General features: G+C 46.8%; 1 protein-coding gene and 2 pseudogenes across 3 annotated transcripts; 1 reads left to right on the top strand and 2 right to left on the bottom strand.

The window, feature by feature from the left end:
* Nucleotides 1–23,438: 23,438 nt before the first annotated feature.
* Nucleotides 23,439–62,554, top strand: LOC129657308 (epididymis-specific alpha-mannosidase-like; annotated as a pseudogene).
* A 6,955-nt stretch (nt 62,555–69,509) lies between these two features.
* Nucleotides 69,510–81,166, bottom strand: LOC129657122 (sugar phosphate exchanger 3-like; annotated as a pseudogene).
* A 3,385-nt stretch (nt 81,167–84,551) lies between these two features.
* DMP1 (dentin matrix acidic phosphoprotein 1) lies at nt 84,552–92,845 on the bottom strand. Of its 3 annotated transcripts, none has more exons than XM_055587520.1 (5): nt 92,788–92,845; nt 92,017–92,060; nt 89,147–89,179; nt 88,509–88,556; nt 84,552–85,901 (listed from the first exon to the last, which is right to left on the bottom strand). In XM_055587520.1, the coding sequence occupies exons 1-5, from the start codon at nt 92,843–92,845 to the stop codon at nt 84,552–84,554; spliced, it is 1,533 nt and encodes a 510-aa protein (XP_055443495.1). The 3 variants fall into 3 exon arrangements, with proteins under 3 accessions (XP_055443495.1, XP_055443494.1, XP_055443496.1); XM_055587519.1 differs by having other exon boundaries at nt 92,017–92,064; nt 92,792–92,845; XM_055587521.1 differs by lacking the exon at nt 88,509–88,556.
* Between the last annotated feature and the right edge of the window lie 27,396 nt (nt 92,846–120,241).

Here is a 120,241-nt window from a genome sequence, read left to right as displayed (position 1 = left end):
GTGTGGAGGCGGGGCCACCATGCTGTGAGGAAGCCCAAACCAGGCCACGAGGGAAGCAGACATGGAGAAGCCCTAAGAGCCCTTTGAGAGGGAGAGGCAGGCCAGCCCCGCTGCTCCAGCCCCACATGGCTGCACCCACACGGAGACCTCACACCGTGTCACACACGTGTCCGTTCTTGTCCTTTCCTCCAAGCCTGTGCATTAGCTGTTCTTGTTGCAGCTCGCTCAGGGTTGTATCTGATACTCATACCCCCATCTACCACCCATCCATGCCTCTCACCTCCAGCGAGCACCTGGGCTGAAAATGATGGCTGACCTGGTGGGGGATACCCAGAGCCTCGTTCCCGAGGGGCCTGACCCTTGGTCAGCCTGCCTTCCTGAGTCACAGCACTCACCTGTCCGTTCACCTTCCCCATCAGGAAAAGGCAGCCAGAGACGTGCACATCTGTTACCATCTGAGCCTTCCCTGCCTCCCTGTGTTCAGCCCGCCTGAACTACCTCCTCCTGTGGTCTCCATCAGTGATCCCCGCTAGACTGCTGGCCCTTCCCCTCGTCTGCTGGTCTCTTGGCACAAGCAGTGCAAAGGGACCAGGGCCACCAGTAGGTTGTCACCTGGTGGATACATCCCTCCTTTGGATGCCAAACCTCTGAACCTGCAGAGTCCAGAGTCGTGCATGTGAGAGTCCAATTCCCAAGTAGGTTGCTGGGACTGATGATACATGAGGCCCTCCTGTTTCCATCTCACATATTCTACCCACTGGGGACCCTGTGCACTGGCCACGGGTTTGGGGTGTACATGCCTCCTAGAGGATGGCGCCCCAGAGTCACAGGTGTTGGCTCCAGGCTCCGGCTCGCCGGAACCTTCACCTGGTCACTCCATTCCTCACTCAGGCCTGCAGCTTCTGGAAACTGGGCTCACAGTGGGAGCAGAGACCCCATGATCATGTGTCCCCCGTCACATCTCCTCACTAAAATGCACGCCTTGCCTCATGTCACTATGTCCTCTCTTGGATCCCTCACTCTGGACAAATCCAGCAGTGAAGTCACAGCACATTCAAGCAGCCTGTGGAGGGGCCACGTAGGGATCCGCTGAGGCGTCCTGCCCACAGGCAGAACTATGTCCGCAGCCAGGAGGGTCAGCTGCTGATCCTCCAGGACAGCTCCAGCTCCAAGACTCCCAACCAACGTCTTGATCTCAACCACATGAAAGACCAGGAGCCAGAAATTCCCAGCTAAGCTGCTCCTGAATTCTTCACCACAGAGACTCGCATGATGATAGTGCTTTACTGTAGTTAAGCCACAATCCTCTAAATATAAATCAGTATTGCCCTCTCTCAGGTGTCCAGTCCTGTGTCTGAATAAGCACCTAGGGAAAAGCTGGGAAGTCATCACCATATGCCCTTCTCGGGGTCTTACAGAGTCCTTTCTCCCAGGGACACACACGGTCTCTCCTCCAGTCAATGGATTTCGGATTTGAAAACTGGCTTTGGTCTGGTGGGCTTCCCTGGTGGCTCAGACCACAGACAGGTAAAGAATCCGCCTGCAATGCAGGAGACCCAGGTTCAATCCCTGGGTCAGGAAGATACCCTGGAGAAGGGAATGGCAACCCACTCCAGTATTCTTGCCTGGAGACTCCCAAGGACAGAGGAGCGTTGTGCACTACAGCCTATGGGGTCACAGAGTTGGACATGACTAAATGACCAAGCACGCACATACGTCTGCTCTGGAACCTAGAAAGGGGTTGGGACTTTCAGTAGGAGTCTGCCTTTGGCCTTCTAAACCATTGATCCTCAATTGCTTCTCAGAGGACATGCTGACGTCACCCATGTCATCTGTCCATCTATTTTGCCCTTAGGTATCCCGTTTCCTTGTAACCATCCCCATGGTCAGAAATGGGTCTTGCTGCCATTTTGACCTTGAAGTTGGTCACAATAATTGCACTGACCTTGCTTCTGACAGCTACATGCAGGCACCTGGCCTCTCCTTTCCACATCATGTTACTGGCAGTGCCACCAGGAAGACCATTCTGCAAAGGCTTGTCTCCCATTAGCCCCAGCCTACAGGGGCAGCCCCCACTCTGAGCTTGGTGATGATGTCAGTGCCTGGTAAACCGAGGGTCCCCGGGGCCTCCTGGGGAACACTGAGCTCACCTACCACCTTCACTGCAGCCCCTTCCTACATCTCTGCATCTTTAACCCCTTCCCCCTCCGTCCGCCATGTAGAGCTGGCATCTCTTCTTCACGCATGTGGACCAACACTGACCAGCTTCAGAGCATCTTTGCAGCCTATTAGCCTGCCTCCTGCTGTTAAGTCCTCTCTGGCTGCCATTTACTCTACTTGGCTCTCACAACAGGTAACACGGAGGGGGCTTAAACAGCAGACATGTATTTTCTCACAGCTCTGGAGGCTGCAAGATCCTTGGGGAGGGTTGGGGTAGGGGAAGCTTTTACAATGGCCTCAGAGGAGCCTCTGAAGTACAGTGAGCCTCTTTGGGAAATATCCCCTTTGGGGACAGACTATGGCATAGGAGTAGGTCTTTCTAGAACAGGCTCTGCCATGCCCAGCCCAGAAGAGACTACCTGAGGTTGCACATTCTTTTTTTTTTTTTTTTTTTTTGAGTTTTTAAAAAATTTATTTATTTTTTAATTGAAGGATAATTGCTTTACAGAATTTTATTGTTTTCTGTCAAACCTCAACATTAATCAACCATAAGTATACATATACCCCTCACCTCCCTCCCATCTGTTTGCAGGTAGCGAACTGTTGTCAAGCAAGAGTTGATGTCACATGTTTTGGTGAATCCAATGAAATGCACCACAAAATCCACATTGAACCCAAGGACCATGAGAAAAACACAGGGTGCTAGCACCCTCCCCACAGCAAGGCCAGCTTGTTCCCAGCGTTACACGTGGGTGCTGGCTTGTGACCCAGTCTTGCCCTGAGCCATAGCTGCACATGAGCGTGTGAAGCATGACTTGCTCTGGATGATCTAGAGAAAGAACAGCCCGACTCTTCTTTGTGCCGCGTGGGAGTTTGTGAGATGAACACACTGGCACCATTTCCATTTCATCCTTGAGACATCAGTGTTCTCTGTTCTCTAGGGCGAGTGACCAGCCTGGGGACTCACAGTTCCCTTGATGGGCAGACTCCCCCTGGTTACCCGTAGTGCCAAGAATGTCCCCACAGCAGGGTGGACTCAGCATCCTCTTGCTTCCAACCGTCCATCACTCCCAGGGTCTGCCCTCCAGGTGGCTGGCCCTGAGCGTGCATCTCAGACCCTCCAGGACTTGTCCTACCTGCCTTTTGGGTCTCATTTCACACACCCTCTTCTGCTCCATTTCAACCAGAAGCTGCTGGAAGCACTGCCCACCATCATGACGAACCTTTCCCACTGTTTTCTGTCTGCTATGCCTACTCCACCTGGAAGGTGACTTCTACCCGACAGTGCGGTTGCATGGCCACATCCTCTTTACAAGGTCAAGCCCTTTGCAGCCTCAGGCCCTTTGCACGCACTGTTCTCTATACTGGGAAGCATCTTCCTCCACTTTCTGTTGGGCAGGTTGCTATTCTTTCCTTCTCTCCACTCTGAGACACCTTCCATGGACCTTCTACCGCCTCCTCTGTAGCATTTACTGATGAGCACAATTGTGTATAAACTTTTTATTTAGTTAACACTCTCCTCACCCACTAGACTACAGGCTTCAACAGGCTCCATTCTGTTCTCTTCTGTATCAGCCCCTGGGACAAAGAAGGAGCCCTTTATCTTTCGTGTGGAAAGAACACATGAATGTCACGCTCATGGACATGGCTGACCCCTTCTCCCCTGGATGACATGTGTGATACTCACGGTGCAGCGCATAAAGCTCAGCTTAGCTCAGCAGCTCATCCCAACTCCACTTCTCCCTGCTGTGTGAACAGGACACTGAACTCTGGAGCAGGGTGGCACACAGCTCCTGGCAGTCTGACTCAGAGCCCTGGGCTTCTGGTCTGTACAATGGAGATACATAGGTCTGCCCATAGGGTGGTTTAGATATTAAGCTGTTGGGGCTATACAGTGGCTGCCCAATGCCTGACCACAGAGAGCACTCTGCTCACACATCACAGATCCCTCCCTCCACCCTGGGCTGCAAGGCTGCCCTGGGTCATCTTCTCAACTTTTCATCAGTAAACAACCGCTGAACCCTGACTCTGTGCTGGAGGTGAGAGAACAGATGTGTTGGTTCCAGGATGTCCTTGCTAGGGAGTGAGGCCTTGGCCCTGATGGACTCTGCCCAGAGGAGAAGCTGCTCTGATGATCTGGGGGCTCCTGGAGAATCCTGGAAGCCTTCCTGGAAGAGGGGACAGAGTGCTGAGGAGTTGGCTGTCAGTCACTAGAGCCGGGCCATGTTGTGGATGGAGAGTCATGGGGAGGTTGGGAGCTTGTAGGCTCTTTCTGTCTCTGTGCTCCTTCTTCTCCTTTCAAAGCTCAAGCTGGCCCCTCTCCCTGACCCTCTCGCCTCCCTCCTTTGCTGGGGCTGGGGGTGGTTCAGGGAAGGCACAGTATTCAAGTCCATCGACCCTTGCACCTTGGGAACATTAGCACCCCGAGAGGTGTTTTTTGGCCCGTGATGGGCGAGGTAGCTGGGACCAGCTCACCACCAGTCCTTCAGGATCTGGTCTGGGGCACCTCTGTTCTCCTCCTTGGAACTGGCTTCAGAGGCCCCCCCCCACCCTATAAGGCATTCTTGGGGAGCAGGAGATAGCAGTCCTCCCTGCTCCCAGCAGAGTGGGGGTTGGAGAATGGGGAGACAGAAAAGGGTCTCGGGACACAGTGGAAGAGTCCAGAGTTTGAGATCCCTGTCCCCCCAGCCTCAGTTTCTCCTCTGTAAGATGGGCTTCACAGAACAGACGAGGCTGCTGCCCAGGGTCCACACCCTGCGTCCTGAGAGTATAGTCCCCACTCTGAACCTGCACACCTCACCCAAACCTGGGAGACATAGGCTGGGAGAGAGAGGGGAGGAGGAGAGAGGGGAGGATGGAGAAGCAGGAGGGAGGAGCTGGTGCCGGGCCTGACCCCCCCAGCCTCCGGGAACACCAGAAAGGGTCACAGCCTCCAGGAGCCGCATGTCCAGCACCTGCTTAGACTTCATCCTGGCCAAGGGCCCTACCTTTAGGCCTGGGTCCTTGAAGTTTTTCCCAGCTCCTGGGTCCCAGCCATGCCTGCCCCCTGTTGTCTAGGAGGCAAGGAAGCCTCTTGAAACCTACGTGCGCTCCATCAGGACCTCCGACCTCAGTTTCCCAAAATCATCTTGATTCGAGGGTATGCAGAGTCTGCTGCTCCTGGCGGCCCCCTGGTGGCTCCCCACTGTCCCCAGGCCCTGAACCCATCCAGACTCCCTGGTTGTCTGGTCCACTCCCCTATCAGAGGCCGTGTGGAGCCCAGCACTGGACCAGGTGTGGATAAAAGGGAGTTCAGTTCAGTTCAATTGCTTAGTCGTGTTTCACTCTTTGCAACCCCATGGACTGCAGCACACCAGGCTTCCCTGTTCATCACCAACTCCCGGAGCTTGCTCAAACTCATGTCCATCGAGTCAAAGTTGCCATCCAACCATCTCATCCTCTGTTGTCCGCTTCTTCTGCCTTCAGTCTTTCTCAGCATCAGGGTCTTTTCTAAAGAATCAGTTCTTTGCATCAGGTAGCCAAAGTATTGGAGCTTCAGCATCAGTCCTTCCAATGAATTTTCAGGACTGATTTCCTTTAGGATTGACTAGTTGGATCTCCTTGCTGTCAAAGGGTCTCTTAAGAGTCTTCTTCAACACCACAGTTCAAAAGCATCAATTCTTTTGCATTCAGCTTTCTTTATGGTCCAACTCTCACATCTATACATGACTACTGGAAAACCACAGCTTTGACTAGACAGACCTTTGTTAGCAAAGTAATGTCTCTGCTTTTTAATATGCTGTTTAGGTTGGTCATAGCTTTTCTTCCAAGGAGCAAGCGTCTTTTAATTTCATGGCTACAGTCATCATCTGCAGGGATTTTGGAGCCCAAGAAAATAAAATCTCTCACTGCTTCCATTGTTTACCCATCTATTTGCCATGAAATGATGGGACCAGATGCCATGATCTTCATTTTCTAAATGTTGAGTTTTAAGCCAACTTTTTCATTCTCCTCTTTCACTTTCATCAAGAGGCTCTGTAGTTCCTCTTCGCTTTCTGCCATAAGGGTGGTGTCATCTGCATATCTGAGGTTATTGATATAAAGGATAAAGGGCATCCAGTCCCATCATTTCATGGCAAATAGATGGGGAAACAGTGGAAACAGTGTCTGACTTTATTTTTCTGGGCTCCAAAATCACTGCAGATGGTGACTGCAGCCAGGAAATTAAAAGATGCTTATTCCTTGGAAGGAAAGTTATGACCAACCTAGACAGCATATTAAAAAGCAGAGACATTAATTTGCCAACAAAGGTCCATCTAGTCAAGGCTATGGTTTTTCCAGTGGTCATGTATGGATGTGAGAGTTGGACTATAAAGAAAGCTGAGAGCTGAAGAATTGATGCTTTTGAACTGTGGTGTTGGAGAAGACTCTTGAGAGTCCCTTGGACTGCAAGGAGATCCAACCAGTCCATCCTAAAGGACATCAGTCCTAGGCGTTCATTGGAAGGACTGATGTTGAAGCTGAAACTCCAGTACTTTGGCCACCTGATGCGAAGAGCTGACTCATTTGAAAAGACCCTGATGCTGGGGAAGACTGAGGGCAGGAGGAGAAGGGGACGACAGAGGATGAGATGGTTGGATGGCATCACTGACTCAATGGTTTGGGTAGACTCTGGGAGTTGGTGATGGACAGGGAGGCCTAGCATGCTGCAGTCCACGGGGTCGCAAAGAGTTGGACATGACTGAGCGACTGAGCTGAACTGAACCTCAACTCAGTTTAGAAATACTTCCAGGCTACTTCAGAGCCCCTGCCCTCCAGATCAGGACGGGACCCCGCCAGCTGTGGAAACTGAGCACACCCTCCACCTCTCTGAGCCCCAGTGTCACTTCCTGAGAGCAGGCAGGGGAGCCCAGTTCTCAGAATGACCTCACATGCTGCCTAATGAGCTTAGTGAACACAGGTGGGGTCCCCATCCAGCTTGTCTCCAGGGCTCACACAGAAGCCAGCACCGTGGGGGCAGAGTCCACCCCACTGCTGATCCTGGTTGGGGAAGATTTCACTGGCAATGACAGCCTCTTGGCAATGCCAGGGCCAGAGAGGCCTGAGTGCGTATCCAAGGGATGTGCCCTCAGAGGCCAACAGGGCCATAATCATAGATGCTGGCCTTTCTACTAAGGATCCCCAGAGCCACAGGCCTCTGTGTGGCTGGAGCCACTGATGGATGTCTTTCCAGCTAGAATAAGAGCAACAAGTGGCCAGACCTGGCCCCTGCCCAGAGTCCTGGCTTCATTCTGACTGGCCCCTTGGCCATATGCAAGTCACTGGTAGATTTTCTCTGTACAATGATGTGATGTTACCTGGCTGGCAGATGGGGCAGAGATGGATGGAGGTGCCTGCCAGGCTCATGTTAGGTACCCAGGCCTTTGTTTCTCTTCCCTTTCCTTCCTGTCTTCCAGCAGTCTAGTGAGGTGAGTGACCCAAAGTACAGGGGCCAGTTGGACACAGCCCAGCCGGGTTGGGGTGGCCTCTGTCACTGTAACAAACTCACCTGGCCCTGTGGGTTCCCTCTCCTTGAGTCTTCACCACTGCCGGCCAGTAAACACCAGCACTTCCCTATGTGCACAGAAGGAAACTGAGGCTCAGAGAAGTTCAGTAATGGTCTGAGGCCACACAGCTGTCAGCGGCAGAGCCCTAGAGGTCTGCGTCCTTCTCAGACAGCCTCCAGTTCCCCTGGGTTTGCTCCGTCCAGGCAGACGGTTCTGCAGAGGCAGAGGTGGTCAGGGGACGGGCTCCCTGGTGGCTTCAGGTGGATTCTCAGAGCCCTGATTGGCCCGGCCGCCTCTGTCTCCCCGTGGCTCCCTCCAGCCTCACGGCCCCTGCAGGTTCCTGCCCTGTCCTCTCTCCTGCTCACACTGCGCTCGCTCCTGGTCCCTGGACGCATCTGTCTGCGTCTCATCTCCCTGCCCTGGCCTCAGGGTTTGCTCCCATCTGGAATCCCTTCCTTTGCTTCTCCATCCCAGGAGTCCCCCTCACCCCTAGAAACCCTCCTGACCCTCCCCTCCAGGGGCAGAACTGTGCCCATCATGTCTGCAGGACCAGGACAATGCTTCCAGGAGTGACCGTGCCTTCTCAGTACAGAATTGCTGACTGAATATTGACGAGTGGGTGCGGAGTGAGCTAATCAATGAACAACATGTCATCTTTCTCTGCTTTCCATAAAAGGGGTGGGCAGGCTAGCTGCCCAACTTGCCCCATCACTCTCTGAAGCCCCTTCAGAGTCTCTGTGGGCAGGCAGGAGGTCATGGAAGGTCCTCAGCCTGGGAGTCGGATACAGGATCTGAACCCCAGAGTGTGGGTGTGAGTATGAGTGTGAATCCAATGCGGACATATTGGAAAAACACTAAACCCCAGGATGGCAATAGTTCTAGTGCATGTACAAGTGTAGGACAGGGACGTGTCCTCTCCTAATTTCGTCCAGCCCAGCTCCAGCAACTATTTGGAAGTGCACTCGGTATTCAGGTTTGGGGGTGACCTAGTACAGGGGTTTTCTCCTTTTCAGGGACGTTCTCCCATGTGGAGTCTAAGTCAGCAGGTGAGACCTCAGAGTCTTGAATTCTTTGGGAGAGAAAAGGACTCCTTTCAAATCATGAGAAAGGACTCTGCTTGGCTGAGCTAGGGCCATCTTCCCACTGGTGGTCATTTCTGTCCCCATGGACAGACTCACTGATGGGCCAGCATGTGAGGGTCAGTGATTCTTCCCCAGCCTCTGGGGGTTGCTGGCAAACTTTTTCCTTCTATAGCTGGTAGATACATCTTCCCAGCTTTGCCCTTCATCTTCACATAGCTTTCTACCTAGGTCTGTGCATCCAAAAAGTATTTGTCACTCAGTCATGTCTGACTCTTTGCAACCCTATGGACAGTAGCCTGCCAGGCTCCTCTGTTCATGGAATTCTCCAGGAGTGGGTTGCCATTCCCTTCTCCAAATTATCTGTCTTACAGGGACACGATTCTTATAAGAGCAGGGTCCACCTGAATAATCTCATTCAGACTTCATTATCTTTCTAAGGACCCTCTTTCCAAACAAGGTTACATTCTGAGGATGAGGAGTTGTCATGTCAACTTAGGGAATCGGGGGAACATAGTTCAACCCATAATGCTCACCCTCATAATTACTTCCAGAAGGCTCTTGCTTCCCATCTTCTGAGCGCAGTGCACCTGCTGATTTGATACCAGAACTCTGGGTTGGAATCTGAAGAAGTTGGAGAGCTGGTGATGTAACTCAGTCCAAGACCAAAGGTCTAGGAATTGGTGGGTGATGGTGTAAGTTCTTATCTGAGTCCAAAAGCCCAAAAAGCGGGAACAGGGGTGTCTGAAAGCAGGAGAGTTTGGAGAGCTCCAGAGGACAGAGACTTCACCCTCCCCCACATTTGTTCTGAGCTTTCCTGATAGCTCAGTTGGTAAAGAATCCACCTGCAATGCAGAAGACCTCAGTTTGATTCCTGGGTCGGGAAGATCTACTGGAGAAGTGATAGCCTACCCACTACAGTGTTCTTGGGCTTTCCTTGTGGCTCAGCTGGTAAAGAATCCGCCGGCAGTGTGGGAGACCTGGGTTCGATCTCTGGATTGGGAAGATTCCCTGGAGAAGGGAAAGGCTACCCACTCCAGTATTCTGGCCTGGAGAATTCCATGGACTGTATAGTCCATGGGGTCGCAAAGAGTTGGACACGACTGAATGACTTTGACTTCATTTCATTTCATACTTGTTCTATTAGGCCCTCAAGAGATTGCATGAAGCCCACCCATACTGGCAGGGCATCTACTGCACTGATGTCTCTGACTCAGATGATAATCTCATCAGAAACTCCAACCAGGAATAGGTGGATACACGTAAATGTACAGGATCCCAGCAGAGGAAATTAGACCTCGAACTCTACAGCTGATTCCAAGGAATTGTTGCTTTGTCAGGTGTGATAATGGAATTGTGTGTGTAAGAAACACACATGATGTAGTGAAGGGGTGATTCCACTGAGAACCCTCCAGGCAAGGAATATGAGCAATAGAAAGAAGGGAGAGATGAAACCAGTGAAGCAAAATCTTGATAATTTTTAAATGTGAGTGATGCCGTGGTTGAGTATGAGCCAGTGTTTTCAATAATGCAAGTTCTGGGTCCCCCGTCCAGATTCTCTGATGGAGCGAGTCCTCGGGAACATTTGGAGTGACCGCTTTCCTATGATGGTGGCCATTGTCAGTCATTCCCTCCTGCTATCTCTTCGTTTCCCCCTTCCTATGCCAACCCCCTCTTTTCTAGGAGGGGCTGACCAACCTGAGAGCCCGTCTCATGGCCTGCTGGTTTTCATAATGGCCACCAGAGGGCGCAGTGGCCTAAGGCAGCAGCTGGAGTTGGCCTGAAATTTATAACAGGTGGAACTGCTTAAGTGTCCATGAGTCTTGGGGGCAGAAGCCATGTCAGCTGTTCCTTTGAAAGACATGTATTTAGGTCCAGTCAACATAGCAGTTTGGGCTTCCCTGGTGGCTCAGTAGTTAAGAATATGCCTGCAATGCAAGAGATGTGGGTTGAATCCTTGGGTCTGGAAGATCCCTGGGAGAACGAAATGGCAACCCACTCCAGTATTCTTGCCTGGGAAATCTCATAGACAGAGGAGCCTGGTGGTCTACAGTCGGTGGGGTTGCAAAGAGTCAGACATGACTTAGTGGCTGAATGACATTTAAAAAAAAAAAAAAAAACTTAAACATAGGAATTTAGCTTCCTATGCTTTGGTCTTTGACCTTTGCATCTTTGAGGCTGGAAAAGGAAGGACAGTGTAAATCCACAGTGATTACCATAGCTGCCTCCACAGCTGGTCACCTACTGTGACCCCCACCTCCCACCCCGCCATCCCTGGTCCCTTACCTCGCTGGATTCTGAGTCCGTGTCTGAGGCAGGCACACGGGAGAGGCAGAGCCTAGGTCCTGTGCCTGCACCATCGCAGCACTGGGAAAAAGGATGTCCAGCATCCTTCTGCTTCACTAGTATGGCGGTAAGACAGCTTGGCTACATAAGGTGGAGGATTTCCCAAAGAAAGACGGTTAACTTATAGGAGGCAGAGGAGAATAGATAACTCGAAGAGTCATAGATAGTGCCCTGGGGTGGGAGGCAAAAGGAACTTTCTCAATCGCTGACTCTGGATGGTGCTGGTCGTTCCCTGGCTCCATGGAATCCTTGCAGCAATCCAGGCAGCAATGCAGGCAGGAGGGAATTATCTTCATTTCACAGATCAGGAAACTGAGGCGATGCATCTGCACAGTCTGAGCTGCAGGCTGGGGCACAGGCCAGGATGCACAGCAGATATTTTCTCACTAGCCTCAGAGTCAATCACAGTTCTCGCCAGGTAACGTCAAAAGTCTTGCAGTGCTTGTCTTTAAAGCTCCTGACTCTCTCTTTCCGGGACACTCTTTGGGGGTTACCTGTATCTGCGTCTCCTGAATTGCTTTCTAAAGACCAAAAACAAATGCTTTTCTTATTTGCAACCACCTGCATTAACTTTTTTAGTTGATATTAGAAGGGGAGAGGAAGGAGTAAAAGGAAGATGGAGATAGCAGGAGAGGGGAGAGAGACAGGAAGGACCTCAATTTTTAGGCCCAGAACTAGCTGTTGAGTAGTGTGAGACCCACTCCGGGACTGATGCTGTCAGACTGAAGTGGTCCTGCTATGTCTGGACATGGAGACCACCAGCCTGATCCCTGAGAATGGTGGGGCTGGGTGTTGAAAGAGTACAGAGCTTCTGTTTGAAAGTGAAAATCGCTCAAGTCATGTCTCACTCTTTGCAACCCCATGAACTATACAGTCCATGGAATTCTCCAGGCCAGTTCTGGAATGGGTTGCCATGCCCTCCTCAGGGGATCTTCCCAACCCAGGGATCAAAACCAGATCTTCTGCATTGGAGGCATATTCTTTACCAACTGAGCCACCAGGGAAGCCCAAGAATCCTGGAGTAGGTAGCCTATTCCTTCTCCAGTGGATCTTCTTGACCCAGGAATTGAACTGGGGTCTCTTGAATTGCAGGTGGATTCTTTACCATCTGAGCTACCAGGGAACTTCTCTTTGGGAAGATAAAATTTCCAGAAATGGGTACAGGGGATGGTTATACAACATTTTGAACACACTAAATTCCACTGAACTGTTCACTTAAAAAGGTTAAAATGATGTTTCATGTCATATATATTTTACCCCAGTTGAAAAAAGACATCTCCACATGCGTTATTCAGTTGAATCCTTCCAGGAGCCCAGGGAGTGGGCAGCCATGACCACACTATACACAGACACAGGTGAATCGGGTTGTCCTGAGTTCCATGACAGGGACATCAAATTTAGGGATCCATCCCGGATATTCCTGTTACCGAAAGGAGGGTGACCATCAGTCAGAGGCATACACCAGTCACCTACCCTGATTGTCTGGAGAAGGCAATGGCACCCCACTCCAGTACTCTTGCCTGGAAAATCCCATGGACAGAGGAGCCTGGTGGGCTGCAGTCCATGGGGTCGCTGAGAGTCAGACATGACTGGGTGACTTCACTTTCCCTTCTCACTTTCATGCATTGGAGAAGGAAATGGCAACCCACTCCAGTGTTCTTGCCTGGAGAATCCCAGGGACGGGGGAGCCTTGTGGGCTGCCGTCTATGGGGTCGCACAGAGTCGGACACGACTGAAGTGACTTAGCAGCAGCAGCAACCCTGATTGTCAAACTTGCTTTAATTGTTGCCTGAAAAGACTTGCACATCCTCCAAGTGTTTCTTAGATTAACAGTAAGATGCTTGCCCAAGCTGCTTTTCAAGAACCCAGAGTCCGTTGTGTCTAACGCATACTCCAGCCAATTAAGACTTGTTAGGACCATCAACCCCCTACCTGTGCTTGTGAAAGTGCCCGCTCAGTGATATTTTGACAACAGAAGGTCTCAAATTGTACCTTCAGAGTTTGCCAACCTTGCCAGTTTCTGAACATGAAGAACTCGTAACCAGCTGCACCTGTGTAGAATGGTGATTTCCCTCATTTTCTTTTTCTTTTTGTGGGGGGTGATCTTAGCTTCCCAACCAGGTACTGAACCTACTCCCTCTGCAGTTAAAAACACGGAGTTCTAACCACTGGACCACCAAGGAACTCCTACCATCATTTCTTATTTCTGATCACCATTCTCTGTGCTCCCCACTCATCAGATCAGACATCACCAGATAAATAAATGAGATTTATTTATCTCATAAACACCTTGAGCCCCTGACTTCAGGAAGGTGGATTAGAGATGGACTTTCTATCTTTTTCCCCGGCTTCCTCATGAATACACCCTCTCTCTGCTCCAAACTTCAATGTCTCAAAATTGGCTTCTCTGTGTTGGGCAAACTAACCTATTTCTGTAACGCTCCCAATCCTTTCCCCTCATCCTGGCCCTCCAGGGGCAGTGATATCAGCACTGAGCAGTCCTGTTACTGCTCTGAAGCAGAGAGAAGCCAATCAACTGACAGCAGGTAGGAAAAATAGTGCTTAGTGCAGGATGCCAGCCAAGGAAAAGAGGCAATGCATGCCCAGAAGATCCTCAGCCCCCGATGGCTTTCAGGGAAGAGATTCTAAGGTAACATTCGGGGGAGGATTGAAGGCTGCATGATCAGCTTATATATAATCCTCTGATTCGGCTGATGTTATTGGAATCTCAATCATCAGCCTTCTGGGGTCTACAGGCTAGAGGTCAGCAGTTTTCACCCAGTGGAGGGTGTCTAGTTTCCATATAAACAACTCAAAGTACAAATCAAGTAATTACCTCCAGCCCTTGAGGGGGAACTAAAGGTCTGACATTGTTCTATGGCTAAACTGTTATTATTTCCTCTTCCTTTACTGCTTCTCCTTGTTTCTGCATTTTGCCACTTCTCTGATTAAATTTATCCTTCGGAACTCAGAGAAGGCCTAGGAGGCTAACGCTCTTCAAGAGGCAGGAGGCCGGGGACTCGGGGGGTGGGGTGTTAGCCCAAGGGAAGACTCGGTAGTCCCACGCTCACTTTCAAGCCCCCTATTTCTTGGACACGCCTTAGTCCTGAGAGGAACAGGAGTGACGGCCCCTCTGAATATGCCCTGCAGAAGGTGGGTGAAGTCAACTGTTCAAGATTAAAAGTGAGAAAGCCATTGACTATCACATTAAAGAATTCTGGAGCCCCAGTGTGAATAGTCTGTGTTATGAAAACTTAATCTCACTTAGATAGCCTTTCCCGGGGCCTGGAAAAGCATTTGAAAATTAGTAGACATATTATAAGAAGGATACTGATAAAATGCACCCCTGTAGTCCTCCTTAAAAGAGTCCTTTTATACCAGATGTAGTCAGAAGAGTAAGTTTTTGAATGGGTCCTCTTTAGGTACATTCTTTAACCAAGCAGCCTTTTTAAATTACACTATTTACTTCAACTTCTGTATTGATCCATTAGGATCAGCTCCGGTTTATATAACTGGAGCTCTGGGCTTCCCAGTTGGTTCAGTGGTAAAGAATCTGCTGGCCAATGCAGGAAACCCAAGAGATGCTGGTTCGATCCCTGGGTTGGGAAGATCCCCTGGACCATGAGACCCTTCAGCTGAGTCTGAGATGAGCTATTCCAGTGGAAACAATAGGAAACCTTGTGACTGAAGGCACGGGAGGCCCTATGGTGAGAACAGGTCAAGGACAGCAGGGAGTAGAAGAGGATGAGGCCAGGAGGTGAGGCCTGTGGCTGCATTAAGCAGACTCAGAAGTTTGTATGAAGGTAACTACAAGATGGCCACCACATTCCCACTTTCTTGCTATGGCTTCATACTGAAAGGCCTCGCTCAAATTTTAACAGGAGAAATGAAAAATTTTCAGATTTTTGGAGTCAGGGAACCAGGTTCAATAATGGTGCCGCACACCTGCCTGGTGGGAGAGGCTCACTCTCTCAGCTTCAGCACCTTCATGGGCACAGGGGGTGACAGCCCTCCTCTTGGGTGTGAGCATGCATGAGGGCACAGGAGCAGGTCTTGGCACGCAGGAGGACTCTGTGGCAGGCATCGTGATCAAATATAAAGAGAGTAGCACGCAAAAATACACTATCGTATGTAAAATAGATAGCTAGTGGGAATTTGCTATAAGAAAAGGAGGCTCAAGAGGGAGGGGATGTACGTATGCCTGTGGCTGATTCATGTTGATGTATGACAGAAACCAACACAATATTGCAAAGCAATTATCCTTCAATTAGATATAAATAATTTTTTAAAAAAAGAAAGAGATGTGAGGGTCTAATAAAAAAGGGTTCTGTCAGCAGCACCACCTTCTGAATGGAAGTGGTCAGAACTGAATCAGGTCTAGGAATCAGGACAGTAGTAACAGGAAATTAAATCAGGATAGTAGAAACTCAGATAAGGCAGGGATGCCAGATTAATAAGACCTAATTAATCGCAAAAACTTTTGCCCGACAAAATAAACCATAAGCAAAATGAAAAGACAGCCCACAGAATAAGAGAAAAATATTTACAAATTATGTGGCCAACAAGGAATTACCTCCAAAATGTACAAACAGCTCTTGCAACTCAATATCAAAAAACAACAACCAAATCAAAAGTGGGCAGAAGATCTAAATAGACATTTCTGCAAAGAAGACATACAAATGGCAAGGAAGGCTCATGAAAAGAAGTTCAGTGTTGCTAATATTAGAGAAATGCAAATCAAAACTACAATGAGCAGTCACTTTACAGTGGTCAAAATCATCATCAAAATATCTACACAGGGTAAATGCTGGAGAAAGTGTAGAGAAAAGGGTATTCTCCTACACTGCTGATGGACTACACTGTTGACGTATGTATTTGTACAACTGATTCACCTTGCTGTACAGTAGAAACTAACACAACATTGTAAATCAACTACATGCCAATAAACTCTTTAAAAGATTCCCAAGGATCAATTACAGGACACTAAATGGACTAACAATACCTACCACTTTTATGACTTTTTTGCTGGTTCTCTAATGCTTTCTTTTCTGATGGAAGGAAACTTTTCCTATTAAGCCAACTGTGACTTAAAGCAATTTGATAAGGGGGCAGCTTTGTAGGCAGAATTGAAAGATTCATCTTATTTTCCCTACTTCATGCCTCCAGAATTTGGAAACTCTTAGTAAATATTCTTATTTTCATTGCAATATAGGTATTTGTGTAAGTTCAATAAAATCCTGTTCTCTTTATAACAGAACACAATTTGAAACTTTGATTGTTGTTCCCAGACTTGGGTTGGAATACCACATTTGAGAGTTTATAGACTCAGATATGACCAGATAGCTTTAAGGAAGTAAGATTGACATTATGGTGCTATAAATCCACTTGAGAAAAACAGACTGGTACTTTGGGAATGTTCATTTCCTGGTGTATTCAGGAACCTCAGGACATTTAGGTGAGCTGAAGAAGAGAGGAATTAACACAAGTCTATAGTTATTGCAGGTGGGTCTGATGGTAAACTTTATCTTGGCCACTGGGCCTCAAGAGGCTTTTAAAAGTTCAATCTGAGACTCCTTATGAAAGAGTTTCAGCAAAGCGGATTTAAAAGAGCCTCTGTGATCTTTCACTATTCTTTGTGCACTTACCTAAATAATGAGGACAAGTTTATTGAATCTAAACTTATTTTGCCAACAAATCGGTCTTAATTTGGCTATCTTTGGTTAAAAGGGAATGATTTTAGAGAGAAAAATTATATTTCAGTAATCAGTCTTTGTGGATATTACGTTCTAGTGTTGTCCATGGGTCTTTTAAGGTTTTCTTTCCCACCCCTAAATTCAACTGGATCCTGAATTCTAGTTAACCTCCATATTTGGTTACAACTCTCCAAACTAACATTTTGAATTTTCCTCCCACTTTCTGCCTGGGAATTATTGGGAAGTAAATCTTCTTGTTTGCAAAAGCTATGCAAGCTGAAGTTGGACAAACTGATGTAAACTTCATAGAAATCACCACAGCAGTTTATGTGTGAACAGTCTTTGTACCTGTTGCCACATGGCCAATCAGAAAGATCATCAGAGACATTCGAACTACAAATAAGGAAAACCTATTGAAAGGGTGCTGCCATGAGTGGTGAGCTATGCCAGGATTTGTGACCTCCGGAGGAGAGGATTTCGATCTGGGGCCAGAGAAGAGGCTTGATCACTCGGAGTTTTTGTGTAGCAAAGTTTTATTAAAGAATAAAAGAGATGGTGAAATCTTCTGACTTAGAGTTCAGAAGGGAGCAGAATGATAGCTCCTTGCTAGTTTTTAGCAAGGAGTTATATATCTGTTTGCTAATCAGATAAAGAGCACCAGGCCCCCCTAACATAGCATGCATTTAGAGACAGCACTGGTACAAGGTGAGTTATCCCCAGCCATAAAACAACTGGCATGAATCTTGAAGAAAGGCAGATTTCCAAGCAAATGCGTAGTTTCATTAACATAGCTTAAGAGAAACACTTCCATAAGAAAAACTCATTGGTTAGCTCAAGGTTCGAGAAATGTTAAGTTCAGGCCAGGTGGAACCAGGTGTTGTCATGACAACACAGAATGTAAAAGAAGCCTCCTTTAGTTTTGTATAGGGAAGAAAAAAAAAAAAGTCTGCTAGTTGCAGTTTATTTCCTCCTGCCACTTGGGGACCCCTAGCCTTCCTACCTGTTACCCTCTCACTATCAATATGTCACTGTCTGCCTCATTCCATCTGAAGATGCTTTGAACTGGACATCTAGAAATCTCTACTGACTGCCTTCAGAACTCAGAAAGTGAGACTACAATTTGCTCCAATCATTAGTGTTTTCCACGGAAATGCCTCTTATTAAATACCTGATTGCTTGCACTATGGTCCTAATTTGGGGAACCCGCCTGCATCACCACCTCTTGAAATGAGACACAACTGTTTGACTAAACTGAACTATTCTCAAGACTAAGAGACTCACTCAATGAGATGGAGAGATCTCCCTCAGCTTCTGGACTGTGGACTTGTTGGAGAATTTTCAAAGACAGAACTGAAGGTGTTCAGAACAAGCCTCCTCGAGGTGTGCCACTTTGGCCTGTGGACTACTTTGAGCCAAAGGCAATCAAAACTCTGCAGACTAGACACAGAGACTCTGCACACTAGACTGATGTGCATGATGTGCAAAATGGAGAGGGTGGGGCAAATGGAGAGAGTAGCATGGAAACATACACACTGCCATATGTAGAATAGATAACCAGTGGGAATTTACTGTATGACTCAGGGAACTCAAACCAGGGCTCTGTCACAATCTAGAGAGAAAAATTATATTTCAGTAATCAGTCTTTGTGGATATTATGTTCTAGTGTTGTCCATGGGTCTTTTAAGGTTTTGTTTTCCACCCCTAAATTCAACTGGATCCTGAATTCTAGTTAACCTCCATATTTGGTTACAACTCTCCAAACTAACATTTTGAGTTTTTCTCCCACCTTTCTGCCTTGGAATCATGGGAAGTAAATTTTGTTCACAAAAGCTATGCAAGCTGAAGTTGGACAAACTGATGTAAACTTCATAGAAATCACCACAGCAGTTTGTGTGTGAACAGTCTTTTTACCTGTTGCCACATGGCCAATCAGAAAGATCATCAGAGACATTTGAACTACAAATAAGGAAAACCTATTGAAATCACCCTAAGGGCAGACCTACATATCCCCAGTGCACAGGTCAGAAGCCTGAGGCTCTGAGTTAGGCTGCAGGAGTTGTGTGTCACCCTGCTCCAGGCTTATGCAATCTGCCCATGAATCAGGATGAAGCGGAATTGTAGTGAGTGGCTGAGTTGAGCTTTACACACTGCACCCTGGTAATCACGCATGTTGACCAGGGTAGAAGCGAACAGGAATGTTCATAATGATTACATCCATGTGTCCACACAAAAGATAAAGAGCTCCTGCTTTGTCCCAGGTGCTGATACAGTAGAGAACAGAATGAAGCCTCATGAAGCCTGTCTAGTGAGTGAGGAGGGTGTTACAGAAACACTCAGATTAATGTAGAGTTATATTCATCAGTAAATGCTATGAAGCAGCAGGTGGGAGGTCTATGGAAGATCTCTCAGAGAGGGAAAAGACGTACAGGAGAACTAACAACCTGCCCATCAGAAAGTAGAAGAAGATGCTTCCCAGTGGAGGCAACAGCACCTGCAAAGAGCCTGAGGTCTCAAAGGGCTCGACCTTGTAGGGAGGATTTGGTCATGCCGAGGTGGTGCTGGGAGGAAGTGAATCCTTGCAGGTAGAGGGGACACAAGAGGCCAGGAAAGAGCAGAGGAAAGGGGTTGTGGGGATGGTGGGCAGTGGGCCTTCCAGCAGCTTCTGGAATGGAGCAGAAGAGGGTGTGGGAGGTGAGGCCAGAGAGTCAGGTGGGACAAGTCCTAAGGGTCTGAGATGCAGGCTGAGGGCCAACCGCCTGGAGGGCAGACACTGGGAGCGATGGAGGGTTGGAAGCAAGAGGATGTCGGGTCCACGCTGCTGTGGGGACCTTCCTGGTACACATGCAGCCCCAGGCAATCTGCCCATCAAGGCAAGCCTGAGCCCAGAGGCCAGTCCACTCGCCCTAGAGGACAGAGAGCACTGATTTGTTCTTACAAAAAACAAACAGAAATGGTGCCGGCGTGTCCATCCTACAATCTCCCACACACCATATCGTAGGGTCGGGCTGTCCTTTCTCTAGATCACCCAGAACGAGTCACGCTTCACACTCTCGTGTGCAGCTATGACCTGGATCAAGAAGAGGTCACAGGCCACACGCCCACATGTGACGACGGGAACAAGTTGGCATTGCTGCGGGGAAAGCTGGCAGCACCCTGCGTTCTTCTCACGGTGCCTGGATCCAATGTGGTGCATCTCATGAGAGCGGCCAAAACATGTGGCACTGGCCCTTTTGCTTGACAACAATTTGCTGTTGGTCACAGAACCCAAGACCTCAGATAGCCTCTCCAGGCTGGACATGCAGAACCTGTCCTAGAAAAGCTGCTCCTGTGTTGTAGCCTGTCCCTGTAGGGGCGTGCCAACCCACTAGGGAAGGACAGTGAGCCCTTGAGGTTGTCACAGAAACGTCACCCACAGCCACCCTCCTGGGGATCTTGCAGCCTCCAGAGCTGTGAGAAAATACATGTCTGCTGTTTAAGCCCCCTCCGTCTTACCTGTTATGACAGCCAAAGTAGAATAAATGGCAGCCAGAGAGGACTTAACAGCAGGAGGCAGACGGATAGGCTGCAAAGATGCTCTGAAACTGGTCAGTGTTGGTCCACGTGCGTGAAGAGATGCCAGCTCTACATGGCGGACGGAGGGGGAAGGGGTTAAAGATGCAGAGATGTAGGAACGGGCTGCAGTGAAGGTGGTGGGTGAGCTCAGTGTTTCCCCAGGAGGCCCGGAGGATACTCAGTTTACAAAGCATGGGCATCACTAAGCTCAGAGTTGGGGCTGCCCCTGTAGGCTGGGGAGGATGAGAGCCATGCCATTACAGAAGGGGCTCCCTGGCGACACTGGAAGTGATATGATGAGGAAAGGAGAGTCCAGGTACCTGCATCTGGCAGGCAAGTTAATGCTGGCTGTGGGGAGGACACCTCAGCAGATCCCTACGTGACTTCTTCACAGGCTACTTGAATGTCCCATGATGTGGTTGCTGATTCCTCCAGAGTGAGTCTCAAAGAGAGGACATAGTGACACCAGGCAAGGCGTGCATTTTAGTCAGGAGATGTGACGGGGGACACATGATCACGGGGTCTCTGCTCCCACTGTGAGCCCAGTTTCCAGAAGCTGCAGGCCTGAGTGAGGAATGGAGTGACCAGGTGAAGGTTCCGGCGAGCCGGAGTCTGGAGACGGCACCTGTGACTCTGGGGCGCCATCCTCTAGGAGGCATGTACACCCCAAATCTGTGGCCAGTGCACGGGGTCCCCAGTGGATAGAATATGTGAGATGGAAACAGGAGGGCTTCATGTATCATCACTCCCAGCGACCTACTTGGGAATTGGACTCTCACATGCATGACTCTGGACTCTGCAGGTTCAGAGGTTTGGCATCCAAAGGAGGGATGTATCCACCAGGTGACAACCTACTGGTGGCCCTGGTCCCTTTGCACTGCTTGTGCCAAGAGACCAGCAGACGAGGGGAAGGGCCAGCAGTCTAGCGGGGATCACTGATGGAGACCACAGGAGGAGGTAGTTCAGGCGGGCTGAACACAGGGAGGCAGGGAAGGCTCAGATGGTAACAGATGTGCATGTCTCTGGCTGCCTTTTCCTGATGGGGAAGGTGAACGGACAGGTGAGTGCTGTGACTCAGGAAGGCAGGCTGACCAAGGGTCAGGCCCCTCGGGAACGAGGCTCTGGGTATCCCCCACCAGGTCAGCCATCATTTTCAGCCCAGGTGCTCGCTGGAGGTGAGAGGCACGGATGGGTGGTAGATGGGTAGGTGGGGGTATGAGTATCAGATACAACCCTGAGCGAGCTGCAGCAAGAACAGCTAATGCACAGGCCTGGAGGAAAGGACAAGAATGGACGCATGTGTGACACGGTGTGAGGTCTCCATATGGGTGCGGCCATGTGGGGCTGGAGCAGCGGGGCCAGCCTGCCTCTCCCTTTGGAAGGGCTCTCAGGGCTTCTCCACGTCTCCTTCCCTCGTGGCCTGGTTTGGGCTTCCTCACAGCATGGTGGCCCCGCCTCCACACGTGAGTGCCCCAGGGACCAAGGCAACATCTGCCTTGTCACTTCTGACAGCCTCCAAGTCACACAGGGCATCTTATCCACATTCTGTTGGTTACTAGTGAGTCACATGCCCACCAGCTATAAAGGGAGAAGAAACTAGACCCTGTTCTCAACAGGAGGAAAGTCAAGGTCAAATCATGTCAGATGTGGGCCAAGGAAGGGGGATGGGACAGAGAGGATGAAGACTTGCTTGGAGACCATATTCTCCAGTTGTATTTGATGAATGGGTGGACAAGGCGGCCAGAAGGGAGAATGAGTCTCAGCTCTGGTCATGATAGAAAATGCCAATAAGACATTTGGACCTCAGGCAGAGGAGCCCACCCTGTGGATCCCCTGCTCCTCGGTCAAGGGGCACAGAGACAATGCCAGGCAACACTCAGCTCCACCATGTGACCAGCCTTCCCCCAGGAAGGAGACCCTGAGGTTGTTATCTCTTGTGCATTCTGTCACTGATCCCCGGCTCCTCTATGGCCATCCCATTTTACAGATGGGGAGCTGAGGCCCAGAGAGATTAGGCATCTCGTCAAGGTCACTATCAATTACCCAGATTCTATTTAGAAAGTTTCAGGGAGTCTTGCTCCTCTACTAGCTATGTGATCTTGGGTAAGTCAGGTACTATTTATAAAAGCCCGTTTTCAATGGCAACCCACTCCAGTACTCTTGCCTGGAAAATCCCATGAATGGAGGAGCCTGGTAGGCTGCAGTCCGTGGGATTGCGAAGAGTGGAACAAGACTGAGCGACTTGACTTTCACTTTTCACTTTCATGCGTTGGAGAAGGAAATGGCAACCCACTCCACTGTTCTTGCCTGGAGAATCCCAGGGGCGGGGGAGCCTGGTGGGCTGCCGTCTACAGGGTCGCACAGAGTCGGACACGACTGAAGCGACTTAGTTTTCCTCCTTAAAATGGAGATTACACTCCGTATGGAGAAGGGAATGGCAACCCACTCCAGTACTCTTGCCTGGGGAATCCCATGGACAGAGGAGCCTGGCGGGCTACAGTCCACAGGTAGCAAAGAGTCGGACACGACTGAGTGACTAACACCATACTGTACACTGCAGTCCTCACTGCAAGGCCCTGATTGGGGGTTCCATGTGACAGAGAGTTTATCAAGGCAGGCTTCCAGGTGGTGGCACTCCCCGGATGGAGTGTTGAGTTTTGTAGGGCAGCTTCTGAGTCAATCAGCCAGTCAGAGGGCTGCAAGTAGAGATGGGCAGGGAAGCCCAGCAGGAAAAGCTTGGAGAGGCACAAAGGAGGGGCACGGGCGTTGGAGTGAGGAGTAGCATTCCTGGCAGGAGTGAAGTCTGGCAGGCTTCCCTGGGGAGGTGGCATTCAGTATTTGGCCTGAAAGTGGACAGAGATTGCCAGGAAACTGCAGATGGGAGTGGACGTCAGAAGGGCATGAGCGAGTGTCTCCAGCCTGCGCTGCTCGGGTGAGTAGCACTGCTCATGGCACCTATGTGGGCATCTCTCCTGTTTTGCTTCCTCCCTCCTCCCCTGAGGGGTGGTAGCCCAATCAGCTCCAGAGAAGCTGGGCCCTGTAGGCAGAGTGAAGTCCTCCAGCCCTGCCTGCAGGCCAGTGGGATGGAGTCACTCAGCTGGCTGCCCATGTTCATGCCCAGTGCTGAGGCCCCAGGAGGCCCTGGTCCCATCACAAATCAGGGTCTTCGTGGTGCCCCACCACCACGTGGACATAGGCTAGCTCCACCCCTCCAGGTGGGTGTCCTCAGTGATCCCTGCTCACCTCTTGGAGCTGCAGTTCCTTTTCTTTCCCCCCACTGGAATCCAGTGTGGGTTTGTGTCCTGGGTCTGCAACACAGGGAGGGTCAGCCTGGGCTCTGGTTCTGCCTCCGTTATGGACGGTCTGTGTGGCACAGCTTGGGCTGGTCGCTTCCTGTCTCTGTGGTTTAGTTTCCCCACCTGTACTGGGGAAAATTACAGGCAGCAGAGATCAGATGAAGTGTGCATGGGCCTGAGGAAGGACATGGTCACAGGCCCAGTCTGGGGACCCGCTCTGCTCCCTGAGGTTCACTTCTGTAGTGAGCAGGGGCCTCGGAGCTTTACACTGGCTGTTCCCTTTGCCCCAAAGTCTTTCCTCCCAGATGCCTGAGGGGTTCAGTCCCTCTTTATCTTCTGGTTGTTCCTGAAAAGGGCTTTCATGGTGAGGCCATCCTGGCACCCTTGCGTACTCTCCTGTATGTGCTGTGCTCAGTCACTTCAGTTGGGTCTGACTCTTTGTGATCCTGTGGACTATAGCCTGCCAGGATCCTCTGTCCATGGGATTCTCCAGGCAAGAATACTGGGGTGGATTGCCATTTCCTTCTCCAGGGGATCTTCTCGACCCAGGGACCCTGCATCTCCTGCATTGCAGACAGATTCTTTACCGCTGAGCCCGCGGGGAAGCCCTTACTCCCCTGTATATATTCCCCCTACTCCCTTCCTTATATTTTACTTACCAGCTTGTGAATCTCCGGTTTCCAAACTAGAACATCAGCTGCCTCGGTAGGGGCTTCATCCACTGTGTCTACGAACATATTCTCAACCCGCCTGATGGATGGAGTAGAGGCTCCATGAGTGTTTGTTGTGTGAATGAATGAATGATGCCAGGAAGGAGGGGTGGGAAAGACTCTGATTTCTTTAGGTGACTTTAAATTGTTAGACATGCCTCCTTGAGCTTTCTTATGGAAGAAGGAAGGAAATAAATAAACACACAACCCCACTCTGTGATGATGGATATAATTCATTACATGAGATGTTAACAAGTGAGGAGCTCATTTTAAAGAGAGGGGCAGCAAGAGCCTTGAGGCTGAGTCCGGTCCTGGGCCCATTGGGTAGCCTCTGTGGGGGCCACCCACCTGTGTGTAGAGCTGCTGACCTGTCACCCCCAGTTCACAGAAGGGGAAAGTGAGGCCCAGAGAAGGTTGGTGCTGCTCAAGGTCACCAGAAATAGCCGCATGCCTGCTGACTTCCTGCCCGGTGCTCTCTGCATTCCTTTACCAGCATCTCCGGGCTCCACGGTGAGCCAGGCTGACCTAGATGGGAAGCAGGTGCGGCTCCATCCTGGGGGCTCCCTGCCTGGGGGGAGGCAGGTAGATCCACAGGGACAACTCGGGGGGTCAGCTCCTCTCAGCTCCATCTCTCAGCACCCACACCCCCATCATTTCAGCCCAAGGAAGCCCTTCTGAGTCCCTGGACCTCTCCCCTGGGGCCCCTGGGTTTGACTGGTCTGTCCCCCCATGGCAGCCCCGGGGCCACCCAGCATGTCCTTCTGGGAGGCTGTCCCCGGCCCTGGGCCTGGCCGGCACGTCCCTCTGTCTTATGGGGTGTCACAGTCTGTCTCCTCATGTCTCCTCAGGGGGGCGTATTCCCATCAAAGGGGGTCTGCCCATGTCCTTCCCCCCGTGCACCGTTTATCGTGCATCTGGCACAGAGTGGGCACAGAGGCTCCCTTGCTGGAACAGCAGTGAGAGCAGAGGGCAGGGCCCTGGGCAGATGGTGTGAGTGGCAGGGCCCCCAACACTGCGGGTCCCTGGATTTTACTCCCTGGCCTCCGGGACCCCGGATGGAGCTGGTGTGATGGTGTCCCCCTTCCCCTCCCCCGTCTAGGAGAGCATGCAGGCTTCTGTCAGCACAGTCTACACCTCGGTGCTGGAGGACCTGACCCGTAACAAGCAGCACAGGTTCATCATCGTGGACCAGGAGTTCTTCCGGCTGTGGTGGGATGGTGTCATGTCAGCCAAGCAGAAAGTCCAGGTAACGCTGCCCTCCAGGGTGGTCCTCGCCGGGGAGCTGAGAGAGGAGTGGCCTGGGGGTCCCAGTGATGACCCTGCAGGAAGCTCCTGGGGCAGTGCTCTCTGTGGCCGGGGCTGTGCTGGGTAAACCAGGAGGCCCTGAACTCTCTGGGGCTGCTCTCAGAGTTTAGATGAGAGTTGTGGTCAGCCGCATGCCCAGGAGACAGGTTCGTGTTTAATCCCGCCTTTCTGGCTGCTCACTGCAGCTGTGGCAACCCCGCTGGCACTCAGCTGGCGTGAACGGGGTCACCTCTGGCACTGGGCACTCCAGGGGGCCTGTGTCCACACTCTCTTCCTTCATTTACACATCTGTGTGGCCCCCGTGGGGACGGGAGCTGGTGACCCAGCCAGGGGATGCCACAGTCCCTGTGGTTTCAAGGCTGGAGGCAGATTGGCTTCACTCATCACGGGGAGTGAGAGGCCCCGCTCGACGGAGGGCAGCCTGGGGCCAGGGCCTGCTCCCCCACCTCCCTGGGTGGTCACAGGTGGCCGGTGGCCTCTGTCAGCCGCATCTACAGTGGGAGTGATCTCCCTCCTCAGAGAGGCTGTACTTGGAGTAACCATGTGATGGAAGTGCCTGGGATGCCTCTCTGGAGCTTGGCCCCTCCAGGCTTCCCTTTCCCTCAGAACAGTCCCTGGTGGTGAGTCTCAGAGGCCCAGAGACCTGCTCAAGGTAGCAAAGCTCAGATGGTGAAGCAGGGTGTCCACAAGGTCCCCCCAGAGGGGATGTGAACCTGCAACCCTAGAGCTGAGAAGACCAGCCTCCCATTTGATGGGCTCTGTGGCATTCCAGGTGCTGGCCTATGACTTTCTACACATTATTTCATTGACTCCTCCCAACAGCCTCACTGTACAGAGAAGGTTCAGGTTCAGAGAGGGCAGGTAACTGGCTCGTGGTCACACAGCTTATACAAGACAGGTGGGATTCTGGGTCAGATATCCTGACTCGAAGCATAACTCTCCAAGGTCTTCAGTAGAAAGTTCCCATTTCTTTACATGGATGCCCCCAAACATCTGTCTCCTCCCCTAGAGAGAGGTGTGGCCTGGCTAAGGTAATTCAATGGCACAGCCCACGAAGAGAGAGTTTTTCTCTGCTTTGTTCTGGCCAAATCCTCATTACCTGGGCGATGCCCAGAATGTAGTAGGTGTTTTTTGAAACAGTACATGTAGGTGTCATTCAGTATATTTTCAGTGAATGAGCTTCAAATACTGCACCTTCAGAAATCAAATCAAAACTACAGTCTGTCAAGTGGATGGTGCCTTGCTGGTGTAGCCTTTGCCCTTACATGTCCAGACCATCCCCAGGGGTCAGCTCCCCTCAGCTTCATCTCCCATCTTCTGTCCTCCCTATCTTTCATGTATACTAAAATTTGTCATCCAATCATGTGACAAACCCAATTTGAAGGACAGTCTACAAAATAATTAGCCTGTAATCTTTGAAATTATCAATCACATGGAAGAAAAAGAAAGGCTCATGAAGTGTTATGAATTAAAGGATAATGAAGAGAAATGACATTAAAACCAATTCATGATCCTAGATTGAATCTTGCACCAGAGGAAGGACATTAGTGGAACAAGTGGCAAAGTTTGACTAAAGTTCCTTAATTCCCTAGTAGCGTTTTTAACATTAAATTTCTTGATTTTGATAAGTTTGCAAAAGTTACAATAATCTTGTTCTTGCCAAACCTATACTGAAGTATTCTAAAGGCTAACTTGTGCTTTCAAATGGCTTTGAAGAAACAAAGTATGTGTAAGGATACGGGAGCGTATTCAAGGAAACAGGCAAAAATAATGACGAGATAATCTGGGGGAAGTACTTATGGGAGCGCCTGATACAATTCTAGCAAGTGTTCTTTAAGTTTGAAATTATTCCAAAAGCAAAATTTCAAGATATATACTTTTATATTATATATGTGTTTTATGAAGCTGCCATCATGGACCAGGTGCTGGTCTAGGTACTGGACACATTGGTGACCAGGACAGACAGGGTCCTGCTTTTGCAGAATAAATGAAGGTGAGGAGTTTCAAGGAAGGACTGTGAGACTCTGTCGGCATGTCCCCAACAAACACAACCAGGCTCAGCTCAGGGACTGTAACCTGGCTTTTTCTCTCTGCCCACAATGCCAAGGTCCGCCAGCTTGTGGCCCAAAGACGCCTGGAGTCTGTCCTCGGAGGCCAGGTCATGCACGATGAGGCCGTGACCCACGTCGATGACCAGATCCTCCAGCTCACAGGTTTGATTACCCTTTCCCAGACCCAGGGTCCCTTGGGTCTCCTGTTAGGCTGCGACTGGGCATCTGAGCCCTGGTCTGGCGTCCAGGTTCACCTCTCAGCAGGAGACTGTGATCCACAAAAACTGTGATTGGCTGATGCCACACCCTTGCCTGTGCCCTTGAGTGCAGGGCTTGAGTGTGGATTTTAGACCAGATGGGCTGGCTATATCCTGGCTCTCAACCCCCTGAACAGGGGGCAAGTGATGTAACCCCATTAAGTCTCAACTTCCTCCTCTATAAAAACGTTTGATAATGAGGCACCTCAAAGCATTGTTATTGAGATTAAATTGGGATCATTCAAACAGAGCACATTGAGTGTAGTGTGTGGATCTCCAGTAAATGGTCAGTGAAGGTTAGATTCCATCTCTGTTATCACCGCACCCACCACATACTCCACCACTATTGACACCATTACCACCACCGTCACCATCTGCATCAGCTCCAACACCCCCACCACCTCCAATAACAGCACGCACTCCACCATCACCACCACCACCATAAGCTCTACCACCACCAGCACCTCGATCACTCCATACACCACCACCAACAACCACGATTACTAACACCACCACCTTGATCATTACATCTACACCACCACAGTTACTAACACCACCACCACCTCGATCATTACGTGTACACCATCACCACCACCACCATAATTACCAACACCACCACCTCGATCATGCTGTCTACACCATCACCACCACCACCACCAGCAGCAACCACCACACCTCCAGCAGCAGCAGCAGCAGCTCTGCCCCGTCATCACTGCCTGCACCGCCTCGAGGACCACCAGCAGCACCACTGGCATCGCATCCACCATCAGCTCAGACACGTCAGCCACCTCACACACCTCCACCACTTCATTGCCACCACCACCATCTCATCAAACACCGCCTGGACAACTACCTAAACCGCATCGCTCATGAACACCTCTGCTACCACCAGCTTCTGCATCATCTTCACCACCAACAAAACCTCTACCCCCATCACCACCAGCTCCACTACCATTATTACCACTGCCACTACAAACAGAAGGGCCACCTCCCCCAGCACATCACCTGCCCATTCCAACAGCCTCTGACACCATGACCACCAGTACCACAAAAAACAAAAACATCTCCAATGTCAACGCTACCACCACCACCAAAACCACCACCATCAATGCTAACACCAGCACGAGCAGTTCAAAAACTTCATCACCACCTCTACCATCCTCACCACCAGCACCAACACCATCATCATTATCTCCACCATGGCCATTACTACCTCAACCACTGCTTCACCCACCATCCCCTCCACCACCATAATCACCACCATCCCCTCTATCCCCACTGTGTTCTCCATCCCCTTGCATAGTTTGCCAAACACCCATTCCAAGCTATGTAACTAATGTTTTTTCACAAGAAATAGCTTCACCCATCCCTAAAGGCAGGGTGACATTACTTTGTCAACAAAGGTCCGTCTAGTCAAGGCTATGGTTTTTCCAGTAGTCATGTATGGATGTGAGAGTTGGACTATAAAGAAAGCTGAGTGCAGAAAAATTGATGCTTTTGAACTGTGGTGTTAGAGAAGACTCTTGAGAGTCCCTTGGACTGCAAGGAGATCCATCAGTCCATCCTAAAGGAAATCAGTCTTGGGTGTTCATTGGAAGGACTAATGTTGAAGCAGAAACTCCAATATTTTGGCCACCTGATGTGAAGAGCTGACTCATTTGAAAAGACCCTGATGTTGGGAAAGATTGAGGGCAGGCGGAGAAGGGGATGACAGAGGATGAGATGGCTAGATGGCATCACTGACTCAATGGACATGAGTTTGGGTAGACTCTGGGAGTTGGTGATGGACAGGGAGGCCTGGTGTGCTGTGGTTCATGGGGTCGCAAAGAGTCGGACATGACTGAGCGACTGAACTGAAACGCAGGGTACTAAGGGAGCATCACTGTTCTAAGTTTCATTTTGTGGAACAGGCACGAAGGCTGAGGCCAAAGGAAGGTCAAAGAGGCAGTGGATGAGCCAGAATTGACCACAGCTCTAGCCCATTGTCACCCGCCTAAGAGTGATCCCAGTTACACCAAGTGTCGAACATCAAGACGGTATTGGATTTTTTCTGGGAATTTTCTTTACACTGTCTCTCCTTTCACCCCTTTAATCTGTGGTTCCTTCCTTCTGAGTTTCTACTGACTTATTTCTAGGTGTAAGTAGGAATGTGAAGGGAATGTTTAAGTTTTGTTAAATAAAACTCTCAGTCTGCAAAGTGCAGTCGCAGACCTCACTTCCTGGCCTCTACCTCATCCTTCTGCCTCCTGCTGCTCTTAAGCTGCTCCCACTACAGGGCCTCCTGTGCTTTCAATCACAAGCTTTCCTGTTGTTTCCACCCAAACAGCTCATCTCAGACTCAACTAAGGGGTCTAATGGTCGAGGAACCTCTGTTAAACCCACAAGACCTTATCATCTCCCCTCTCCACCTGGAAACTACAGGTTGTCTTTGGCAGTGACTGGTGTCTGATTCTTCTCTGGGTCCCCAGAGCTCAGCCCAGAATCTGGTCAGACAAGTGCTGTTGAGCATGGAAGGAGGGGATAGGTGCTGACCCCCTCCCCTCCTCGGGGGTGACCACGGTGGGGACAGCCCTCACCTCTGGTCTCAGCCCACCATGCCCACTGTCCTGAATGCCCCAGAGATGACCCTACAGGCCTGGCCTAGACCATGGCAACCAGAATCCCAGCACACTTGTGTTCCCATCACCCTGGGGTAGGAAAGGGCATGGACCTCCGGACACTGGTTCCTCCCCAGGGGATTTCCTGGGGCATCATTTCCAAGACCAGCCAAGCTCCCCAGAGGATGGACATTGATTTCCTCTCACAATAAACCTCATGTTCTAAGTACAAGACATACACTTAGTCCCTTCAGTCCTTGAGGCAGTCCTGGAGATGGGGCGTCTTACAAGACTCCACTCGTAGGGGTAAAGGTTGAGGCTCAAATCCTACTAAAACTTACCCAAGTCACGCTGCCACCAGGTAAGAATCATGGATCTGACCCGAGCCTGGCCCAGTCGGTGAGGGGCTTGTTAGCTCAGCCCCTCTCCCTGGAGGCTGGACCAAGTGCTTTTCCATCTCTTTTCTCTGATGGCCTGAGAACAGCCTGGCTCAATATCACTTCAGTTCAGTTCAGTCCCTTAGTCGTGTCCGACTCTTCGTGAACCCATGGACTGCAGCGCACCAGGCCTCCCTGTCCATCACCAACTCCTGGAGCTTGCTAAACCCATGTCCATCAAATCGGTGATGCTGATGTGGCTCGATGTAGTAGCTTGTAAATCAGAATTCAGTAAGTTAGTGGTTGGATGATTCTGAGACGGAGTCCTCTGTATTAGTGTCTACAGCAGCAAGACCCTGCTTGGCCTGGTAGATGGCACTCCAGTCCTAGAGAAGGGCAGGGGGACTTGAGAGAGTTAGGGGGTGAGGGGCCACCCTTCAGTCACTGAGGAGGCTGATCTCTTTGCAGAAGGACATGGGTTTCTCTATGAAACGTTTGGGATCCGGCCGCAGTTCTCCTGGCAGGTGGACTCATTTGGCGCATCCGCCACAACTCCCACCCTGTTTGCCCTGGTGGGCTTCAGTGGCCACATCATCTCCCGCATAGACTATGACCTGAAGGAGACCATGCAGCAGAAACAGGTGAGCAGCGAGCCACATCCACGGCTTCCAACTCGCCTCTGCTTCTTCCCCCTCTATTCCTTCCTGCATCTCAGAGCCCCTGCTATTCTCCCGAGCATTTGGGATGCTGGCAGCTACATAGGCCATGGGATGTCCCAGGCCCATCTTTGCCCTGCTGTGCCCTCTGGCATGAATGGTTCTTTCCTCCTGCAGATCTAGCTCCTGGCTGAGCTGCAGGCCCAGCTCGGATGCCTGCGGCCCTGAGTCCCCTTCCCCCTGCAGCTGGGCTGGTGCTGCCTTCTCCTTTGAGTCTCCAAAGGGACTGGCACAGACCTGCACTCAGTAAACCATGCTCAATGCAGAGAGGAGGCAGTGGGGGGTTCGGGGTACCCAGGACATAATAACTCTTTTGATGGGTGGGCAGCGAGCATGAGTGAATGTAACACTCAACAACCACCCAGACACTGCCTTTGCCATCTACGAAGTGCCAGGCCTGGTGGGAGCCACTGCCCTCTGGGTTTCCTTTGAAACAACAGCCCTGTGATATAGTTTCTGTATTTTCCGGGGCTGTCTGAAGAAAGTATCAAAAACCAGGAACTTCCAACAACAGAAATGTGTTGTTAACAGGCCTGGAGGTTAGAAGGCTGAGGTCAACCCTGGACAGGGCATTGCATCTTCTGAGAGTATTTGGATGGGTCGGCTCTGGGCCTCTCTCTACTTCTGGTGGCCTCAGGCATCCTTAGCCTACAGACTGCTGACTTCTCCCTATGTTTGCCCATCATCCTCCTTCGCTCATGTTTGGGTCCAGCTCCTCCTTTTATGAGGACTCTAGTCATATGGGATCAGGGTCTATCCTTGTTACTCAGTTACCGGTATAGAGAACCAACAATTGAGGCACTGGGGTTAAGATTTCAGCATATATTTTCTAGGATGCTATTCACACAGTTACAGATAGGAGTCATATAATTTACTCCATTTCATAAATGGGAAAATTAGGCCAAAATGTAAGGATTCGGTGCAGGATCACTCAGGTAATAAAGATTTGGAGAGCAGTGGTAGCATGGCCAGCAGGAGTTATCAAAGAGGATTTGGGCTCTCGGTGGGCAAGAGAAATAAACTTTATAATGACCCCACTGAGTGTTGCAGCTAGCACTGCACACACTTCCCATAGCAGCTCCATGCTCCTGCAGGTAAGTCTGTGAGCTGGGTGTTCATGTTCAGAGACCAAATCACAGAGGACTTGGTGAACTGTGTATGAATCGGAGGTAGTACTCACAGAAGCAAGATTTTATCCTTACTTTGTAGCTCTGAGCTCTTTTTTAGGCAGCTGACCTTGAAAAATGAACTGCACCCTCAGTGATAGGTGATGAGCCCCCCGTGTCTGGAGGCATTCAAGCAGAGTTAGTGAGAAAATGGCTGGCAGGTTCTGACAGCATGTCCTGCCCTGAGGATGGGTGGGATGAACATGCAGGCAGGCACCTTCTGAAGGGCAAATTCCTCCACCCCCTGTGGCTTTGGGAGGTCAGGAGGAATCTTGAGGAGGAGGCAGCAGAGGGAGATGTTGGGCATGAGCCACTGAGAGAGGAGCAGGGTACAGGCAGCCATGAGACTCAGGCGGGGTCTGGGGAGGGGAGCTGGGCAGCCCTGTTGCCCCTGGGCCCTCGCTGTTCCCTCTGGGTTTGCAGGAGATGCAGTTCATGTGGAGAGGATCCACGTCCCTGTTGGCGCAGCAGGAAATCTTCACGCACGTCCTGGATGAGAACGGCTACTGCTCATGAGCTCTTGCCTTGGGCCAGACCCTGTTCCCAGCCCTCTCCCTGAAGCACGTCAGCCCCGACACGGCCACTCCTGAGGGGACTCACCGAGCACCCATCTTACAGAAAGAACAACTGAGGTCTAGACACCCACCCAAGGTCCCACGGTAGCAGCCGTGAGGGCAGCAACATTGGGCTCAGGAGGTGGCTCCAAGGATCCAAGACATGGGAACAGCCCTCCTGTGGGCTGTCTGGTTGGAAGACCTGGGTTCAGTCCCCTTCTGTCCCTTTGAGCCTGTGAGGCTGCAGGCAGGGGGTGAGCTCCTCTTTGAAGAGGGGAGATTGTCAGAAGGATGAAGGGGCAGCTGGGAGTAGAGGGTGGGTAGGGGCTCACTACCAGGTGATGTGAGACCCCATTCTGTGCCTTGGATTGTTTCTTGGTGCTTTCTGTCAACTATTGTCATTTAATTATCATAACAATCTTTAGTATACCTTAGTGATCAGCAAACTGAGATTCGCAGAGATTCAGAGTGGTCATTTCTGGAGCCTGGTTGAGATGTCACCTCTATGCTTCCCGTCATGAGTGGCAAAGACCCTTGCTGTGGGCTATCCAGACCCCAGAAGTTCACTTTTGGTACCTCCCAAACCATATTACTGCCCGTGGATTCCAGCATGCTGGCCTGTCTTTATACAGAAGTTTGAGATTCTGCTCATCAAGAAGTTTTTAAGATTCGTTTTTAATTTAAAAATATTGTTCAGTTCAGTTCAGTCGCTCAGTCATGTTCGACTCTTTGTGACCCCATAAATCTAAGCCAACTTTTTCTCTCCTCTTACTTTCATCAAGAGGCTTTTTAGTTCCTCCTCACTTTCTGCCATAAGGGTGGTGTCATCTGCATATCTGAGGTTACTGATATTTCTCCCGGCAACCTTAATTCCAGCTTGTGCTTCTTCCAGCCCAGCATTTCTCATGATGTACTCTGCATATAAGTTAAATAAGCAGGGTGACAATATACAGCCTTGATGTACTCCTTTTCCTATTTGGAACCAGTCTGTTGTTCCATGTCCAGTTCTAACTGTTGCTTCCTGACCTGCATATAGGTTTCTCACGAGGCAGGTCAGGTGGTCTGGTATTCCTTTCTCTTTCAGAATTTTCCATAGTTTATTGTGATCCACACAGTCAAAGGCTGTTTTTCTGGAACTCTCTTGCTTTTTCCATGATCCAGCGGATGTTGGCAATTTGATCTCTGGTTCCTCTGCCTTTTCTAAAACCAGCTTGAACATCTGGAAGTTCACGGTTCACGTATTGCTGAACCTTGGCTTGGAGAATTTTGAGCATTACTTTACTAGCGTGTAAGATGAGTGCAATTGTGCGGTAGTTTGAGCATTCTTTGGCATTGCCTTTCTTTAAAATACCATAATTTAGGTATCAAGATTTTTATACCCCCAAAGTCTGGAGCCCACGGTGCCTGCATTCTTTGCTTACCCTTGGCCCCAGCCCTCTTTGCGTCCTTGGGAGTGGATCTGATGAGCATGGAGCTGACATAAGGAAGGAGGAATCAAGACGATCCTCACTTAATCTGTATGGTGGAAGTGGGGCCCAGAGGTTGTGGGCTTCACTTGGCGGCAGAAGGAATACAGGAGCTGTAAGGAGATGTGCTTGAGGTCCCCCACAGGGCTGAAATGTGGCCCCTCTGTCCACAAAGCCTGTGGACACTGACCTGCCTGTCTGACTGATTGATAACGGAGGCCATCAGAGGGGTCTGCTGGCCCAGATGCACTCTGGCCTCACAGAGCTCTTCCGGTCCACCTGGACCCCAGGCTGCCTTCCTTTCCAGGGTGCAGCCCCTGAACACTCCTCCCAGTCTCTCAGTGAAGGGTTTTTCTTCCAAGATCAATGCATGGATGAGATGTTCACCCACAGTGACATGCCTGTCAGTAAGGACAACATTCAAATGTATACCGAGAAACTGTTGAACAACACGTGAGAATGGTTCATCTGGTTCCAGACAGGACATGTTCTCTGGCCGTGGGTAAGAGGGGACATCCCAGGCCCCGATTCCTCAACCACACCCAGAGATTGCCATGATGGGTCTGGCCTTTGTACCTGCTACTACCCTCGACCTGTTTGCAGCTCTAACCAGGCTGGTCTTCATCCAGGCAGTTTTACTGCCTTGGGAGTTCAGAATGTATTTGCCAAAGGAAAATAGAAACACCTGCCTAAAGTAACTTGGGTCTGGGTCACAAAAGTTTATAAAAATCTACCTGTAACCTCCTACTTCTTACTTGTTATAATAACTGTCAAAGTGGGGTGCTGGAGGATTTATAAATCTAGGCTTGCTTCATCAACATATTATTACTCTGGCATTTCATTCTAGAGATGGTTCTGAACACACTCGGAGGCCACCGTGAGACCCAGCCATGACCTTCTTTCCCCTCTGATCAAAGACCTTCACCCTGGGGCCACTTCAGCCCCGTCCAGGGGTCTGTCCACCTGTGTTGGGGAAGTTAAGCTGTTTATTGTGCTATACACTCTCATGAGTTTTTGTGGTTAGCTCATCACAGAATTCATGAGAGAGAGAAGATGTGAATAGATTTTATGAAATCTCTTTAGCCAGCCTGAGAGCAATAAATTCTGAAGGTTTCATCACTCTGGTTACTCACAGGACTAATTTTGCCTGGACTCACCTGTCAAAACCTAAACAGAACTTTCTTTATTCTTACCTTTTTGTGCCCACTAGAGTCTTCCCCGGTGGCTCAGTGGTAAAGAATGTGCCTCACAACACCATGAGACTTAGGAGATGTGAGTTCGATCCCTGGGTCAGGAAGGTCCCCTGGAGGAGGAAATGGCAATCCACTCCTGTATTCTTGCCTGAAAAATCCCATGAACAGAGGATCCTGGAGGGCTGCCGTCCAAGGGGAAGCAAAAGAGTCGGACACGACCAAGCAACTGAGCACACACACACCCACGAGAGTAAGATAATCTCCTGTGCAAGATTTCTGTGAGCCAGGAATTGCAGATTTTAATAAAGATGCATTCAGAGGTGGCTGGACATTCAATTGAGTCCAACATTTGAGATACACATGAAATGCCTCTGAACAACTTTATCCATTACATGATTTCATCTCAGTCAAAAGAAGACTTTCACTCCTATAAGCCCTGCCCCTTACATATATTCTCACTATAATTCTATTTTATGTACTTTTCCCAAAGCCAAATTTCAACAAGGAAAACATAGAATACTGTGACTATTGGGAGGGCGTACTTTTTTTAGAACTGTAGCTCTCTGCTTCTTTATTACATATGACATTATATTAGTCACATGAATACAACATAATGACCCCATATATGAATATATTGCAAAATGATCACCACAATAGATCTAGTTAATATCTGTCACCACAGACAGTTACAAAATTTTTGTGATGTGAGCTTTTAAGACCTACTCTTTTGCTGCTGCTGCTAAGTCGCTTCAGTCGTGTCCAACTCTATGTGACCCCATAGACAGCAGCCCACAAGGCTTCCCCATCCCTGGGATTCTCCAGGCAAGAACACTGGAGTGGGTTGCCATTTCCTTCTCCAATGCATGAAAGTGAAAAGTGAAAGTGAAGTCGCTCAGTCGTATCCGACTCTTAGCGACCCCATGGACTGCAGCCCTCCAGGCTCCTCTGTCCATGGGATTTTCCAGGCAAGAGTACTGGAGTGGGGTGCCATTGCCTTCTCCATTTAGCAACTTTCAAATAAATGATAGGGTATCATTAACCATAGTTACCATAATGTACTCTGCATCCCCAAGACTTATGTATTTTGTCAAAGGAAATTTGTACCTTTTGACTTCCATCAGTCATTTAAGCAACCACCAATCTGTTCTCTCCAGGCATAAGCTTATTTTTTATATTACCTCCATTAAAAAATTCACCTGTGAGATCATATGGCATTCGTGTTTCCCTATCTGACTTCACTTAGCATAATGACTTCAAGTCCCATCCATGTTGCTGCAAATGGCAAGATTTCCTGTTTTTTTATTGATGATGTTATTGGTGAACAACTATATATATATATATATATACACACACACACATTTATAAATATTTATATAATATTTTCTTTATCTGTTCATCCACTGATGGACGCATAGGCTGACTCCATCAGTTCAGTTCAGTCGCTCAGTCGTGTTCGACTCTTTTCGACCCCATGAATCGCAGCACGCCAGGCCTCCCTGTCCATCACCAACTCCCAGAGTTCACTCAGACTCACGTCCATCAAGTCAGTGATGCCATCCAGCCATCTCATCCTCTGTCGGCCCCTTCTCCTCCTGCCCCCAATCCCTCCCAGCATCAGAGTCTTTTCCAATGAGTCAACTCTTCCCATGAGGTGGCCAAAGTACTGGAGTTTCAGCTTTAGCATCATTCCTTCCAAAGAAATCCCAGGGCTGATCTCCTTCAGAATGGACTGGTTGGAGCTCCTTGCAGTCCAGGGGACTCTCAAGAGTCTTCTCCAACACTACAGTTCAAAAGCATCAATTCTTTGGCACTCAGCTTTCTTCAGAGTCCAACTCTCACATCCATCCATGACCACTGGAAAAACCATAGCCTTGACTAGACGGACATTTGTTGGCAAAGTAATGTCTCTGCTTTTGAATATACTATCTAGGTTGGTCATAACTTTCCTTCCAAGGAGTAAGCATCTTTTAATTTCATGGCTGCAGTCACCATCTGCAGTGATTTGGGAGCCCAGAAAAATAAAGTCTGACACTGTTTCCACTGTTCGCCCATCTATTTCCCATGAAGTGATGGGACCAGATGCCATGATCTTCGTTCTGAATGTTGAGCTTTAAGCCAACTTTTTCACTCTCCACTTTCACTTTCATCAAGAGGCTTTTTAGTTCCTCTTCACTTTCTGCCATAAGGGTGGTGTCATCTGCATATCTGAGGTTATTGATATTTCTCTCGGCAATCTTGATTCCAGCTTGTGTTTCTTCCAGTCCAGCGTTTCTCATGATGTACTCTGCATAGAAGTTAGATAAGCAGGGTGACAATATACAACCTTGACATATATACAGGGGCAGCAGCTGGGAGGAGCAACCCCACATCCAAGGAGCGGTGGCTGTGCGGGCGCAGGAGGGCCTAGAGGAGCTACCCCACGTTGAAGGTCAGGAAGGGCGGCAGTGAGGAGATATCCCTTATCCAAGGTAAGGAGCAGCGGCTGCGCTTTGCTGGAGCAGCCGTGAAGAGATACCCCACGCCTAAGGTAAGAGAAACCCAAGTAAGATGGCAGGTGTTGCAAGAGGGCATCAGAGGGCAGACACACTGAAACTATAATCACAGAAAACTAGTCAATCTAATCACACTAGGACCACAGCCTTGTCTAACTCAATGAAACTAAACCATGCCCGTGGGGCAACCCAAGACGGGCAGGTCATGGTAGAGAGGTCTGACAGAATGTGGTCCACTGGAGAAGGGAATGGCAAACCACTTCAGTATTCTTGCCTTGAGAACCCCATGAACAGTATGAAAAGGCAAAATGATAGGATACTGAAAGAGGAACTCCCCAGGTCAGTAGGTGCCCAATATGCTACTGGAGATCAGTGGAAAAATAACTCTGGAAAGAATGAAGGGATGGAGCGAAAGCAAATCACAGCTGTGGATGTGATTGGTGATAGAAGCAAGGTCCGATGCTGTAAGGAGCAATATTGCATAGGAACCTGGAATGTCAGGTCCATGAATCAAGGCAAATTGGAAGTGGTCAAACAAGGGATGGCAAGAGTGAATGTTGACATTCTAGGAATCAGCGAACTAAAATGGACTGGAATGGGGGAATTTAACTCAGATGACCATTATATCTACTACTGCGGGCAGGAATCCCTCAGAAGAAATGGAGTAGCCAGCATGGTCAACAAGAGAGTCTGAAATGCAGTACTTGGATGCAATCTCAAAAATGACAGAATGATCTCTGTTCATTTCCAAGGCAAACCATTCAATATCACAGTAATCCAAGTCTATGCCCCAACCAGTAACACTGAAGAAGCTGAAGTTGAACGGTTCTATGAAGACCTACAAGACCTTTTAGAACTAACACCCAAAAAAAGATGTCCTTTTCATTATAGGGGACTGGAATGCAAAAGTAGGAAGTCAAGAAACACCTGGAGTAACAGGCAAATTTGGCCTTGGAATACGGAATGAAGCAGGGCAAAGACTAATAGAGTTTTGCCAAGAAAATGCACTGGTCATAGCAAACACCCTCTTCCAACAACACAAGAGAAGATTCTACACATGGCTGACTCCATATATTGTTTTAAATAATGCAACAATGAACCTGGGGGTGCAGACATCTTTTCAAGTTATTGTTTTTGTTTTCTTTGGATAAACACACAGAAGTGGGATTGCTGGATCATGTGGTGGCTCTATCTTTAATTTCTTGAGGAATCTCCATACTGTTTTCTATAGCTGCTATAACAATTTTCATTCAAACTAACTGTGCATGAGTTTTCTTTTCTCCTCATCTTGAGCAACACTCGTGGTTTCTTGTCTTTTGGACAACAGCCATTCTAATAGATTTGAGGTGGTACCTCTCTGTGATTTTGATATATTCAGTATCTTTTCCTGTGTCTGTTGGCATCTCTATATGTTCCTTGGACAAATGTCTGTTCAGGTCCTTTGCCCATTTTTTACCTAAATTGCTTGTATTTTACTATTCAGTTGTATGTATTATTTATATATTTTTAATATCAACCTTTTTCATATTTATGATTTGCAAATATTTTTTCCCATTTAGTAAGTTGTCTTATTTTGTTGAAGATACTTTGCTGTGCAGAAGCTTTTGTTTGATGTAGTCCAAATTGTTTATTATTCCTTGGGTTGCTTTAGCTGCTGCTGCTGCTGCTAAGTCGCTTCAGTCATGTCCAACTCTGTGCGACCCCACAGACGACAGCCCACCAGGCTCCCCCATCCCTGGGATTCTCCAGGCAAGACCACTGAAGTGGGTTGCCATTTCCTTCTCCAATGCATGAAAGTGAAAAGTGAAAGTGAAGTCGCTCAGTTGTGTCTGACCCTTAGCAACCCCATGGACTGCAGCCTACCAGGCTCCTCTGTCCATGGGATTTTCCAGGCAAGAGTACTGGAGTGGGGTGCCATTGCCTTCTCCGTGGGTTGCTTTAGCATTTGGTATCAAATCCAAAAATATAATTAAGATATGTGATAAGGAGTTTATTGCTTATGTTTTCTTTTCTTTTATAGTTTCAGGTCTTACCAAGTCTTCAACTAATTTGAGTTAATATGTGAGTATAGTGTCAAATGGTAGTCCAAATTCATTCCACGAATGAGGCTATCCAGTTTTCTAACACTATTTATTGTAGAAAACGTCCTTTTCCCATTTTATGTTATTGGCTCCTTTGATGTAAAATAATTACCTTATATGTGGGGCTTATTTCTGAGCTTTCTATCCTCCCCCATTGATCTATGTATCTCTTTTTTTGGTCAATATTGGCCTATTTTGATTAGTATAGCCTTGTAGCATATGATAAAATCAGAGTCATGATGCTTCCTGTACAGTTCTTCTTCCTCAAGGGTGATTTGACTACTCAGGGTCTTCTGTGGTTCCAAAAAAATTTTAGGATTGGTTGTTCTATTTCTAGGGAAAATGTCATTGGAATTGTAATACGCTTTGCATTGAATCTGTAGATAGATTTGGGAAATGTGGACATTTCATCAATCCTTTCACTCATGAGCACAGAATATTTTCCCATTTATTTGTGTCTTCTTCAATTTCTATAATCACTGCCTTACAGGTTTCAGTGTGCAGGTCTGTCCCCTAGTCAGTTAAAAGTATTCCTAGGTATTTCAGCTTTTTGATACAACTATCACCGGATTGTTTTCTTCATTTCTCTTTATGACAGTTTGTTGTTAGTATAGAGAAATGCTTATCAATGTATGATTGTGTATATTGACTTTTTATCTTACAACTATAGTGAATTTATTAATTCTAACAGTTTTTATCTCTGGGGTTTTTTATATATAACATCATTAAAGCTGCCAGTAGTGACAGTTTTTAGTTGCTTTTATTCTAATTCCTGTGCCTTCTCTTTTCTTTCCTAATTGCTGCAGCTATGATTTGTAACACCATAATAGATAAAAGCGGTATATGCCATCATCTGCGTCTTTTCTGGTCTTACACGAAAAGCTTTCAGTTTTTCATCATTGAATGTGTTGCCAGGGGGCGGTTTGTTGTACATGATCTTCATCAGGTTGAGGTATATTCCCTCCATACCCACTATGATGAGACTTTTGGTCATAAATGAATGCTGAATTCTGTCACATGCTTTTTCTGCATTAAGATGATCATCTGATTTTTATCTGCATTTTCTTAATGGGGTGTTGCACATTGATTTATTTGTGGCTGTTGAAACACCCTTGCATCCCTGGAATAAATCCTGCTTGATCATGGTGTAATACTGTTTTCATGTATTGTAAAATTTGTTTCGTGAATGCATTGTTGAGCATTTTTATATCTATATTCACCAGGGACATTGGGCTATAATCTTCTTTTCTTGAGGCTTCCTTGTCTGGTTTGATGTAAGGGTAATGTTGATCTTAAAAAGTCATACTTATTTAAAGTGTTCTATCCTCTTCTAATTTTTGGAAGAGACTAAAAAAGATTGGTATTAATTCCTCTTTAATATTTGGTACAAATCTTCTTGAAATCTGATCTTTTATTTCTTGGGAGGCATTTGAAAACTAGTTTAATTTTGTCACTAGTGTTCTATCTGTTCACACTTCCTGTGTGTGTGTATTAGTCACTCCGTAGTGTCCAACTCTGTGTGACCCTATGGACTGTAGCCCGCCAGGCCCCTCTGCCCATAGAATTCTCCAGGCAAGAATACTGGAGAGAAGAAGATATGAAAGTTTGTGGTTGCAGAGAGAGGATTGAGAAGGTTGGAGAAACGGGGAAATGTGGTGAAAAGGTATAATCCTGAAGCTAGAGGATAAACAAGCATTGGGGATATAATATAAAAAAGGAGAGAGAAAGAGAGAGGGGCAGAGAGAAACATCCAGAGCACAGGGCTTGGGAGCTGGTTTGGGAACTTGTGGCCCACCAAGGAGAATGGGAGAGAGTTGAAGAGGAACTCACCCTGTTTAGTTTGGGCTCTGCTTCCAGAAGTGCAGGATGTTGCTTCTGGCCCACAGGGATGCGACAGGCAGTTCTTCAATGCCTCAGTGCAATTTGCCAACATGGACCGTCTGATGAACTGCGTCAACAGCCTCACACCCAAGACCGGTGTCTTCTTGGAGTACGCCACACTGACTAATTCCAAGCCATACACTCTAAACATTTATCATGGCATATCTGAAACCACCACAACTTTCTGCCCTATTCCTCAGGTATGAGGCTCTGGGGACTGAGGAGGTGATTTGGTGCCAGGTAGGTACGAGACTCCCCCAACTCCGTGTCTGTTCAGCCCTGTGCTGGGAACCTACTAGAGGCACTAGGGTAGAGATGTTCCCTGCCCCACCTACCTGACTCATAGAGACACACAGCCTGCTTCCCACCACATTGAGCCTCTCACCATTGTCCACACACAGCGGGTTCCTGCCTCTATGCCTTTAACTACAGTGCTGCCTGAAGGAGTGCCCTATTGGCACCTTCTCTTCCTGCAAATCCTAATTGTCTTGCAGCGTCACCTCCTCCAGGAAGCCTTTCCTGACTTTAAGGCTAGATCACTTGGCTCCTCCTTGCCCAGGGCCCCAGTTTTCTTCTAGTACCACCCAGTCATTATTGGGGGACCTTGTCTCCCTCCAGCCTGTGTCCCAGAGGCCAGGACTGTTCTGGCTGCAGGCAGCACAGTCTAAGTCATTTCAAGGTTGTGGGGTGAGCCTTCTGCCTGGGTACATGCATGACATGGCACTGTCCCATGTCAGTAAAACAGGGGGAGCATTAATCTTGCTTAGTCCATCACGTGTCAAAACAAAGTGGAACAATAAGAGGTTTTAGCCTGATAAGTTGTCCAGAAGAAGCGCTCAGTAGATGTAGCTTCCGGCATCTACTCTGTCTTTTTTTTGTTGGGTCAAAACCTAGATGTGATCCAGGTAGTGCCTGCTGAGGAAGCCAGTTCAGGGCCTTAGGTGCCCCAAAGGAAGCCCAACTTTAACACCCCTCCCAGGATGAGCCACACTCACAACACTTGCTGACCCACCCACCTCCCCCCTCCCCCCGTCTCCGACCCAGCTCCTCTGTCTGTAAGCCAGGCAGGAATTATCGTCACACTGAGCTGGGGAGGCAGAAATACCCTCCACACCCCGGTTCAGGCCCTGCTCAGGGCATCAGTGGGGAATGGGGCTGTCCAAATTGTTGAACCATCTAATACCTTCACTACATAAAATATAAGAGCCCTTGAAGGATCCTTGTTGCCTTGCTCCCCATTTGCCCAGAAGGAGAAGCCGAGGTCTGGTGAGTGAGAGAGGAAAGGACTCAGGTCAGTTTTAGCCAGGACATCCCAGGGACAAATCAGGCCCTGCCTCCAGCCAGCTTTGCCCAGCCCCAGGTCCATGGGGGGATCACTCAGCTGGAGAGGTCCTTGTGAAAGGCAGAGAGGAGATGTGAGGCGATCCACATGGGACAGGCTAGGTAAGCTCAAAAGGGCATCCTCTAGTTGAACATTCACCATGGGGCCAGGGTCCCTGGAGCTAGGTCTGTCCCGGGCCTGTCCCCTGCCCGCCCTCACCATTCGGCAGCACAGTGCCTCAGGAGGGCTGGGCCCACATGGTGACTCGGACGCTCACCTGGGTTTAGATCACAGCTCTTAGCCTCATGGGCTGAGTTGCTTTCGGTAAGTGACGTCACCTCTCTAAGCCTCCACTTTGTTATCAGTGAAGTGGGTTCCAGGAGGCCTGGAGGGACACCCACTTGGCAGTTCAACTGTAAATACTTCTCTTCTCATTTCCTTCCCTTGCAAAGAGACACCAGGATGGGCCCCCACTAACAGGGTTGGTTCTGGTCTGGGTGCTGCCCTGACTCCCCCAGACCTGGGTTGGTCATGCCTTTCAAGCCTTGGCCTCTTATCTGAGTGGTGAGAAGGGGAAACTGCTTAGCTCTCAGGACACTTCCTGGGAACCTCAGATTAGGGGAGGACTGGCTTCTGGCGTGGCTTCCCTGGTAGTTCAGCTGGTAAAGAATTCACACACAGCAATGTGTGACTTGAACACACACACACACACACACACACACACCTGTGATGCAGGAGACCCTGGTTCGATTCCTGGGTTGGGCAGATCCCCTGGAGAAAGGATAGGCTACCCACTCCAGTATTCCTGGGCTTCCCTGGTGGCTCAGACAGTAAAGAATGAGCCTGTAGTACAGGAGACCTGGGCTGGATCCCTGGGTTGGGAAGATCCCCTGGAGAAGGAAAGGCTACTTTCTGGCCTGGAGAATTCCATGGACAGAGGAGCCTGGATGGCTGGCGTAGATGGGAGGAGCTACATGGAAGTGGGCGGGGCTCCACCCCAGGTGGAAGTGGATGCTCTATGTGGGTCTGGTTACACTTGAGGTGGGAGAGGATACAAGGATGTAGGAGGGGTTATGTTGAGGTTGGAGGGGGAAGTCTGTGGGGAAGTGGCTTCATCCAGGTGGAGGGGATGCAGAGAAGTCCAGTGGGTGTGGAGGTGGGTGGGGGTGGCTATGTAACCTCCTGGAGGTGTGTTAGTTGCTCAGTCCTGTTTGTGACTCTGTCGACTGTAGCCCGCCAGGCTCCTCTGTCCATGGAATTCTCCTGGCAAGAATCTTGGAGTGGGTTGCCATTTCCTTCTCCGCCTACTGGAGGAAATACCATTTAATCAGACTGGACATCACAGAGGAAGTTTGGGTCCTGATCTGAGGGCTGTGGGATCTTGTCAGCTTTGGTCAGTTGGTGTCGAGCTTAGAGCTGAGGCTGAGGAGAGGCTGTGCCTGACCTGTACACACTCATCATGGGGGAGGAGCTGTGGATGACCCTTGCATCTGTGACCCTTCCCCCCGCCAGGTGGCTACCCTTCCTGGTCTGAGCCAGGTCCTTTGAGGGACGAACAGGGAATAGGGGCACAGCCCAGCCTGGGAGGCTTCCCCTGTAGCTCAGATGGTAAAGAACTTGCCTGCAATGCAGGAGACCTGGGTTTGATTCCTGGGTCAGGAAGATCTCCTGGAGAAGGAAATGGCAATCCACTCCAGTATTCTTGCCTGGAGAATTCCATGGACAGAGGAGCCTGGTAGGCCACAGTCCATGGGGTTGCAAGAGTCGGACACAGCTTAGCAACTAAATCACCAAACCACCCCCAGCCTGGGGAGGAGGCAGGAAGCAGAAATAGTGGGGGACACTGAACCACCTTCTGAGACAGCCTGTCGCCAAGGAGCTTAGCCTCCATCCTCCCACCCGCAACTTGTCCTCTCAGTCAGGGTCAGGACAGTGTCTACTGGGCTCTCTCAGCTGCCACCACCTCTCCTGCCCCTCCCTGCAGGCTGTCAGAGGGACCCCACTGAAATGCAGGCCTGTCCAGGCTCCTATTCACCCTAAAAGTGACACACACAGGGGCTGCCAGCACTCTAGGCCCCTCCCCTCTGGGTCTTGTCCTCTTGGCCCTCATCCCACTCCCTCCTCCCCTGAAGTCCTCCAAGACCTTTGCTCACAGGCTTTCCCAGGGTTCCGGGCTCACACTGAGGAAGGCAGGACAACCCACTCCAGTATCCTTGCCTGGAGAATCCCATGGACAGAGGAGCCTGGCGGGCTGCAGTCCATAGGGTCGCATAGGGTTGGACACAACTGAAATGGCTTAGCACCCTCAGGCTCACACTGGGATTCATGTCTCCATCATTCCTGTGACCTCAGGGTCCAGGCCTCTCCAGGCCTGGCCCAGACCAGCCAGACCTTCCCATCTACCCAGCCCTTTCAGGGGTCTTGTGCTTTTGCTGGCCTAATTGGGGTAGGAGCCTTGAGATCAATGCCTATCCTGGGTTGTCTCCCGGGTTATCCAGGCAGACCTTTCATTGGCCGAATCTTCCTCAGCCCTTCCCAGACTAGGGCTCAGGGGCCTCCATGGGCAGGACCTCACACCCACTCCTGGCCTTTTTCTTCTAGATATGTTTCATTCCAGGACTGGGTTCTACGCCTCCTGAAGTGGGCTCAAGGGGCTGGCGCGGCAAGCCAGTGCTCTGCTCTACGCCGGGGAGTCCATGTTCACACGCTTCATGTTGGCTCCACACCGGTTCCTGGACCGGGCCTGGGGCCTGCAGCAGCTCCAGAAGCTCTGCTGGGCAGTCTCCGAGGTAACGCCACACCTCTCAGTGGCAGGAACAGGATGGGACCCTCCTGGGTTAGGACCCTCCCTAGGCCGCCAGATCCTCCCGGTCCCCGGTCACTACAGGTCCACTTGACAGATGAGAACACTGAGGTCACCTTGGGTCCCAGGACCTGTGCATGATGAAGCTGCATCAAGGCTAGGTCCCCAGACTTCCACCTGTGGCTTCAGTGAGCTTTAGAACCAGATTCACCCAGAGGGTAAAGGGCAAAGTGGAGCAGTATCGGTGCCCAACCGTCCTGGGCCGGTTCAAATCTCAGTTGAGCTGTGTGGCCTCAGGCAAGTGACTTTCCCTCTCTGAGCCCAATTCACTCCTTGCAATGAGAAGCACATGTCTACCTAGGAAGGCAGCCAATTGAATGGGATAATATACCGAACACACAGCCCTGTGGGCTTTGTGGCTGCTACAAAGGAAGTTGTTCACTAATTTCTATCTCATTTGTCCCCCACTGTACAGATGGGGAAACTGAGATCTAAGAAGTTCTATAACTTGTGTCCTCACCCAGTCAGAAATGGGCCTCACTGACCATGACTTTCATTGTTACCCAAAGGGAATTAACGGCTAGCAGGATTAGTCACTGTGTGTAGGGGGGTGAAGCAGATTGACTTATGCCTCCACTGGAGTGGCCAGAAATGTCACTTCACCCCATGGTGACTCAGTTTCACTTCAGTGAAAAAGAGGTAATCCCATCCCTACTCAGTGCAGACAAGTTCAAGGTCAGGTACAGAGCGTGTCTGAGCAGGTTAGCAGCACTTATGGGATGACTAGGCCTGGGAGGGGAAGCTGGGGGTGGTAGTTGGGGGGGCGGGTGGGTCGCTTCCAGAAGTCTGTTTTTTGTCCCGGGTCAGGGATTCAGATCAAGGTAAACAAAGTTGGGCAAGTCCATCAGTCTCTCTGACCTCAGTTTCCTCTTCTGTAAAGCAGGAGGAACCCCCACCTTCTCCATTAGCACCTGCTGAAAAGGAAGGAGAGCCAGTGCCCAGTGGGTGCCAGGAGAGCAGGTGCTGAGCAGGGGCAGGTCCTGACCCCACTCCTTCCAGCTGTGGGGGGGGGCCCAGGTCCAGCACCATTACACCATCACAGGGACTCACACCCCCAAAGTGAGAGACATGTTTGTGGAGCACCTGAGCGCCGGGATGCAGGGGGTATGCAAGCTGATGGCCTCCATCATCCAGGACAGGTTCCCGGTCCTCTCTGGTAAGCATGCCCCCAGTGGTGGATCCTGAGGCCTGGCAGGGACCCCATAACTTTCTAAGAAGAGAACCTTGAGGTCTGTGGAGACGCCTGTTCCACTGGGCTTCAAACGCCGAGTCCCAATCCCAGATGTGGTTCTTACTTTCATCAGGAAGTTGGCAAGGGGCAGTCACTTCTCTGAGCCTCTGTTTCTTCTCTGTGAACAAAGAAGGGGTGATATGACAACTAGAGGGAGGAATAAATGCTAACATGGTCCCTCCCAAGCTCAGCTTGGGGCCACATCATGTCAGGCCCACCATTTGACCAGCCTGTGTGACTCTGACAGTTTCACACAGGTAAAGTGACTGATGAGGCCATTTGCCCGAAACTGACGGGCTTCATCCCTGCAAATCCTGGGCAAAGACAAGTTGGTCTCCCTGGGCAGGCGCCAGGCCTGCCGCACCTTCTGCAGGGGTCCACACTCAGCCTGCTCTGTCACCATGCCCTTCCCCCTCTGGCCTTGCTGCTCACCTGACCTGCTCCATCCTCCCCTCTGTATCTGTGTACAATCCCATCCTACCTTCATACCTGGGAAAGGTCCTGGGGACCAAGGGTGCAGCAGATGGGCCCCTGCCCACAGAGACTGGGATTGGGAGGGGAAGATAGTCTCAGAAAGAGAGCTAGAACTGGGGTCTGATTCAGTGCTGGTGGGACCCTCCATTGCCATGAGCTCAGAAGGGCAGTTCCCTGGGCAAGCGGTAGGTGGGGACCCCAGAAAGGCATCTTGCCATAGGAGCTGCCCGGGCAGAGGCCAGGGGCTGGAAAGTGTGGGTGTTCAGGGATCAGGGAGTCATTGGAAAGGACAGAACCTACAAGACATGGTGTGTGGAGGGCGTATGGAATGGAAGGGGTATCCAGGTCAGTATCACAGTGGCCTCCAGCGCTGAACTAGGTGATTGAACTTGACCCTCCAAACTCCAGAGAATTCTCCACCCCTCCTTTGCCAAGTGCTTTGGAGCCAGGCCTTAGGAGATTGATCATCTTGTGCAGGTGATCCTACCTCCCATGGCCTCACTGTCCTCACCAGGAAAGTGGGCTGACAGGGAGAGATGGGTGAGGATTTCATGGACCCTCAGCTTCTGGAGGGCCGCCCCCCGACCCCTGCACTTGGGAATCATGACGATAGTATGAACAGTGTAGAGGGAGCCGCATGTCTAATCCCAAGTTTCAGCCTGTCCCACTCACCTAGGATCTGCAGGGCCGGGCTCACCAGCCTCAGTTTCCCTTGTTCCGAGGGGCATCCAGATGTATGGAGTATCAGGTGGCAGCAGTAAAACCTCTTGTCTGTGTGCAGGACCAGAGCCTGGGGGCATTTTGCCATGGTCTACCATCCCCTGGCCTGGGCAGTCACCACCATCGTCACCCCGACTGCGGACTTCCCCGAGGTCAACCTCACAGATGAGACAGGCAACCCCATGCCTGCCCAGGTATGGGTGGGAGTCCTGTCTCAGCTGTACTTGTGGTTACTGCCTCTGATCCAGGCAGGGACCCCTAGAAGTGGGAAACTTTGACGTGATCATGAAATAACCCTGCTATCACCATAATGGGGCACTTGCCCATTAGCGTCAGTGAGATCCACCCAGGGGACTGACCCTGGGCTTTGGGCATCGGACATGACCAGAAGTGCCTTCTGTCACCTCCTTGGAATGTCTCAGGGTGATCTAAGCTGCATGGGAAGCTTCGCCTCCTGCCTCTCATTTGGGAATATATATATTCTCATATAAATTTCTGGGCTTCCCCAGTGGCTCAGCAGTAAAGAATCTGCCTGCAGTGCAGGGGCCTCAGAAGATGCGGGTTCGATCCCTGGGTTGGGAAGATCCCCTGGAGGAGGGCATGACAACCTATTCCAGTATTCTTGCCTGGAGAATGCTATGGACAGTGGAGCCTGGCTGGCTACAGTCCATAAGGTTGCAAAGAGATGGACATGACTGAAATGAATTAGCACACACGCTTGTAAATTTCCACCTTGTGTGGAAGGGCATAAAGGATCTTAAAGGTGGATCGTTATGGATGTGCCATGTTAGGGGCTGAGCCCAAGCTGCCTCTTTCTGCAACACCCACATCCAGTGTGAGTGTGTGGTTCCTCCTCATCTCGTCCACAACCAGGACCTAAAAGTGGTTTCAGAGGGTGCCCTACATGTCCCCAGCTGGTCCTTCCTTGCAGAGATGGTACAGGTACTTCCATCACTTGGCCATTCAGTAAACACTTTCAAACGCCTATCTGGGATGTGGCCTCAAGCTGAGTACTGGACATTGGAGTCACTTGGGGTTCAGGGAGCAGACACAGAAATGGACAGTTAAGATATGGAGTGATGACCAGGAACCAGTACTTAATTGAGACACAGGAGGAAGATTGTCTCACATTGATGGAGGAGGGAAGGATATTGTTTGAGAAGACCCAACACACAACATCCCCTCTCCCCACCCAAAGGCAATACCCACTAAGAATAAATGCATTTAATATTATTGAACACTTACTGCATGTCAGGGTTACACTAGGTGCTGGAGAAACTTTAATAAGCAAGCAGACAAAAAGCCCTGCCCTCAGGGGGCTAGTATTCTAGCAGGGGGATCCAAGTAGGCAACAAAATTAGAAAGTAGAGAATGTGACAGATGATAACTGTAGTGGAGGTAAGCCTTCAGGACAGTTTGAGGGGTATGAATGGGGACATTGTGTCTGCTTTAGCTCAGAGAACAACCAGGCTGGAGGTGGTAAGAAGCAACATGAGCTTGTTAATTGCTCCCCTCCACAATACCCTCAATGGCCCAGAGATGAGACCCGTTCCCTGGAGAGTGAGGGGGCTCCCTACATGATTTAGGGGGCTCCCTAAATCAGATAACTTGGAGATAGGGAAAATTCTGAAAACCTCCCTCCTCTGGGAAATTGGATGATGAAGGGACAAGAGAGCTCCCTCCAAAGAGGAGGCTCTCCAGGTCGAGGGAACAGTGTGAGCCAAAGTTCACAGGCAGGAAATAGCAGGGAGAGTTGGGAAGGAGGGACGTTGGTTTTTCAGCCCCAAAGGAGAAAGGAAGGAGGAGGGAGAAGGGGCTGGGCTAGGACCCTGTTGAGCAGAGAGGATGCAGGAGGGGAGCCTAGCTCAGCCCAATGATGGATGACCCTGCTGCCCCCGTGGGGAGCGAGCACTCCATCCGGGAGGTGTGTAAGCCCAGGGTTGCTAAGGAGACTGAGATGTCTTCCCCCTGTAACATCCATCATGTGATCCTGTCCCTCTGGCCTCACAGGTCCAGAACTCAAAGGAGATGCCATCTGCCTATGACCTGCTTGTGCTGACCACGACCCCAGGACTCAGTTACCGGTATTACGTCATCAGGCCCATGAGGAGGACCCAGAAGGACACTCAGGAGACTGGGGCCCCCGTGGACAGCACCAACCAGTTTGGCTGAAGACCCAGGACAAATCGTAGGCAAGTGGGCAGGCGCCTGGTGCACGTGGAGAATGACCGCTACGCCGTGTTCCTGGACAAGGACACCAACCTGATGCACAGCATCTGGGAGAGGTGAGGTGCAGCCATTGCTGACTCTGAGACCAGGAGTGTCCTAGGAGCTGGGCAGGTAATGCCTCACCTGGGTCTCCATTTCCTCAGTTGTATGTCAAGGATGTGATGGTGGTGAAGCCTCTTGCTGTGTAACCAGCTCTATTTCTAGGTGTGTGAGTCTTGTTTTTGTTGTTCAATTGCTTAGTCATGTCCAACTCTATGACCCCACGGACTACAACACACCAGGCTTCCCATCACTCTCTCCTGGAGTTTGCTCAAATTCATGTCCATTGAGTCAATGATACCATCCACCCATCTCTTCCTCTGCCATCCCCTTCTCCTCCTGCCTTCAATCTTTCCCAACATCAGAGTCTTTTCTAATGAGTCAGCTCTTCGCATCAGGTGGCTGAAGTATTGGAGCTTCAACTTCAGCATCAGTCCTTCCAATGAATATTCAGGGCTGATTTCCTTTAGGATTGACTGGTTTGCTCTCTGACAAACCTAGATAGCGTATTAAAAAGCAGAGACATCACTTGGCCAACAAAGGTCTGTAGAGTCAAAGCTATGTTTTTTCCGGTAACCATGTATGGATGTAAGAGTTGGACTATAAAGAAGGCTGAGTGTTGAAGAATTGATGCTTTTGAACTGTGGCACTGGAGAAGTGTTTGAGACTGGGCCAGGTCAAGAAAATCTTTTGTGAACTTGTTTATTCCAAAGATGTTGTTCCACAGGAAAAGAAAGGCGGGGTGAGGGGACATTGAAAAGTTCACCATGGAAAAAGTGTAGCCCTTGTAAAAATTTTTTTAAATTGAGAGACACAAAAAATCCATCCATCCACCAACCCTCCCATCCATCCATCCACTTACCACACATTCATCCTTGCACCCACCCCTCCACATCTCCATCCATCCTTCCATCTATCTATCCATTTACTCATGTAGTCACTTATCAGGGAAAAGTTGGCTCCCAGAGTCTGGAGCCACTCTTGTTCATCCTCAGCTCCCATCCCAGGCAGTTTCATTGCTCCTCAGCTGCCTCTTCCAACACACCCACTTCGTTTCCTCCTGTGACCTCCTCACAGGAAGAAGACTCAGGGGAACAGGAAGCTTGGGAGGAGCACCGGCTAGAAACCGAGGTGAAGGAAAGAGAGGAAAGGCGGCAGAATGCAGGGGAGGGAGACGGGGTGTTGACGTGAGAAAGGCGAGCATCACCTGGAGCTCAGCCCCTTCAGTTGTCAGCAGCTCTGTAAGCTCAGACCAGGACTGCCCCCCGAATGGGGCTCATGGGAAGTTCTGTCCTTCAGTCAGTCCACAGGGACGTCTGGGAGAGCATGAGGCAGGTAGGGAGGGCCGACTGCAGCAGAAATGGGGTACAACCCCAGCACATGTGAGCCTCCCTGGTCAGGCAGGGAAAGGTGAAGCCTGCAGGCTGGCTTTGGGCTCCGTCATCACTCAGGCCCCACGTCCCTTCTGGGACGCCTGAAGGGCCAGCTCCAGCTCGCCATCCCTTTCTGCCCACCCACGGGTACCCCACACCTAAGCCCCATCCCCACCCAGCCCTTCCCAGGAGTGTCCTGCTGTCCATCTGCCTGGTGTCTTCAGATGCTTTGGGCTCAGGTGAGGGAAGCTGTGCTTCTCACCGGGCTCCATCACCTCCCAGTAGGGGTACAGCCAGCACCTGCCACACAGAGAGGGAAGCCTGTTGGAATAGAGAGAGAGAGGGCGGCTCAGAGGAGGCTTGGCAGGGACGAGACACCCAGAGCCAGGCCTGAGGCCTTGCAGTCTGGAGAGAATCCGTGGGTCAGACGAGTGGACGGTGGTTCCTTAGAAGGACCTGCCTGTGCAGAGGCCTGAGGGGGGCAGCCACCATATGCGCAGACCACCCCAGGGCCAGTTTGCTGGAGGAGGGCCTTTGTTCTTCCATATATGACAAGCATGTTGATATATTTGACATACCATACAAGTCACCACGTTACACGCTGTACGTGTCTGTGCTATTTTATGTGCCCACAGAGTTGTGCCATAAGGGTGGTGTCATCTGCATGTCTGAGGATATTGATATTTCTCCCGGCAATCTTGACTCCAGCTTGTGCTTCCTCCAGCCCAGCGTTTCTCATTAGGTACTCTGCATATAAGTTAAATAAGCAGGGTGATAATATACAGCCTTGACGTACTCCTTTTCCTATTTGGAACCAGCCTGTTGTTCCATGTCCATGTTCTAACTGTTGCTTCCTGACCTGCATAAAGGTTTCTCAAGAGGCAGGTCAGGTGGTCTGGTATTCCCATCTCTTTCAGAATTTTCCACAGTTTATTGTGATCCACACAGTCAAAGGCTTTGGCATAGTCAATAAAGCAGAAATAGATAAATAAATATTTAACTCAATAAAGCAGTGAGAGTAGAGCCTCTGAAACCGTGTTACAGCCTCTGCTTATGCTCTTGGGAGCGTGTTTTGCAGCCTCTCTCCCCTCCTCCTGTGGGATTCTTTCCTGGATAGGGAGAAAATGTGTTCCTCCTGGGCTCTTGGTGAGTCCTCAGAGCTTTTGTCCAAGCTGAGTGCATGAGCTTCATTGAGGGTCCTCATGACAGTCACATAGGCTCTGAGGAAGTTATTTTTGTTCACTCCTGGTTCCATGTTGGTGTCTTAATATTAAATAGAGGCCTTCTGAGCCTGGATCCCATCACAAGGAGAATGCCTGGAAGAGTCCACAACAATCATACTCTTTTCTCTTTTCCACCTCTGCAGACAGAATAACCGAACCATCCAGGTGACCCAGGAGTTCATGGAATATCACGATAACAGTGACGAGGGTATACATTTCTGATAACTACGTGTTTTCTCCTAATGGTACAGCGAAGCCAGAGTGGGCGGCTGTGGAAATGGAGATCCTGGAGGGGCAGCTCTTGACCGAGATACGACAATGCTTCTACAGGTGAGGTCAGCCCTCTGCTTGTGCACAGCACACAGTAGGTGGTCACGGGCAGGTGAGGAACTTTACCACTGAGCCACCTGGGAAACCGGCAATGATATACACATGAGAGCTGTTTCTGTGTCTTCATTAATGCAGAGAAATAAGCCACCCAGAACTGGCCAGGTGCTCAGTGCCTCTGGTGAAGCGGGCTCCTCCTGTTCTTTTGCCCAAGAAGCCACTCTGCCTGCCCTGCATGCTCTGCCTGGCAGGAAAGAGGCAGGGAGGGAAAGAGAGGAATGAAAGGAGAAGGGACTGGCTTCCAGAAGTCTCCCCCAGCTTGACGTATCTCTTCTGCTCCTCCTCTAGGACGGTGAATGACAGGGACCCCACGTACACCGTCTACTCCCGGCTGGCCCGCAGGCCCCCGGGCGCTGACGGGGAGCTGCTGTGTCATTGCATAGAGCAGGAGTACAGGGTGGGCCCCTTGGAGCTGAATCACGAGGCCATCTGGAGGACCAGCACCCATCTCAACACCGTCCCGGTCCTCTACTCTGACAACAACGGATACCAGATGCAACAGAGAGCCTACATGCAGTACATGGTGAACACTATCACTCGGGTACATCCTGTGGTGCCCCTGGGAACAGTGGCCACAGAGCAGACCTGAGAGGCTGCCTCTCAAAAGAGGCTGGAGACTCCCCTTAGGTCCAGTGGCAGAGGCCTCCAGAGCATCTCCCAGAACCTCTGTAACCCATGTGTGCCATTAGGGGCTGAGACCCAGGCTTGTTCAGACCTGAGGTCAGAACTCTGGTGCCCCCACATATAAGGAAAATCCCTGAGGTCCACTGTGGGCACTGCGTGTCCTCCCCTGTCAGATGACTGACCTGCTGGGATTGCTCTGAGGATGAAGCAGATGGTGCCTGTCCAGGCCTGAGCGAGTGTGACCCTCCTTTGCTGCTCTTAGTTGAGCCACTGCCTGGTTGCCAGGGAAACAGCACAGGCTGATTTCTGAAATCAGTTCAGCTCTGAGATGCTTTGCCCCCAGCAGCGTGACCTGGGGCAAGTCCCCTGGCTTCCCTGGGCCTCGGTGCTCTCCTGGGAAAGGAGGTAACCTCCCCCCAGCGCTGTGCGATCAGCGGGGATGGTCCAGGAGCAGTGCCAGGCTGAGCACCTCCTGAGCCTCAATCCATGTGAGTGCTTTCTCCTTCCTGTGGGGAATGTGCCCCTCCCTGCTCTATCTTCCTTGAGTTTCTGGTCCCTCTCATCCCTGTTGGCTGGTTCTCACCCACTGTGGCCTGGGCTCTAGAGAGTCCAAGGCCCTCAGCCCAGGACATCTTGCTCCAACAGAGCAAAGGGTGTGGACTGTGTGACCACTTTCCAGCCCAGGCTTGAGCCCTTTACTATCGGGCAACCATTAGCCTATCTCAGACTGGACGGACACACAAGCCTTCATTCCCTTCCTGCCAGTTTTTCAGGGATGGTTTTGGAGCCCCTTTTACAGGTGGGGAAACTGAGGCTTGGGCAGCCTGAGTCCCCCAGCTCGTAAGGTCAGGAAGCAGTGGGGCTGGATTTGAATCCCAGGGCGTCCATCTCACAAGTCAGAGCCCCTCCCCAACACCACCAGTGCCGCCCCGAGCTGCCGCTGTGCCTGTGGGGGAGGCTGGTGGGGGCCCGAGGGAGATGCCTGCTCAGGTGGCCCACTTGGCCCATGACCATGACCACCACTCTGGCAATATTTCTGTCCACAGAATTACTACCCCATGACTCAGTCGGCCTTCATCCAGGACAGACAGAGCAGGCTGGTGCGGCTGTCGGAGCAGGCGCACGGCGTCTCCAGCCAAGGGAGCGGGCAGATGGAGGTAGGAGGAGGCCCCTCTGGTCACCACGGGCCCGCCAGGGGCCAGGCGGGGCCTGTCAGATGACTCTTCCCTGCAGGTCATGCTCCATCGGCGGCTGTTGATCAAACAGCAGTGGGCCCTGTCCGTCAACGTCACACTGAACGACACCTCGGTTGTCCACTCGGGGCTCTGGCTCCTGCTGGGACCCTCGACCCTCACCAGGGACCTCGGCCAGAGGAGCGGGGTGGCGCTGCAGCACAGACCCGTAGTGCCGACTCGAGAGCTGAGGGTAAGAGGGCCGCCTTTCAGTGCACCTGCCATCCCTGCCCCGGGGTGAGCCGACCTGTACGGGGGAGATGAGCTCAGGCAGAAACCGATTCAGCAGGAGAGGGATTGATGCTGAGGAGAGGGCCTGGTGCCCTGTAGGTCTGGTGGAGATGGGATCCTGAACCAGGGGGAGTTCAGAGATCAACTTCAAGGGCTATCAGTTGATGTTCTCTTGAAAGAAAAGAATTTTGAATTGTGGTGTTGGAGAAGACTCTTGAGAGTCCCTTAAACAGCAAGAAAATCCAACCAGTCCATCCTAAAGGAAATCAATCCTGAATATTCATTGGAAGGACAGATGCTGAAGCTGAAACTCAAATACTTTGGCCACCTGATATGAAGAACTGACCCCAAGGACTGCAGCACTCCAGGCCTCCCTGTCTATCACCAACTCCTGGAGTTTACCCAAACTCATGTTCATTGAGTCGGTGATGCCATCCAACCATCTCATCCTCTGTTGTCCCCTTCTCCTTCCACCTTCAATCTTTCCCAGCATCAGGATCTTTTCAAATGAGTCAGTTCTTCGTATCAGCTGGCCAAAGTATTTGAGTTTCAGCTTCAGCATCTGTCCTTCCAATGAATATTCAGGATTGATTTCCTTTAGGATGGACTGGTTGGATCTTCTTGCTGTTTAAGGGACTCTCAAGAGTCTTCTCCAACACCACAATTCAAAAGCATCAATCACTGTAGCCCAAGGTATTGTGAGGAGATGGCATTTGCGCCAGCAGATGCTTCAGGCTGCCTGTGGTGTGGGCCACAGGTTGGAGGGGTGTGAGATTGGATGAAATGTGTGTGGAAAGCTCCACTTAATGTGGAGGGCTCTGAATGCCAGGAGGAGAAGCTTGGCCCAAACTCTCTCCTTGTTGTCCATCTGCCTTGCAGAGACTGCCCGGGTTCACCCAGACTTCCAGCAGCAAGAGGCTGTGACGCTGCCTCCAAGTTCCCACCTGCAGATCCTCAGCATCCCAGGCTGGATGTACAACTCGAACCACACAAAGCACCTGCAGAATCTTCAGAAAGGTGAGGCAGGTGTTCAGGCATCCAGACTCACTCTTGCCTCTTTGTTGTCAACCAGGTCCCCAAACCCATCACCAGGCAAGGCACTCTCCCCAGAGTCATCCAGGCTCTGTGAGGTCATCCGGTTCCCTTATCTGCCAAATGAGGAGACAGAGGCCCACTGAGAGGCAGGTCACTCAGCAAGCCAGGGACAGATGGGGCCCAGGTGCCATCTAGAGTGCAATGAGTGTGTACAGAGGGGAGCCCCCAGCAGGGCATCCAGGAGGACCTCCCTGTGGAGGAAACAACTGCCAAGAAGCAGCTCATCATGTTGCCAAAGCCCCTGGTACACCTTATGTGTCCCTTTACACTCAGAGCATCTCAAACGTGGGGCTGACTGTGCCTCACCCGCCCCCATGTTCCCAGAGACTCACCAAGGGCTGGCACACTCCAGTGTGGAGTCTGCAGGATGAGGATCAAGAGGGAAAGGAAGAGGTAGAGGCCAAATACCACCTTTGTGGCTAATAAAGTGGGTGTTGGAGGCTGTGGCTCGATCCTGTAACCACATGGCTTCTTCACCCTGACCTCTCACACCTTGCTCCACGTGTCACAGAAGAGGAGGCAGGAATCATCTCTTGCAGCAGCAGTCATGCTTACCTATGTTGGAGGCAAAGTTCACTGAGAACCCACCTTCTGGAGGCAACCTGTACCAAAGATGAGGAGAGATGAGCCTGGGCTAAGCAAACAAGTCCCTCCTCCTAGAAAAAAGTAAGTGACCGAGCGAGGGGAGCAGCAGCAGATGGCTAGAGGGCCTCCTGCTCTCCCAGACTCTTACAACCCCATGTTATCATCACCGCCATGGTCCTCATTATCACCAGCATCACCATCATCACCGTCTCCACCATCACCATCACCATCATCATTGTCATGTTCTGGACCCAGAGGTCTTCACCTGTTTCTGTTCCTCCTGTCCTTAACCACAGCATTAGGAAAGGGGAAAAGAGAGTCTATGAACTCTTCTGCTGCAATAACAAAGAGCCCAGACTCTCAGGGCCCTAACACAGCATAAGGTAGTTTCACCCATATGACATGTATCCAGTGGGGTCCAGCAGGGAGGCCTTACTCCTTTGTTCACCAGGGACCAGCAGATGGAGACTGTTTTCTAACACAGGCTTCCTCAATTAGAGGGACAGGACAAAGCATCTGTGGGACATGACACATCACTTTGTGTTGGCCTCAGAGTCAAGAAGCCACACCACTGTTCACTGGGGCAGAGGCAGAAAGACTATACCGGAGAACTGGCAGGTTGGAGGGCAGGCAAGTGAGGACCACAACAGTGAATGAGGCCAAGACTTTCTAGGCATCCGCATTGGCCCCTGTGTGCATGGTAGGGAGCGTTAACATTGGCTGGACCTGATTGGAATCCTCACTCCTTCTTTTGTTGCAGACCAAGTACCTACCCCCCTCTGAGCCTTGGTTTTCTTGTCTGTGAAGTAGGGGTTGTGTTAGCTGCTTCCAAGGGAGGTTGAAGATGAGAAAGGGAGGTGTGTGTAAAGTACCAGGCACAAACCAGGGTTCCTCACTGCCACCTTCCTTCTGTTCCTAAGGCCATCAAGGACAGGCCAAAGTGGACTTCCGCCGAGTCCTGCTGTGGCTCCACCACCTGTATGAGAAGGGACAGCACCCTGTCCTGTCTCAGCCTGTGACGGTGAATCTGCAGGTAACCTGCCCAACCCCACGTCCCGCTCCCGGATCGCTGAGTCAGGAACCCCCACCCCACGCCCCGCTCCTGGATCACTGAGTCAGGACACACAAGCAGATGCTCACGTGTGTGACCCCAAGTCAAACCCCAAGTGTGACCATCCTGACTCAGATGCCACCTTGGCTAAAATATGCCTTATGGTTGTCTTGAAAAAAAAATGAGATTTGATCTCTGGGGTGCATGAGGGCACCCCACCCCCTCCGACTCGTGTTCTTCTAGACTTTTCGATTCTTATCACATGCCTGTATTTTGTTCGTTTCTTGTTTTATTCTTGTGGTAAATCTTTTTACACAACACAGATGTTATTTGTGGGATCAGAAAACAAAACAGATTCTCACACGGATTATTGAGTAGGTGATCAGAGTCACTCAGTCCAGGGTGTGAGTCTGGGCATTTCTACCTGGTCTCCTGCTCCCCGGCCCCCACCCCAGGCTCTGGGCCTCCGTGTCCTCACCTGTAAGTGGAGATGTAAGGGTCTTTCCCCACAAGGATGCTGATGCTCTCAGCTGATAAGATGCATACAGCGCCTGACTCCCTGATGGATGTCAGTGCCCCCAGATTCCTGCCTGTGTCCTCCCTCCCCTCCTGACCCCTGGATCACCCTCTGACCCGCACTACAATTGAGGCTGCTGCCCCCTTAGCCCAACCACATCCTCCCCCTGCACGCCCCCGTGATGTATGGAGACCCCTCCTTTATCCCCAGTCTGCCCTCTTCATGGGGGATCTGAGCTCTTTACCCATCTCCTGCTCATGGAGAATTTCTCTAAATCTCTTTCTTGTTGCTTTGGCTTCAGGGATACTTGCAATCTGAGAGAATCCCAACAACCCAATCTAGAGCCCTCCCTGTGGTGTCTTCCCGATGCCCTCCTTTCACAGCCATGAATATAAGGGTGGGGAGTGGTCTCTTTCCTCACTGATTCCCAGCCCGCTGTCATCAGAGACACTGTCAGCTTCATCTTCCCGCCCAGCTTCAGCAGCGCACTGGCTTCATTACTTCCTCCTTGTCACCTCTTGCTCACAAGCTGACACCAGTCTCGGGAGCAGACGTAAATGCGGAAGGGAGCATGGTGGCAGCACAGAGCGCCTCGCCCTCCACGCCTCCTCCTTCCACCCTCTCTGGGAAGCTCCTGCAGAAGAGCCCCCAGCCTACCAATCAGCACTGTCCTTCCTCCTCAGGGATGGAGCTACCCCCTGCCTCCCCTCTCTGCACGATCTGAGCATTATCGGGAAAGGGGGTGGATAACATGACTGACACCATCTTGGAGCAAGGAAGGGCTCCACCTGAGCATCACGGGGAGGAGGGGACTCACAGCTGGGAGCAGCTCCATGTGCCTGCCCCCTCCTGGTGTGCTCCTCCAGCTCAGCACCTGGGGAGACCAGCTCCTCCTGCTGACCATCCTGTCTGTCCTGTCCATACCTGGTTGCTCAGCTGGTAAAGAATCTGCCTGCAATGCAGGACCTGGGTTCGATCCCTGGGTTGGGAAGATCCCCTGGAGAAGGGAAAGGCTGTCCACTCCAGTATTCTGGCCTGGAGAATTCCATGGACCGTATAGTCCATGGGGTCGCAAAGAGTCGGACAGGACTGAGCAACTTTCACTTTCATCCTGTCCATGGGGATTTGCCCTGACAATGAAATGTAGGAGGATGCTGTCCCCTGGGCCGTGGTTTTGTTGCTGCCTCTGTTTTGTCCTCTGATCTGGGGCTGGGTGCTCACCCCTCCCTGTGCTCCTGTCCTGCAGTCTGTGCTGTGGAGTCTGGGCTCCGTGGTGTCCGTGGAGGAGCGCTCACTCACAGGGACCTGGGATGTGGGCACACTGCAGCGCTGGAGCTGGAAGATACAGGATGGTCACCCACACAGAGGTTTGTGTGCCCCTGGTTCAGGCCTTTGCCCGGGATTTCCAGCCTGATCCTTAGCCAGGGTCAGGAGCTCGACAGACCTAGCTCAGATCCCAGCTCTGCCCGCTAAGGCCCATGTGACCTTGGACAGGCTGCCCTCCTTCTCCAGGTCTCAGCCTCCCTGAATCTACTGCAGCAGGTTAAGGAAGGCTTCAGGTCAGTCTACTTGCCAGGGTTCAACAGAGGCTGCACGTGTGTGTGTGTGTGTGTGTGTGTGTGTGTTTCCAAGGCCACACACCCACTCCATAGATTGGATGAGCTCCAGACTTGCAAGCACACACCAGGAGGCTCTGGTGACTGCCATGCTGTGCATTGCACTGCACACTCCACACTTAGCTCTTGGAAATCTTTGACTGTTTCTGGCCTCCGGGTCTCTGCCTGTGATGATCACACCATCTGACATGTCCTTGTCCCTTTCATCCCAGACTGCTCCTAATCAAGCTCCCCCAGGCCCAAGGCTAGTAGGTATCTCCCCTGCTCACCCTTCCTCCTCATTCTTCTCTGACCCATTTATTTCCTCTTTGTCTACTACACAAAGAATAGTCTGGGTACATGAGTAGATATCTGGTTGACGTGTGATACACTGATAGATGGAAGCACAGTTGGTTAGAAAAAAGGAGATGTAATGAAGGAAGGGAAGTAGATGGATGCTGGACAGGTAGATGTTTGGATGATGGGTGGATGGAAAGGTGCAAGGAAGAAAGGAAGATGGATGATTGACAGATAGGCAGAAGGCAGGATAAAAAGAGGATAGAATATAAATTGATAAATAGATGGAGGTTAGATGGATGGGCAGAAGGGTGGATGGATGGAAAGATGGCTAGAAGGTGGATGGATGAATGGAAGAATAGAAGGAAGGAAGATGGCTGCATGATGGATGGATGAATAGATGGAGGTTTGATGGATGGACAAAAATGGATGGATGGATGGATGATTGGATGGATAGAAAAATGAATGGGTAGAAAAATGGACAGATGAATAGGTTCCATCCCAAGAGTGAAGCCAGACCCCAGTGTGTGACTTCAGGGGAGCCCAGTGAGATAAAAGGCAGGGCCCATTCATGGCCTCAGTGAAAAAGCTCTTAGGCATTGAGGCCACATCCCAGGGGATACAAGGCCAAGTAAGGCCAGGACCACCTGTACATGCCTTCACTGTGGCTGAGCCATCAGGGGATGCCATAAATGAAAGAGGCCCATGGGCAGTGGTATCCGGTCAGGAAGGGGGCAACTGAAGACCATTACCATAGAGGGAGCCACAAGAATGCAGACAGGAGGAGTGTTCTGAGGGGGTTGCAGGGATATGGTGACCTGGGGAAGCAGGCAGCTCCAAAGGGGAGTAATAGACCACCTCTGCTCCCCCAGGTGGCACCCACCGTCCCTTGCCACCCCACAGAGGCCCCGACATCGCCATCCACCCAAAGGAGATCCGGACGTTCTTCATTCACTTTCAAGAGCAGTGAGCTCTTGGCAGATTCTGTGGGCCCAAGACACGGAAAAGCAGCCTGGAGAGATGAGGGGAACAGCTGCCCATCTGGTGGGCTAAGGGCAGGAAATGGATGGAATTGGGGTGTTCTGATTTCTTAAATAAAAATTGCATAAGGACCTGTTTCTTGCCCTGCCTGCTAGAACCAGTTCTTTCTCTCCTCTCCTCCCATGGATGGTGCTTCACACAAGCTCATACTTCCTCCTTCATTTGCAAAAGTCAAAGATAGAAGATTCTCTTAAAGACAGAGGGGATACCCACATTGATACCAAAATGCATCTGCCTGCAGGTCCTGCAGGATCTCACCAGGCTCCAGGCTTAACGGTGGCCCTTCTGTGTGCTGGGCGCCTTCACAGGCTCATCTCAGACCGGTGACAGCCCTGCAGCAGGGAGACTGTACACACCATTCAGGGCAGGGAGCTGCAGCCCTGAACCTGGTATTTGAAGCCAAACTGTGAGTCTAACTCCAGACTCCCCCTGTGCCCCAGGGGCACACCTGCCAAGCAGGAGGGCCTCCCAGCTCAAGGCACTGAGTGATGAAAGGAAAAACCCACAGCAGTGAAACAGGGGACATCCAATATAAGGATTATTAACAACAAGAAAAGGGTAACTTCTACTCTGAGGTGTGCCCGAAGGATTGAAGGATTGATTCACAGTGATCAAAAGTGGACACAACCCAAGTGTGCATCCACACCTGGGTACCTGGATGTACAAAGCATGCTGTATCCTCAGAATGGACTATTACTTTGCCATAGAAAAGGATGTAGAACACCCCAAAGATTATGCTTAGCCAAGGAAGGCAGTGCTTCCCTGGTGGTCAGTGGTAGAAAATCTACCTGCCAATGCAGGAGATGCAGGTTGGATCCCTGGGCCAGAAAGATCCCCTGCAGAAGGGAATGGCAACCCACTCCAGTATTTTTGCCTGGAGAGTCCCATGGATAGTGTCGCAAAGAGTCGGACATGACATCGCAACTAAACAACTACAAACAAAGGTAGATACAGATGCCACATACTGTACTTCCCTATTTACATAAAATGTCTAGAATAGACAAATCCACACAGGTTGAAGATAGATTTGCACTTGCCGGGGCTGTGGGAGGAGAGAATGGGTGTGACTGCTCACTATCCCATCACCACTCCGTGCACCCCAGCCTGAGACACACGTCTGCTGTACAGGCGGGGAGTGGGTGCTGAAGCATGGGGGTTTAGAAGAGAAGGAGAGGGCTGGGGTTGGCTGCGTGGAAACAGCCTCAAGGGGCTGGAGCATGTTACTGTCACAATTAGGGTTGTTCATGGAAAAAGCCTAAGCCTGCCCTAGTAGATAAGAGCCCTTGTTAAGTGCTACATAAAGGGAGGAGGGGGCCCACATAGCAGCCTCTTTCTCCCCACTCTCAGATACTGTCAGCAAACAGGGCACCACCTCAGTGGACTCTCAGAGTGTAAACACCAGCCGCTGCCTAGGCAGGCTCTGGGCACAGGCATCGGTGGTTTGTCCACATGCAGAAGCAAGGTTGAAACCATAGCTGAGCCCCCGGGGCCCCAGTTCTTAAGAAACTGGGTTGAAATCTCTCCCTGTGGCTAGGGATGTACACCACCACCGCTGGCTTTGTAAACTCAGGGTCTGAGAGATATCTGAGCAGACATGGGCGCTGCTGTGGCTGGGATGGATCCAGTCTTGGTATCCATGGGCTTTTGGGTGCGTGTACATGGAGGCAAGGCTGGGCTGCCTCCCTAGCCCCCATGGCCGGTCCAGGTGCACAACAACTGTGGACCTGGGACCCGAATTCTGTGGATCTGCACTGGTGGTTTTGCGAAAACAATGCTTGAGGGACACCGGGGCTGACTGCCGACATTCCCATGGCTGAGGCAGGGCCAAGCGTGGTCCCAACAACAGTACATTTTACGATCCTGCACACTGACAGGTGACACCACAAAGTGTGTTCCCCAGCAGACAGCTTTGAATGGCTGTCAGTGGCTCCTCTCCTGAGTCGTGTCCAACTCTGCAACCCCATGGACTGCAGCACCCCAGGCTTCCCTGTCCATCACCATCTCCCAGAGCTTGCTCAAACTCATGTCCCTTGTGTTGATGATGCCATCCAACCATCCCATCCTCTGTCGCCCCCTTCTCCTCCTGCCCTCAATCTTTCCCAGCATCAGGGTCTTTTCCAATGAGTCAGCTCTTTGCATCAGGTGGCCCACGGTTTGGAGCTTCAGCATCAGTCCTTCCAATGAATACTCAGGGTTGATTTCCTTTAGGGTTGACTAGTTTGATCTCCTTGCAGTCCAAGGGACTCTTGAGAGTCTTTTCCAGCACCACAGTTAGAAAGCATCAATTCTTTGGTGCTCAGCCTTCTTTATGGTCCAACTCTCACATCCAGGAGCATTCCAATTCTGCCTACCTCATGCCACAACCCAGAAATGAATCTGGGAACCTCTACTCCACCAGCTGGGAAGCAGATTCTGCCCTTGACAGGACTGTGACAACCACAGAGCAAAGAGGAGCCCCCCTCAACATCCAGTGCAGACTCTGGTCATCACACCACCAGTCACACCTTCTATCTAGGGGATAGCGGCTAGAACACACTGAGGAAAGAGGCAGCAGGCATCCACACTAGAAACAGCCCTCGCACCAAAAACATTAAACCCACACGGGCTACACAGGGGCACTCCTACATAAAAATAGCCCTTCAAGACCACAGGAGACAATTTTTTCTCTTAAATTCACAGAGTAAGAGAAACACAAGTAAAATGAAGAAGCAGAGGGACTATTTCCAGTTAAAAGATCAAGTGAACCCCCCTCACCAAAAGAATAAGCAATAAAACAGACTGCTTCTATTTGATAGACACCAAGTTCAAAAAGGAGATAATGAAAATTCATTACTGAATGAATTCAGATAGGCTATCAGTAGAAATGAAGATTACTATAAAAAGGAATTAGAAACTTTAAAGAGGAACCAAGAAAACTTAGAAAACTCATTTGCCAAGATGGAAACTATGCTAAAGGCAATGATTAGCAGATTGAATAATGCCGAAGAGCAAATAAGTGATCTAGAAGATAAAACAATGGAAATCACTCAATCAGAACAGTAGACAGAAAGTTAAAAAAAAAAATGAAAGCAATATAAGAGACCTATGGGATACTACAAAGCGTGCCAATCTACACATAATAGGGATTCCAGAGACAGAGAAGGAAAAGTGGGTCAAAAATATATTTGAAGAAATTATGGCTGAAAGCTTCCCAAACCTAAAGAAGAAAACAGATATCCAGGCACAGGAAGCACGTGTGTGTACCCAGTTTCTCAGTCGTGTCCAACTCTTTGTTGTGGGACACAGACCCCATGGACTGTGGCCCGCCAGGCTCCTCTGTCCATGGAATTTTCTAGGCAAGAATACTGGAATGGGTTGCCATTTCCTACTCCGGGGGATCTTCCCAACCCAGGGATTGAACATGTGTGTCCTGCACTGCAGGCAGGTTCTTTACCACTGTGCCACCTGTGAAGCCTCCATACTACATTTGATCCTAACCAAAAGGCCAGGAAATCATATACCTGTCAACACATGTGCACCCAATACTGCTGCTGCTGCTGCTGCTAAATCGCTTCAGTTGCGTCTGACTCTGTGCAACCCCAAAGACGGCAGCCCAACAGGCTCCCCCGTCCCTGGGATTCTCCAGGCAAGAACACTGGAGTGGGTTGCCATTGCCTTCTCCAATGCAGGAAAGTGAAAAGTGAAAGGGAAGTCACTCAGTCGTGTCTGACTCTTCGCGACCCCATGGACTGCAGCCTACCAGGCTCCTCCATCCATGGGATTTTCCAGGCAAGAGTACTGGAGTGGGTTGCCATTGCACCCAATACAGGAGCACCCAAATACATAAAACAAATACTAACAGACATAAAGGGAGAAATTGATGGCAATACAATAATAGTAGGAGACTTTTATACCCCACCCACATCAATGGACAGATCTTCTAGACAGAAAATCAGTAAGGCAACAGAGATCCTAAATGATACAACAGAACAGTTAGACCTAAATATTTTCCAGACATTACATTTAAAAATCCCCAGAATACACTTTCTTTTGAAGTGCACATGCTCTAGGATTGACCATGATATCCAATAAGATAATTGTATTTTTATTTAGTTTAGCCCTGTCTTGATACTATAAAAAGAATTTGCAAAAACTTACAAAAATACACAAGTGGGAAAAAGCTAAGTAGATATGCAAATCTGAGTGAAGGGGAAATAAGGATAGGAAAATAAAGCTAACTGAAAGGTTAGTACATAAAACAAATCCAACTCATAAATTATGCAGTTTTGAAAGTCGAACCACAGATATGTCTCTAAAAACTTTCTGGTAGCTGAACAGGAGGAAAAACATTATTGGTTACAGGATCCATAGAGGGGATGAGTTTAAAATAAATCAGCTGCCCAAGAGATACTGTATTTTCTAGTAAAAACAACTTAGAGAAATTTCTTTATGGATCAACATAAGGGAGACCACAGGAGATTATGTCCTTTACAACATTATCTATTAATACAATTAATATAATAGTGAGTGTCATCTCAGATAACTATTCCGTGTAACTTAAATGTATTCAGTAAAAGTTATTCTATGACAGTCAAATGGTCCAGTTAAAGTTCGTAAGATATATATGGTCTTATTTGGAAGGAGAGTAAAAGTAGAACAGTTAGGGGGAAAAAAATGAACTATTTACCCACTGTTAAGACTTAGCAGAGAATTCAAGTTGATATTCTTAAGATCAAATCTAAGAACTTGAAGAGATTCGGTGTTACTAAAGACAGATCCGTATGCCTTGATCATCAATTAAATGGTAGAAGATAGGTTTACCCCCATTGAAGAAAGTTAAGAGCCCAACTAAGTCCATAACTGATCACCTGGCCATCCTACCTTTACAAGAGGTAGACTGAGGATTTACAAGGAAAAACAATGATCTAACATAAGAAATCTTGTAATTGACTAATTGGCTTTCCTGATGGCTCGGTGGTAAAGAATCTGCTTGCCAATGCAGAAGTGGTTTCAATCCCTGGGTCAGAAAGATCCCCTGGAGAAGGAAATGGCAACCCCCTCCAGTATTCTTGCCTGGGAAATCGCATGGACAGAGGAGCCTAGTCCATGGTGTTGAAAAAGAATAGAACATGACTTAGCAACTAAACGATAAATATTCTGCTGCTCTTCTCCATTTATTTCCAGTTTGTACTCCTTAAGAAGCCTTTTGATTAGAGGCTGAACTGAAACAATACATTTCCAAAGTATGAGGTGTTTCCTTTCTTCTTTCTTTACTCTGACATTGATTGCGCTCCTGTTACGGGTCAAGCACTTACAGTGGGAACAGTGATGAAGAAGCCATCATCACTGCACTGAAAGCCCAGAAGGACAGACATATGTAAACGGCAGTTCCCATAGAGTTTACCATGCTATAGGAGTAAACCAAAAGAACACTTAGCTTTCCTTGAAAATGAAATTCAGGGAATACTTCACAGAAGAAGAGATAACGAAGATGAATTTTGAAACTCACAGATGAGAGTTTGCTGAGTAAGGAGGAGGAGGAATTGTGCTTCAAATACAGAGAACAGCCCATGAAAAAGCAAAAGTGAGATACGGTGCTTCAAGTACAGAACAGAACAGAGCTTATTAAAAGGCACCAACTTATACACAACATATGGACACAAAAATAGAAATATGCAGGTTTCTCTCTTAATACGATTTCTCAAACGTCCCATTAGAATCCTAATCTCCTTTTCTTTCTTCTTTTTGTTATAAAAGTCAGTTTATTTTCCCTTTCTGTGTTTCATAGTTTTCCTTTTGGTCAGTATTGAGCAGTTAACTGATTGGAAATCTGCTTGATTCAATAACATTAACAAGTTTATAAACACACATTTGAGAGTATTAAAGCAAAAGGTTGAACATTTTTTTCCTAACTCCATGTAAATTAGGCAGCCATAAAAATTGCACATTTTTCACCTGCTCACTTCCATATTTAAAATATATATAGAGGATGACCTTAAAATATTGATAATTAGTATAGAATTCACAGCTTTCAAGACATATATTCTACAGACTTCTAAAAAATAGATACCTAAATGCCTCTCAGGTCCTAGTAATCCACTGTAATTCAACATCACATACTTAATGCATAGAAGGCCAAAAGGTTCCTTTTTCTCTGATTTTAGTCTTCTGCTGAGGTAATGCAAGGAACCCGGTTATGACAGAGATGGAGCCTCTGAAAATAGGGTTAAGCTGACTGGCTTCCTAGTGGATCCTAAAATGTTCCCAGAGAACAAGCCTGGCTTTGAGTACTTCCGTTATAAATTACATACTGGAATGTTCACAACTGAGGTACCTCATGGTCCTTGACAGGAAGACAAAAGACTTCCAGGAGTCGAAGGTAATTCTGAATGAAGATGGAGAAGAATTAAGGCTCACTGGAAGCTATTTCTGCTTCCGGAGCTGAACGACTTCAGAGCAGACACAGAGTAACTGAACCACTCAGCACGTAGTGTGATTTTTCCCACCAGAGCTTAACTAAGGGATTCTCTGTCCAAGACAGGCTTACGCTGGACCCAGCTGGAGCACTGGACCAGGATTTGATGCTTCAGAGATGAGCTGCTGTCTGTAAACTCATGACTGAAGCAAAATGCAACGATCCTTTCTATTGATGGAGCGTGGCGTTGCTACAAACCGGGCACAAATGCCTCATGGTCACTCAGCTTTCCAGGCTGGAGGACAAGGGCCCAAGTCCAATAAAGCGTTTACAGTTAAAGGGATGAACCTCCACAGGCCAACAGAGTTGCTGGCAGATTCATAGGCCCTTCATTTGGTACAGTCATGAAACAATGGTGATAAATAAAAATCATTAACAATAATTCCTGTAGTGTAGAAAAAACAACCCAGCCTTCACTTGGTCAGCATCTCTAGGGGCCGACCCTGCTAAAAGAGGCTCGACAATCTGAGGTTATGTTGGAGTTCTTAAGACAAACCCAAAATAGGGCGAATTAAAAGAAATAATAGTCCTGATGTGTCTCTTGATTATTCTTGTTCTTTTGTGGGTACTGGTCACTCACTTAAAACGTGAGCTTGTTGTCTTTGCGTAAGAGAGCATGTTTCCTTCACTATTAATGGTGAAATAAACAGAATTATGCAACTTGTCATAATAATGAAAAATTAGAAAACCCACATTCATCCTAGGTTGTCCTGGATCAAAGACACTAAATACTGGCCCATGGCAGCTCCAGTGCCCCTGGTTCCATCAACCATCCCAGTGACGGTTGCCAAAGCCTCATTGCTCCCTTGGGTCAGCTCCTGATGACCAAGGTTCGCAGAAATAGCTGAGCTAATCATATTAGAAGTTCCACCAATTAAAAAAATCCTATGACAGCCATCAGAAGTGCATTGATGGACTTATCATTTGGAGAATGACTGTATCCAACAAGGGACCTGATGGACAGAAGCAGACTGAGAGCTAACACCGATGCTGTTTCCTGTAACATGTCGGAGATGAAGCCTTGCAGCATTCCACCTCTAATTCCTCTGATATCGTACCAAATGGACAGCTCGTCAGCTTCGGCCTCCTTCCATTTGAAGTTGATACTCAGATAAAAGGGCAATCAGAAGAAGAAAGAGTACTTCACTAACTTCAAGGGCTTCTCTAGTAGCTAAGCTGGTAAAGAATCTGCCTGCAATGCAGGAAACCACGATTCGATTCCTGGGTCAGGAAGATCCCCTGGAGAAGGGATAGGCTACCCACTCTAGTATTCTTGGGCTTCTCTGGTGGCTCAGCTGGTAAAGAATCCGCCTGCAATGTGGGAGACCTGGGTTCAAGCCTTCGGTTTGGGAAGATCCCCTGGAGAAGGGAACGGCTACCCACTCCAGTATTCTGGCCTGCAGAATTAGTCCATGGGGTCCCAGGGAGTCGGACACAACTGTGCGACTTTTACTTTCAAGCACCCATAGGCCAGTGAATACGCTATAACTCCGGGAAGGCCACAAGCCTGGTAGAAGCTTATTGCCTTGACTTGGGTCACAGTATTGCCTTCTTGGATTGAGAATAATTAGGCTCAGCTTCTTCTTCACTTTCAGCACCATTAATTCATGGCCTATGTGAGTCTTCTTCAAAATTTTCTTCTGTCTCGATATCTGGGAGACTGATTTCTTCTGGTGACACCAGGAGTCCAAAGAATATGATGGTCCCACCAGCAAACTGCACGGCCAGCATCACCAGGAAGACATACTCATAACCATACCGCAGAACGGAAGAAGCTAGACATGCTCCCAAAATATTGCCCACTGAGGCACCGGCTCTCCAGAGACCAAAAACAACTCCAGCTTTCCCAAACTAGTTGCCGGTAACAAAAACCACGCAGGGCCAGCCGGTGGACGGCAGCAGGCCGTTCAACAATCCCCAGGCTGCAGCACAGCCCCTTGTAGAAATGCAGCCGTTCCATGAGAGTGCCAAAGATGAACACCACTAATGCGGAAAAGCACATGCCACAAGATAGAACCCATTGCAAATTTAGCTGATCGGCGAGATACCGCTGATGAGAAGGCCCATGGCACAGGAGAAGAGGAAAATGGTGTCCAGCGTTCCGAGTACTTTCTCTGCACTGGGAAACACATGGTTGCTGCTCCAGATCTCCACAGGTAGTTCAACGGTCTTGTTAAAAGCACCTGGGGTCCACTGCTTAGAGATACTGACTTTGACCTTGCTAATGTTTTTCTCCATGCATGGAGCAAAGGAGTAACTGAAGAAGGTGAGCAGGGACATGACCACGTGGTGATGGCTGAACTGGGAGAGCACAGTTCCTCTCTGAAAAATACTTGGCCAGGCCGTGTGCCTCCTGACCTTCCTTCTCACCGTGACTTTAAAGTCTGGACAATGGATGGTTTATATCATTTCTTCTTTTGCCGCTTATGCACCAGAGATCTGGAGTAGTAATCGCGCTCTGGCCAGCTGCTCAGCTTGCTCCACTGGGTCAGCCTTGCTTGCAACCCCTCGGCTCCTGCCCGCCACCTCACCCAGGCCACCATGCCAGGGTTTCCCCTAATTTCCTTTATTCTTAGTCATCATATAGCATGTGCTAGGCACCAGGCAGAATTCTAAGATGGCCCCAGCGAACTTTACCTTCAGATACCCCTTCTCTGTCCATGGGGATTCTCCAGGCAAGAATACTAAACTGGGTTGCCATGCCCTCCTCCAGGGGATCTTCCCAACCCAAGAATCGAAACCAGGTCTCCCACATTGCAGACGGATTCTTGACTATCTGGGCCATCAGAGAAGCCCAAGAGTACTGGAGTGGGTAGCCTATCCCTTCTCCAGGGGATCTTCCAGACCCAGGAATCAAACCAGGGTCTCCTGCATTGCAGGCAGATTCTTTACCAGCTGAGCTACCAGGGAAGCCCAGAAATAAACACATTTCTCTCTTAAAACAATTTCTCAAGCATCCCATCAGAATCCTAATCCCCTTTGTTCTTAGTCACTATGTAGCACGAATTCTAAGATGGCCCCAGTGAGCCTCACCTTTGGGTCCTCACAGCCTTGTGCAGTCCTCTCGCCTTGACTGAACCAGGTCCAGTGGCCCGCTTTCAACATACAGCCTACAGCAAAAGGGAGGGGTAGGGACATCCCTGGTGGTCCAGTGGCTAAGGCTCTGAGCTCCCCATGCAGGGGGCCTGGGTTCAGTCCCTGATTGTGGAGCTAGATCTCACAAGCCACAACAAATATTTGTATTTAAGAACCATGCAAGTAGAACACTGGCCTAAGATTTGGTAAAGAGCAAAGTTTTATTCCCCTGTAATAGCTTACAGTGGGAAAAAAATCGAACAGCTCTGGGTCCTCCATAATCAGGTTTTTTCCAAATAAGACTGGGAGCCTCTGCCCACGACAGTTCCCAGCCTGGCCTCTCCATCACCCGCCTGCAGTGACTTAGCAGGGCAGTTGCCGTGCCGGTAACCCAACCCTCCCTCTGTAGGGCTCCACCCAGATCTACAGTGTTACATGTGTGACATGTGTTACATGTGTACATGTAACACAGAGTTACACATGTTGTAGTGGTGATACACGTGTGTCACTAACCTTTCTCTTTGTGCCACTGGGGGGGAAAAATGCTATAAGCTTCAGAAGTGGTCACTGTATGTTGTACAAACATCTTTGAAAAAATGAAAGCCACTCAGTTGTGTCTGACTCTTTGTGACCCCATGGACTGTAGCCTGCCAGGCTCTGTCCATGGAATTCTCCAGGCCAGAACACTGGAGTATGTTGCCACGCCCTCTTCCAGGGCATCTTCCCAACCCAGGGATCGAACCCAGGTCTCCAGAATTGCAGGCAGATTCTTTACCATCTGAGCCACCAGGCATTGGTCCGCAAACATCTGTGGATATATATGAAATAAAGTTAATATAATGCTTCTGCTTAAAAATGCCAAAGAGAAGATTGACGATCCCACATGCCACAAGTAAGACCCAGGATGGTCAAATAAATAAATATATAAAAATAAACATTTTTTTAAAGAAAAGAACTAAAACAAAAATGTGATGGGTATATCACTTCTGAGATGAGCTTATAAGAGACTGTGTCTTCCATCTCGCTCACTCTTTCTTGCTTGTGCTCTGAATGGAAACCAACTGCCAATGTATGAACTGCCCTCTAGAGAGTCCCACATGGCAAGGAACTGAGGGTGATCTCCAGCCAACAGCCAGCGAGGAGCTGAGGCCTTCACACAATGACCTGTGATGGACTGAAAACTACCAACTCCCACGTGAGTGAGCCTGAAACAGACCCTCCCCTGGTGGAGACTTGAGATGACCGAACATGTCTAGTGCAGCCGTGAGAACCCCCCAAAGAGAGGGCCCAGCTAAGTCAAGGGGAGGTTCATGACCCATAGAAATTGTTAGATAATAGCTGCTTTGTGTAAATCACTACATTTTGGGGTGATCTGTCACTCAGCAATAGATAATACAGTCAGAGGCTTAAAATTTCTGCTTCCTAAACCCATCCCTTCCAATAATTAAAAATTACATCTGTCCTTAATTATTTACTGTGGCAACAACAAAATAAATATACTGTATAGGATGGGAGAGGTCAGGGAAGAAAGTAGAAGAGAATTTTAAGGGAAAATGGTGGACTATATTGAGGTGGAGGCCTTCCCAGTTTACCCTAGTGGTAAAGAATCCGCCTGCAATACAGAGACATAAAGAGACGTGGGTTTGATCCCTGGGTTGGGAAGATCCCCTGGAGGAGGGCATGGCAACCCACTCCAGTACTCTTGCCTGAAAAATGCCATGAACAGAAGAACCTGGTGGGCTACAGTCCATGGAGTCACAAAGAGTCAGACACAACCAAAATGACTTAGGGGGTGTGCGCGAGCACACACACACACACACATATTGAAGTGAAAGTCAGTAATCTCACGTCCAAGGGAGTCAACATATGATATAAAATAACCCAAAGAAGCCAAAGAGGGAAGATGAAAAATAGAGAGTTTTGAACCAAAGTAATGTAGGCATATTAGGAACAAACCCTCCTCAACTTGTTAGGGCCTTAATGTTTATTGAAGGAAGGGCTGAATGAGAAATCCTTGCCAGATATCAGCCACAATCTCACAAGGCATAAACTTCGATTTTACAGACTGGGGACTAGGAAATTATGATGCAGAGGCAAGTTGATGGCTCAAGGGAACTCAGCGCTTTTTTAATGGAGCAGAGCATTGGAGCAAGTTCCTTAAAATGTAGTGCCTCGGTTCTCCCAACCACAAGATCTTTTAGTGCAGCAGACAATGTCATTTATTTCTTGAACTTTTGGAGACAATACAGAGCATGTAGTATGTCCACACAGTCTGTCTAGCTGTGATCCTTTTCTATTTCTTGAAGAAGTGAAGTGAAGTTGGTCAGTCGTGTCCAACTCTTTGTGACCCCTTAGACTGTAGACTACCAGGCTCCTCCATCCCTGGAATTTTCTAGACAAGAGTACTGGAGTGGGTTTCCATTTACTTCTATTTCTTATTAGTTGTCTTATCAGTAATGTCGGTAATGTTTCTTAAATAAATTAAAATAAATACAGAGGTTCAGAGAAGTGACAAGTTCAGTAGAGCCAAATCAGATTCAAATCAAGAATTCAATTTGGTCCTGTACACTCTCTGTATTTGGGGCTTCCCAGGTGGACAGAAATGTGGGTTCTTTTTGGTTAGTGAAAAGAAAAATCTTAATTCCTTAATTTGAAAATTTCTGTCCAAGGTTAACCCATCCTCCTGTGCTCTGAATTCCAGGTTCTTCTGGCTTCTCTGGGATGATAACAGAAAGCAATACTGCCACCTGCTGGGGATTATAGAAATTACAGAGCTGGACTACTCAGCCATTCTTGAACTTCAGAATTTGAAACGTTCTTGAAAATTCTTGTTCTTAAAGAAATGTCAATAAATCCCAGCTGCATTTAATGATCATTCTTATCTTTCAGGTCATAAAGCTATTAAATTACAACCCTTAGACTTGAACTCTGGAAAACCTGCAGTTTAAGAATTCCTCTTTGGGTAATTTACATCTTTACTCTGTGGTGCCTGCTAAATCGATTCAGTCATGTCCGTCTCTTTGCGACCTAATGGACTGTAATCCACCAGGCTACTCTGTCCCTGGGATTCTCCAGACAAGAATACTGGCTGCTGCTGCTGCTAAATCGCTTTAGTTGTGTCTGACTCTTCGCAACCCCATGGACTGCAGCCTACCAGGCTCCTCCATCCATGGGATTTTCTAGGCAAGAGTACTGAGTGGGTAGCCATTTCCTTCTCCAGGGGATCTTCCCAACCCAGGGATCAAACCTGGGTCCCCTGAACTGGTAGGCAGGTTCTTTACCACTAGCGCCACCTGGGAAGCCCTTGGTGCCATTAAATTACCAACATTAAATCAAGCAATTATAGCCTAGTTGAATGTTCATTGCAATAGAGGGAGGTTAAAAAGATACATATGATTCTCCATTCAGACTGGTTGGAAGAATACATGTAGTTAAATTAGAAGGCATCTTCCCACAGGGGAAAATTTTTTATTGCTATTCTGGGTAATAGATGAATTTAGAGTGGATAATCAATCTAACTTGATAAATAGCAAATGATATTTGCATAAAGTTGTTCATTCATTGCTTCATTTCAAATAGTGAAAGGAAAGAAGAAGAAAGATATAATAAGTTGAAACTGTAAAACATAAAATATGCTAAGTGAAAAAATTAAAAATCACTCTAATTGCAACTATGCATGCAAGTGATGGCCAGGAGGTTAAGCTATATCTTCACTGATGGAACTTTTCATATTTAAATCATGTTAGGGTGAACTTCTAGATCATGGTAAATATTTACGTCTTCTCTATGGTTGCCCTGCTCTGTATCAGATTCTGAACTGCATGCACCTAGCTTTGGCAAAGGTCCAGAACATCCTGTCTCACTCTCTTGTATAGGACCTTCCTTTCGCTTCTGATCTTATGTGGACCAGATTTCAAATTGTCATAATCCCTCAGACTTGCTGGGTGCCCCCTTACCCCTCTCCTTAATATGTGAGAAGTCAGGAAGGTACGATCCACTCCTAGGGAAAAAAAATAAATAACATTATCCCTTCAAGTACACATACAATTTCTAAAGAACAGTAAAAACAGTTCTTTACTTTGCCTTTCAAGACATTTATCAACCCATGTGGAATCTAACTCCCATGGGCATAAGGCGGGTCTCTTCTTTCTGGTCTCCCTTCTTTGTCTCCACTTTCCTCTCTCCTTCTATCTCCTCCATTATTTAGTCCTTTTTCATTCCTTGGGGTCATTTGACTTCTTCAAGATGCCCCCTTGCTGCTGCTACTGCTGCTGCTAAGTCGCTTCAGTCGTGTCTGACTCTGTGCGACCCCGTAGACGGCAGCCCACCAGGCTCCTCTATCCATGGGATTCTCCAGGCAAGAACACTGGAGTGGGTTGCCATTTCCTCCTCCAATGCATGAAAGTGAAAAGTCAAAGTGAAGTCGCTTAGTCGTGTCCGACTCCTAGCGACCCCATGGACTGCAGCCTACCAGGCTCCTCCGTCCATGGGATTTTCCAGGCAAGAGTAAGATGCCCCCTTAGTGAAGCTAAAACAGAGTAAAGTGGACAGAGTAATTCACATCCTTAAAGTCCTGAATAAGGCAGGATAAAGGACAGTGTACTCTTAGGTACATCCTCAGAGTGAAACTTCTAAAGGACAAACAAAATTTTCTCTTACTAATACTGTCACCATTTCAAAGCACAGTGAAGTCTGTCTTTTCTCTACCTATGTAAACTCCCAATTTATTGCCATAGCCTGGTATTGACTGTGAGGGGAAAGGCTGGATGGAGGTGCGGAAACACCCACCCCAGGAAGGAGATGATTCAGCTTTGAAGTTCTATTTGGGTTGGGGGTGGATGTGGTTCCAACAACAACGTCCCAGACAGACCTCCTGCACCCTCCCTTCTGCTAGTTCCCCTTTTTCCCCATGGGGGACTTCCAGACACTCTGCTAGACGTGCAACTCGGAAAGAATGACTTGTGTGACATAAAAGAATGGTAAAGGTCTCTTTCATGTCAGTTACACAATAAGGTTTCAAACCAAACACTATATTTGTATTCAGTTGCTTAAAATAATAGTTATGGTCTGTGCCAAAAAGGGAAAGCCAGGCTGTTTTGTGTGTCTGATCACAAGACCTACAGTCTGTAGAGGTTTCTCCTGCTGTAATCTCTCCCATCTGTTGTATTGTGGTTCAGGGACAGAGGAAACCATTCATGGGCTTAAGTCAGGTTTATTTTGATGACAATTCAGATGCTGATAGAAAGCCAACTAGAGCAAAACTCAGAGATACTATATTCTGACTGACCTTGTGGTAGGCAGTTTACCAAAAAGCCAAAATACTTTTACAATTTTTCTGATGACTGGTTATGTCTTAACTAGTCACCATCCGGGAGTTGACGAGAGCTAAATGCTCCAGTAACTCAAATGTTGGGCCCATTTATTTGTTAGGAGAGGAAGCAGACAAGTCTGTGTGACTGACATAAGAATTCAACTCATCATATTAAATAGGGTTGGAATTTGGTTAGTGTTTTACTTCTAAAATAAGACCTGTGCCTAGAACCCAAGAGTGCCCCAAAGTTTTCAGAATGAACTATTATATTAAAGCAGTATTCTCAATGCTGGCTACACTTAGAAATTACCTGTGTGTGCTCTATTTAGTCATTCAGTGGTGTCTGACTGTGACCCCATAGACTGTAGCCTGTCAGGCTCCCCCATCCATGGGATTCTCCCGGCAAGAATACTGGAGTGGGTTGCCGTTTCCTTCTCCAGGGGATCTTCTTAACCCCAGGATTGATCCTGCATCTCCTGCATTGCAGGCAGACTTTTTACCATCTGAGCCACCAGAGAAGCCCTTTGGGATCATCTAGGACTTTTTGAAAATACCATTGCTGAAGTCTAATCCCAGACCCGTTAAACCAGATTCTCTGGGATGGACCCTGTGGGCAAAGACTTTAAAAAAAATTCCTCAGGTGATGTGCCAAGGCTGAGAACCAGTTCTATTAGTCAGTTGACAATGGAATAAAAGCAAGTTTGCAGCCTCACCTCATTTTCATTATATTCATTTATAAGAGCCAGATTTGCAAATTGCTCTTGAATAATCAATATTTCAACTTAAAGTTATGACCAATAATTTTAGTCTTTGATATAGAAATTTGCCGAATGGTAACTAGTTATTTCATGAACCAGTGATATAATTTCTATTTATCCTCAAAAAATAGTTTATAGACTGGGGCATTGTCTTCATTACCCATATTTGCAAAGGCTAAATACTCCATTCACTTTAACAATAAATTCAGTCTAAAAGTTAACTTAATCTAAATAATATTAAAGCCTACTGAGTATGCACAATAATATTCTGAGAGCACAGTTGGAGAGCAGTTTTTCTTCAATTATTAAATAAAGGAAGGATAATTCAGTGTTTCTGGTGAGAACTCTATATAGTTTCTGAATATACACGTATAATACATATATTCACGAGGATGTAGATTAAGCTTATTTAAGTGCTTAGTCGCTCAGTCATGTCTGACTCTTTGTGAACGCATGAACTGTAGCCCACCAGGTTCCTCTGTCCATGGAGATTCTCCAGGCAAGAATACTAGGGTGGGTTGCCATATCTTCCTGCAGAGGATGGTCCCAACCCAGGGATCAAAACCAGGTCTCCCACTTTGCAGACCTCCCGATTCTTTACCATCTGAGCCACCAGGGAAGCCCAGGCTTCTTATAAGGAAACTCAAAAAATAAACTAGATTAAAGAAGAAGAACTGGAGTTCTTCTTCTTTAAAGAAGAACTCTTGCTTGGAGAATCCCATGGAGGGAGGAGCCTGGTAGGCTACAGTCCATGGGGTCGCAAAGAGTCGGACACTACTGAGCGACTTCACTTTCTTTCTTTCCTTCGTGAAACAATCAAGGGTACCTCTGGGTACAAGGAAATTATCATGCTTCCCTGATAGCTCAGCTGGTAAAGAAACCACCTGCAACACAGAAGACCCCGGTTCGATTCCTGGGTCGGGAAGATTCCCTGGCGAAGGGATAGGTTACCCACTCCAGTATTCTTGGGCTTCCCTTGTGGCTTAGCTGGTAAAGAATCTGCAGGCAGTGCGGGAGACCTGGGTTCGATCCCTCGGTTGGGAAGATGCCTTGGCGAAGGGAACAGCCATCCACTCCAGTGTTCTGGCCTGGAGAACTCCATGGACTGTATAGTCCATGAGGTCACAAAGACTCCACGACTGAGCTACTTTTCACTTTAGACTGAGCTACTTTTCACTTTAAACTATTTCAAAAGTTGCCAGTTTCTAGCCAATAGGAAAGAGAAGTGAGAAGGAAAGCGGCCAGGCACATCACTTCTGCTCATATTCCATTGGCCAGAACTTAGCCACGTGGGCATGCCTTGCTGCAAGGAAGCCTGGGAAATGGAGTCCCCCTCTGGGCAGCCATGTGCTCCTCTAAAATTCAAAGATTTTACTGCCTAATACAAAGAAGAGGAGAATGAATATAATTCTCAATCTGTACATCAACATGCAACTCAGAATCTAAATATACATGAAATGCAAAAGAACTCTACGGTTTAAATTTTTACTTTGCGAATATTCATTCATTTTTATATTACCATAGAATATTAATATATTCTGTATTAACATTGAAGAAGTTTAAACTTTGTATTCATTTTATCAGAAAGATATTTTATGTTATACTATCTTTCCTTATCCAAGCTTTAGCTATGATATGCAAGTGATGTATGGCAAGCAATGCATATAATATGAATCATGCTGTATTCTCAGCTCTCCTCCTCAACACTGATGGGTTTTTCCAGAATGTAATAGTTCTGTACAACAATATTCAGGCAGATCTGGTGATTGTTGTTGTTATTTTCTTTATTTAATTTAATAGATTCCAGCTTCTTAGTTGTAGACACCAGTGAGAATATGATGAAAATTGTGGATCCTTCTGTCCGTCTCTTTGCCACCCCATGGACTGTAGCCTACCAGGTTCCTCTGGCCATGGGATTCTCCAGGCAAGAATACTGGAGTGGGTTGCCATGCCCTCCTCCAGGGGATCGTCCCAACCCAGGGATCAAACCCAGATCTCCTGAATTGCATGCAGATTCTTTATCATCTGAGTCATCAGGGAAGTCCCTCTACTTAAACATACCAACAATTTAGCAGATAATTTTAGAGCGAATAGAGACACCTTCCCCCATGAAGCTCAGTTTCAGAGTGTCTTGATTTTCCCCCTGTCTTCCATAGAAACCTGGGAAATGAATCTACCACAAATGTTGAATTGAGAGCTAGTGATGCAATGAAGCAGAGCTGGTGGAGAATGATCTCTGGCGACAATGACAGCTGGGATCAGCAGCCCCAGTGTTATTGTTGAACCAGTGTTACTGGCCGCATTCAGAGTCGTTATGAGCAGGATCAGCAGAACAAGCCGGTGTCCAGCGCTTTGTGGTACAATCAGTGGCTTCTGGGCTGAATGAGTTTTTCTGCACATTAAGCCATGTTTTCTAAACATTTCATATAAGCTTCCTTTTTTTGGAACATTGTTAGCTTCTCCAGCTAACAGTAAACTTTTCCATTAAAGGGGTTCTTTCAAAGTTACAGGTCTAGGAAAACAAACCATTAGAAAATGATTGAGAGGCTCTTGGTTTCTTTATATGCCAAGAACAAGATGAAATATAAGCATTTGCTTTGCTTATATTTCAAGCAGATGAGGCCGTATTCATACATTCATGAATGTTATTCCACTGCTTGAAACTTTCAGTGGCTCATCCTCAAACTGAAGTGGAATCAGGCTCTGTCATTTCTTGGATTTTATTTATTTTTAATATATTTTTAATTGGAGTATGATTGCTTTACAATGCTATATTAGTTTAGTTTTGGGATTTTAAACTAGAATAATTAACTTAGCTTTTCTGTGCTTCATTTGATCTTCTATAGTTTGTATATGTTTTTAAACAGGTATAGAAAAGATGTGAAAACCTGTCTTTTCTCCTTAACCTGGCATTCAGAGACCTTCACCTCCGATCTGGTCCATGTTTCTAGTCTCTCCTTTGATCACTTCCCCTTCCCTCTTCCTCTCGTCCAAATGCTTTGATGACAACAAATCTTTAAACTCAAACCTTAATGTGCCAGAAACAATTCCATCCACTTACTTCTCTGTCTCCTCTCCATGGGATGTGTCGCTCCCTGTTTTCTTTTTCAGTCTCTGAGGTCCACTTAGGTTGTCCAGGACTTCCTCCACTTGGCTGTTAACCCAGCCAGTGTTCTGTGGTCCCATCACCTTGGAACATGGGTAGCCTAACACCTGCGTTCACACGTCTGAGCTCATGAGGCTTTTTGGTTGCAAGAACAAAGCCCGTCTTAGGTAGCCTCAGAAAGGTGGGTGTACTGCCAGGATACAGGTGGCTCTTAAGAGTCAAGAAGGTCACGGAGATCCAAGAAGGCCTGATAGACAACAGGAGAGTCAGGAATCAAGCATGAGAGCAAGAAGATTATGATTTTGTCCCTCAGTGTCAGGAGCTCGATCATTTTCAATTTTGTGCTCCATCGTTAATGGACTTAAACTTTCTCCCTATTTCTTCCTGTCTGTATTTTCCCATCTGTTTTTGTTTGGACTACTTTCTGACCTCTTTTTCCCCAACAGCCAGATCTGCAGAGAGGGGAACTCAGATTAGACCTCAAGCCACCATCAGGCAGAGCCTTTGTAACAGGCCTGCTCTGAGGCTATTGGCCCATCCGTCTTGGGTGGGGTGGTCAACCCACCTGATTACCTGCTATGAGGAGGGGCATATGGGTGGCTGGAACTTGGTCAGCTACATCTCAGGCAACCAAGAGGTCTGTGCATAGACAGTTATTCTCTGAAGAAACTGTGGGTTGGTGGGAACCTGTAGGTTAATAAAGCCAGATAACTAATCTGTAGAGTCAGAGAACAGAAATGTAGATGTGCCAATGGGCTACTTCAGAATCTCCTGGGACCCTTCTTGAAATACATAACTTGGGGTTTTACTCCAGATCTATTGGGTTAAAATCTCAAGGAAGAAGATTAGAAAACTGTGTATATTTTGTCTACCATAGGCTTGACGTTGTGAGGGAACAGAGAGGTGTGAAGGATGGAAAGGGTCAGACTGAAGACTGGGAAGTCTTGATTCTCTGAATGAATTTGTAGGGAGCGTTAGTGGTAAAGAACCCTCCTGCCAATGCAGGAGACGTAAGAGACCCAGGTTCAATCCCTGGGTCAGGAAGATCCCCTGGAGGAGGGCATGGCAACCCACTCCAGTATTCTTGCCTAGAGAATCCCATGGACAGAGGAGACTGGCGGGCTACAGTCCATGGGGTCACAAAGAGTCAGACGTAACTGAAGTAACTTAGCACGTACATGATGTGCTCTAGTGGCCGTGTGGGTGAAAACACATTGGAAAAAGTGGAAATACTTGGGACTTCCCTGGTGGTCCAGGGGTTAAGACTTCGCCTTCCAAGGCAGGGGGCGTAAGATTGCTAAGATTGCACAGGCCTCATGGCCAAAAAACAAAAATGTAAAACAGAAGCAATATTGTAAAAAAAAAAAATGCAGTAAAGACTTTAAAAGTGATCCATATTAGAAGAAAAAAAAACCCTTAAAAAAAAAAACAAAATGGAAGTGCTAAGATTAGGTCATTTCCTTCAGGGAAACACAGTGTGAAGAATGTGTATCCCTGTAGTTCCAAAAGTTTACACTTAGGACAGTCTGAGAGACCAGCGAGAGCTAATGTTAAACCCAAACACCATGAACTTTTGGTGTGGCCTAATACAAAAAGCTGAGAGTTGGCTTCCCTTTTCCCCCTTATCCATAACAGATCCATTTTGTGAAATATCATAAGCAACATGAAAAGTAATTTTATCAAATGCGACCCGAATTATCAATAAAATTAAATGTTCAGGAAATAAGGAAATCTTTTGTTTTAATGGGAGAAAGCTAATAAACTATTTGCCATGTCTTTAAAGGAAAAGTTGTTTCATATCCTAAAAATTGGCATCACTATAAGCAATAAGCACATACTTCTGGATATTATAATCTTTATTACAAAACAAATATTTTAGGTTGAGGTAACATTTCAAAGGGTATTAGGCAAAAATCAATTGAATTCTATACACACAATTTTGCTATGTGCAACACAAATAGAGTACTCCAAGAACAGTTTTTCTAGCTTTGCACATAGATTGATCTTAGAAAAAAATTAAGCTGATAGTTGTCTATTTAAAGAGGAATTTCATTTTTCCACCCTCCCCCACCCAGTCCTCCATATCATTACCAGTGGTAAGGGAGGTGACGCTCATGGGAGTGTCACACACACACACACACACAAAGAAAAAATCAAAAAGGGTTAATTAATTGAAAAAAGAATTTTTGCTTATCCGAAGCACATTACCGTGCCATATTTTGAAAACACTTTCACAAACTAAATGTTTATTCATATAGGGTTTTCTATTGTTGATACCAAGGATAAATAGAATTGTCTAGCCTTAAATGGAGAAATCCCATGCAACGTTCTGACTCCAGTGTCTTTCCTGCTGCGAAGCCCTCTCTAATTCTCAAGGCAAAGTTCGCCCTCTTCTGTGAATCCATATGTTTTGTTCATTATCTGTGTTAATAGCGATCACCGCGCTGGATTGTAATAATTCTTGCTTTTGTCATATTTATCCCTTTTCAGCTTTATTTATCCCTCTATAAGCTTCTCAGAGATCAAACCAGTCAATTCTAAAGGAAATCAACCCTGAATATTCATTGGAAGGACTGATGCTGAAGCTGAAACTCCAATACTTTGGCCACCTGATGCAGAGAGCCCACTCATTGGAAAAGACCCTGATGTTGGGAAAGATTGAAGGCACAAGGAGAAGGGGGCAACAGAGGATGAGACGGTTGGATAGCATCACTGACTCAATGGACATGAATTTGAGCAAACTCCGGGAGTTAGTAGAGGACAGAGGAGTCTGGTGTGCTGCAGTCCATGGGTCACAAAGAGATGGACACGACTTAGAGCCTGAACAACAACAAAACCTTCTCCTCAGGAGCAAGAGACAAGTCTTTAAGCTTCTTGACCTCCTTGCCACCCAGCACAGTGCCTGGTACATAGCACAACCTGTGTAACTGTGCGTTAGGTTAATGAGTTAGGAACTATTTCAGCTGTGAAGCAACAACGCACATCTTTCCTTACTTCAGGTCTCCCATGGAGGGTGTTCTAGTGAAATTTTCCATTATTGAAACCTCTATGGTTTGATGACATCCTAGACACAAACAAGTATAACATCCAGCATTTCCTTTCAGAAAGAAATGGCCTCGGGCTATTCTTCTGATACAAACGTCAATAAATTACGGTTATGATTTTCCCTAGTCTCCAGCCTCCAGGACGCCTGTCTGTGAGAGGCGCTCAGGCACGCCCATGCTAATAGCCATCTTGGCAATCATTGTCATCCTGATCTCCGATGGGTTTGTTGTGGTACGCATCGACTGTTAATTTTCTGCTTTCTACCTCAGTGTTTTTAGCTTGGGCCTCTTCCTCACTGCTTGACACGCTCTCGGTCGAGTTGCTGTCCTCTTTCGATCTGCTGCTGTCCTGGGAATCGCTACCATCGTCCTCCTCAGACGGGCTCTCCTGGCTCCGGCTCTGGGTCTGGGCGCCCTCCTGGCTAGAACTGTTCTGCTCTTCAGTGGACTCTGGGCTCTCCTCCGAGGACCTGAGGCTTTCATGGGATTCGCTGTCCGCCTGTTCCTCTGTGGATGTGCTCTCTGAATCGGAGGGCTTATCCAACACGTCCTCCTCACTGGACTCACTGTCCGCCTGATGTTCTCTGGAGTGACTGGTGGCGTTGTCGGGGTTGTCACCCCTGGGCTCATGGAGCGCCTCTTCCTGAGATTCGCTACTGTTTTCTTGAGAAGGCAGGTCGACCTCTTGACTAGACTCGCTGCTGGGGTCTTGGACATCCTGACTCTCTTCCGGGGTCCGGTTCTCCTCACTCTCTTGTCGAGATTCACTCTTGCTGTGTTCCCTGGATTGGCCGAGGCCGGCTTCTTTGGAGTCGGGGTTTTCAGTGGAGTCACTCATGACTTCTATCGTGCGGCTGTCGTCAAGCTCCCCTCTGCCATCTTCCTCAGGAAGGCGAGACTTCAGAAAGAATTTCCTGCGGGGATACGCGGCTGCTGGTCTCTCATGGGAATCCTGGGTGCTTGCCTGCTCCTCATCGTCCCCTTTCGATTCTCTTGACTTGAGGCTGGCGCCGCTTATTCGGGAGTTGCCCCTCTCGCTCCTGTAGGCGCCCGGGTCATCGCTCTGCATCCCTTCATCGTCGAACTCAGAGCCATCCCCGTGGCTGCTGTCCCCCTCACTGCCGCCTCCCACCCAGTGCTCCTCACTCTCGCTGTCTGGAGTGGAGTCACCGCCCTCGGGCCTGCTGTTCCCCTCATCCTCACGGTCAAGGTCCCTGCTCTCGCTGGTGGTATCGTGGGCCCCCTCATCCCCTTGTGGGGTGCTGTCTTCCCTGGATCGTGTGGTGTCAGCCGAGTCTTCGTCGCTTCCAAGCCTGGAGTCCCCTCCTGATCGTCTCTCTTCGGGTCCTGGGCCACCATCATCATCCCCAAAGGTGTCATCTCCGCTCTCGTCTTCATCATCATCTTTATTATCACCTTCGCTTCCTCCCCTCTGAGAGAGGCCGCCAGCTGGTCTATGAACATGTTGCTGATCATCAAGGCCCAGGACCTCCTCGGATTCTGTGCTGTCACTGGGGTCTTCATTTGCCTGTAGTTTGGGGTTAAGAGACATGGTCAGTACCCCCAGGAGCTGCTCTAGAGGGTTGTACCTAATGCCCATCTAGGCTCTTTTTGTTTTCTTCTTCCTATGTCCCTCATCTAAGCCATGTTCAGTTGTATGGCTCAATAATGTCTCCAACAGGGGTTAAAAAGAAGGAAGGGAAGTTGAAAGTCAAGTCATCCCATTTCCCATAGGCACGATTCACTCAGTGCTACACAAATCTTTTCAAAATGTTCTCTAGAAATCACATTTATGAAACTCAAATCATATTGTAAGTCTGAGTCCTTAAGGGATACTTTCAGAAATTTTTTTGTAAATTAAAGAATTGATTTATAATACTCCTCAAACTGTTTGGTTTAAAACAGTGAAAGTAAACGTGTTGGTCACTCAGTCATGTCTGACTCTTTGTGATCCCACGGACTGTAACCCACCAGGTTCCTCTGTCCATGGGATTCTCTAGGCAAGAATTCTGGAGTGGATTGCTATTCCCTTCTCCAGAGTATCTTCCAGACCTAGGAATCGAACCCAGGTCTCCTGCATTGCAGGCAGATTGTTTACCGTCTGAGCTACTAGGGAAGATATACTCATCAAATTATTTGGTTTAAAATAGAGGTTTTTTTAAAATACTGGGTGATTTTGAAATGACTCAGATTTTTTTTCAAACCAACTCTGGGGCTGGGGATGGAAATGTATTAGAGCAGGTGAATGAAACCTTTGGCTGAAGTGAAAGTATAATATTGCAGTAAGGTATAGATCTCACCAAAACCATATGTATACTGGTTTGCACAGGCAGAGAGTTGCCTATAGAAGGCTCAGCTGAAGAAGTGTACCTGGGGTGATATCTGAGTTCTAAGTGTAGCTCAGAGGGCTGATCCCCAGAAATAAAACAAGTGGATGCTCTACTCAGATAAGGAAGGTCCGTGAGCCTTCATTCATCACGCACTGGAAAAATCTACTCTCTCTCTACTGCTGCTGTTTAATCACTAAGTTGTGTCCGACTCTTTGTGACTCCATGAACTGTAGCCTGCCAGGCTACATGGGATTTCCCAGACAAGAATACTGGAGTCAGTTGCCATTTCCTTCTCCAGTGTATCCTCCTGACCCAGGGGTGGAATCCACGTCTCTGGCACTGGCAGGCAGATTCTTTACCACTGAGCCACCTGGGAAGCCCAAGCAACTTGCCCATTTTTTTTTCTTTTTCTTTTCCCACCTGACCCTACTCATCAGTGTCTGAGTTCTGACGGGAGGGAATACAGGGTGATGACACTCTTCCCATCACTAGAATTTACATGAATCTGCTGGAACTGAGCATCCATGTAGCTTTTCTTATCTCAATAGTCTCATATTGCACCCCCCACCCCCAGACTGTTGCTGTCATCTAAGAGCTCAGATAACATGGAGGTTATAAATCACGGGGTCTCCCCAAAAAGACTGTTTCCCCAATTCTATGCTTATAAATGTATACAATGTTCGTCTGATGAATCTTTAGTCAACATCCTAGAAGAAACCCAGCTCCTAGGATAGCTGGAGCCCAGGGGATTGAGTTTGGTTAAAACGACAGGACAGTTAAGAAAGCAATGACTAAATGTCTTAGAAAAATGAAAAGAAGAAGGAGGGGGAGGAGAAAAGGGGGGACAGGGGGGGAAAGCATAGGAAACCAGAAGGGAAGAAAAAAGATGCTAGCAAGTTTTTTATTACAGAGATATAAGCTAAGGGCTTCCCTCATAGCTCTGTTGGTAAAGAATCCACCTGTAATGCAGGAGACCCCAGTTCGATTCCTGGGTCAGGAAGATCCACTGGAGAAGGGATAGGCTATCCACTCCAGTATTCTTGGGCTTCCCTTGTGGTTCAGTTGGTAAAGAATCTGCCTGCAACGCAGGAGACCTGGGTTTGATTGCTGGCTTGGGAAGATCCCCTGGAAAAGGGAAAGACTACCCACTCTAGTATTCTGGCCTGGAGAATTCCATGGGCTGTATAGTCCATGGAGTTGCAAAGAGTTGGACATGACTGAGCAACTTTCACTTTCAAGCTAAGTCAGCTTTTCTATCTCCCAGGGCCACAGATGAGAAATTATTATTTTTTTTTAAAAAAGAAGTCATTACTGAAGCAACTGTCCTCTTAAAGTTTCCTCAGGGCAAGAGCTAGTCTCTCCTCTGGCAGTCTAGCAGGATTCTGGGCACAGAGGCAGTCTTCAGGCCCTGAAGGTATCTCACATGAACCAGAATGTTTTTCTCTGCCTGGTCTGAACTGCTCCAGTTGTAAAAGCAATATCTGAGATTTATGAGCAAGCTGTTGTCTAACAGAGTTTATGACTCTCTCTGTGTATGTGTGTGTGAGTGTGTTCTCTTTAACTAGAGGAACATTTAGGGCCACAGTGTCTATCATCTGGCCCCAGTGATAAATATGGAATGAAGAGCATGTCTACCTCTGAGTTCTCCCACTCTTTTTTCCTTCCTATTTTATAGGACTTTTTAGACAGAATAACCAAAGTTTAGAACATCTTATATTTAGAACAGTCACCAGGTAATTTAATCTAACATCATTTCCTTCAACTCCTAAGTAGCCTGGAAAGTTAAGAAAGGTCTGTTTAATTACCTGTTCCTCTGAGCTAAGTTTACTTTCTTCTGATGACTCACTGCTCTCCTAAAAAGAAAAAAAAAAAGTTGTTGTTTATTTTTCATGTTAGTAATTCCTGAGGAAAGGAAAGAAAACATGGAGTGCATCAAAACTTGTGGTTTGGATTTATGGCTTTCCAAATGGCCTGAGATGATGAGAAGAGAGTCAAAGTGATTTTATGAGATGTTTATAATAAAGAAATATTATAAAATATTTTAAAATACAAAAAAATATTATAAAATATAAAAAGTCCTATAAAATAGGAAGGAAAAAAGAGTGGGAGAATTCAGAGGTAGACATGCTCTTCATTCCATATTTATCACTGGGGCCAAAAAATAAATTAGAGTGTTGGGGAGTTTGGGAGGGTCATGGACACACTGCTATATTAAAAATGGATAACCAACAAGGACCTACCGCATAGCACATGGAACTCTACTCAATGTTGTATGACAGTCTGGATAGAAGGGGGAGCGGGTGGGTTGGGGGAGAATGGATACATATATATGTATGGCTGAGACCCTTTGCTGTTCACCTGAAACTACCGCAGCATTGTTAATCAGCTATACCCAATACAAAATAAAAAGCTTAAAGTTTGGAAAAATAAATGAGATAGTTACCAAAGGTGGTGTTGGTGTCTGAGCCAAATGACCCTGTAACAAAGGGAGGAAAACAAATTACTCCTTCACAGGTGGATCATATCATTGCAAACATTCATAATAATTTTAGGATTTTTTTAGCTTATTGATAGATATTTTATATTTACATGAGTATTAATGATATTTTATAATGAAATGGCTTTAAAAAAATGAATGAATGTGAGAAGACCAATGGCATAAAAAGGTCTTGTATATAGAAAAACTTAGAAGATTTTCATATTTCCCATAGTTAGAGAAAAATAAAATTTATTTGAAGAAAAATACACAACCCAGAAAAAATATAAGATAGAAAAAATAGCATTGGAACTCATAAACCCAGATTTAAAGTGTCAATTCACTCCTTGGCTTGTGTTTTAGCCCTGAAAACTGTCTTAAGAGTAGTACTGAAGTTCATGAGTTTCAGGAAACACTTAGGTCTTAGGTAAACTCTAATGGCTGGACAATTCACTCACCTCTGTGATGTCAGTTTCTTATCCCTAAATTTAGAATATTAGCAACCACTTTGCTTATTGCCCATGGTTGCTGTGAGGAGGAATTTGGCTAATGCTTATGAAAGCCTCTTGAGACCATTCAGTATGATATAACCTGAAGAAATGATCCATTTTGAGAACACTCAAAAGGATTATAAATATCCTTTATGAAATTGAGTAGTGGACAAAACTGAATAGAAAAAAGCCACCTGTCTTGAGTCATGTAAGATCACCAAAATTGCAAAATTCTAAGTCTGAAAATTAGTCACAGTTCTGATTTATTTTACTTTCTTTAATCTTATAAGAGCTCTAAGAATGCCTGTACCATCTCTGGTCCCTTCTCCCCACCTACTCTCCTCCTCCCCCTTGACCAGGACAAAAGTCCCGAATCCCATGTGGCTCAAAGCGGCTAAGTGATGGGTGTGCAGACCCAAGGTACCAATGAGAGCAGAAAGGAGCTGCTGGAAGCACATCTTCAGCAAGCCTCTCGGCAGTCCTGGGCTGGGGATCTGTCCTAGACGGAAAAGCCATGGTCACTCTAAGTCTCTAGCCTGCGACACTGCCGCAGGCACCATGGCAGACTCTACTCCAGTCACTTAAAGGGTAGAAGGGCGCCAGACATTGCTACTTTTCTCATGCTAAGGCTAGGCCTGAGACTACCCCATGTTTGTGGTACTCTGGCTAAACGAAAGGATCCACAGCAGCTTCTTTTAAACTAGAACCGAGGACACCCCTAGTGAAAGTTCATGTAAGAAGTTTTGCAATGCCTATTCCAGCCTCAAGCAGGGGCAGGACCCTGTCTCAGGCCTTGGACATTATCTGGCCAGCACTAATAGCATTGTGCCCTGTGCTTTATCACTCAGTCATGTCCACCTCTTTGCGAGTCGGACCGCAGCCAGACTGTAGCCTGGACTATATGGACTACAGTAGCCCGCCAGGCCCCTCTGTCCATGGGGATTCTCCAGTATTCTCAAGAATACTGGAGTGGCTTGCCACGCCCACCTACAGGGGATCTTCCCAGTCCAGGGATCAAACCCAGGTCTCCTGCATTGCCAGCAGATTCTTTACTGTCTGAGTCAGCAGGAAAGCCCTAGCATTATGCCCTAGCTGTGTCAAACCTGGCAGGCTATAGTCCATGGGGTCTCAAAGAGTCAGACACAACTTAGTAACTAAACAACTAGCTGGAGCATATGTAAAAGCCGGCAGGAAATAGGTAATGAAACATTCTGGTTTAGGTTAAGATTTTAACCCTCACGTGTACAATTGGTCCTTCATATGCATGAGTTTCACATCCACACATTCAACCAGCCTCAGATCAAAAATAGTAGGGAAAAAAAAAGAAAGGTGGGAAGGAAGGAAGGGAAGAAAGAAAGAAAAAAAGAGAAACTTCCAGAAAGTTCTCAAAGGCAAAACATACTTGATGCACTCCAGCAACTATTTGCATGACATTTTATTAGGTATGGCAGGTAATCTAAAGATGATTTAAAGTATACATGAAGATGGGCACAGGTTATATGAAAATACTATGCAATTTTATATAAGCATTGGGCATCCATGGATCTTGGTATCCACAGAGGTCCCAGAACTAAATCCCTTATGGATACAGAGTGGCAACTATAGCTCCAGTCTTGAAAAGCTGCTGACTTCCTACGCCTGGTTCCTTTCCAAGCAGAGGGTATAACACTGAGTAAAAACACAGATTCTGGGGCCAGAGTGAGCTGGGTTCAAAGTCTGGCATGAACACTAATTAACCATATTACCTATACAGATTGGGTTATTTTCTGTGTCTCAGAGTTCTCATTTGTAAAATAAGAATAAAATACAATACTTAATTCATTGGGGATACTGGGAAGATTCAAAAAGTTGACACAAGCAAAACAAAGAACTGTGTCTGGCAATGGCTCCTGAGTTACTGAGCATTAAGAACTATTGGATTAGCTCTCATTCCAAAGACCCTGGTGTTCTCTCATCCTTTCTTTTCCCCCCTTCCAGGACTTGACCTCCTAACCTCTTGCCTACCAGACATCTGATAAAACAGATCTCTAGTCCTAATTTTTCAAGGACAAACTTGGTTCATTGTCAACCATCCCCTTGCTCTACCACACAGACTGATCATGAAAATAAAGCTAAAGGAAAAAAATGCTTCCTCACCAAATTACACTATTAAGTTGAAGTCAAAGCATTATATGAACTACATTTTCTTACAAGAACTAGAAATCATAGCCCTTACCCTCTATATCTCAGGTTACTAATGTGTTCATTAAAATCATTAGTAGTTTCAACATTTGCAGTGAAGCCAACTTGGTTATACTAATAACATACTGAAATAAAAATATTTCCAAAAATCTTATTTCTACTCACCTTCCATTCTTCAGAGCTCTTGGATTCAGTATTTTGATACCTGGCTACCTAGAAAATTTGGTACACATGGTCAGTCTCTAGAAATTTCCAAGGTAGCAGGTGTTCACATATCACATAGTTCGAAGGAGTAGTCGTCAAATTTTAGCATGAATAAGAATCACCTGGAGGCCTTGCTAAAACATAAATTGCCGTGTCCCATCCCCAGAGAGTCTGGTTCTGTAGGTCTGAGTTAAGACCTGAGAATTTACATTTCTGACAAGGTCCTAGTTGATCCTGACGCAGCTGGTCTGGGGATAACATTTTGAAAAGCATGGCTTATAAGGAAGAAAATGAGCATCTCGCTATATGAATGCTGTCTGAGCAGAATAAGGAATAAATTGGATGATATTTTAAAGAAAGAATCTTCCTAGGAATTTACTATTGTCAACTGACTGGAACATGCACAACCACTTTCAGTTCAGTTCAGTTCAGTTCAGTCACTCAGTCGTGTCTGACTCTTTGCGACCCCTTGAATCGCAGCACGCCAGGCCTCCCTGTCCATCACCAACTCCCGGAGTTCACTCAGACTCACGTCCATTGAGTCAGTGATGCCATCCAGCCATCTCATCCTCTGTCGTCCCTTTCTCCTCCTGCCCCCAATCCCTCCCAGCATCAGAGTCTTTTCCAATGAGTCAACTCTTCGCATGAGGTGGCCAAAGTTTAGCTTATAGTAAATGACACGTGCAGTTTTAGATATAAAGTTTTTTTTTTCATACATCCCTATCCTGACACTTACTGGCAGAGCACAGGAAAGTCCCCACAGGAACATAAGCAGGATGGTGGTCTTCATAGCCGTGTGTGTCACCCCTACCTGTGATGAAAGACAGAAGATGATTTTCTTCACGCCAAAGAAATATAAGAGCTTCAACTTTTAACACTTTCGATGGGCATTTCAATGAGTTTATTTTTTAACTGATGAATAGATAAATAAAATGCACTATATCCATACAATGGAATATTATTCAGTGATAAAAAGGAATGAAGTATTGATGCATGCTTCAAAGTAGAGGAATCTTGCAAACATTATATTGAGTGAAAGAAGCCAGGCACAAAAGATCATATACTGCATGTTTCCATTCATAGGAAAGGTCCATTGAAGGCAAATCTATAGAGACAGAAAGTAAGTGTTTGCCCAGGGCTGGAGCAACTAAGCACAACAGAGCACAGAGGAGATCAGGGCTTCCCTGATGGGTCAGCAGGTAAAGGACCTTCCTGCAATGCAGGAGACAAAGGCGATGTGGGTTCAGTCTCTGGGTGTGGAAGATCCCCTGGAGAAGGAAAATGACAGCCCACTTCAGTATCCTTGCTTGAAAATCCCATGGACAGAGGACCTTGCCAGCTACAGTCCAAAGAGTTGCAAAGAGCTGGATGTGACTGAGCAACTAAGCACTAAAGAGAAGATGAGGGGTTGGAGTGACAGCTAATGGGTGAATTTTGGACATAATGAAATGTTCTAAAATTGATTTTGGTGAAGGTTGTTAAACTCTGAGTGTACAAAAAAAGATCAATGGTATACTTCAGTGGATGAAGTATATGTGTGAATTATTAGGTTTATTAGCGTTTTTTTAAAAACCTCACTCCCAGGAGATAAATTGAAAACTTTTCAATGAGAAGCTCTATAAATACTTCTTAACTAACACATAAGCTATGATAAATGAAGGAAAATAAAGAAAGAGCAAAAGAGAAATTTCTGATCTTTCAGTTTGATACTGATTATGTAGTCCAGTGTGTCAGAGCAGACTGGCAAATATCATCCCACCAAAAAACTACATTATTGATACCACTGACAGATGTGGGCATTTGTCTTCACACACACACACACACGCAGGGATCCTCAGTCATGTTTATAACCTCATAATAACATCTAAGCAAATCTGATTGGTTTTGCATTTTCTTCATCTGCAAGAAACCCATGATGGTAGGCTTCATATTATGGCTCCAGAGAGCATTCCATATCCACTGTGCTCCTTTTAGTCATACATTATACATGATTATGCTAAATTTTTTCAGCGTCATTCACAGTACTGAAAGATCCAGGGAAGATTAGAGGTTTGGGATACACTTGTGAATCACACTGAGAGAAACCTGCCAAATCAAACTGTATTTTCCTGGAGGGTGGCTTCATTTCACACCTCAAGAACTGGTGATTTGAAAAGCAATTTGTTCTATATCTAAAAATAAATGTCCTCAATGCTAATGTAAAAAGTTATTAAAGTGATTTAAAAGGAAAATAATTTGCCTGGCACTCATGAGCCCTGGGGCTGTCCTAACAGATGGACATCCAAACACTGTTTGGAAAGTCCTGCAGGCTGATTTGAGACTTCACTTCTACTGATTTGTGTCTTTAAATGTTAAAATATACTATGCTGGTGACAGAAGATCTAAGCCAGGGACTTCCCTAAAAGTCCAATGGTTAAGACTTTGTACTTCCAATGCAAGAGGTGCAGGTTCGAACCCTAGTCAGGGAACTAAGATCCCACATGCCACACAGCCAAGACCAAAACCAAAAATTATATAAGACAAAGATCCCCAGGCTTGGCTGTATGTATCACCTGGAGAGATTTAAAGCAATCAGACAGTCATTCAGTCATGTTCGTGGAATTGTCCAGGTATAGAGTGGGTTACCATTTCCTCCTCCAGTAGATCCTCCCAACCCAGGGATTGAACCTATATCTCTTGCATGTCCTGCATTGGCAAGTGGATTCTTTACCACCAGCAATACCAGTGCACAAATTGCACCGCAGGATAATAAATCTGTCTGCTGAGGGTGGAAACAAGCATGGGTTTGTTTTTAAAAGTGCTCCAAGTGACTTCAACCTCTGATCCCAGAAATAATTGTACCTTGCTCAGTAATGACTGAATACACTGAATAAAGTCTGAAACACTGGGCTCAAGAAGTCATCTAGTCGTATTGTTTCCATTTATTCAGGAAAACAGTAGAAATCCTAAGATAAGGAGACTGAGAAGGTGCCTGCCTCATTTCTACAATTCTACACTCAAATGGTCCAACAGGGTCACTCATCCCTCATCTTGAGCATATTCCTCGTCAACATCACTATGCTTTGTGTTATTTTCTTCATCCTAATTCAGCACACTTCATATCAGTCCATGTGCTTTAATAATATTTTGATTCCTTTTTCAAATCTTTCACCTAATATCAACAATCTGAAAATGCTCAGCTGCCCCTAAAACAAGCCTGATTCAACTTTCGAAGGAAACCAGAATATCTCATCGCAAAATATGCCTCTGACACAAAAATTCTGTTGAGCTGAAGGCACTTAAGAAACAGCAGATGCCAGAAGGGTGCTCTGATCCTCCTTTTCCTACCTGGAAGCAGGAGATAAATCCCATGTGAAAGCTGCCCCCTGTCCCGGGGGGAGGGAAGACAGTCTCTTTAGCAGAGATGGAGGTGAGGCTGGGGGAATTCTGCACTAACAGACCTTGTTAACCTAACCCGACCTTCCTGGGGCCTTCTCCACAAGCTACTGGCCCTAGCTCATATCCCCTAGGTCTTGTCAGTTCTTCACAAATGTATTGTTTCTTTGCCTAAAAGTTGTAAAAGCTTCTGTTGCAGTCACTTCAGGTCCTCATTCTCTTGGGAAGACACCCGTGTACATGTGGAAATTTTAATAAAACGTGTAGGCTCTTCTCCTGCTATTCTGTCCTCTGCCAGTTTAATTTTTAGGCCCAGTGAGAGACCCTAAGAAAGTAGAGGAAAAATTTTCCTCCCTTACACTTTAGTTTCCACAATCAAAACATCTTTTAAGTTCTTAGGTTCATTTCTTTAAAAGAAAAAAAAAAAAAGGTCTTTATTGAATTTGTTACAATACTGCTTCTGGTTTTTTTTTTTTTTTTTTAATGTTTTATGTTTTTGACCCCAAGGCACGTGGGATCTTAACTCCCCAACCAGGGATCGAACCCTCACCTGATGCACTTGAAGGCAGAGTCTTAACCGCTGGACCACCAGGGAAGTCCCTTAGGTTCATTTCATAAGGAAATTTCTGCTGAATACAATACTACCAAAATAACTATGCCAATGGTGTTGGCTTCATAGGTCTAATGGCTCACCATTTTAATTTTCAAAGTGAAATCTGAATATAGTAACAACTTCATGGTACTCTTAAAACCAGTAAATATTCCAGTCTTGATAAAAGGCCAACAAATATTGAGTTCTCCTCTTGTATTTTCTTTTGCTTCTCTCTAATCTAAATAACAAAACAATGAAGCGGTGCTCGAAGCAGTGCTCTAACACTAATGAATGTTGTGTGTCTCACGAAGGACAGGCATGCTTCTAGTGTTCAGTTTTGCAGGGATGGAATATTATGAAATGCAAGGAAGATGCAGCAACTTGCTCATGCTTCTAGAAATACCATTTAGCACCCTGACTCAAAGTCATAATTTTTCAAGTGGAAGTCTGGTAAAATAAAATAAAATACACCCTGGGGTCCTGAGAGAGCTGATGCTGCCTCCCATAGAATATAGTCTGCCATCAAGCATTAAAGTCAGAGCTTAAAACCTATGCTAGCTTTTCAATGAGTGTTTTTGATAAAAATAATTATACTTGTGTGAAGTATATTCCAGATGAGAGCTCCAAAGTCTTATAAACTTTTTTACCAACCACACCAAAAGTGTAGAAGCAGATATGTAGTAGCCCTACTCTGGGTAATAAATGAACAAAAAATCTACTAGTGTGAGAGATGAATCCAGAACCCCAAGTTCTTCTTCAGTGATTGGTAAGTGTCACTTTGACATTGTACCTGCTGTCATTCTACAATGAGAACACATAACAAAAGGAAATCCATAACCTCAAGATTGCCGGGAGAAATATCAATAACCTCAGATATGCAGATGACACCACACTTATGGCAGAAAGCGAAGAACTAAAGAGCCTCTTGATGAAAGTGAAAGAGGAGAGTGAAAAAGTTGGCTTAAAACTCAGCATTCAGAAAACTAAGATCATGGCATCTGGTCCCATCACTCCATGGCAAATAGTTGGGGAATCAATGGAAACAGTGACAGACTTTATTTTTGGGGGCTCCAAAATCACTGCAGATGGTGACTGCAGCCATGAAATTAAAAGGCCCTTGCTCCTTGGAAGAAAAACTATGACCAACTAGACAACATAGTAAAAAGCAAAGATGTTACTTTGCCAAAAAATGTCCATCTAGTCAAAGGTATGGTTTTTCCGGTAGTCATGTATGGATGTGAGAGTTGGATTATAAAGAGTTGGATTATAAAGCTGATCGATGAAGAATTGATGTTGTTGAGCTGTGGTGTTGGAGAAGACGCTTGAGAGTCCCTTGGACTGCCAGGAGATCCAACCAGTTATCCTGAAGGAAATCAGTCCTGAATATTTATTGGAAGGACTGATGCTGAAGCTGAAACTCCAATTCCTTGGCCACCTGATGTGAAGAACTGACTCATTGGGAAAGACCCTGATGCTGGGAAAGATTGAAGGCAGGAGGAGAAGGGGACAACAGAGGATGAGATGGTTTAATGGCATCACTGACTCTATGGACATGAGTTTGAGTAATTCTGGGAATTGGTGATGGACAGGGAAGCCTGGTGTGCTGCAGTCCATGGGGTTGCAAAGAGTCGGACATGACTGAGCAACTGAACTGACAACCTCAATTTGAGTTTCACCTGTTTGGAAGTGTGTGTTTTAGAGGCTTTTAACCTTTACCAGTTTTTTCCCCAGAGTTGAGAAGATCCAACTCCTGAAGATATTCTGGATCTGGAGAAGGGTATTTCCATCTCTTTCCTCTCTGGCCACCCTCAAGTAGTGCAGAATTTCTAGAATTTCCTCAAAGTTAATATTCATGTGTATATATTTTGTTTTATGTAAACTAAAATGAAAGAGATAGGCCAAAGGAAGGAAATCAAAACTTGAAAAATTATAGGCTCACTATATCATGCTTACTTTCCTTATGTTTGAAGTAATGTTGTCTTCCTTAATAAGACTAAAGAACAATATACCCACTTATTAGCAGTCAATAAATATCTATTGAGAACGTTCTATGAGCTAGGCACTGTTCTAGATACTCGAGTATACAGCAGTGTGTCAAGCTGGTTTTACAAAAGCAAAATTACCCAGAACCCAACTAATCAGAACCCCCATTAGCTAGAATTTGATTTGTTACTACTTTTTTAAAATAAAGTGCATTTTGACCAGGACATGGATTCTATTAGAAATTCAGAAAACCAACCAAGTAAATCAATAAAAATTCCAGTCATTCCAACTGTAATTGTCTTGAGGTCAGCTATAAGCATCCCTTTGTTAGATGCTTTCAACCACAGTACAATAACTCCTAGGTGTTGCCAAATTAAATATAAATGTGAAAGGCCTCTTAGCATCTGAGACACATTGGTTCACATTACCATTCAGGAAGAGGGGGGAGGTTCTAACAGATAAATGTCCATTAGAAAATTGTTTGGTTGTTTACTTATTTTAACCAACCAGAACAAAGTATTGGGTTGGCCAAAAAGTTCATTCCAGTTTTTCATAACAACCCATGGGAAAATCCAAATGAAATTTTTGGCCAACCCAATAGCATAGTCTACTTGGCCCTCAGTTAAACAGAAAGTCTGGGTCAGCAGACACTATCACTCCCGAAGAAGACAAGTCCTTGATGTGTTGCTATTACTCATGGGATCTTCAAGACATCATGCAGAAAAGCATTGCCTGACCACAGCTCCCACTGTCTGTTATGAAAGACAGACACATCTGATAAAGATGGAAAAAAGGGATAAATGCAAGAAAATGTAAGTACAGATAGACAGGAGTATACTGCTGTCCTCTACACTAAGAAAGGTTTTTAAAAGATAGATATATTCTACATTTATTGAACTCTAATGGTGTGTAAGACATCATCTTAACATGAATACACAGCTAAACAACAGAAGAACATTTATTGAACTCAGATAGTGTGTAAGACATCACTCTTACATGAATATGCAGCTAAACACCAGAAAAGTAGTGTAAGTAACACACCCTTGGTTTATTTCAGTGGTCTTAGCATCTCCTTCCAGCTACTCAATTCATAAGAATATTATTGGATGAATACCATCATATGATTTTGAATTTAAAAGACCATATTTTGAAAGTTCTGCCAGTCTAGTTTAGATTCTTTTATGTCTTGTGGGCCATGAACATACCTATACCCATAAAACCTAAATGTAAAAGCTTTATTTGTTTTGCTAATTAAAGCCAAACTTCAAAATGACCTTCCATCTGCCTCTTGATAAATAAACTCCCTTTCAGAAGTACCATGCAGAGATCTAATTAAAGTGTTACTGAGAAAATCACCTGTCTCTATTGACAACGTGTCATTTTAATACTGCTGTTTACTGGCATAAACAGCAAAGGTACAAATGAAATCGTTTTTACCCAAGGCACAGTTCTCCCCATCTTTCTCTGTATGGCATAACGCTTCTCAACGTGTGCATATATTAATATTTTCCAAACAACACAGCAGAAGTCATTTTTTAGAATTTAGGAATGAAAATATCTTACCCTCTTCAATTAACAAAGACTTTTCCCCCAAAGGCTCAACAATCAGGCTGAAGTTCTCGAAGAGGAAATCTGTAACAATGAAGCCTCTCTTGGGTTGAGGTTCTGAAAACTTCTCTGATGGTGCAGGAATTTAAACACTGCTTCAGCTCTTCACAGCCAATCAACTTCGGACTGGGGGTGACTGACATCACAAGGTGTGACCGGGACTTCACTACACCCACACTTCCTCCAGCTTGCAGAAGCAGATTTGCCCTAAAAAGCTCTTGTGGTTCCCAAATGACTAGACTAGTTTCCATTAAATTGAAGATCTTCCTAAAGCTTTATTTTGCTTTCTAAATATATGTCATTCACATCCATGCAGGCTTATATGAGCATTATAAACAATGACAATGTCTTCCACCCACTGGCAGATCCCAGCAGACCCAAGGATGGGAAAAGGAGAGTCAAGAAGTGGTTAAAACGTTTCCTGTTAATGCTGGTGACTCTATGCATCTTGGCTTGTACATGAAGAATCTACTAAAATACTAGACTTGCCTAAATTGTTGGTGTTGAAAAGATGGGCTTTTTTTCTCACTGTTTTCATCTTTTAACAATCTCCACCACTCATCCCCTTTTCCACTCATCTCCCTACCCCCAAATACACGTGAATGCATGCTTGATCGCTCACTCATTTCTGACTCTTTGCGACCCTATGAACTGCAGCTCACCAGGCTCCTCTGTCCATGGATTTCCCAGGCAAGAATACTAAGGTGGGTTGCCATTTCCTCCACCAGGGTATCTTCCTGACCCAGGGATCAAACTCACATCTCCTGTGTCTCCTGCATTGGCAAAGAGATTCTTTACCACTGAGCCACCTGGGAAGCCTTCTCTTATATACACAAAGATCCAAAATTCCTACTGATATAGCACAATATCCCCTTACAGAATTCTGTGGTGACTGGAAATGTTAAAGTACCACCCTAAGGATCTTGCATTGTTAATTGAAAATAACTTAAATCCAGTACTTCATTACTCCTCCCAACTGCCTGCCACATTTTTATTTTAATGCTGGTGACCCTGAAGTCAGAATTGGATTAAAAGAAAGACTAGTTGTATAGCATCCAGAGAAGCCAATTTCCAAGGAACTTTCTGCTGTCCCTAAATATGTAATGAAGTGAATATAATGGTACTTAGCAGGACTCTTCAGGGAATGTGCTGAAGGTTGTATAGGCAGCTGAAAGTGAGGTGGGCACCTCCCAAGGAGCATGCTCAAGGAACAGTAGAAAGACCACTGAACAAATATTTAAAGAATGTAAGTTTTCAGGACTCCCTTGTGGTCCAGTGGCTAAGACTCGGTGCTCCCAATGCAGGAAACCCAGGTTCAATCCCTGGTCAGGGAACTAGAGCCCTCAAATCATATCAAATTCATGGATGTTTCACTGTGAACTGCCAAGAGGTTGGGGCATAAATGAGGATAGGAGAGTCTATTTTCACACAGGGCTGATTAAAAGACAAAAGTTCATAGGCGGAAGCTATAAATTCCCTACGTTCTGTTCCGGTTCTGAATTATACTCCCTGGTGGTTTCATAGGTCTTGACTGAGGTCTATCCTAGTAGAACCTTATAATCTTATGTCAGAGTGGATTCTGGGAAAATTTTGGCAAAGGGTGTTACTGGATGTTGTTTTGGGATCTCCAAATTCTTGCATAAAAGCAGACAGAGCAACTAGATAACCAAACTGAAAACCATAGACTACATATACAATAAAAGTAATTTTTTTAGTTCTATTTCTGCAAGAGGGGCCACCGAAATGAGAAGCCTGTGCCTGGAAACTAGAAAGTAGCCCCTACTGGCTATTACTAGGAAGAAAACCCACACGCACCAATGACCACCCAGCACCGCCAAAAATAAAAATAAAAAAAATTAAAAATTAAAAAACGCACTTCATATTGTATTTTAATGCATATATATGGAATCTCTAAAGATGGTACTGATGAACCTATTTGCAGGCAGCAGTGGAGATGCAGACAAAGAGAACAGACTTATGGACACAGGGTCGGGGAGGGGGTGGGGAGAGGATGGGATGAATGAAGAGAGTAGCAAAGAAACATAAACACCGCCATACGTGAAATACATAGCCAGTGGGAGTTTGCTGTATGACTCAGGGGACTCAAACCAGGGCTCTGTGACAACCTAGAGGGGTGGGTTGGGGTAGGAGGTGGGAGGAAGGTTCAAGAGGGAGGGGATATATGTATGATTCATAGGGACGTATGGCTGACTCATGTTGATGTATGGCAGAAACCAGCCCAATATTATAAAGCAATTATCCTTCAATTATAAATAAAGGTTTAAAAAATTGAAATAAATTTTTTAAAAATTGAAAATGCTTTGTATCTTAAAACAACTCTGGTAGCTGGGGGCTGCAGTCATCTTGGGACTCAACTGAAACAGAATATTCAAGGTCGCTCTCATATTGTTGCTGCCTGGGAGCTGGAACTGCTATTCTGGGCACTTCAGTTCCCCTTTGCCCATGGCCTCTCCTTGTGGCTTGGCCCTTCCACCCAGTGGCTGGGGTCCAAGAGCTGCCCCACGTGTCACCTTCTATACGTTCTATTGGCCAAATCAATCATTGGCCCATCCCATACTCCAAAGGAGGAATCATAGTCTCTGCCTCCTGATGTGAGGAGCAAAATGAACGTACAAGCAGCAGAGGAAATGTTGAGGCCATTTTGGAGGCTGGTTACCACATGACATGACAGGTTGTAGCCGCAGCCAACAAAGTGGCTGAGGATAAACCACCAGCTGCCACAGCTCCTACGTCATCTGCACAGGCATAAGCAGAGGGAGCATGAGGGTACCTGATGGACTTCAGAACAGGAAACTCCAACAGAGTCAATAATTATTGCTGGTAGGGCCTGGGGGAGGGCTTCCCAGGTGGTGCTAGTGGTAAAGAACCTGCCTGCCAATGCAGGAGACTAAGAGATGCAGGTTCAGTCCCTGGGTCGGGACGATCCCCTGGAGGAGGGCATGGCAACTCCAGTATTCTTGCCTGGAGAATCCCTGAACAGAGGAGCCTGGAGTCCATGGGGCCACTCAGAGTCGGCCACGACTGAATCGATGTAGCACACAAACACAGCCCACGAAGGGGCTGCTGGAACATAATAAAATCTGAAGGATCTGGAGCAGTTTAGCCTCTAGTCTAGAATTCTCAAAACAGGCACCATAGTTGTCTTTCAGGGCAGACCCATGTAGAGGAGAAACGAATGGCTGCTGCTGCTAATTCGATTCAGTCATGTCCAACTCTGTGCGACCCCATAGACAGAAGCCTACCAGGCTCCCCCATCCCTGGGATTCTCCAGGCAAGAACACTGGAGTGGTTGCCATTTCCTTCTCCAATGCATGAAAGTGAAAAGTGAAAGGGAAGTCACTCAGTTGTGTCAATTCTTAGCGACCCCATGGACTGCAGCCTACCAGGCTCCTCCGTCCATGGGATATTCCAGGCAAGAGTACTGGAGTGGGGTGCCATTGCCTTCTCTGGAAACGAATGGCAGTAGAATAAAAATTGCCCAGAACAGGTAAAACAGGGAAGACACAAATAAGTGTGCAAGAGGGGAATGGATACAGCAAGCCTTAGAAAGCAAATTGCTGTATATTTCTTTAATTTTTATAAATTAAAGTTTATAAATTAAAGAGTACTGGAGTGGGGTGCCATTGCCTTGTCCTTCAGGATGTTAGGGAGCTATTATCTCTGACCTCTGTTATGTTAGTACTCAGCCTTTGCAACCTCATTCAGCTCTGTTGTATTTTCTCTGTTCACCACTAAACTATAAACCTCGTGTGTGTGTGTGCCCAGTCTTGTCTGATTCTTTGTGACCTCAAGGACTATAGCCCACCAGGCTCCCCTGTCCATGGAATTTTCCCAGGCAAGAATTCTGGAGTGGGTTGCCATTTACTTCTCCAGGGGGTCTTTCCAACCCAGAGATCAAACCCACATCTCCTGCATTGGCAAGTGGATTCTTAATCACTGCACCACCTGAAAGAAAAAACGAAAGTGAAGTCATTCAGTCATGTCCAACCCTTTGCGACCCCATGGAATGTAGCCTACCAGGCTCCTCCATCCATGGGATTTTCCAGGCAAGAGTACTGGAGTGGGGTGCCATTTCCTTCTCCAGGGGATCTTCCTGACCCAGGGATCGAACCCAGGTCTCCAGCACAGAAAGCACATTCTGGCTGTTTCTGTGTTTTGGCTATTGTGAAAAATGCTGCTATGGACCCAGGTCTCCCAAATTGTAAGCAGGCGCTTTACCGTCTGAGCCACCAGGGAAGCTCCTAAGTCTCCTTAGTGGCAGTCTAGTTCAATAGACATTTGTCAAGAGCTTGCAATGACGGGCACCATGATGGGCATGGAGAGAGAGGATGAACAAGTCATGGCTTGGACCTGGAGGAGCTAGCATTCCAGAATGACATGTCCAGCAGAACTTTCTGGGATCATGGAAATGTTCTGTATTTGGATGGTACAGTGGGGTGGCCAGGAGACATTTGTCCTTGAGTCTTAAAATGTGGCCAGGGGATTGTGGAACTGAGTGTTTAATTTTGTTGCATTTTAATTAATTAAAACTCAAGTGGCTACAAAGCAGAAATAGAGACACAGACATAGAGAACAAACACATGGACACGAAGCAGAGAAGGAGGGGTAGGATGAATTGGGAGATCAAGATTGACATATACACACTATTGATTGTATAAAATAGATAACTGATGAGAACCTACTGTATAGCACAGGGAGCTCTACACAATGCTCTGTGGTGACCTAGATGGAAAGGAAATCCAAAATATGTGTAGCTGACTCACTTTGCTGAACAGTAGAAACTAACACAACATTGTAAAGCAACTACACTCGAATATAAGAAATTTAATAAAATAAAATCAACTTAAGTGGCTTAAGCCACACATGGCTACTGGCTACCATATGGGGCAGTACAGATTCAGAGTGAAAGTTGGCAATTCTTTTTTTCTCTGTGATAAAAGCATTATCAATCCAGGTATACACAGGATGCCACGGGAGCATAGAAGAGAGGCATCTAACTCAACCTGGCACAGAAATAAAACAGGACCAAAGAAGCCAATGGTTAGACAGGATGCTAAATGCATGCAAATGTGTAACCCAATAATTCTATTCCTATGTATACACCCATGAGAAATGTATGCTTCTGTGAACCACAAGACATGGGCAAAAATGTTCATAGCAGCATTTTTCACAATAGCAAAACACAGAAACAGCCAGAATGTCTATCAACAGCAGAATGGCTAAGCAAATTGTCATGTATTTTACATAACAGAAAGTGTACATCTATGAGAATTTTTTTTTTTAATATATAACATTGTGTACTACGCTCAGTCATTCAGTTGTGTCTGACTCTTTGCAACCGCATGGACTGTATCCCACCAGTCTCCTCTGTCCAGGGGGTTTTCCAGGCCAGTCTGCCACAGAAATTGACTTTTCTCAAATCTGGAGAGCTCAGGGTGTTCTGATCTTGGAGAAAATTGCTAGTAGAATAGAATGAACAACACTCAGTAAGTCATGTCCCTCATTTTTCTTTGCCAACCTTAAATAATGCTTAGGATAGATTACAGACATCAGTTCTCCAAGTTTTCCTGCTTGGGACTTCCTTTCTACACCCTTCCATGTGCCAACAACAGGATTCCAAAAGAGTCAACTCCTAATTTGTGGAAGGAAAAAGATCGGTTTGGAAACAAGTAGTCCAGTCTGAAAGTTAGTCTTTTTAGGATGTATCTTACTGTCAGTGGCAATCCTGACAGAGATGTGTGAAAACCCTCATTGACATGTCTAATAAGATGAAGCATGTTGGAGTCAAAACATTGCGGATTCCAAGAAATGCCAGGCAGATCTTGTTCGTTCTGGACTCCTCCAACATACATGGTGGAGCATGTTTTCTCCCAAATGCTTCATGTTTTTTAAAGGAATAGATAGCTTTGTCCAACATCCTATTTACTACTACTTAGATTGAACCATTTCCAATTGCTGCTATTTCAAGTTAAAAAAAAAAAAAAACAGCCAAAATGGAGTAACCAGCACCACCCTACATTACAGTTGAACCGTGGGCAACATGAGGTTAGAGGTGCCAACCCCGGATCATTCAAAAATCCACCTATAACTTAGAGTCAGCCAACCGTATCTTTTATTCACCTGTATCTTGGGTTTTGCAACTGCAGACTTAACCAGCTGGAGATAATGTAGTACTGTAGCACATGTTCATTGAAGAAATCTGCATATACGTGGACCCAAGCCATTTAAACCCATGTTATTCAAGGGTAAACTATACTTCTTTCCTATCTCTCTATTTAATCCTCTTACTTGTAATTTCTCTGCAAATCCTATACTTCAGGCATCTTCACCTATTCCTTCTACCCCTCAACACATTCTGCTTCTAATCAATGGCTCAACTTACTCAGAATTCCCTCTTCACCACTTTTTGTAACAATCAGTGTTCACCAGAGAAACAGAACCTATAAGATATGGGAGATATGTAAGAGATATAGATATAGGACTAGATACATGACTATAGAGGTTAAGTCCCATAAAAATTCAGTTCAGTCCAGTTCTGTCACTCAGTCATGTCCAACTCTTTCCGACCCCATAGACTGCAGCATGGCCTCCCTGTCCATCACCAACTCCCGGAGTTTACCCAAACTCCATTGAGTCAGTGATGCCATCCAACCATCTCATCCTCTTTCATCCCCTTCTCTTCCTGCCTTCAATCTTTCCCCACATCAGGGTCTTTCCCAATGAGCCAGTTCTTCACGTCAGGTGGCCAAAGTATTGGAGTTTCAGCTTCAGCATGAGTCCTTCCAAAGAAGATTCAGGACTGATTTCCTTCAGGATGGATTGGTTGGATCTCCTGGCAGTCCAAGGGATTCTCAAGAGTCTTCTCCAGCACCACAGTTCAAAAGCATCAATTTTTCGGTGCTCAGCTTTCTTCATAGTCCAACCCTCACATCCCTACATGACTACTGGAAAAACCAGAGTTTTGACTAGACAGACCTTTGTTGGCAAAGTAATATCTCTGCTGTTTAATACACTGTCTAAGTTGGTCATAACTTTTCTTCCAAGGAGCAAGCATCTTTTAATTTCATGGCTGCAGTCACCATCTGCAGTGAGTTTGAAGCCCCCCAAAATAAACTCTTTTACTGTTTCCACTGTTTCCCCATCTATTTGCCATGAAGTGATAGGACCAGATGCCATGAGCTTAGTTTTCTGAATGTTGAGTTTTAAGCCAACTTTTTCACTCTCCTCTTTCACTTTCATAAAGAGGCTCTTTAATTCTTCTTCGCTTTCTGCCATAAGTGTGGTGTCATCTGCATATCTGAGGTTATTGATATTTCTCCCAGCAATCTTGATTTCAGCTTGTGCTTCATCCAGTCCAGCATTTCTCATAATGTACTCTGCATATAAGTTAAATAAGCAGGGTGACAATATACAGCCTTGACATACTCCTTTCCCAATTTGGAACCAGTCTGTTGTTCCATGTCCAGTTCTAACTGTTGCTTCTTGACCTGCAAACAGATTTCTCAAGAGGCAGATCAGGTAGTCTGGTATTCCCATCTCTTTAAGAATTTTCCACAGTTTGTTGTGGTCCACACAATCAACGGCTTTGGCATAGTCAATAAAGCAAAAGTAGGTATTTTTCTGGAACTCTCTTGCTTTTTCAATGATCCAATGGATTTTGACAATTTGATCTCTGGTTCCTTTGCCTTTTCTAAATCCAGCTTGAACATCCGGAAGATCACAGTTCACATACTGTTGAAGCCTGGCTTGGAGAATTTTGAGCATTACTAGCATGTGAGATCAGAGAAGGCAATGGCACCCCACTCCAGTACTCTTGCCTGGAAAATCCCATGGATGGAGGAGCCTGGAAGGCTGCAGTCCATGGGGTCGCTGAGGGTTGGACACAACTGAGTGACTCCACTTTCACTTTTCACTTTCATGCATTGGAGAAGGAAATGGCAACCCACTCCAGTGTTATTGCCTGGAGAATTCTAGGGACGGGGAAGCCTGGTGGGCTACCGTCTATGGGGTCACACAGAGCAGAACATGACTGAAGTGACTTAACAGCAGCAGCAGCAGCAGCAGCAGCAGCGTGTGAGATGAGTGCAATTGTGCAGTAATTTGAACATTCTTTGGCATTGCCTTTCTTTGGGATTGGAATGAAAACTGACCTTTTCCAGTCCTGTGGCCACTGCTGAGTTTTCCAAATTTGCTGGCATATTGAGTGCATATTGAGTGCAGCACTTTCACAGCATCATCTTTTAGGATTTGAAATAGCTCAACTGGAATTCCATCAACTCCACTAGCTTTGTTTGCAGTCGATGCTGCCTAAGGTCCATTTAACTTTGCATTCCAGGATGTCTGGCTCTAGGTTGGTGATCACACCATTGTGATTATCTGGGCCTTGAAGATCTTTTTTGTATAGTCTTCTGTGTATTCTAACCACCTCTTCTTAATATCTTCTGCTTCTGTTAGGTCCATACCTTTATTGTGCCCATCTTTGCAGAAATGTTCCTTTGGTATCTCTGATTTTCTTGAAGCAGTCTCTAGTCTTTCCCATTCTATTGGTTTCCTCTATTTCTTTTGCACTGATCACTGAGGAAGGCTTTCTTATCTCTCCTTGCTATTCTTTGGAAATCTGCATTCAAATGGGTATATCTTTCCTTTTCTCCTTTGCCTTTTGCTTCTCTTCTATTCACAGCTATTTGTAAGCCCTCCTCAGACAACCATTTTGCCTTTTTGCATTTCTTTCCCATAAAAGTTAACAATGCTTAAATAGTAATATAACATCAATACTTTTTTTTATGGCACATGGTAAGGTAACAGAAAGGAAAAAAGAAAAGGATATCTTGGAAAAAGTGAAAGTGTTAATTGTTCAGTTTTGTCTGACTCTTTGTGACCCCATGGGCTATAGCTGGCTAGGCTTCTCTGTCCATGGAATTCTCCAGGCAAGAATAATGGAGAGGGTACCCATTCCCTCCTCCAGAGGATCTTCTTGAGCCAGGGATCAAACCTGGGTCTCCTGTGTTGTAAGCAAATTTTTTACTATCTGAGCTCTCAGACAAGCCCATACATATAATAGCCACACACAACTGTATTCATAATAAGATAAGAGTGAAATACTCATGACAGTTACAGTCCTTATTTCTGTAGCTTATCATGTGGTCACAGCTGATAATTGTAATATCTTCTCCTATCACTTATTCTAGGGCTTCCCAGGTGGTACTAGTGGTAAAGAATCCACCTGTAATGCAGGAGACATAAGGGACGCAGGTTCTATCCCTGGGTTGGGAAGATCCCTTGGAGGAGGAAATGGGAACCCACTCCAGTATTCTTTCCTGAAGAATCCCATGGACAGAGGAGCCTGGCAGGCTACAGTCCATGGGGACTCAAAGAGTTGGAAACAACTGAAGCGACTTGGCATGCATGCACTACCGATTTGATGACTCCTTTGCCTTCAGCAAGCACCCAAAATGGTCATGTTTCTTACCAAGTGAAGTCACCCAAACCTTCATTCTTGAAGGGTCTGGACCATCTGTAGTCCTATTTGAATTGGGTGGTTGTAGTTTTCCATTTACCTTAATCAGAAGGCATGATAATACTAACAGGCATCCTAACAGATATGCTGTATTCTGGACATACATTTCCTTACCTCCATGGTGGAATCATAGTTCAGTCTTCCCCTGGTAATTATGATCAGTCACCACAGCCAACACAGTAATTCTCTTCTTTACCTGTCATGAGGGGCTCCAAGTAGCCAGGTGGCAGTATTAACCTCCAGTTCAATAGAATCATTGTTGAGTCATCTGGTGGAAGCATTTCCTTCTCTGGAACGAAAACATCGAAGTCAGCAAAGCATAAACTCACAAATATAAGAAGCAAACATTTTGCTATTGGGTCGCTAAGATTAACAGTGAGTGGTGCCACTACAGTTTCTACCCCTTGATCACTAGACTCATGAATCTAGGCTATCATATAAGTATGATATTGTACCATATAAATATGATATTGCATCATATATTGTACACTGATTTAGAGCATATGCAGCTTTCTGTAGAACCTTACCCCAGCCCAGAAAAGTATTGCCACCTAACTGGCTTTGTAACTGAGTCTTCAAATCCTTTGTAACTGAGGATTCCACCATCCTGTCAAGCCAGGTAGTTCAGTATGGTGAGGGACATAGTAAGACAAGTGAGTCCCATAAGCATGGGTCCCTTGTAGCTCTTCTTTTGCTATGATTTGAGTTCCTTGATCAGAAGCAAGTCTGTGTGGAATATCATGGCAGTGGACAAGGTATTCTAAACACCAAATCCATATTTGGTGGTTTGGGCATAAGCATTGCTTGTAGAGAAGGCAGATCGATGCCTAGAGTGTCTATTCCATTAAGAACAAAATACGACCCCTCCCATCCAATCAATCAGCTTGGACCAGGTAGTTGGCTGATCACCTTGGGGTATAATGCCATATGGGGCTCAGCGTTCGTATCTGTCGTTGGAAGACTGGACACTCAGTGGTGGCCAGGGCCAGGTTGGTCTTGGTGAGGAGTCCATGTTTCTCAGCCCATGCATAGCTTCCATCCCTGACATCATGCTTCTTTGCTGATGACCCTATGGGGCAATGACAGGGGTCTGGGGAAAGAGGCAGACTGGTGTTCACAGAATATGTCATCTGATCCTATTGATTATTATAATCCCCCTCTGCTGGCATCACCCTTCAGTGAGCACTTACCTAGGACATGAATATCCTTATGGTTATGCACAGTCAGAGATCCACCAACATACTTCCTCCTGAAATGTCTTCATCATCCACTTTCCAATCATGCTTCTTCCAAGTGCCTGATCATCCAACAAAACCATGGCTACCACCCCATGAATCAGGATAAAGCTTCAAGCCTTCCCTTTTCTTCTTCAGAACGAAGTGAACAAACAGGTGCACTGCCCAAAGTTCTGCCCACTGAGAGGGTTTGTTTCACCACTATCCTCAAGGGCTATTCCAGAAAGAAGCTGTAGGGCTGCAACTGTCCACTTGGAGGTGGTGCTTGCATATTCTGCAGAACCATCTATAAACCAGGTCTGGGTCTTCCACTCCTCAGTCAACAGGTCATACATAATGCCCCATGAGGTCATAGGTACAGGCTAGGAGAGAGAAGGCAGTGGAGCAGGAGTGGGGATCTTGAACATTTGGGTCACTTCTTCATGTAACTTACTTGTGCCTTCAGGGCTCAGACCCAGTCATGTACACATTACTTCTATTTGATGATGGAGTGTTGCTGCGAATGCCTAACTCTGTAACTTCACAAATCAGGTAATGCTTAGTTCATAATGGGATGCTCAGGTCACATGGTAAATCGTTCAGTCTCTACAAAGGCCCCATAGCAGGCCAGGAGCTTTCTTGAAAGGAAGGCAGTTATCTGCAAATGACAGCAGAGCCTTGCTCGATTATCCTAAAGGATTATGCTGCAAGTCACCTGTAGGACCTGCCAAAGACTCCAACAGCATCCTATGTGCCAATGACATTTCAAGGACCACTGGATCTTCTGGGCCTTATGGCCCACTTGGCAGACCAGCACACACAGCACAACTTTTTTCAGGGTGCAGAGAGTAAGCAGAAAAAAAGAAACAAATCACAGAAGTTATGCAAAGTCCAACAGGTGGTGATCTGGAATGGGTGATATTTAAAGAACAGGCAGGCATCCAGGAATTCTGCCCTAACTTAGGAAAAGGACTAGCAAGATAAGCAGATTTTTGGTTTCAGCAGAAATATACCTCCTGAGAAAGCAAAAATTAGCTTGGACTGAGAAAGTAAAAATTTCCCACCATTTGTCAGACTGAAAAATCAGACAGAAATGAAGCCAGCTGCAAATGTAACAGAAAATAACATCTCTCTCAAGGACACTGAATTTATAAAGGGTCCTAACAACCTCCTACTCTAAATGCTGTTTTTGTTGTTGTTCAGTCACTAAGTTGTGTCTGACTCTGCAACCCCATGGACTGCAGCAAGCCAGGCTTCCCTGTCCTTCTTCACCTCCAGCAGTTTGCTCAAGCTCATGTCCACTGAGTTGGTAATTCTATCCAACCATCTCATCCTCTGTTTTTCCCTTCTTCTCTTGCCCTCAGTCTTTGCCAGCATCAGGGTTTTTCCCAATGAGCGGACTCTTCACATCAGGTGGGCAGAGTATTGCAGCTTTATCATCAGTCCTTCCAGGGAACATTCAGGGTTGATTTCCTTTAGGACTGACTGGATTTGTCTCCTTGTAGTCCAAGGGACTCTCAAGAGTCTTCTCCAGAGTCCTGCTTTATTAATCACTGTGAAATTTTATTTTCTAAAACCATAGTTTAGCAGACACTTTGCCTTTTAAACTTATATTAGTGGGACTTCCCTGGTGGTCCAGTAGCTAGGAATTCATCTTGCATTGCAGGGGACATGGGTTCAATCCTGGGTTGAGGAACTAAGATCCGACGTGCCATGACTCCCTAGACAAAAGATCCTACAATACAAAAGGAAGAGCCCACGTGCTGCAACTAAGACCTGACACAGCCAAAATAACTAGATAAATACCAAGCTTCTGTGTTTTCAAAAAATAAAATAAAAATATATCAGTAAAAATAAAACATCCAAATCTTGCCCAGAAGGTCTAAGGCACTTGGACACAAAGACTGAGTCTCAGTTTATAACCCAGGTACAGATATTCGGACCCAACGGTATGCATTCATCTTAACTTTTACTTGGCACTTCCCAAGGACACAGGAACCTGAGTTTATTTTACAGTCCAAACCTGATGCTGACCCGTTTAGCCATAGCCTGCTTTGCTTTGCTCCTCTCAAACACAGCTTCCTTTAAAGTGACCTTTAAATCTTCCTTTGAAGGGTCATGTCTGACCCTTTGTGACCCTATGGACTGTAGCTCATCTGGCTCCTCTGTCCATGGGCTTCTCCAGACAAGAATACTGGAATGGGTTGCCATTCCTTTCTTCAGGGGATCTTCCCAACGCAGAGACTGAATCCAGGTCTCCGGCTCTGCAGGCAGATTCTTTACCATCCACGCCATTTAAATATCACCTCAATTCCACCCTTTCCCCCAAATCCTACAAGAGTTCTATATTTTCCTTTGCTAAGACTCCAAAGCTGTTCTGGTGGGCAGTCTCCTTCCTTGCATTGGGCCTGGAAGCCTGATTGTATCAGACAGTTTGCTTCTGGTTGTCCCAAGCTGATGGGCCTGTGTGCTCAGGCTCTCAGTCATTTAGTAGCATCAGATTCTTTGGGACCCTATGGACTGAGGGCCCTCCAGGCTTCTCGGTTCATGGAACTTCCCAGGCAAGAATACTGAAATGGGTTGCCATTTCCTTCTCCAGGGGATCTTTCCTTAAGTTGAAGGGGCTGGGTACAATTCTAATCAGTGTACATGCTAGAATGCGATAAGGAAGCTATGAGAAAGCCCACTTAGAAAGGGGAAAGGAGATCGTTGCTTGAGGACAAGGTAAGAATCCATTGAAGGGAGTCAGGATATTAGGATGAGACAAAAAGTACTTTGGTGCCAAGCACAAGTGCTGGTTGGTTAGAGCCTCAGTATCTCCTGCCTTCAGTGCAGATCGAGTGAGGATAGCAAGGAAGATTCCATGGTTTCAACTGTGGAAAGTATTCACACTAAAGAAGTAGGAGCCAGGCCCCACTGGTTGTGACTAAACTCTTGGAAGCAGGCAAAAGAGCCAGCGATATAAGTTCAGGCAGAGTAGCCACCAGTGAGGGGCTTTGACTGGGGCCTCACACAGGGTGATGTGTGGGAATTAAATTCCGCAAGGGACAAAGTGTTTTTCTCCCCACAGACACTTCATCTGTTTGCGGGGAAGATGCAGCGGGGAAATGCTAGGGAGGAAAAGAAGGAAAGAGTAAAGGAGGGGGACTTGCCTGGTGGTACAGTGGATAAGAATCCACCTGTCAATGCAGGAGACACAGGTTTGATCCCTGATGCAAGAAAATCCCACATGCCGTGCAGCAACTAAGTCCATGCCCCACAACTACTGAGCCTGGACTCTAGAGCCTGGGAGCCACAAACACTGCACCCTCGTGCCGCAACGACTGCAACCCGAGCTCCCTAGAGCCTGTGCTCTGCAACAAGAGAAGCCACCGCAATGAGAAGTCCCCGCACTCCAGCTAGAGAGTGTTCCTGGGCAGCAAGAAAGATCCAGGGCAACCAAAAATAAATAAAAAACAAAACAAACAAAAAGAGCAAAGGAGGGAGAACTTTAGCTAGAGGCAAAGCCCCAAATAATGGACTTGGGAGTAAAGGAAACACTTTCTGATACAGCTCTCTGTAAATACAGCATTTCATGCTAGGGTTTGGGGCGGTGCAGACTGATGGAAAACACATTGAGCCTCCTGTATGGGTGACCTTTAGGCTTTATACCATTTTCTGAGCTACATGAGTGCCCTGTAGGAATTAAGGCTTGTATTCCTTTTTCTTTCTTTTTTTTTTAGTTTGAACCTAAGATCGCTGTTCAGAGGGGAGGGGTTGGGAACATTGAGTTGTTGGCTTGTTTCATTCTCCAGAGGATTTGCTTAAAAGCAGCAGGGAAAGGATCTCTGTGAGAACACAATGATATTTTCATCTGTGCCTGGGCTTTTCTGTTTTGTTTCTGCTCCTTTTAGGGAGAAGAAAATCGTTCTTGGTTATTTTGGGCTACAGTTTTTCAGAACTTCCATTACAAATCATAAAGCAAATTTGACTTCTGGGAAATTCCACTCCAATTGATAATTTAAAATGTATTTCTATGGCGAGATGAGGACTCTCTAAAGGTTATCTTTTCATTATCTGTTTTAGAAAATAGATTTCATAGCAAAAAAAAACCACACCAAAAACTCTTACTACATTTTTTTGATTTGTGGTATGAGTAGGTGCAGCAGAAATTTCTGGGTCAGGTGAAGGGTAAGATGACCTCTGAGAGCCAGTTTTAAAATCATGTATCTCAGGAGGAGCCAAGATGGCGGAGGAGTAGGACGGGGAGAACACTTTCTCCCCCACAAATTCATCAAAAGAGCATTTAAACGTCGAGTAAATTCCACAAAACAACTTCCGAATGCCGGCAGAGGACATCAGGCACCCAGAAAAGCAACCCAACTCTTCGAAAGGAGGTAGGAAAAAATATAAAAGACAAAAAAAGAGACAAAAGAGGGAGGGACGGAGTTCCGTCCCAGGAAGGGGTCTTAAAAAGAGAGAAGTTTCCAAACACCAGGAAACCTTCTCACTGCCGAATCTGTGCCGAGCTTTGGAAGCACAGAGGGCAACATAAAAGGGAGAAAAAAAATAAATAAACAATTAAAAATCGCAGATTGTGAGCCCTACGGTAACTCCCCCAGCGGAGAAGCAGCGCAGACGCCTGCACACGGCATTAGCAAGCAGGGGCTGGGCAGGGAAGCGCGGCGCGGGCTGTGTCCCTTTAGAGTAAGAATCGGGCCGAATGTCCTGAGCGCTATCAGAGCGAAATAATTTGGGCTAGCAAACCAGACTGTGGGATATCTACCACGCGAAAAGCCAGCCCTAACCCAAGACACCGCCAGGCCCGCGCACAGAACAAAGGACTGAACAGAGATAGCCGGCTGCAGACCTTCCCCCTCCGGTGACAGGCAGCCAGAGCCGGAAGGGGGACATTGCAGCCCAAGAGAGACACTATCTATAAAACTGTAAGCAGGCTTCTTTGCTAACTAAAACTTCTTGGGGGTCTGGACGGTCAACATCTGCCTGAGAAGGTGCGCCGGTTTTACACCCAGATAACCGAGTGGCGGGGAGGCGATAGGTCGCAGCATTGGCGCCCGCCAAACACATCACCTGAGCTGTTCGGATCTGGGAAGAGCACAAAACGCAGGCCCAAACGAGTCTGCGCCTCTGAGGACTACCCGAGTGCCTGAACCTGAGCGGCTTGGACCTGGGAGCTCAGCCCAGGGCCGGCCTCTGATTGTTCCCAGCGGAACAACCTAGAGCCCGAGCAGTGTGGGCAGGGAGGCTACACGCGCCGCGAGCGGGGGCAGACCCAGTGTGGCTGAGGCACTGCGAGCGCACGCCAGTGTTATCTGTTTGCAGCATCCCTCCCTCCCTCCCCACAGCGCGGCTGAACAAGTGAGCCTAAAAAAAAAAAAGTGTCCTCCACCGTCCCCTTTGTGTCAGGGCGGGAACCAGACACTGAAGAGACCAGCAAACAGAAGAAGCTATAACAGAGGGAAAAGCCTTGGAAGCTACAGGCCATAGATTAAAACCCTGTGGTTACTACGGACTACATAGGAAGGGGCCTACAGATCTTGAGAAATATAAGTTAGACCAAGGAACTAGCCAAAAATGAACTGAACCCACAATACTCACAACAAAACCAGAGAAAGACCTAGATATATTTTTACTATTTTTACGATCAATCTTTCTTTCTTTTTTTTTTAATTTAAAAAAAAAATTTAAGTCCTCTATTGTCCTTTAATTTTCACTTTTATAACTATTACTTTGCAAAAAAAAAAAAAAGACCCTATTTTTTTTTCTTCTTCAGCAAACTTCAAATATATATTTTATAATTTTTTGACCGTGTTTTGTTTTGTTTTCTTTTGTTTTGTTTTTCTTCTTTTCTTTAACATTGTATTTTTGAAATTCCAAACTCTACTCTAGATTTTTAATTTTAGCCTTTTGGTATATGGTATCAATTTTGTACCCATAGTTTTTTTCATAATTTCTGTGACTTTTTTTTCCCCTCTGTTTCTTTCTCTTCCTCTTTTGTATAACATCGTATATCTGCAATTCCAAACTCTACTCAAGATTTTTAATTTATGTTTTTTGGTATTTGATATCAATTTTGTACATGTATTTTCTTTATAATTTTTGCGACATTGTTTTTGTTGGTTTGTTTGTTTTCTCTCTTTATTTTTCTTCTTCTTCTTCTTTTTTTTTTAACATTGTATTTTTGAAATTCCAAACTCTACTCTAGATTTTTAATTTTTGCTTTTATGTATTTGTTACCAATTTTGTACCTTTAAGAACCCAATCTTCAGGACCCATTTTTCACTAGGGAATGAGATTACTGGCTTGACTGCTCTCTCTCCCTTTGGACTCTCCGTTTTCTCCACCAGGTCGCCTGTATCTCCTCCCTAACCCCTCTCTACTCTACCCAACTCTGTGAATTTCTGTGTGTTCCAGACGGTGGAGAACACTTAGGGAACAGATTACTGGCTGGATCTGTCTCCCTCCTTTTCATTTCCCCCTTTTATCCTTCTGGCCACCTCTGTCTCCTGCCTCCTTCTTCTCTTCTCTATATAACTCCACGAATATCTCTGAGCGGTCCAGTTGTGGAGAGCACATAAGGAAGTGACTACTGGCTAGCCCACTCTCTCCACTATTGATTCCACCTCATCTCATTTGGGTCACCTCTAACTCCCTCCTCCCAATTCTCTTCTCCATGTAATGCTGTGAACTTCTCTGAGTGACCCTCACAGTAGATAAACTTTTCATCTTTAACATAGATGTTTTATCAATGGTGCTGTATAGAAGGAAAAGTTTTGAAACTACTGTAAAAATAAGACCAATAACTGGAAGTAGGAGGCTTAAGTCCAAACCCTGACTCCAGGGAACTCCTGACTCCAAGGAACATTAATTGACAGGAGCTCATCAAACGCCTCCATACCAACACTGAAACCAGGCACCACACAAGGGCCAAGTTCCAGGGCAAGACATACCAAGCAAATTCTCCAGCAACAAAGGAACACAGCCCTGAGCTTCAAGATACAGGCTGCCCAAAGTCACCCCAAAACCATAGACTCATAACTCATTACTCATAACTCATTACTGGACATCTCATTGCCCTCCAGAGAGAAGAAATACAGCTCCATCCACCAGAACATCGACACAAGCTTCCCTAACCAGGAAACCTTGACAAGCCACCTGTACAAACCCACACACAGTGAGGAAACGCCACAATAAAGAGAACGCCACAAACTGCCAGAATACAGAAAGGACACCCCAAACTCAGCAATTTAAACAAGATGAAGAGACAGAGGAATAGCCAGCAGATAAAGGAACAGGATAAATGCCCACCAAACCAAACAAAAGAGGAAGAGATAGGGAATCTACCTGATAAAGAATTCCGAATAATGATAGTGAAATTGATCCAAAATCTTGAAATTAAAATGGAATCACAGATAAATAGCCTGGAGGCAAGGATTGAGAAGATGCAAGAAAGGTTTAACAAGGACTTAGAAGAAATAAAAAAGAGTCAATATATAATGAATAATGCAATAAGTGAAATTAAAAACACTTTGGAGGCAACAAATAGTAGAATAACAGAGGCAGAAGATAGGATTAGTGAATTAGAAGATAGAATGGTAGAAATAAATGAATCAGAGAGGATAAAAGAAAAACGAATTAAAAGAAATGAGGACAATCTCAGAGACCTCCAGGACAATATTAAACGCTACAACATTCGAATCATAGGGGTCCCAGAAGAAGAAGACAAAAAGAAAGACCATGAGAAAATACTTGAGGAGATAATAGTTGAAAACTTCCCTAAAATGGGGAAGGAAATAATCACCCAAGTCCAAGAAACCCAGAGAGTCCCAAACAGGATAAACCCAAGGCAAAACACCCCAAGGCACGTATTAATCAAATTAACAAAGATCAAACACAAAGAACAAATATTAAAAGCAGCAAGGGAAAAACAACAAATAACACACAAGGGAATACCCATAAGGATAACAGCTGATCTTTCAATAGAAACTCTTCAAGCCAGGAGGGAATGGCAAGACATACTTAAAATGATGAAAGAAAATAACCTACAGCCCAGATTATTGTACCCAGCAAGGATCTCATTCAAGTATGAAGGAGAAATCAAAAGCTTTTCAGACAAGCAAAAGCTGAGAGAATTCTGCACCACCAAACCAGCTCTCCAACAAATACTAAAGGATATTCTCTAGACAGGAAACACAAAAACGGTGTATAAACTCGAACCCAAAACAATAAAGTAAATGGCAACGGGATCATACTTATCAGTAATTACCTTAAACGTAAATGGGTTGAATGCCCCAACCAAAAGACAAAGACTGGCTAAATGGATACAAAAACAAGACCCCTACATATGTTGTCTACAAGAGACCCACCTCAAAACAGGGGACACATACAGACTGAAAGTGAAGGGCTGGAAAAAGATTTTCCATGCAAATAGGGACCAAAAGAAAGCAGGAGTAGCAATACTCATATCAGATAAAATAGACTTTAAAACAAAGACTGTGAAAAGAGACAAAGATGGTCACTACATAATGATCAAAGGACCAATCCAAGAAGAAGATATAACAATTATAAATATATATGCACCCAACACAGGAGCACCACAGTATGTAAGACAAATGCTAACAAGTATGAAAGGAGAAATTAACAATAACACAATAATAGTGGGAGACTTTAATACCCCACTCACACCTATGGATAGATCAACTAAACAGAAAATTAACAAGGAAACACAAACTTTAAATGATACAATAGACCAGTTAGACCTAATTGATATCTATAGGACATTTCATCCCAAAACAATGAATTTCACCTTTTTCTCAAGCGCACATGGAACCTTCTCCAGGATAGATCACATCCTGGGCCATAAAGCTAGCCTTGGTAAATTCAAAAAAATAGAAATCATTCCAAGCATCTTTTCTGACCACAATGCAGTAAGATTAGATCTCAATGACAAGAGAAAAACTATTAAAAATTCCAGCATATGGAGGCTGAACAACATGCTGCTGAATAACCAACAAATCACAGAAGAAATCAAAAAAGAAATCAAAATTTGCATAGAAACGAATGAAAATGAAAACACAACAACCCAAAACCTGTGGGACACGGTAAAAGCAGTCCTAAGGGGAAAGTTCATAGCAATACAGGCACACCTTAAGAAACAAGAAAAAAGTCAAATAAATAACCTAACACTACACCTAAAGCAACTAGAAAAGGAAGAAATGAAGAACCCCAGGGTTAGTAGAAGGAAAGAAATCTTAAAACTTAGAGCAGAAATAAATGCAAAAGAAACAAAAGAGATCATAGCAAAAATCAACAAAACCAAAAGCTGGTTTTTGAAAGGATAAATAAAATTGACAAACCATTAGCCAGACTCATCAAGAAACAAAGGGAGAAAAATCAAATCAATAAAATTAGAAATGAAAATGGAGAGATCACAACAGACAACACAGAAATACAAAGGATCATAAGAGACTACTATCAACAATTATATGCCAATAAAATGGACAACGTGGAAGAAATGGACAAATTTTTAGAAAAGTACAACTTTCCAAAACTCGATCAGGAAGAAATAGAAAATCTTAACAGACCCATCACAAGCACGGAAATTGAAACTGTAATCAAAAATCTTCCAGCAAACAAAAGCCCAGGTCCAGACGGCTTCACAGCTGAATTCTACCAAAAATTTAGAGAAGAGCTAACACCTATCCTGCTCAAACTCTTCCAGAAAATTGCAGAGGATGGTAAACTTCCAAACTCATTCTATGAGGCCACCATCACCCTAATACCAAAACCTGACAAATATCCCACAAAAAAAGAAAACTACAGGCCAATATCACTGATGAACATAGATGCAAAAATCCTTAACAAAATTCTAGCAGT

Source organism: Bubalus kerabau, chromosome 7 (genome assembly GCF_029407905.1).
Source record: "Bubalus kerabau isolate K-KA32 ecotype Philippines breed swamp buffalo chromosome 7, PCC_UOA_SB_1v2, whole genome shotgun sequence".
NCBI classification, from domain to species: domain Eukaryota; kingdom Metazoa; phylum Chordata; class Mammalia; order Artiodactyla; family Bovidae; genus Bubalus; species Bubalus kerabau.
The sequence above is the reverse complement of the archived record's forward strand: the minus strand, read 5'-3'. Positions and strand labels throughout refer to the sequence as shown.

Excerpts from the sequence above, each read along its gene's own strand:
- DMP1 (XM_055587520.1), bottom strand. The coding sequence starts at position 92,845 with ATGAAGACCACCATCCTGCTTATGTTCCTGTGGGGACTTTCCTGTGCT. Across the intron at positions 92,061-92,787 it reads TTCCTGTGCTCTGCCAGTAA|CCAGGTATCAAAATACTGAA; the intron begins GTGTCAGGATAG and ends TTTTCTAGGTAG. Across the intron at positions 89,180-92,016 it reads AGAGCTCTGAAGAATGGAAG|GGTCATTTGGCTCAGACACC; the intron begins GTGAGTAGAAAT and ends CCTTTGTTACAG.